At 40.0% G+C, this 118,583-nt stretch overlaps 12 protein-coding genes across 14 annotated transcripts; 6 read left to right on the plus strand and 6 right to left on the minus strand.

Annotated features, from left to right (window-relative positions):
- Positions 1 to 19,402: 19,402 nt before the first annotated feature.
- On the minus strand, positions 19,403 to 25,371 carry psat1 (phosphoserine aminotransferase 1). The gene is made up of 9 exons (XM_061038519.1): positions 25,192 to 25,371; positions 23,939 to 23,999; positions 23,672 to 23,741; positions 22,849 to 23,054; positions 22,079 to 22,251; positions 21,329 to 21,498; positions 21,002 to 21,130; positions 20,521 to 20,658; positions 19,403 to 19,995 (listed from the first exon to the last, which is right to left on the minus strand). Exons 1-9 carry the CDS (start codon positions 25,246 to 25,248, stop codon positions 19,893 to 19,895), a joined length of 1,107 nt encoding a protein of 368 aa, XP_060894502.1. The 5' UTR covers positions 25,249 to 25,371; the 3' UTR covers positions 19,403 to 19,892.
- Positions 25,372 to 26,359: 988 nt separating this feature from the next.
- On the minus strand, positions 26,360 to 31,755 carry kiss1rb (KISS1 receptor b). The gene is made up of 6 exons (XM_061038518.1): positions 30,516 to 31,755; positions 29,943 to 30,067; positions 29,201 to 29,336; positions 28,330 to 28,568; positions 28,077 to 28,229; positions 26,360 to 27,243 (listed from the first exon to the last, which is right to left on the minus strand). The coding sequence occupies exons 1-6, from the start codon at positions 30,733 to 30,735 to the stop codon at positions 27,007 to 27,009; spliced, it is 1,110 nt and encodes a 369-aa protein (XP_060894501.1). The 5' UTR covers positions 30,736 to 31,755; the 3' UTR covers positions 26,360 to 27,006.
- Positions 31,756 to 34,059: 2,304 nt separating this feature from the next.
- Positions 34,060 to 38,191, minus strand: isca1 (iron-sulfur cluster assembly 1). Its single transcript, XM_061038520.1, has 4 exons — positions 38,090 to 38,191; positions 35,714 to 35,767; positions 35,086 to 35,191; positions 34,060 to 34,871 (listed from the first exon to the last, which is right to left on the minus strand). Exons 1-4 carry the CDS (start codon positions 38,168 to 38,170, stop codon positions 34,723 to 34,725), a joined length of 390 nt encoding a protein of 129 aa, XP_060894503.1. The 5' UTR covers positions 38,171 to 38,191; the 3' UTR covers positions 34,060 to 34,722.
- Positions 38,192 to 38,903: 712 nt separating this feature from the next.
- tut7 (terminal uridylyl transferase 7) lies at positions 38,904 to 53,044 on the minus strand. Its single transcript, XM_061038521.1, has 29 exons — positions 52,919 to 53,044; positions 51,595 to 52,024; positions 51,200 to 51,348; positions 50,634 to 50,750; positions 50,312 to 50,489; positions 49,509 to 49,597; positions 49,023 to 49,074; positions 48,823 to 48,892; positions 48,486 to 48,612; positions 48,227 to 48,346; positions 47,974 to 48,108; positions 47,465 to 47,642; positions 46,492 to 47,183; positions 46,144 to 46,294; positions 45,431 to 45,517; positions 45,150 to 45,250; positions 44,764 to 44,821; positions 44,347 to 44,450; positions 44,168 to 44,257; positions 43,944 to 44,057; positions 43,125 to 43,202; positions 42,828 to 43,005; positions 42,488 to 42,535; positions 42,281 to 42,372; positions 42,082 to 42,197; positions 41,779 to 41,978; positions 41,481 to 41,554; positions 41,293 to 41,356; positions 38,904 to 40,610 (listed from the first exon to the last, which is right to left on the minus strand). Exons 2-29 carry the CDS (start codon positions 52,004 to 52,006, stop codon positions 40,552 to 40,554), a joined length of 3,933 nt encoding a protein of 1,310 aa, XP_060894504.1. The 5' UTR covers positions 52,007 to 52,024; positions 52,919 to 53,044; the 3' UTR covers positions 38,904 to 40,551.
- Positions 53,045 to 55,936: 2,892 nt separating this feature from the next.
- LOC132974991 (cyclin-O protein A) lies at positions 55,937 to 57,802 on the plus strand. Its single transcript, XM_061039338.1, has 3 exons — positions 55,937 to 56,292; positions 56,523 to 56,708; positions 56,790 to 57,802. Exons 1-3 carry the CDS (start codon positions 55,963 to 55,965, stop codon positions 57,321 to 57,323), a joined length of 1,050 nt encoding a protein of 349 aa, XP_060895321.1. The 5' UTR covers positions 55,937 to 55,962; the 3' UTR covers positions 57,324 to 57,802.
- A 1,192-nt stretch (positions 57,803 to 58,994) lies between these two features.
- On the plus strand, positions 58,995 to 62,307 carry mcidas (multiciliate differentiation and DNA synthesis associated cell cycle protein). Its single transcript, XM_061039340.1, has 7 exons — positions 58,995 to 59,208; positions 59,284 to 59,356; positions 59,477 to 59,556; positions 60,016 to 60,076; positions 60,248 to 60,465; positions 61,260 to 61,370; positions 61,485 to 62,307. The coding sequence occupies exons 1-7, from the start codon at positions 59,137 to 59,139 to the stop codon at positions 61,923 to 61,925; spliced, it is 1,056 nt and encodes a 351-aa protein (XP_060895323.1). The 5' UTR covers positions 58,995 to 59,136; the 3' UTR covers positions 61,926 to 62,307.
- Positions 62,308 to 66,314: 4,007 nt separating this feature from the next.
- On the plus strand, positions 66,315 to 77,632 carry LOC132974460 (cell division cycle protein 20 homolog B-like). 2 transcript variants are annotated; one of them, XM_061038534.1, is made up of 13 exons: positions 66,315 to 66,414; positions 66,740 to 66,802; positions 70,587 to 70,791; positions 71,812 to 71,906; positions 72,090 to 72,147; positions 72,349 to 72,465; positions 73,558 to 73,775; positions 73,936 to 74,030; positions 74,737 to 74,965; positions 75,804 to 75,929; positions 76,019 to 76,142; positions 77,379 to 77,519; positions 77,561 to 77,632. In XM_061038534.1, the coding sequence occupies exons 1-12, from the start codon at positions 66,352 to 66,354 to the stop codon at positions 77,474 to 77,476; spliced, it is 1,491 nt and encodes a 496-aa protein (XP_060894517.1). In that variant the 5' UTR covers positions 66,315 to 66,351; the 3' UTR covers positions 77,477 to 77,519; positions 77,561 to 77,632. The 2 variants fall into 2 exon arrangements, 1 of the variants encoding a protein (XP_060894517.1); XR_009673122.1 differs by lacking the exons at positions 77,379 to 77,519; positions 77,561 to 77,632 and adding an exon at positions 77,213 to 77,330 and having other exon boundaries at positions 76,019 to 77,167.
- On the minus strand, positions 67,211 to 69,880 carry gpx8 (glutathione peroxidase 8 (putative)). Its single transcript, XM_061038541.1, has 3 exons — positions 69,640 to 69,880; positions 69,213 to 69,474; positions 67,211 to 68,354 (listed from the first exon to the last, which is right to left on the minus strand). The coding sequence occupies exons 1-3, from the start codon at positions 69,844 to 69,846 to the stop codon at positions 68,191 to 68,193; spliced, it is 633 nt and encodes a 210-aa protein (XP_060894524.1). The 5' UTR covers positions 69,847 to 69,880; the 3' UTR covers positions 67,211 to 68,190.
- Positions 77,633 to 81,488: 3,856 nt separating the features above from the next.
- LOC132974461 (uncharacterized) lies at positions 81,489 to 86,763 on the plus strand. Of its 2 annotated transcripts, XM_061038536.1 has the most exons (5): positions 81,489 to 81,908; positions 82,139 to 82,504; positions 83,900 to 84,202; positions 84,284 to 84,388; positions 84,475 to 86,761. In XM_061038536.1, exons 1-5 carry the CDS (start codon positions 81,863 to 81,865, stop codon positions 84,576 to 84,578), a joined length of 924 nt encoding a protein of 307 aa, XP_060894519.1. In that variant the 5' UTR covers positions 81,489 to 81,862; the 3' UTR covers positions 84,579 to 86,761. The 2 variants fall into 2 exon arrangements, with proteins under 2 accessions (XP_060894519.1, XP_060894518.1); XM_061038535.1 differs by having other exon boundaries at positions 84,284 to 86,763.
- Positions 86,764 to 88,513: 1,750 nt separating this feature from the next.
- On the plus strand, positions 88,514 to 91,199 carry LOC132974463 (granzyme A-like). The gene is made up of 5 exons (XM_061038537.1): positions 88,514 to 88,643; positions 88,826 to 88,967; positions 89,204 to 89,339; positions 90,164 to 90,439; positions 90,521 to 91,199. Exons 1-5 carry the CDS (start codon positions 88,547 to 88,549, stop codon positions 90,677 to 90,679), a joined length of 810 nt encoding a protein of 269 aa, XP_060894520.1. The 5' UTR covers positions 88,514 to 88,546; the 3' UTR covers positions 90,680 to 91,199.
- Positions 91,200 to 102,258: 11,059 nt separating this feature from the next.
- On the plus strand, positions 102,259 to 104,592 carry LOC132974464 (granzyme A-like). The gene is made up of 5 exons (XM_061038538.1): positions 102,259 to 102,355; positions 102,538 to 102,679; positions 103,061 to 103,196; positions 103,491 to 103,766; positions 103,848 to 104,592. The coding sequence occupies exons 1-5, from the start codon at positions 102,259 to 102,261 to the stop codon at positions 104,004 to 104,006; spliced, it is 810 nt and encodes a 269-aa protein (XP_060894521.1). The 3' UTR covers positions 104,007 to 104,592.
- Positions 104,593 to 109,652: 5,060 nt separating this feature from the next.
- Positions 109,653 to 114,873, minus strand: areg (amphiregulin). The gene is made up of 6 exons (XM_061038539.1): positions 114,716 to 114,873; positions 113,757 to 113,933; positions 113,344 to 113,584; positions 113,017 to 113,187; positions 111,290 to 111,403; positions 109,653 to 109,753 (listed from the first exon to the last, which is right to left on the minus strand). The coding sequence occupies exons 1-5, from the start codon at positions 114,750 to 114,752 to the stop codon at positions 111,310 to 111,312; spliced, it is 720 nt and encodes a 239-aa protein (XP_060894522.1). The 5' UTR covers positions 114,753 to 114,873; the 3' UTR covers positions 109,653 to 109,753; positions 111,290 to 111,309.
- Positions 114,874 to 118,583: the final 3,710 nt, after the last annotated feature.

The following is a 118,583-nucleotide window of genomic DNA, read 5'->3' on the forward strand; positions in this document are numbered from 1 at the left end:
TAACCCTGGTATAAGTCACTATTGTTCGGTTTAGTGTATCGCATTTAAAAGGCAACAAGGAGGCCGCTAACTTTTCTTTAAAAAATAAAAAAGGTCTTTGTCTGGTGTGCAGAGGAGTCTAGGATAGGCAGTCAGACTTTTAACATTCTGCCTCCTCCTCAGTCTAAAAGACTAATCAGCCACTCAGCGGGGCTCTGGCTGCTAACCAGGACTAATTCTGCTTCCTGCTGGCTGGCGACACACACTGGGACAGCCATGATTGGCTGTTTAGCACCAGGGGGTACACCTCTGATTGTCTGCTTAGCATATTTTCTCCCCTCATTCTGGTGGCGCGCAGTCCCTCTTATGCTCATTGCACAGCACAAACACAGGGACGTTATAGAGGGCTGTGTGCATGTCTGTGAGTGTATGTGTACGTTTGACATCAAACGCTACAAGAGTTTGTTTGGATAAACAAAAAAAAAACAAAATTCATCACCATGCTGAAACCTCCCTCCTCCCTTTTCTTGTCTCCTTTATTGTTAACATCCCCGTTTCTTCTTCTTCTCCACTGTGGCACAGATCAGATAGAATGTCACCTCTACAAACTGCCGCGAGCTAATTAGCTGTTAGCCATGTTTGTGTTCTTGACTGATGACAGGATCATTTACGCTGGTCTCCAGCTGGCTGTGTTTGTCTGAGCCATCTCATTAGCATGGCAAATTAGTCCCACTCAGTCAGGGTTCTGCCTCGCCCTATGAGAAGTGATTGGAATGCAAATCAATCAGGAGGGCGGGGAAATGGAAACCATAAAAATTGTGTTGAGGAGGGGAGGATGAGAATATGGTGTAAACTTTTGTGATGATGGGGTTAAGAAATCCCATTGGCTATGTTGCAGGAAATTAGACAAAAGTGGTTAAGATCACGATTGTTCCATTTTTAGAAGAATTTTTTTAAGAGCAGAGGAGGGAGGTCAGGAGTGTTTTCAGCCTGTCAGCTGCCTTCGTCTTGAGAAAAAGCATTCAAGGGCAATGCCCTGTGCTTCTGTAAGCGATTGTGATTATTCCAGGAAAAAAAGGCTGTGAATAATTAAAACATTACTCTGAATTTGTGAGTTTAATTCCCCTAAAAGCTTGGGTTTATCTTTTATACCAAAGCACAGATTTAAACAGCAGCAGCCATTCATCAAATCAGCGTCAAACCAACCAGGTAGCGTCATTTCTGTGAATGAAATAAAGTGAACCAATCCTAGAGGGGATATATCAATAATAAACAAGGTTCAGCGTACTAACAAGCTGCTTTGCATGGCTAAGGAACCTTTGTCATCATTGCTTTGTAATTCTGCTAAGTGAGCCGTTAATATGTTTCCCAGTGCAAAACAATCTCTTCAATTTGATATTCTGTCAACAGGTTTTTCTCCTCATCAGCACAAAGTTATTGATCACGCTCAGGAGCTGCTTTCACGGAAGGCGGCTGCATTTTCTCTGCGTCATTCCAATTATTCGGTGCACATACATTTCCCTGCTCATACATGTATACCTTGGATTTACTTTTCCACTAAAGTGAAGGAAACTTTGCAAAAAAAAACGTAAAGCACTCGAAGGAACCTGCATGAAATAGATTTTTTTTTTTTTATCCAGCAAAGAACAACAGATGTCAAAGCCACCGGGGTTTTCAGGGTACATTTATGTTGTTAGAGGTAAAGGAGGTCTCTGTCTCACTTCTCTCTTCTGTGTGTGTTTAACTCCTTCAAGTCAATCTCTGTGAAGCTGCCGCTATCTAGTTTCATTTGTCGACAGGTCTGGCAGCGGGGAGGAAAGGAGGAAGAAGAGGGGGGAGGATCGAGGAGGAGAGGAGGGGCAGCAGTAATGTAAGAAAATTGGAGGATTAGACGGCGAGCCTTCTTCCTGTCTGCTGCAAACCCCCCCCCCCTCCCCACCCCCCTCCTCCTCCTCATCTTCCTCCTTCTCATGCCTCCATCCAACCCTCAGACTATAATAACACAGCCTGACATACTGACGACCCCTCCATCTCTCCCGCTCCTCCCCTCTCTCCCTCATCCCTAACAGACCTGTCATCCTTCCTCTTTCTCACTGGTTTGGGTTTTATTCCTCTTTTTAAAACCATGCTGGGCTTTCTTCCTCTTCATTCATCTTTTATCAGTTAAAAGCTGGTTCACTCTATCTGTGTCCCCTCTATCCACAATCAGCTCCTGTAATCTTTACCAAGACCTGTCCTTAGTGTAAAGGAGGTGCAAGAGCTCTACAATCAAGTTTGAGGCAGATTTTCATTGTCACTGTGTACTTGAATGCGAGTAACCGAGCATAGGGATGTGGCACTGACACGACACAAGGCTGAGAGTTCTTTTGGGTAGTAGTTGAGTGAGGTAAAGTGTGTGTCATGGGGGGGGGGGGGGGGGGGGGGGGGGGCTATGTGTGTGAGCTATGTGAAAAGGCCTAAATGGATCTGTGATTGGACTCTCTGAGGTCGTCATCAGCCCAGATTGGAGGCCATTAGGGCCTATTTAAAAGAATTACTTCCAGGATGCAATCAAAAACCTTGATAGGTAATCAATGGCAACTCGATCAGGGCACAAAGGCAGTCCATGCGTCTCAATCAGCCACCATTCAGCAGGACAGGGAGATCAGTACTGGCCAGAACCTATACAGTCACTTTTTGTAACGCATGCATCCACACACACACACACATTCAATACAATCCCAAATACCTGAGAGACATGCATGCAGCCAAATATACACTGTCATACAAGTGTAAAATCACTGGGAAAACACAATGCATGGATAGAGAATATCCAAGTACACACACACACATCCACACAAATGACAGTAAGTTGATCTGCAGATGGCAATGTTCCCCTGACCTGCTCCAAGACAGTGATTTATCAGGAGGCGTGTAATGCCTCAAACACCACCCCCTGAGCATTAAAAGAAGAATTACAGGACATAAAGGAGAAGGATGGAGCGAGTGATGGAGCGGGAAAGAGAGAAGAGGATGAGTAGGAAGGAAAAAGGAGGAGGACGGAGCCATAAAGAAAAACATAAATAAAGAACCATGCAAGAGGCAAATGAAGGGAAGAGGTAGTGAACAGGCAGGTTGATTTATAAGACCTTCTAGTTAACCAAGCCCTTTAGCGTAGAGTACACACATGTACACACACTCACACACACACACACACACACACACACACCTGCAGCATCCAGTGAGAGTGATGAGCAGGGAGAAGTTGGTAATGCTGTTCAATGATGCGTGTGGCGTTTAGTTCAGTCTGAGTGCGCCTGTTTCTACAGCTGTGCAGGCTCACAAAATGCCCCAGCAGGTGGACAAAGAAAGACAGACAGAGTGAACGAGGAGAGAGAGAGAGAGAGAGAGAGAGAGAGAGAGAGAGAGAGAGAGAGTGTGGGGGGAGTGGGAGGGGGTGGCGGATCCAAGGCCACAAATTGGGTCAATATGCCCGGTTCATAAACAGAGCATAACCCTCAAAGCAGCCCAACACACACTGAGGGGCCAAAATTAGCACCCACATCCAAGCTGGAGGGACTCCAGGGTGCACGCAAACATGCACACGTACATATGCAAACAGAAAGAGAAACTCAAGAATGTGCAATAACTTGATTTATTGGGTTATATACACCAGCGCATATAAATGCAGAAACACACACCAATAGCAACAATAATAGTCCTGACATGATAAAACACCATCAAGAAGGGGATATGAAACACAGCCCGCTCCTTGCAATAAGATTACAGGCTATCAGCCCTCAGTAGATTTGCCAGCGGGAGTCCCCAGTATAATAAAATCAGATTAAAGGACAATCATATTTATTTCTAGTATATACAATATATCAAGGTTGCTCAGCAGCTCTTATTGTGATAGGCTGTGAAAAGGCGAGGCCTCTGTGTACTCTCCTTCTTCTAAGTTGACGTTAGGCTGTGTTTAATGAGCTTCTGGTGTCAAGGAGTCGCGGATGTAACAGGATATGTTGGCGAGGCTTATTGATTTATTGTTTTTCAAAGAAGTTTTTGTACTTTTGTTATTGCCTGGCTGTCACCGGTAATGTCATTTCAGAATCATTTCAGGTGAATAAAAGTTGAGGGACGGTGTGTAAATGTGAGCGTGTGATTGCTCTGCAGCACGGGTAAAATATTAGAAAATAAGATGACTTGGAGAGGTTAATATGACTTGTGACATGTAAACAGATCTGCTGCTCTGAGGATGGGAACATATATGTGATTATATGCAAATATTCTAATTTAGATGTAGTCAGAAAGGAGACAAAGAATGACAAAAATAAATGGAAATAATGAGTCTAAATTACTTACAACCTCTAAAACCACACCTATCACTACAACCAGCACCTATACAAAGAGCACACACATGTAGGATTGCAAATTATATCATAAAACTCAATTTATTTACATAATAATCTGTCACATCAGTCTCACAATAGCTGAAAGTAAGAAACCTAGACGCCTTTATTTTCACATGCTGAAGAAACTGAAAGCAGAAGCTGACTTCTGCCTCCACTGAATAGAAGCTTGGTGCTCTCTGCCCCCAGCCAGCTAGTGCTTATGCAACCAGCTGTTTGTCTGCTCCGATCGTCCTGTCCAGGGGAAACAACTGTCTAAACAGTACCTGTATCACTGGATCGTAGAGCCTGTTATCAGAGCTGGGTAATACAAAGAGGGGGGGAGAGCCCAAATAGATCAGATTGATTCCCCCAGAGGTAAAGTTTCTATTAGTGTTGTTTAAGGTTGTTAAAAAGGAGGTATGTCTGCTGTAACTGCAACATGTCAGATTTCACTATCTGGATTGAGGAATAGTGTGCTAGAACAACAGTCTCAAGGAAGATGAAACACAAATGGATCTCATTGTATCCTTACACAAAATTCTTAGAGTTTACATGTAACTTAAATCTCTTTCATTTGATCCTACATGTCAGCATTAAAATAAGCCTTTTGCTTTTAAAGGGTCAAGTGTGTTGTCTCTCCAATGTCCATAAATCACCTCATACAGTTAGAAGACTGTTTAGATTAACAAACTGAGCATTAAGCTCTTTACAATGAACATCTCATACACATTTTTGTCAGATAGGGAGCATTAGAGACAAGTTTAAGCCAAATATTTTTAGCCATGCTTTGGGACTCCACCAACTCTGAAAAAAAAAGTAAAGCCTTTATCTGCTTGATCCTTTATATATGTTCCTAAGCTAGTGACTGTCTACTACTGTTTTTAGCAGGACAGATGGTCGTATATATACTGTTTGTTTTTTCGGCCTCTTCACTACAGAAACAGTTGGCTGCTGCTGGAAGCGATGCTTAATCTGGCAACACACTAGACAATTTTAAGCTTGATTTTAGGCCACTTTCAAGGCTTGTCGCAATCGATTATTTGCCCAAATAACCCTCAAGTGTGTGGTATCAATACGATTATTTACCGTTCCTGATCGAGTCCGAGCCTCCCCAGTCTGGAATCATAAATATTGAACATGTTTGATGTTTATAATTCCAGATCGGGCTGCCTCTGACCAAATACCCGCAATAGCCAATGAGAGTGAGCAGATTGGGACGCATCATCAACCGGATGCTGTATACTTTTACAGCTCGCAAACAAGCTCACAATGGAATCGAAAGATAAACACAACTGTGCCCTGTGCCAATGTGGGATATTATATGAAAAAAAAAAACCCCAGCTTGTGGAGTTATGGCAACAACAGCTGACGTCCTCCATATTTGTTTTCTTCTGAAGTCACGCGTGATCACGCAAGTTTCTGTGAGATCTCATGTCTGTGGATACGCTTCTGTGAAATCGTTCTGCAAACGTCAGGCGTGTGGTCTCGCATTCTGGTTGAATTGTCTATAGTGTGTGCGTTTGGAATATTACGTTAAAAATGTGTTGAAACTGTCCGTATGTCTGGTCTCACGTTTTTACAAGGGGTTAAAATTTGAAAATGGTCGAGTGTGTAGTCAGCCTTATGCTGAAGAGTGCACTTAAAGTGAACCAGAAGAGTAAAGCTGCAGTATGTAACACAAAAACAAAAACAAGTGCATAGTATAACACACCCTATTTCCTGTCCAGCTGATAACAGCTTCTTAAAGGTGAAAATTATTTGTAAGTTTGACACATCAACTCCTTTCACTACATGAAGTCCTTAATTTGGTGCGAAACATTGCGATATTGAATTTTGATTCAGTAGTGTAGCAGAACAACAAAAGCATAGATTCTGGCTTATTTACGGCTACAAAGACAAATCATATATTCAATTCAAATCCAATATACGAGCTCTGTATAAGTAGACATTTATATTTGTAGTCAACCTTTTTAAGCTCAGAGAAATTACAACTAATCATTCTCAAACAACAGCTTCAAATAAAGCACTATGAGGCTCAGACTTTTTTCGCCCACACCTCAATGTCCCTTTCCTCAGCCTAAATGCCACACAATTATGAGCGACTCCAGGTCGGGCAGGCCAAGATGGCTGGAGGTTGTTGAGGAGTGAGATTGCATGCGTGAGAGCATAAAGCGTGTGTGTATTTGTGCATGTGTACATTGTGTGAACAGAGAAGTCATCTTATTTACCCACCTTGGTGTTAGGGGTGGCCATCACCCGCCCAGCTAAATGCCATGCAAATGCTGCTGCTGCCGTCAAGCTGCCAATCACGCCAGTGTTGGCATTCACGGCATGCCGCTGGAGCATTTACAGCGTCTGTGATCTTTACTAAATGAGAAATAACCCTAGCCTGTTCAAGCCGGTCGGGACGTTTAAACAACGCTATCCCCAATTTCCCATTGGAAAAATGCTGTGAAGTGAAGACATCGCATTGTGTCAGAGGAATGATAAAGAAAACAAAGCCGGTGGAGGGGAGGAAGATGTGTGGGTGGTAAGGGAGGTGTCTTACTCCCATAGTACAGCCTCATTATGATGATGTGATTTGCTGGAATGGCAGCAGTGGTTCTCGTCACTAATACCAGCTCCCCTGAGCCACGAAACAGCGCTTTATTAAACTTTATGAAAGGCTTAGCTGTCCAATTTATGAGCCTGCCTGCTGAGGACATGAGCGTGCAGAGACAGGGGAAACACTGCAGCACTACATCAGATGAGATTACACAGAGCAAAAAAGTTTTACCCCTGACAGCACTTTTTCTCTCCCAATATGCAGAAATGCAAACACAAGACATTGAGTTAAAATGTTCCTACAAGAAGTAATGGAATTGGATCAGGCCAAAAACAAGAAGGCATTTCAATCATCATTCTAAAAAACAGAAAACATTCTAAAACAAAGCTTTTAAGTTTTACAAAATATATGCATTTAAATGAACGGCTAGATTTGCATACTAAAACTGTGCAAATCCCTCAAAAATGTATGCCATGTAATGCGAAGGTAACAATGCCTTTTTGTCACTTGTCTTCAGGGGAACCGGAAACAGACATTACAGGAAGGATACGGGTAATCTGTTACCATGATTTTATATTGTCTATCTGCTTTCATCAGCATCAACAATTAAATTGAAGGGGGCCAAATAAAGAACCTTGAGGAGCCTCATATTTTACTTTGTTAGTGGGAAGGTGAATGGGATTTATGAAATTGACTTTAAATTTAAGGTCTGGTATGATTTTTCAGAATCTATTAGTGAGGTTGGAGATTGCAATTAACATGCCTCCTTCCCTCCCACATGTATTAAAACCTATGAAGGTTACTTAACTCACAAACCAAGTGGAAAACCCTCTTAAGTGCTAGTGTTCGGTGCTAAAATGTCTTATTCTAAGGTACAGAAAACACACTTATTTTTGGGTAATTACACAATGAACACATTGCTTCCACTTTCTTCCCGTCCATCTATAAATCTAAGCCACCTGTCCTTTTGGATTCCACCATCCAACCATTTTGTTTCATATTGTCAGTGGCATTGTTTCATCAAATCCCAAAAAATATATAAAACCAATTAACTCATGAAAAAGTCACGCTGCACTCTGAAACAACCATAAAACGTTTTTTTCCCCACTTCACACACTTGACTGCATTCACCCAGAGCTCAGATTATGCACACTTAAAACCAAGCCTCTGTTCTCAGTCAAATGTATATCCATATAGGCTACATTCTCTATAACTTTGCAATAAATAGTAAATACCTCAGCAACAATAACAACAGAACAACATTTTTAGTTACTACATAGTGGATTGCTCCTTGTGATGTATTTTCCTTTCTGTTCTCATACCATACATCACAGCTTCCCAGATTACTCACAGTCTTACCATATCTGCGTGCACCTTGCTCAACCCACACCTGGTTGCAAAAACAGCCTCATTAACTTTTGTGTCTTTGCTGACATACTGTTATCACACACTGACAGACAAACCCAGATAAACACTTGTATGAAATATTCACAAACGTGTTTATTTGGCAGAACGCAAGCCAGACAAACACACACTTGCGCATACTCTGATGTGCACACACTCACATACTGTAAGAACACTGATCCCCAGGCAGCAATTAGTGTAGCCCCATAAGAGTTCCCTTCCTCATTTTACTAAGCTGTAGGTGCAAATTAAATTTTCTTAATGCACCAACAGGGGTCTCTCACCACACATGAGCCTGTCAAGGCTGCACAGAGGCTAACACAGGTGCGCTAATAACTCACAGCAGAATTTCTACAATGCAGTGTCACAAGGAAGCTAGTTTTGGAAGGGTTCTGGATAGTCAATGGCAGGTTTATGCCATGACTTTGGATGTGCTGATCAACAATGAATAGCATGACTGCAGATATGAGTCAGATTCTGATGAAATTAGATTTTTGTCAACTTTAAATATGGAGTTTAAATGCGTAATGAAGTGAACAACACAAGCATTATCAAGTCCATACATTAATAATGAACAAATTAAAAGCAGTCAAAAGGTTTGCAACAATTACAACCAATCATAATCCAGGTCATTTTCACCACAAAAAAAAGCTGGTGGACTCCAGATGTGAGCAAAACCTGTGAAAACTAGCTAGAAGTAGATACTGCTATGATTAACCTGTGATCATTATATCACTATAACCATGCTCATCTCAAGTAACTATGGAAACAGCTGCTCCTGCTAGCTAGCACGAAGAACACAACACCTGACAAAACTAGCTTAATCTCAACACACAACTCTTACTTACATTTTTATGGCTGTAGTCTCATTTTACCGACTGGTTTCTTCACCCTGGTTATCCTCTATGTTTGGCACAAGATGCTCTCCCCGAGGTTAGCATTTTCATTGTAGAAATCAGTGTTTGATTTGTCACCGCCAGCCCCAGCATTTAATATAGTGGGTATGTAACTAACTCATTAATTATAACACACCGGAACGCACAAACTATTTTATCTCCCTGAAACTTGAAGTAGGATTGCTGGACTGACTTTATAAAGTTATTGTTAGTTCATGCCTGTAAACCGACTTAAATATCATGGACCATTTAAATCACACAAGAAGAACGGGTGAATGGTCATTACAAGTCGTCATTACATAGGCTATGACAAAAACAAACAAAAAAATGTGTTTTTTTTCTCTTTAGATTTTACAACAGAATGTTGTACATTAAGGTAAGCAGTGAGTGACAATGTTTGTATTGCAAATAAATAAATAATTGTATTACCTCTTTTTGTGGTCGGATAAAGCTCAGCCCTGTTTTCTTCTTTCCTTTTGTTAAATTTTGATCAGGGGAAAGCCTTGTTATTTATTAATAGATTAATTAGTTGTATGCATTTTTGCAAAAACAAAATATATAGACTAGCCTATGAGGAGTCTTGGAGATTCAACCCAATCTTGACATCAAATTGTGTTTATTTAATTTACTGGTTACCACAGGTACATTTCTCTACGGGTCAGGGGTGGACCATGTAAACCTCAGGTCAGGTGTTTTCATAAATATATTTTAGCAGGCTACGTCAAACATCATTTTTTTGTGTCCTGGCCCGTACACTGCTTCGGATTACTCAATAGCTGACAATTAAAAACGAAATCTAGGTATAGCCTAGAGAAATACATATACAAATAGCCTACACAATACAGACACATTCAATTCAAAAATTCCTCTTTGTATCCTGTATCTTTTTCCTTAGTGTCTCCCAAATACAACCAAACTCTGAAGCTTTCTCCCTCGCGTAAGATTTTAATTAATTTTAAGAGCCAAACTTGCTGTTAATTCAACCAATGGCCCGGAGAGGGGTCGAACACATTTTTCCAACAGAATTCAACTGAACCTCACTCATAAACATAGGTCAACAATTACTTTCTCTTGTAATCCTCTCACAAACATACCCAACAAGCAAAGCCTATCTTAATGTAATTGAGGATGAGGCGATATGAGAAACAAAACACAACACCGACCTCTACATTTTTGGATACAAACCAGTCAAACAAGTAGTGATACAAAGCGCCACGGTGTAGCCTACTGCACTTAAAACAGAGTTGACAGAGGTGATACAAGTTGTCATTACACAAGTTTTCCTTGCTGCTAAAATATTCTGATGTATTGGCGACTTAAATAGTGCGGCTTGAACCATGTATGGATTAGCATGCCAAAGTTAGGATAGGAAGCATTCCTGTAATAGCAGGATGCCAGATCCTGTTAATAAAGGAACAGAAAAAAGCCTGAAAATACATAAATGCAAAACATAGCTTGTTTGCTGCATTTCTATAACGTGATCCATCCCATATGCTTTTAATGTATTCAGCAAAACAATATAAAACAGATGTGCAGTGTTTCGATGACACGATTTTACCGCATGAATAAGTTAAGCACACTTGTACCACAGTGGTTCTGATTGAATGAAAGAACGAGTGTTAGAGATGGCAAAACTGAACATTTAAATCAATGGCACTCTGCTGCTAATGAATGACAAGGCTAATTGCGGGAACGGCTTGTTGCTCTTTGGTTTAGATAAATACTCCGACAAGTGAAGTGCTTTAATTATCCCCCGTGTGTTTGTGCCTGAGTGGCGTCGCCACCGCTTCACTCGAGAACCCTGCCGAATGAGACAAGCTAATTAAGAGTGATTTCCCCGCTCCCCTCTCATTAATAACACAACAGCAATTAAGAGGACCTAGCGGAACATGGTGCATTTGGTGCTAACAAGATTAGCCTCATGGAGCAATGACTTTACGAGAGACAGAGACACAAACAGAGAAGGAGAGCTGGGAAGATTCAGTTAAGAGAGAAAGATATTTGAAGGTGCTGGCAGGAAGGAAGGAGATAGGAAGTGAAAAAAGGTAAAAAGAAATGAGTCTAAAGGAGGAGGAAAGGAAACAGAGAAAAGATCTGGTGGTAGGGAAAATATAGGGAAGTTTAAAGAGGAAGGTGAAGAAAAGACCAAACCTGGAAATTGCTGTCTTCGGATTCAAACAGAGCCTTTGTTCATTTTTCTTGTATAAATCACCAGTGTGGCCTTTAAATGAGCTGTTGCATAAAGGACATTGAGTTTATGAGTTCACTGAATAATAACAAAGGAGGGAAGAGAGTGTGCACCTCTGAGAAAGAAAGCATTTCATTACCAATAATACAACAGCCTGTGTGAGAGAGGAATTATACATAGAGTTAATTACATTCAGAAAAAAATGCAGTTTTGTTGTTGATGATTTTTACATTCAGGTATCAATTTGTTACATGTACTATAGATACAACAAGCGTTATGAAATTAAATGACCCCTGCAGTCCATGTGCTGTGGTTTGCTATGAAAGGAAGGCTGACTGGAGCATTTAACTACTAAATGGAACGACAGGACAAACTAAAACAGGGATGTATTTGTCAATGTTTGGTAGTTGAACTGAGTCCTTGGCGTGCAGAACAGCAGACAGACAAATAACCTTTTTACACATGAACGAAATTCCTCTAAGTTTCCTGACATTTTTGGGATGGGCTGCATGAGTAAATGCAGAAAAGACACAATACATTTTTGCACAGGTAATATTCAGGAATGCTTCGTACTCTACTGCCTGCCATTACGTTCTTTTTCACTCTTTTGCTTACATGCAATTACACGTAGTATTGATAGAAAAGGCAGAAACTGTCAGCATAGCGTCTGCCTCGTTGCTTTATACGCCATCTTGGATTTGTTGTAAACATTACTGTGACTTCCGAGGCGTCCTTTTTATGACGTGTCTTGTCTCCCGGGACCCCACTCCCCTTTCGTCAGACAGGAAAAATGTTTCGCTGTGAGGGACGGGTTTAAAAAGCAACTCAGGGAGATTTCAGATGCAAGCTTTATAGAAATTTTATAGAAATGTTCAGAAGTTAGAAGTGTAGAAAGAGGTCAAGTAAGGGACGAGCTGGTGCAAATTGTAGAGTATTCAAGCCAAATATTTTCCTTGAGAATACGTGAAGTCCAAAACAGAAATAAGACAATAAGAGGACATAGGCAACAGATTGTGTAGTGGCGATTCTAGAGTCTGGTGGGACCCTAGGTAAGACTTCACAAGCGGCCCTCCAACCAGCATCTATCTCTCATAAATAATCAGAATCAACATTCTCTTCATTTTCCTTCAGTGACTTTCATTGAAAAACTTTTTTTTACAACAATAATGCACACAATGCTTTGTAGTGCTAGAGTGTTGTCAAATGGGGCCCCCTTAAGGAGGTTTCGATGCAAACTTTGCACATTTCAGCCACTGCTGCAGTTTATCACGTTTTTTAGCCCTCGGGGGGCTTATTACTGGCCTGGGGGTTCCAATCAGTTGCCTGCCTTGCCTGTTGACAAGCGATACCTCTGAGTTTGTGAACACATTCACATCTTAAAATGCAAAGGTTGTCATTTCTGCCACTGAGTTTTTCTCAGTCAAAGCTCTAACGAAAAACATCCAAAGAGTGAGTAAAAGTAGTGCGGGATCATGGGAGTTATTTTTTTTACTGTAAGGCAGGAAGTCTTGCAGATGGACATCATGGTCAAAGGCAAAACTCATTGGCATGTATTGAAATGTATTTCTAATATTCAGTGTAAATTCACATAATGTCGATCATTCTAATGAAATCGCAACAAGAAATGAACTAACTACTTCTTTCATTTGGTTATTTCACTTGTTTCCCCAGAAGAGGCCACCAGATCAAATTGCATGATTTTTAAAGCTTTTGGACAATGTAGAAAAGATTTTGGAAAATGTAGGTACACAACTTTAAAAATATATGTAAATACTGTATGAATACAAAATAGGTTTATGAACCAGAGATTAAAATAAGATCCTGGGTTGTTTGTTGGCCCAAAGTGTCTAAAAACCACAACAAGGAGACAGGTATGTGTAAAACATTGTTAGCATTGTTTCATTATAAAAGTTAACAGAAATACAAAAGCACACACAGGCATTTTTATCTGGAATTTGTTGCACGTCCTAATGTGAATTTGTTAAATCGTATACTTACTGCATTATTGTACCAGTTAAAAGGCCACAAAAGAAACATACAAGAAACTGAAACAGCTTAGCAACATTTAAAGGGGCAAAGAAAACACACTTTTTTTCTTGGGGGTGGGGGGTACATTTGTTATTTTGTGTCTTTAAATGTTGAATAGTTATGTATCTTTATTTTATTTGTAGGCTATGTGTGGCTGTTTGTTGTTTGTCTGAAAATCTGTTAATTGTGCCGCTGACTGTCTCGGCCAGGACACTCTGGAAGAACAGATTTTTAATCTCAACAATTCTTTTTTCCTAGTTATATAACGATTACATTAAATAAATAAATACACACTAGGCAATTTCAGGAAAGAGGAGGAAACTAGTTCAAAGATAAATGTGACATACTCTGACCAGACAGTGTATACATTATCTATAGAAAACAGATACTGAGGCAATGTATGTGAGTGTGTGTGTGTGTGTGTGTGTGTGTGTGTGTGTGTGTGTGTGTGTGTGTGTGTGTGTGTGTGTGTGTGTGTGTGTGTGTGTGTGTGAAATAGACTGTATAAAGGATGTCAGTCACAGTAACTTTTCATGCTGCAAGCATGGAGCTCTTGACAAGAGACTCAATCAGCAGCACTAAAGCCATCCTCTGCCTCCTCTGCCTCTGCCATCCTACTTTTGTGTCGACTAATCTCCACTGTAGGATGTAGAGGAGCCGTTTGATATTGTCTTCCCCGGTGTTTTTCATTATCACCGTCTTACCGCAGCCTGCCAGTGGCATTACCTCGACATTAGTGGGCTTGACAGGCCGAGAATCACCACACAATCCTGTCACAACCTCCCATCTCTGCTGTATCCCTACTCACATTTCAAAGCCCCTCGCTCTCTTCTTATCTTTCACCCTTTTTTTCTGCTCTGAGGTGGATCCGCAGCACGGTCATGGACAATGTTTTTGGGAAAATTACTGAGAGGTTGGGCAGTTTCTCAAAATCCAATTTGCATTGTATCGAAAATAAAGTATAAAAATAATTACATAAATGAAAACATTAAAAAAACACAATGCATAAAGCTGCATTTTTTTCCCCAAACCTCCATTAAAAATATCTTATTCACCTAATTAAATTAAGAATCTTTACTTATTCTAACAAGGGTTCTTTCCCCAAACACTGTCCTTCCTGTAAAGTCTTTTTCCTGCTTGTTATTTCCTGACTGATATTTCTCTGCACGGTCCATTTCACCGCCACAAACACAAACAGCATGGTTTGTTCAACACAGTCAGGCTTTTGAAAACATGCACAAATTGTTGAAAGGCCTATTCTAACTAATTGGATTACTGCTATCAATTGTTGCACCCTCCAGTGGCTGTTATAGACCACAGCAGACAGCAGACTTCTTTTTTTCTACTGCTTCCTCGTCAGCTCTTCAAATGAGGAATCTGAAATATGTGAATATCAGAGGGGTGGATTATAATGTTCTTCCTTACCCTCTTTGCATATGAACTACTTCCTTCTCTTTATTTTAGCCTTTCAACTTAGACCGTACTATAAGAGCCTCATTCAGTTTATCCTTAAACAGAATTAATCTTACCGTATTCATTTCAACCTCTGCTGAAGTGCTGACTAACTTACAACTGTTTCTGTCCAGCGGTTTATCAGATTCTATGGGCTGATACAGCTGTCTTCTCTGCAGGAAAGAGCCAACTACTATCCTGGCTTTTGCGTTTGAAAAGTGCTGAATGAGCTAACAAGCCAGGTATGGTGAGCAGAGACAATGAGGCGTGCTAATTAGTGCCTGAATATAAATTCAGTAATGCTACAATTCCACATGAACAAAGACTTCTTGAATGGTCTGTTAGTACATAAAACTGCACAGCAAGCTCTCTTTCCAATAACTGGGTGGAAAACTCAAATAGTAAAAACCAACAAGCACTGCCAAAAGTTCAGTGACACCTGTTGGAGGACAGTAAGCATTACCCACCTGTCACTCAAAAGTGGCCACGCCCCTAATCCTACACTACTTTCCAACTATATATCATTTCAATGTGGGAGCCAGTTTTTGTATTTTGACAATCGGGTTTTTATGTATTGCTACTATCTCTACCTTGGTTTCACAGGACATGATCAAGAGGCCTAATGAACATTGGTTGCCATATTGGAAATGCTGACTCCAACTTACTTCTGGCCAATCAAGAATCAGGTAGAGAGATGGAATTTAGGCATGTCGAATAAGTATCTTGTTTGCTGAAACACATCCATCTAGCTCGCCTAGCTCATCATCCAGAAAGCAAATTAGAAACAATGAAAACCACATGAACAAAGCCGACAGTTTACGGTCAGTAACAGGGTGAGGCCTAGCCTCCTAGCAAACAATGTAGCCACCTTAAAATAATCAAAACAGAGGAATGAAATAAATAATTACACTACAATAAAGAAATGAGCAATGGGTAATAAAGGGCATTTTACTTTATAGGCTCAAATAGGGTTTCCTTTATTTGGAGCCAGCCTCACTGTAGTTTTTTGCACTATGGCATTGTGTTTCTTTAACACCAAAGGTTGCCTTTATTTTGAGAAGCATGGGTCATGAAGTTCCATGTAATCAGACATCATGTCGCTGGCCCCCTGCTGGCAATCAAGAAAAACGCAGGTTTTAGGCACTCATGCAATCTTCACTTTTGAAATAAAGGGACTGCATCCACAATCTATGGTAAAGACAGCACATTCACACTCAAATGGTTGCTTATGCCCCCGTGGCTCGTAATAAGACCTTACAAAGAAGGGTTAATTGACCAGTAGGCTTCTATTAGCACAATGTCAAAGTTCCAGCAGCTGATTGGTGCATTACAGCTTCCAAAATCACTGTTTAAGATCACCATCAGCTAAGACAAACTGTGCAGACTTCAGCCTCAGACAGCTGCAGATATTAATGTATAGAGTATAATGAGGCTTTGTCTTATCCTACTGACACAAAACTCCTCTGTCCTATAGCAATACCTTGCTCTGGCAGAACATTTTTACCCTTCTGCACACAAACCTTCGCAGCAGGTCCAACGTCTCCAGCTCGGGGGATCCACAGTCAACAGCAGCACTCGCACTCTCTCCCCGGCTCTTGGTATTGATATTTGCTAACAGCCAAAATTACTTTTTGGAAAGAATCATCTGGGATGTTATATAAAATAATAAGTCCTGGATCAACTTTACCTTGTGTTTCATTACATCTCAAAATGAAAGTAAGAAAAATAGCACAGTGGGTTTTTTTTTCTTCCTGGGTTCACCATCTGAACACAGAAAGAGTTGCACTTTAGTCACACAATATCTAGTTTTTAAGAGGTGTATTAAGAGGAGAAAGTAAGATGATGAGAAACACCACTTAAAGTGTGCTGCAGTATAATACAAATGCTCAGTCTGAAAACCTGTTGAGAGGCTTCAAGGTTAATAGTTTAATTTCCACTTTTTCCACCCATCCACGCATTGATCGAGATAAAAGCAGCGACAAAACGCTGCATCTTACTCTATTAACATCATGCCCACTTGACAAGTCAGTAATCAATGAAGGAGTTCTTCCTGTTTGTCAAATTGACTCTCCAGCTCCTGGTAAGTGAATCGATCGTGTTTCTTACAACAAAAACATGCTTTACAGTGTCTTATGTGGATTTATTTTCAGTGGAATAAGTGTTGTGTGTGTGTGACAGAGAGTAGCAGTCTATGGTCAAAACATTAGGATGCAGAGATGCGTGTTTCTTGGAAGATTTGGTTCTTCAGTTGAGGACTTATTTGCCTGTGGTGATGAGTTGACCTTATCAGAGGAATCCACAGGAACCAACATTTGTGCTTGGGTTTTTTTGTTGTTGTGAGCATTCAGGCGTGAATGTGAGAAAACAATACATGAAGTTTGCATCTTTTTTTTCAGCCAGTAGTTGTTTTAATCCACGTTTATGTTATAGGCATCAGTTATGATATCTATGTGTAATTGGAGAATATTTAATCATTATCATTTTTTACCACATGCTTTAAATATAATTCTCTTATTTGCTTTTTGACGTGACTCTCTCAAAACATGTGCCAATAAAGCTTCATTGGTTGGTTAAATCAAGACCTCACTTTTAAAGCAGTCAGACCTCGGTGTGATCGCCGCTACATTTTGCAAACATGACTTTCTTGATGAACACTCCCACCTAGAGGTCACTTGCAACTAAACATCTTTTACACAAAGTTGGAATGATATAGGAGATCATGACTTCCTGCATGGGTTTCTTTATTTCTTCATTCTGAAATAACTAGATATTTTACTTTTTAATTCTGGTGCGAGTGATATATTGAGGTATTTATGGGTTCTCGATTTGATCTTATTTGATAGAGTTTCATTTTCTAATTGTTGTTTTTTTTTTTGTAAAATTGCATCCCTATAATGGAATTATCATCTGTTTTAACATTATTATCATTTGTAGTTTTTCAGAAGTTAGGCAGTTTAAACTGACTGTGACTGTCAAACACTTTGAATATACACATGAAATCTGCACAGTTTGGGTGCTGGAGCCTCACTCTTCAATCTAAGTTACGTCATTCCATGTTGTTTGTATCCCTACCAGACAGAAGTTTCAAATACGAACAATCAGCTTCTGAAAGTAAAATAATTTAACTTCACTGCAGTGTTTGGCTTGCTTACATCTTCTTTAACAGCATAGTAACTAATAGAGGGAAATAAATGGGTAAATGCTTTTGATTTTTTCCTAAATAAATGATTATTGTTCACATACACAGTTATACAAAGTACATTGTGAAGTGTAATGGTTTTGGCACCGAAAACTATTCATTTTTCCAATTTCACTCTTTTCAAATTGTTTCTTTTTATTTATGTACTTTTTTTTACGTTCTCCGTCGGCCTTTCTATCTGTGTTTTGACCCACACTACCACCTCACAGTCTATGAAAACCTCAAGAAATCTTTCAGTGATTGTGAACCAAACTTACACTTTTGCTCTGTATTTTGGGCGGCCTGGACGTCTACTGTACACTGATCTCTATATTGATATTCTTACTTTGCCTCTGCCTGTCTGTGCTGCTTCCCCTAGAGGGAGGTCAAAGGTCAGGGTTAGATACTATCAGCCTCAGCGGGGGTGAATGCAGCAGGGAAGCAGCCTCTAGACATCCAGATGGAGGAACGTCTCTCCCACCATGAAGCCGTCCTGCCGCCCTGCTGGTGTTACGCGGACCTGTTCACTCCTGCATACTGAGCTGTGTCTGCTGTCAGCGACAGTGAAGAGGTAGGACGTGACTGTTTAAACTCACACTGTTCTTGTAAAGTACATGTGCTGCATATTATTAAGATGTACCATTTAAGAGAAAAAAAGGCTATGAAGCTTCTTTTTCACTGCCCATCCTGATGGAAAGTTTAGTATTACCGACACAGTCAGGCATACAGTAAGACACCGCTGCAGTGAGAATTAAGTTATCAAAAGCCAGACTCATTTTAAAATTAGTATACATAGCCATCCATAGGTTGATACAGTAGTTCATCTAAAGCCTAATGCATGTTCGTAGTCAACAACTGCATACACACATTAAATAGATGACGCTCTGTAGTGAAGAGCATCTTGCCACAATAAATTTAAGAAACACAAATATTTTGGTTCAACAGTTTACTCTCTTCAGGTATTTATGACGTTCAAGGAAATCAAGGTGATGCTGAATTCTCAGTTGGTCTGCAGCACTGGATCGTGTTTAGTTGGAGATAGAACAAGACAAAAGCGGTCTGCACACATAAATACTAAGCAAGAAACTGTTTCAACACGTTGGTCAGGAGGAGCACCTTTAAGGTAGTATTATTAACCAATTAAAACAACAGTCCATCATGAAGACTGAGCGAATCAGACTTACTGTAGACTCTCTCGCGGAAATATTCTTATTAAATGAAAATCTCAACAGCTCTGGTTTAGTAATGAAGCATTACTCCCCGTTTTCCGAAAAGTGAGAATTTTTCACACCAGGACATGAGTTGGTAACGGTTGTGTTACCAAAAACTTTCAAAACAAGAAACCACACTGTAAAATTTAAATATTGGCACGTTAGTTTTATTGGAATGTACATGTGTTTAGTACACAAATGAAGAAATAACTACAATATGTACATCAGCCTGTTAGTGAACCAATACATTAAAATATTAATTAATTTAGGAGCAGTGGTTAAAATTATCAGGAACAATGAGAGGTTGTTAAAAAAAAAAAACACACACCGCCAACATCAAGCACATCTCAACGAAATAACTAACTTTAACTGTATTGTAGTTATGATCTGACACTATGTGACACCAGCTGACATTAAGGAAGGCCTCTTTCATTGGTGTTTTTTTTTTTTTTTTTTTACCATTTGTGCCTTTATTGTATCTGACAGCTGAAGAGAGACAGGAAACGTTGGGAGGAGAGAGTGAGGGATGACATGCAGCAAAAGGGCCATCGCCGGATTTCGAACCCACGGCTGCTGCAAAGAGGACTACAGCCTCTGTACATGGGGCACTTCTCAGAAGCGCTAGGCTACCCAGCAACCCCTTACTGGTGCTCTTTAAGGAATTCTCTCATGTAGGCTGCCAGGGCCTCAGTGTCTTCCACAGTTACAGCGTTGTAGAGAGATGCACGAATTCCTCCGACTGACCTGCAGGGGGAGACAAAACCGTTTTAGGTGAAAATAATGGAAGATCAGCGCTGTGCGGTAACGTGTGTCTCGTGACGGCCCTGGCCATGGTGTTTGGCCTGGTACTGCTGTTGTTTTGTGTTTCAGGGTTTCGGCGTCATCTGGTGGTTGGTGTGTTGGCATGCCTGCTGGTCGTTGGGAGACCCGCCCACCTACCTGCTGATTGCAGATGGGCTTCACCTGAGTGGAAGGGCATATAAGCCAGGCTGCCATAACGTTCTGTCTCTCTTCCTCTGGACAGAATGGACTTATTTCCCTCTGCCCTTGTATTTTCGTGTTGTTCTGAAATAAACTAAAACTTAAGAAGCAAGTTGACTGTGTGGACCTCCATTGAATGTTAGGGCCTACACGAGCTGGTCATAACAGTCTCTTTACATATACCAATTTATTACAATATTCTGAATCCAGTACTCATCAAATAACCCATTCAACATGTCAATAAGTATTAAAGTAACAAACAGGAGACATGTGTTGGACTTCTCTAACCTGTGTCCTTTCAGTGAAATCATTCCACGTTTGGCTGCACCGTCCAGAAACTGCTTTTCCAAGGCGTCATCTCCTTCTTTCTTCCCCACACGAAATGGGACATTCATCCGACTCTGACAAGCAGCTTCTACAGGACACCTGGACAGGTAGGCACAGATTTAAAGAGACATTTTTTTTTTTAAAATAAGAACTCCTCCCTGTTGTTTCTTGATCGTTATTGTCCTGGTTGAGTATAAAATCTGTGCAGATATGGTTCAATGAAAAGATTGATCTTTTAGTTATAAAGAAAAAGAGACATTCAAAGACGAGAAGTGAAGGTCAGCACAGTGTACGGTTTCTTTTCAAACTCGATAAGGGAACAAGTTTTCTCAGTTACCTAAAATAAAATTAAAAAAAAGAAAGCTACTAGAAAGTTTCCTTGACCTTTCATCATAAATGTCCTGCATGTTTATATCCACTGCTGAAGTTTGGAGAAACTTACACATAGAATCCATTAGACGCACTAATGATGTCATAAATCATGGAGGACTTCTGCTTGTTGAGCCTCTCCATGGCAGCACTGCCACCATTGTTCTTGATCCAATCCAAAACCAGAGCCATGATGTAGATACTGCACACACAAAACACACGATGTTAAATATCTCCAGCTCCATTCAGCACGTACTGTTTGATTTCTAACCACAATATTGTGTAAAAAATAAAAAAGTATTGCATCTTGTTTCAATCAGTAGTCTAGACTTGCAAAAAGCGTATTTCACTTAATTAAGAATTGTTAAACATGTAGATTTCCAAAACTGGAAGTCTGTACCTGAAACATGGAGGCGTGTTGTAGAGGGAGTTATTTTCAGCCTGCACCTTGTAGTCCAGGACGATGGGACACTCTTTCAGGGCGTGGCCTAACAAGTCCTCTCTCACGATGACCACGGTAACACCGGCACAGCCAACATTCTTCTGAGCCCCGGCGAAAATCAAACCAAACTACACAAAGCAAGAAGACACATCAAGCGGAGGTTTTGTTTTTTTAGAACTACGCTCTCGTGTTTGTACGGTAAGAACTGAGCGATTAGATGGTTCACCTCTGCGTGGTGTCTTTGTACTTTGTCAGGTTTAAATGCTGATATAAGATCTTCATGGTAACATAAACACGCTAGTATGCTTGTTTGCATGATAACCTCATGTTTTCATGCAGGCAGTTTATTCATGATAACATGTAAAAGTTTAGTGTATAACGTACCATGTCCACTTCTCAGCATGCTAACGATGCTTCCAACAGGTCTTCATCAGGCTTGTTCTTTTATTCCATCATTTTTCTCTTAATATTTTTTCTTAGTTTATATAATAATATTATACCTTTGTTGACTCTAGCTTGTAAACACATTGATTTCTGTTTTGATTTGAATCATACATGGGAGCTAACGAGTTCTGTTGCCTGATACATTGGCTCATTTCAGGGTTTATGAAAAGATCTCCAGATTGCTTATGTGATGGAAAATTGGAGAAAAGAGCCCCCGAAGGGACGCCGCTGAATATTCGATTCTTGCGTCACTCCTGTCCTCACCTTGGACACGTCCACAGGTCGGGAGAGGAAGTTGGAGGACATGTCGCTGACGAGGACCACGCCGTTTGTTTCAGGCGTGAAGTTGTATTCGACACCATGAACCGTCTCGTTGCAGCAGTAGTACACGTACGAGGCCGAGGGGTTCAGGGTCCAGCTGCTGGGGTCGGGGATTTCTAGAACAACAACAGAACATTTTTTTATTTATTTTATTTTTTTTAAACCAGACACAACAAAGTTAACATCTGAGTTTATTGAGAAAGACTGAGGCCTCTCAGATAACGGCTCCAAATGTCAACAAAACCAGCAGCTTCAAGATATTTCACATAACAATCATTAACTTGCTTAATATATTTGTATCCTAATCTGTTCCAAGAAACGACTTTTTTTACATTTACTACATTTTATGTGTAAAACAAAAAACCTGCCTACCAAATGTGAGTATGAAGAAAAGTGTAAACCCCGATCAGACAAGCGTGTGGAAGAGGCTGCTCGCATACCACAGCCTCTAATTGGTTGTCAGGTCTTTTGTTTTCTTATGCAACAGCCTGGACACACAGGCACATTATTCAGATGGCCAGCTCTAACGCAGCGTGAATGACAACGACCAGCTTCTACGAAATGAAGCTATCTTTACAGTTGAAGGCTGTTAAATGATAAAACTCTTACCTCTAAACCTCCTCACTGAGACTGAACATCCTTGTCTTTTATTAAATAGAAAAGTGAACATTAACGCCCTGCTTGTTTACACATTTCCTCATCGACACACTTACTTGTGTAACTGTCCAGCTTGGGGTGAACAATGTTGACTTTCCCGTATTTTTCCGCTTCTTTCGCTGCCTTCGCCGACCACGTGCCGGTCACGAGGTAATCAGCACACCTGTCCTCTTTGAGACCGATCAGGTTTAGAGCTACAGCACTGAACTGGCCAGACCCGCCGCCTTGAAGAAACATCACCTTGTAGTTGTCTGGGATGTTCCTATGAAGACAGAAGGCATCGTGTTAAACACCGCGGACGTAAAAACATGAGCTTTGAACAACCTGACCGTCAACAAGAAGTATAGCCTGCAGCCACAACCAGTCTGACATCAAGAGAGGCCATGAGAGGCAGGCGAAGAGAACACAGGTCTAAGGACTGGTCATTTGGTAAAGATGAAATATCTATACAGATGTCGCTATAGCACCGTTTCAAATATTTGACTTAAGTCATATTTTAATATTTTTTCTCTCTCCACCATTTGTGTTCTTCTGTATTAAAGATACAAACATATTTTACTTTTAATGAGGCTGTAGGTTCTATGAAGGTTTCTGAAGTTATCAATACTGCATGTTGTTGGTATTCAAAAAGAAGTCGACATTATAAAAGCACCAACCGTCCTGGGATATGATGATGCGTTCTGCTTCCAAACACATATAAGACTTGTTTGTCGTTTAAGGAGAATTAAAAGAGAATATTACTCAACACCGTTGTTTCTGCAGGGTGATGATGGTGCTGCGTTAAAAGACAAAACAGTGTTCCTGTCTCTAAAGGAAAGAGAATAATACATCAATGGGTCATGTGTAAAAAAAAAATACAAAAACAAAGGCAGGACTTACAACAAGTCTCTAAGGAGACTCTCGGTTTTGTTGAGGATTTTGTTGAAGTCTGATGACCTGTGGCTCATCTCTGGTTTGAACAGAATCAAAAACATTGGAACATTGGTAATGCGTTGATTTGAGAAGATCAGCATTCATCAGGACAGATATTGCACTAATCTAAGAAACATTTCTGTGAACACACCAACATGCAGGCGAAGATATGACACAATGTCGTGTGAGGATACAGAAGTTTCTATCTAATAAAACATCATTAGGTCTGCTCACCAAGAACACTGATGCCGGTGCCGTTGTAGTTGAGAAGCTCCTTCTGTGCTTGAAGCAGTACCTGCAACACATCACAAATTCTTTCAAAAAATACAAAAACATTCAAGTGTTGACCGACCCTCAGTCTTCAGATCCATGGAGAGATGTGGAGCAGAAACTGAAGCTCAAAGACTACAGGATCTTGCTTTTCCAGGTATCGATTTAAAGAAGTGTATGTTAACCCCTGGTCCTAGACTTACTTATACAATAGTCAATCTGAAGACAAGTGGAGGGGCATTTAAGTCAAGTCAAGTCAAGTCAACATTATTTATATAGCACATTTATAACAGCCGAGGCAGACCGAAGTGCTGTACAGTAAATCAGGCAAAATACATTGCATCCAAAACATCATAAAAACACGTAAAAGCAAAAATTAAAAGTGAATTAAAACACAAAACAATAGTAAAAGTTCTAATGGACACTGCTGCTGGGATAAAGATTAAGTTATACCAATGAGTGGGATCTTCGTACCCCAATGTGGCACCATTGGTTTCTCTGTATAAATGTTGTACCTTTATTTATTGTGTATTGAGGATATACAAAACCCATACAAAATAATAAAAACATGCTAAAATAAGACACTTTTTGCAAGAGAACAAAACGCACATGGGCGCAGCCGTCTCCTGATCCAACAGCAACGACCTGCAAGTTACTGAATATAGCAAAAGTAGCAAAGCTGACTGGAAACAATTTTTTGTGAAAAAAATCATTTTTTTTAAGTGATAGCTGTGATTTATTTCTCTGACATGCATTGAGTAGTTCTGCCCTCTAGAGGATGGGTGTGTGTGCTGCTGCCAGTGAGGCACAAAGCAGGTTTCCACATGAATGAATGAGGCTGATGCAACTCAACACTCAGTTTTCAGCCTGTTGGAGCTGCAGACAAATGGCAAGCCGACATCACTACACTCATTAACCCACTTACAACTGCAGGCCTGTCTCGTTCTCTGTGAGGGAGCATGTGGTCAAAATGTGTAAAAAAAAAAAAAACTGAGGTAGGATGTGGTTGAACTCAAAAGATAAACTATTACTCTCGACATTACATAATATTACTGAAGTGTGCGTTTGCAGCAGGCACGTCTCCATCACGAGAAAACTAAACAGTTTGTGTCACGTATGTGAAATGTATTTGCGCAGCTTGTCTTTTACAACCTTTCCCCATTTTATAAACGCTACATGAGCATATACTTACATAAGTGTCTAAAAAGGATACTTACGGTTTGGGGGAGTTTTGCAGGTCCAGCACCAAAGTTTATGGTCTGTTTTTGATCCATTGTGCAAAAAATAGTTTCCTCTGTTTAGTTATTAGATGTTTTTGAGGTTGAAATAAGCGATGTGGATGATTTTCTTTCGCCTCTGCTGCTGCTGCTCTCCTCCTGCACTCTTCGGCGTGGATGCTAGTAATCGAGCTAGGAGGTGAACGATGTTGTGTTCACGATCTCCTCGTACATTTTGAAATATCTGCTAAAAAAAAGAAACCATAAATATAATTTATATCTTAGCCCATAATAGCAAATATTGTGAATTATTGTCCACTAGTTAAAGAAAACACCAGAAACTAAACTTCTGAGTAATTGTCAAAGTTATTCACACATTAAAATCAACATTAAGCATTACTATATAGACAACAAGCTTTACACAAAACCGCGTGTGCTCTGTAAAATCTTTAACTCATGTTAGAAAAACTTTTTTTTTTAATAAATGTATAGTGACAGTTGACTTTAGGGATCCAGTGCCGTGAGACAGACAGCCGGTTGCTTATCTGACACTGATTGTGTTGTAATATGGAAGATTCCTACATTTTTGGTATAACTCGAAGGCAGCATATCACTGAAATTCCCAGTCATCCATTTCATTGGCTGATCTCACGTGTCTGTTTCGTAAACTGCTGTGATTGGTGGATATGGACTCAGATCTGATCTGATTGGTTCCACGGTCATACTACTTAAACGGGAGCGCACAATCAGACGGAAACTTCTACACAAAGTGCCTTTGATTTTGTGTTTACGTCTTAGTAATAAATGTAGTATCGTAACGCTGTTCGTGCTAAATGTAACCCAGTGATTGTGTTACACGAATACTTGCTTCCTCTTACAAGAAATTTGAGAAATTAAGCATTACCTGTTGGTAATCATCACACACAGTTATTCATCAGTAGGCTAAATCAAACGTTGCATGGAGTTGAATTTCATAATCATGCGCACAAATTATACAATTAGATTACCTATATCTAAAAAAAGTACACATTACATCTTTAAATTACAAACTTCACAGAAAAAAAACCTTTGTGCATTTAAAGTCAGTCGTGATAAAATGATTTCCTATGTATTTTATTTAAAGCTGCAAAAAAAAATCAGAGAGAAAGATGCCACAATTTCCCATAACCCAACGTGACACCTTAAAACTATTTATTTTGCACATTTATCATCACAATTGATTGGCCTAAAGCCTAAAAGTCCATATGTTATGGATTAAAAAGTGCCATTCCTGCCAAATCATTTTCTGTGGATCTTTTAGCTATTAACCATTACAGATCAGTTGACAAATAAGTAAAAAGTGAGTCGTTGAGTGCTATGAAAAGACACAAAGTGGACACCATTGGACCAAAAACATTTAGTGATATATATTTTTTTTTAGCTGGTCAAAGAGGTTTTTTCTTTTTCACATTAAACAATAAAAGATGCAGTTGCTTATTTGCTTTAGCAAGAAAACCAGGAGCTCAAACATTTTTACATTCAGTGAACTGGTGCAGGTTAACAGAAAAAATGTGACAAAGATAATTGTGTTTGAGAAGCTTGTGGATGTCACAAGAGGCACCTGGCTGGTTTGTCCTTTGTAAGAGATCACATGATCCTCAGTGTGTGTGTGTGTGTGTGTGTGTGTGTGTGTGTGTGTGTGTGTGTGTGTGTGTGTGTGTGTGTGTGTTTATGTGTACCATGCACATACACTGGGTTTGACTCTCTCATCTCCAGAACAAACAGACTATAAATAAATGAACAATGTGCCCAGTGTCCAAATGCAGAGCGTGACCTTTAGGACTCGGATGAAAGAAAGTGCATCTCTGCTTCTCCTTTGGGTGCCTGGTGATCGATCTCTCCTCCGTCCTCTGTGTCCATGTTTCCCACCCTCACGCGTCCTCTTGAGCGCCACAGAAACACAGCGGGAAAGGCTTGCTTGAAGGCCTTTCTGAAGTTGTTTCCCATGAAGGCGTAAACCACAGGGTTGACGGAGGAGTTGGAGTAAGACATGCAGTGACCCCAAATCTTCAACTGTAGAAAAATGAAGACCTAGTCAGTATAAAGCAATGTTGTGTATCTAAGTTTATGAGAAATCGAGTTTTGTTTGTCGTTTTTAAATCACAATTCAACTAAACTCTGACCCCCAACACTGATCAAAGAATCAAAGGGCTCGCCATTTCAAAGCTTTTTTGTTGTTGCTTAATTTGTGAGCAAAAAAACGGTGCCATAGTTTCCAAATTCATCCAAACAGATTTGACATGATATTTGACCAGCTGTATAAGTTCTGTGATCACACCTTGACAGACATTTATGGTGAAAATAGAATAATACGTTTGCTGGAAAATACGGCAAACCATCATGGACCATCATTTATTTAAATAAAACAACAATCTGAAATATTTCAAGAGCTTGCTTAGACTTTTTGATTCACTTATGAGATGCTCCCTTATTTCCCCTCCTCAGTTTCCATCCTCTGTCATGTTGCCCACAAGAGGACACTTCCAGGACTGGAAAAGACCAAATCCACAAGTGCCCAAAACTGCAGTTCTATATCTGGCCACTTGAGGGTGTCTCCAAAAGTAAATAATTCTCAACAGATACCAAATTAAAACACCCTAGTTTACAGCAGAACTAAATATGTTTTAAAAAAAAAAGTTTTAGTCTGAATTAACTTGATTTTTGTAGCATGTGTTAAGTATATGGTATTGAATCAAGTAGGTGACATTTCCAGGGAGTGTTCAAGGTCCAAATATTTCAGAAAATGTTGGATTATCAGTGAATATCCGATCATGTACTTAAAGTCAGTTACACCCCTCCAACCAGCACAGTGGGTCTCATCTGATCAAACACTGAGAGTAGGTCACCTTGTATAAAACGTAGCTGCGGAGGCCAAAAGCTTGCAGGAGGATGCAGATCTGGATTGGCCCCCAGCAGATGAGGAACAGGGCCACCATCACCACCACCATCCTGGAGACCCTTGCCCTCACTGCTGCTGCTCGCTCTGCCTGAGCCTGCAGCTGGAGTAAGGTTACACTTTGTTATGTTCCATAAATTAAAGCTGCAACGATTTATCGAGTGGAAAAAGAAAGTGACAGCGACTCTTTTTCTTTCTCTTACTTGGTAGCTGCTGTCGATGGGATTGACGCTTGGCTGCCCCATGCGCTTCAACATGAAGGCATAGCAGGCGGTGATGGTGAGCAGGGGCAGCAGGTACACAGCGAGGAAGCTGTAGATGATGAAGGCTCTCTGGAGATGGGCGGAGGGGAAGACCTCACTGCAATAAGTCTGAGGACCGAACCAGTATCCGTCCTCCAGACGCTGGTACACAGCAACAGGGATGGACAGCAGCAAGGCTCCTGGAGAGGACAGGGGACAATACAGTCTGACTCTGAGCATTATGCTCTTATCTCACAGGATGTTGGGGGTTTGATATCTAACTTAAAACGTTTTAGGGTCAAATTCAGCAGGATAAGGGGGAAACATGGTGGTTGTTGGTTGCTATATGAATGTCCGAGCAAGATCCAGAGTCAATCTGTTAACAAAATTTAAGTCACATGACTCCAGCTAACTCACAGATGGTGACAATGATTAAAAGCAAATTCAAAACTAAGGCATTACAGTTTCTTCAAACAGTGAGGCAAAAAATACCCCCAAAAAGTTGGAGAGAAAAGACAGACAATTCTGAAATGTATTATTTCATCCTCTGTGCTAATGGGCTTGATAAAAAAATGAAGAGTATGTTCTGTTGAAATTAAGTAAAAACGATTGCCGTAAAGTGCAGAAAGAAAGGCTAGTTTGAGCATCTTATCTAAACAAATAAAGCACATTTTCAAAACCAGCAGCTTCAAGTTTCGAAGAGTTTCAAATAGTGATTCATGAAAGGAGGGATGTTGGAAAGTAAACAAAGGCAACATGTTGTTTTTCTCTGCTTTCATTGCCAGTTTGCAGATCAGGTTTCACATGAGTGTGTTGTGTATTTGTGTGTTACCTATCCAGATAGACACAGAGATGGCCAAAGCCATGCGTGGGGTTCTGTGTCGTAGTGACTGCAGGGGATAGAGGGTCACGTAGCAGCGATCCACACTCATGGCTGAAAGAGTGATACACGTCGCCTGAGCTGTCACCTGAAACACACACACACACACACATTTGTTTGTGAGTTACAGTTAGTCACTATTACACCTCTCTGATTTGTTTTGTCTGATATATTTGAAAAAAACAACTAAAGACCTGTAGTTTTATATGCCTTTACCACTCTGTGATTGTTATTTCTGTTTGAGATAACTTTCTGTTAAATTCAGTTTGATGGGAGAAATCACTGCAGTGCACAATTCTGCTGACTGATTATGTTGTAATCCTGCCTCACTGTATTGAATATGCATACGCTACACTCTGTGTACCTATAGCAAACTTGCAGAGGAAGGGTTAGGGTTAGGTTAATACCAGAGGCATTCAATAACTGGTAATTAAAAATAATGGGGGGGGGGGGGTTAACTTCTGTTCATACTGTGATCATGCTCGTTATGCCAACATTATTGATATCAGATCGGAAACTAGAAGTAGTTGTTTTAAATTTTGAACACTTGGTGTCTGTATTATTTTGCTTTTTTTTGCATTATTTTGGTGTTTTGATTATTTTGGTAGCTGATAGTTATAGTAGTTATTCTGCTCATAGCATGATACTCATATTGTTACAATTACATGGTGTGTGTGTGTGTGTGTCCACTTACTTGCTGAAGGTAGTTCACCAGTCGGCACATAAACTCCCCAAAGATCCAGCTGGGCAGCGGGTACAGGGTGGCAGTGAAGGGCACACAGCAGACCAGGAACAAAATATCAGTCGTAGCCAAATTCACTGAAAGTGGATGTGAGGTGAAGAATCAGGTAAAAGAGAAAATAGACCCTGAATGGCTGCATTAGTACCAATTATATTGATGACCAACTTGAATTGACTTTGTAAATATTTTCTCATAAAGGAATGCTATCAGCAGCTTTGTTAAACCTCAACGATACATTCAAAGCTTTTTGTTCAGTACCCTTAAATGTTAAAAAAACATTGTTTTTTTAATTTAAACACAGGGTTGCTGTTATTGTATTCAATATCTGTCTTGCAGATAGAATCCCCTCATCTAAGTTTTACTTTAAAAAGTCACAATGTCCTCAATAATCTATTTTCTGGACCCCTTAAAATCCAGTTTTTAGCATCCCATTTCCAACGTTACTAATCTGTGTGGCTAAAAAAAAAACAATTTTTCTCACACACTGAAAAAGATACAACTGAACCTAAGAGATGTAAATGTTACCTATGTAAAAGTTGGTGACGGTCTTCATCTGCTGGTGTTTGGTGACCACATGGATGACCAGAGAGTTCCCGACCAGGCCGACCAGCATGATGAGGCCGAAGAAAGTGGGGACCAGCCAGGCATCGACTAACACCGGTGGCCCCTGGCCCCCGAGAACGGTGGACTTGTTGCATAAAGAGCCACAGTCTGGACCAAGATCAGCTGCTGATTCCATGATCATCACCACAAATCAAAGCTGGAAACATACGGTTGTAATAGTAGTACAAAGAAGTTGTAACTCAGCTAATTTCATTGCAGTCTTTTTCTAATAAAAGATCTGAAGAAACATTTTTAAATTTTTGAATATGTGCATAATTTAACATTTTCTATCAAGTATTTTATTGCAGCCTTTGTTCTTTGATACATAAAGGACAACTCAAGACTGAAAAGTAACAGAAAAGCTAATACCTGTATAAAAAGCTTCTCCTACCTGTGTTGTGCTCTTTGCTTTGTAAAGTAGAGTTTAAAAGGTATAGTCCCTGTTGATCAGCGACCAGCAACTGTTCTGTTCTCTGCAGGTCTGAGATGAAAGCACAGTTATAGACCACCATTACTGGGGATGGTGGGGGCATAGTGAGGTGAGGGGACAGTGGTTGGTTTGCTTTTTGAAATGGTGAGAGAGAGAGAGAGTGAAAGGGTAGGAGCCTTAAAACAAAATCTTCTTCATCACATGTAATTACAGAGGGCTGTTTGCCCTGCAAAAATGACTGCAGGTAGTTCTTTATAATGAAACATCTATAAAGACGTTTCAGCCAATTTAAGCCTCAGCTAAAACTGCAGATAAGTGTAAGTACAGCTGAGACATGTCTGAAAGAACAAAGCTGAGCAGAGTCTGACATTTAGCCAAACAGATGTAAAGAAAAAAAAGTTTACTATTTCATCAGCCATGGCTTGAACAAGGAACTCATACTAACTGATACCTTACATACACAAAATAAATGAACCGTGCAGACAGCTGGGGGTCATGGTGACAGTACAGCTTGATCTCTCGTCCCCTTCAGCACGACAGTTTTAAACTGTCATTACATCCATCATGGCATAGGCTGAGTGGCACAAAGTGACTCATCTTCACAATAGCACAGTATGTCAAGATGAGGCGTTTGGGGAATAGGTGACGCTAGAAATAAAAAAAAAGGATGACTGTTTGTGCAACAGACAATTTAATGATATTTTAGCATGACTGAGATATTTATTTATTTTTTGAAGATTTATTTTGGGGCTTTTTTTTTTACCTTTATTTAGGTAGTTCTGTGGATAGGAAATCAGAAGAGCGAGTGGAGAACGGCATGTGAGAAAGTAGCCACTGATCAGACTTGATTCGGGCCGCAGATTGGAGGACTGTATCTTGAGCCTGAGGGTTATATCGCTGTTATATACATTTGACCAGAATTAAAATAGAAAACAAGAGATTAAAAACATACTCCTGTGCTCTTACTCTTTTGTCGGTGTCCATGTCTCATTTTATTTACATTTATTTGTGTGCTTTAATTTCTTATGCAGCGAGTTTAAGAGTGTGTTCTGTGATTCAGAAGTACCAGCTTAGTCACATGAACTGTAATGCTGTAATGTTCATTTACAGCATTCAAAGCATCTGGCTTAGGCTGAGTGATACACATGGTGAAAAGTCTCAGTGACGTTGTAGACTCTTGTCCAATCAGAATACTCCGTTTGGAACTATCTGTTGTATAATTTTAGATAACACGGCTTGGTTTAAAAGATAACAAATAAGGAGAGAAATAAGAGATCTGTTTTTTTGATGTAAGGACTGATTGTTTATTCACTATTTTTTGGGATCTGCCGACACTCACTGGACTTGTGTTTGGTCCAAGTCTGCACACCCAACATGTATGGATATATGTAATGTTTCTGAAGCCGATCTTGAATAGAGGAAACAGACTCTGAGGAGGGCAGCATATTGGACTTCTTAACCAGGTGTGCAAGGAAGACAGTATTTGAGGATGGACAGGATGCGGGATCAGGTAGAGAGGCAGGAACACGTTCTCTCAGGCGATCCAACCTCTGGGACTCGGACAACTGGCTGATGTTAACAGAAAGCATGGCTCGAGATCTAAAAGCCCCACGTTTGTTCTTTAAGGTGGAGAGGGTGGCAGAGATGTTTCGAGGGTCAATTTGTGGAACATCAGAAGGATGTCGTTTCCTCTCAGCCAAAGCCTTCAATAACTCGGAAATCTGAGAGAGGCAGCAGAGACAGAAAGCTGAGGGGGAGATTACTGACAACTAATGCAAGGATGAAATACTACGAGACATTGTTCCAAGGATTCATAAATGATGACATAAGCAGTTCAAGTGCCAGTTGAGAGGGTTTTTCAGCAAACAAGTGGCCTGAGTCTGCACAGCATACACAGTAAAAATAATATCAAATGGAGCTGAATCTAATTCAGATAAGTACTTATACAGGGAGAAACGTATTAGCTCTACAGGCAAAACATCAACATTCAAGTCAGCAGCGCTCCTTCTGAAATGCATCCATTTTGGATTATAAAGGTAACTCTAACCACTACAATCCATGTCATGTTGGGCCTATTAACATTTTTAAAATTATAAAAGGAACAAATAATGTGTGGTGTTAAAGAGCTGCAAATATTGGCCAACCCACTGAGAATCACCAGCTAACTAATCAATTATCCCCAACAAAGATTTTCAGCCTCTTGGCTCTTTTCCCCAAATACTTCCTTACTTTGGAAATGTTCCTTTGTTGCTACAATAGGTGGTATTTTTTATTGTGTATTATATATTTTTTCCAAGTCCAAAAGTGCTATAACAAAAATAATTTTCACTTTTCCGCCTTTGTCTCGAGGATTACAGACTGCAACATTCAAAAAATGGTTCGTCAAATTTAAATGTTTTCCCAAGACCCATGACAATGGTAAGTAAGTAAATCTAACAATAACTTTGAATATCTTTTTTAGCTACCTTAAGCCCATAAGACTCTCTGCTGTCAGAACCTCCATCCTTGTTGTTTTCATCTTCCATGACCCCAAAGCACCTCAAAGGAATCAAGCAAAACACCCATTGTTACTTCAGTAATGTCAAAATCCTAAAAACAAAACACATCATTAAAATTAAACTTTCAAAATGGCCACACCTCCTTCCACCTCTTCCTGAGTACAAACAAATCAACCAAAAACAGCTGATGACAGGCTATCAGCTTGCCTCTGGCTGATTTAACAGTGACACATGAAAACATCTTGTGATCACCATGACAACTGAAGTAATTTTCCAAACGACAACAGGTCAAAGTCTGTCATGTCAAACTGCTTATTGTTAAACAGCCACCGGGGTGCTGATGGCCTAGTGGTTAGGTTGCACCCCATGTATGGAGGCTATGGTCCTCTTAGCGGGCAGCCAGGGTTTGAGTCCGGCTTGTGGCTTCTTTCCCCGCATGCCATTCCCCACTCTCTCTCTCTCCCTGGTTTCCTACTCTACCCACTGTCCAACCCAAAACTAAATCTTAAAAAAAAAAAAAAAACATCCAAACAATGAATATTATTTGTCTATTTATTATCTCATATGTACATGGACATATTGCACAGTAACAGATTTTAAGAGCACGCAGTCAATCATACAAAGATCTGGCTTTGACCAAGCAAAATAGGAGCCAACATAAACTTCTCGTACTCTTATGTGAGGGATACATGTCTGTTGCATTTCGGGTTTTTTTTGTGCGCTTCTGTGGTTCAAGGTAGATTTACATTCTTCATATTTACACACAAAGATAAATATATACTTTACAAACTAAGGAAGCAAGACACTCAAACTCTTCCATTTTAGACACTGCTGAAACATAACTGGATGATAGTATATACTGTCTAGTAGCTGATCAGTCACTTCCGCCTGCATTCAAGTCATTGTGAAACCTGACCAAACTTCTGAAAATGATGTTCATAAATACTGTAGGCAGCTAGCATCTACATTGTAAAATCATGGCAATACACTGACTGTATTTAACCTTCCTCTAAGCACATAGATATTTGATTTTAACCAGTGTGTGTGTATGTATAAACTAGTGGTCCAAGGAAAAGCAGTGGCAGAAAAACAGGCACATCCACATCTCAAAGATTTCCTCATATCTGCCTTTCTCAGTCTTTATAGATGTGACGGGGTCTGTAGCAGGGCGGGTGCAGGGAGAACACAGGTTCCATGACGCTCAGATGTTGAAGCTTTCTCCACAGCCACATGTGCCCTTAATGTTTGGATTGTTGAAAACAAATTCACTTGACAGCTTCGACTCCACAAAGTCCATCTCTGTTCCCAGAAGGGTGAGCTGAGCCTTTTTCGCGATAAAAACCCTCACACCTGCAACAGAGTCAAGGTAGAGCTGTCACTGCTTAACAGTTCCAACTGGCATCAATACGCAATTTAGGTTTCGATAAATGTTGTTCACAGTACAACAGACTTATGAACTACTTTGACTATACAGAAGAATGTTTCATTAGTCATAATGAAGAACATTTAAGAGTTTAAAAGTCAACTAGGGTAAAGAAGAATACAACATTGAGCCATAGTTTACCATCCTGCAGTACTTCCTCATCAGATTTCTCTATGTCCTTGGTGTAGTCCAGTGTGTAAGTCAGTCCATTACAGCCACGTGTTCTCACTCCTACTTTAAGACCAATCTGGAAAAATGCCACACAGTCATGATCATACAGGGAAATCTCAGTCAAATTTGACTGAAATCGTGGCTCCAATCATTCAGGGAGCAGGGACCCGGCTGATCTACTATATGATTGGCTGGTTGCAAAGAGTGCAGCTGACAACTTTTCAACTCAAGGTGCTCAGAGTGCTCAAAATTGGAGTGCTCGGGGGGGAAAAAAAGACACTGGGTGCTGTGCTTTTTTTCAGGCGACCTCCTGCTGCTTCAAATGCTCTGACATTCATTTGGAACATAATAAAAAAAAAAAAAGCTGGCACTCAGAAAAAACACCAGGTGGACACAGGCGGCACCAAGAGGTTGAAATAGTTAACTTTTTTTTTTAACAACCAAAAGCGGATGATACATTCAACCAAGACAGAACACGTTATTGAAATTTAAGAATGTAAACAAAACAGCACCCTGATGTAAACACAAAAGCTGTATAAAGGAAGCCTGTGCTTCATAAGCTCATGTTATAGTAAATGTTTTTTCATCCATCACTTACATACTCCGGCTTGTCCTGCAACAAGATTCGGATCTTATTCACAGCTGACGGAGTCTGAATAAAAAGAACAGAAGAAAAAAGGTTACTAAATAGACAAATAAATTATATTATACACACAGACTGCAAGTGGAAGCAACAACAAGTACCTACAACAACAAGTACCTACAGTATAATCATGAAGTAACCATCCCCCCTGTCACTCCAGCTGTTAGCACATTCAAGTGGAGACCTTAAGGAAACTGAGGTTCACTACATCAGCTACATTCTGCTGATCTCTTAAAGCTGATGTGTATCTGTGTGCGCAACTTTGCTGTTGATGCCAAGTGAATTAGACATCGTAGCTGTGTCACAGCCTAGATTCATTTCACAAAAAAAAACTGTCAAACAAGTGCGATGGTAACTCACACAACTCAACTCAAGTCCTAACCCCTTTAGTTAACAGTAATACACTTGTTTTCAGCTGGACTAAAAATTGTATTTCTCTATTTAACGTAACTTATAAAAAGGGAAGAGGCTAAGTGCACTAATTATACATCCTATTATAAGTTAGAATAAGTTATTCTATTATGTGTAATGCATAACTTTGGAAGCATTGACATTCAGTCTCTTCTTAAAACACACTTTTATAGTCTAGCCTTCCTGTGATCCGTTTTTATTATTATGTTTTATTAATGTGTTTTATGTTTTACTGTTGTTTTATTGATGGAGATGTCTGACCTATGATTAACACTTCATGATTCTGTTGTTTTATCCTGTAAAGCACTAAAACTTGTTTTGGAAAGGTGCTATATAAATATGTATTATTATTATTATATAAGTGTATTATTATTATTATTTTTTTTATATAAGTGTATTATTATTATTATATAAGTGTATTATTATTATTATTAGTATATGCTCTTAGTCTCTGACAGGTAAATAAAATAACTTAAGAAAACCTCTCATGACACACTATCTACAGCTGCCTCTGTGTTGAGGGACATCCCATTACTTAACAAATAATTTAGCAAGTTACCTTTATCAGCTCTGAACACCATACACCCACATTATCTTGTAACAGCACTGTAAGCAAACTGCAACAGGCTGATATCCACCATCAGACGTTCAACCTCACAAGGTTTTGATCACACCCTTAATTTAAAAAAAAAAAACCATGGCCCTGCAGTGACAGTTGGCTACAATAATGAGAGTCAAAGTAAATCACATTGAGTAGTTTTCAAATTCTATTTCATCATTTTCTTCCTAGTATGCTTATGCTATGGGACAGCTACATTAAGGACTGAACGCTGAATTAATTGCGGAACTGAAAGGGTGGAATTAAAAAAAAAATGTTGGAGGTCAACAAAATAAATGATGTCATAGCAAAGTATGGGATTTAACTGAAAGGGAAAATCAACTTAAGAGTAATTTAGTGAGGTGTTTGGATACTACAAGCCTTCATAATAGTCAACTGGTCTTAAACTGGGATGAGATCATGTAAAAGTGACTATATAAGAACTATACTGATCCATCGCATCTTTGTTCTTCTATGTTTTTCTACTCATGTAATTAATTTGTCATAGGATGACACTGTATGGATCAGGGATGGGCAACTTTGGTCACAGCAAGGGGCCACATTAATTTAATTATCACTGCCAGAGGGCCAAATTGTAGTATACAAAAAAACGATTACAGTCAATTATGTCTCATATTTAACTCAACATATACCAGTGATCAAATATTATTATGGACATATTTCTGGTTTTCATGATTTCATGGCAGATTTCGTCATGTTTTCTTCATGTTTCCAGTTAATTGATGTGTAAAAATTGACCTGAGGGCCACCTTGAGGGTTGATTGTGGCCAACACTATTAATGACGTCACAGAGATGCACTGTGTATGTCAGTCAGGTGGTGACAAATGATTACTTTCTTAACTTTAAAAAATAAGGAAATGAACACGTCAATGTCTGATGTGGAGAAAAGTTGTAAAGGGAGTTTTTAATGTATTGTAGGACACACAACAATGTTTTCTTATTGTTGTACAGCTTGATTAATGCGCTGTGTTGTGGTTATGAAACAAGGCGGATTAAGCAGGATCATTACGTTCCTACGACCGAGCATTACACTTATATAACCAATCGTGTGTTGTTACCAATCAAATGCAAGATCGTCTAAAAGGGTATGTTTACAACGGGATGGCAAAGTATAAAGCAGAAGTCGTTGTACTGCGTTGAAGTCGCAGATGGTTAGCTACCGAAGCTAATTTTGGATCACGTAACGTTTAGGCTACATAACGGAAGTCGCAGTTAAACGTAATAAACTCTGGGTGATTGCACACTTAACGATCAAGTGGTTCTTTTTTACACGAGTTTACCACCAAAGGTTAACACTTACCAGGGTCAATGCGGCTCTTGTGGGCAATATCTTTCTTTTGCTGACCGCTCGGACGGTCGCTCGCACCATGGAGGCAGACATGTTTCTACTGTTAAAATCACAACATTGAACTGCGCAAGCGCCTAAAAAAAATGGTAACCGCCCTAAATAAAAAGACCAGTCAATGATTGGCTAATATCATGACGGATAGGGGCAGGAGCCAATGGGCTTACAGATAAAAGGTCTGCGCAGATGGAAACAAGCTTCTTTTGCGTAACCTACTTGCAATATTGCAGAGGTTTCTCGAAAGTTTTCAGTAACGTAATGAGTATATAAAAATATTTTTTTTTCTTCATTTATCACTACAACTGTATTAAAAGATGTTAACTCACTATCAACTTACAACAAGCCTTTTCCAGATATGATAAACTAATTATTTTATGTTTTTTGTGGCATAAATGTTTGATGGAAAAACACTGAACTTACTATTATATCCATAACACAATAAACTCATGAAGTTGCACACCTAAGTCTAGTTTCTTGTAAAATACGTTACTTTAAAAAAAATAATGGAACAGTAACAATTCTCAAGTAATTAAATACAGCAAAAAAATGTGTTAATAAAACAAAGAGAACCTCAAAGTTCACTCTCAATTAATTATTTAGCTTAATCAGTGTTATTTCTGAGGATGCCCAGTTTTTGAGCTTTTCTTGTAGTGTGTAATGTACCACGGTCAAAATTAAACAATTTGAGAGCTTGCAACCTTGTCATGTTCTATAAACGCGCACAGAATATATTATATACTAATGATGCTTTAAAATAAATCGAACACACTGGGATTTGGTTTCAGTTTAATGGATTCTTTGAGACACAAAATGGATTGCAAGCCAACCTTTTCTGGCAGGATGGGGGTTCCTTATTAACAAACTAAACCTTCAATTTGAGTCCAACAAAAGAAAAGCAAATAATTGGCAATAAAAACAAAGCTACATTAAAATGAGAAGTTTGATTATAATATCAACATTTCCTTTTTTTTATTTTATAAAAGTCAGCCATATTAGGACAACAATAAAGCCAGACAGTCCATATTCAAAGTTAATGATAAGCAGGTCTTAGATACATAAACTAGCAGCAACATAAATTAAGGGCATGGACCCTCACAGTGCAGCTACCAATCTGTGGCACCATTACAACAAATGAAGCCTTTGTGGCAAATAAATACATTTATCTCTCCACTGAACATTAAACTAGCTCTAGTTTAAGATTATTGGAACAGTGTTTGTAGCAGTGTAAGCAATCAGCTTGACCAGTTCACTGGATTTAGATTTTTTTTTTACCATTGGAAAAATGTTTCTTCTTTATGTCCAAACTGTCTTATGTGCACAAAAGTTACACTTGCTAGTATTTGTATGGGAACAGACACATGGCAGGATTAACAGAGTAAGAGCAGTCCTACCATTAAAACTTAAAGGCGGATGAGGGGCAGCATGTGTCCATGAATTAAGCAGTGGATTAGCAGTTTGAAAAACAGAAAACACTGACCCTGAAAAAAAGAAAGAAAATCCACAGGGATATTCCTGGAACTCAGAGACACACGAACACAGAGATATATTGTAAGTAGAGCTGCTTTATAGGCTGAAGGTGAGATGGTCTGATGGACATCAGTGCAGAGGACAAATCAAACTGAATTTTAAAGAAGATCCAGGTCATTGTGAAAGGTACACCGTCATTCAAAACTTCCAATGGTTATATAAGAAATGTATCTCATATTAAGTAAAATCTCTACACACATAAGATGACATTTGTCGTAAAACCATGTAATTCTAAAATAAGAACTTAGTGAGCTGAAAAGTGACTGTATTTAAAATGGGTGATGAATTTAATGGACTTTGAACTATAAATAGCAGACAGCATGCCGTGGATATTGCAACGTCTATTTGTCTTATGTGTAGCTGAGTTTAAAACACAAGAGTGAGTCTATCAAAGAGTTGTAGACTCAGGTTTAAGACGAATATGGCTTTTGTTGTCTGCTAAAACAAAAAAACTCATCATTGGATCTAAGATGATTTACTATCAGTCACTTAACAGACACTTCTCAATTACTTACAATTTAAGAGATTTCAAACTGAATCTGCAAAGAGATTGCTTGAAAAATAAATGAGTTTAAAAAAAAAACCTGACTGGCAGTGTAGGAAAACAAAGGTGTGAGGTGCATGCACAATGGCTCATAGTGTTAAAAAGAAAGCTTTAAAAAGCTCCTCTGAAGAGGAGAGCTTTGGGGGGAGAAAAGAAAAACACATAAAAAGGCCCTATTTGGCTTCAAGTCAAGGCGTCCTGGCTTTGGCTTTTTTTTTTTTTTTTTTTTGAAACAGGCTCACACTGGCCCGACAGTCCCGTTCAGATTCAAGGATCTCTGGACTTTTGGTTGCTCTCTGCCTGGACAGGAGTGGAACCTCATGGTCAATGTAGCCACAGCTGCTGCTCATTCCACTGGGCTCTTCCTGTGAGCAGAGCGACCCAAATTTCGGCAGGCTAAACTTCCTGAAACAAACCAGGGTGTAATTGTCAAAACATATTTTAAAACCTGCACCAAACCTCACTTTTTGTCCTGCAATATCTACTGCTCGTCTTATCCGGTCAAAAAAAAAAAAGGACAGACTGCCCTGATAAACTGACTGCTGTATTGGTTTTATTTGCTGCTTTATTAAAAAAAAGATCAATTCAGGTTACAAATATGCTCACTCACAGAAACTGTTCTTGGAGGGTGAAGTAAACAAAGGACAGAAACAAAAGCAAAATGCTAAACTTAAGCCAAAATAGCAGAAATTGTGATCTCAAGAGTCCAGAGAACGATGGAGGAATCTGAACCTGCTGCAAACATTTCTCGCTCTCAGTGTCTGTCCTCACCAACCCTAAAACAAGACAGTCGAGCCAAAGTACAACAAACTATCAGCTGAGACTAAAGACCGTTAACTAGATACAAACTTAATAGAGCCACTTCACTTTGTAAATCATACAAGTTGTTTTTTGTACAAACAAGGAATGCAAGTCCTTTTTAACTTTTTTTTTTTTTTTTTTTTTTTAAATTGTCTGACTCATATTCCAGGAATCATTTCTCACTCACTACAGTTTAGACCCTTTTAAATAAGCTATACAATGACTGACAATCAGGTGATACACCTGACAGTACTAAGGGATTTTAACATTAGGCAAATATACATACCTGCTTGTGGACTTAATATCACATTTTGTTGCTTTCTCTTCTTGTCTTCTTGTATTGGTGAACCCTAAAAAAAAGAAAAGATAATAGAGGTATATGTGAAGAAGTGTACACAGCTCATTCCTGTAGTTTCAAAGTTTAAACATTGAATAGATGTTTTTAAATCAACCTTCACAAACTTGAGCTCATACCTGCTTCTCTTTTTCTCTTAAATTCCTCAAGTGGGCTGACGAGGGTGAGGAAAAGCTTTCTGTCCTCATGTTACCTGTAAAATGAAAAATTAGAGTTTAAAAAGGAAGCAACTTACCTTTTCCTTCAGGTCTAAAAAAAGAAAAAGAAACCCCCCCCCCTCATAATAACTCCCCGAACTTGGCATCCTATTGCGTAAAAACGAAGGACAAAGAATACTTCCAGTTCTATTTAAGGGTTAATAACCTTTGGAAACAATGCATTAGGATAGAAAAATCACATAGGAAACTTTGTTTGAACCTGCAGGGCTTCTGTACAGCTGACAGTCCTTCTTGATGTGGGCACTTGATCCACACAGGAAGCAGCAGCGCATCTCCAGTGCATCTCTTTTCCTCCAGTGATCACTCTTGTGTCGGATCTGATCTTTGCCGTCTTCTCCATCGATTCTGTCTCGAAGATGTTCTGGCCTTTTGTCAGAGTCCCTTCTATGCCTTGCTCTACTGTATATTACAAAACACAGTTTCAGACATGGTGCAGATGGGGTTTTTTGTATCTTTAAGTTAACGCTGTGGCATATTCAGACAGGTTTTGGAGTTCACCTACTTCTTACGCATAGGGCAGTCCTTCATGAAGTGACCAATCTTGCCACAGATGCGGCAGCAGCGGTCATTTGGAGCCACTTCTCCCTCAGTTAGGACTTCAGGATCAAAGAAATACTCCTGGGACAATTTAAGTCAAACCACAGGTCTTAGATTATACCACCACAATGTGCAAATGTGAAGTTGAGAGAGCAAATACTGACCATGTGACTGGGGTACACAGGAGGAAAGGCTCTGACTGGTGTTCCAAACACCGTTCGGCCGTTGATGAAAGCCTTCATAATGAAGTTTGTCACTGTTTGGATGGCAAAAAAAATAATAATTTAGATGTGAAAGACAAAAAGACAAGACAATGTGAAAAGGAAAACAAGACAGATGAAAACTGACAAAAACAGACAGAAAAGTCTTACTTTTCCTGGACAGACCAGCACCGAGATTATGATTCAGGTCAAATGGATCTGTAATAGAATAGAGAAGAGACGGCAATGCAATTTAGCAGTTTCCTATTTTTCTAAGCTGCCACACAATGTTTAAGTTACTGTTACTCAGTTGTATGCATTTCTAAAGCAGCAAGTAATAATTCCAAAAGTAACAAAAACAATCCATCAACCAGCCTGTTATTTGGAGAATCTTAAATCAAGTTTTAAATTACTTTCCAAATCCAGATTCTAAAAACAATGAATCCAACATTCGGTTACCTCTTTAATGCTTCTACACAAGGCAGGAGTGAGTGCGTTGTGCACGACTGACCTTCGATGACAATGTATTTGGACGTCCATTGTTTGTTGAAGGTGGTGAGGCGGCCGTGCTGACGGATGCAGACTACATGCTCTCTGAAGTCGAAGTCCTCGGTATAAAAGCGCAGCAGGCCGAGCCACAGCTCCCCCACCGTCTCTGTGTTCGTCTCGTGCTGAGGCCAGCGAGTGGGCTGCAGCGGGAAGGAGGAAACAATTGAGGTGTTGGTGAGACACTCAGTGATACCCATTACTATTTACTAAAAAAAAGGTATACATGAGCACACCCAAAATGTTGAAATCAAATTCTTACTAGTGTTTTCAAATCATCAAAGAAGTACACGTTCCAGCCATCAACTAGATTCTCCGGCTTCTGTTTCCCATCATAAATCTGAAAAATAGAGAAGTCGTTCATGTTGACACATATTAATGGCTCATTTGTGTATGTAGGCTCCAGGCTGTTTGTAGTTTTTCCAGATTCTTCAATTGTGGACCTTCACTTTGATTGAATGCTGCACAACTCCAGCATATGAAAACAATGAATAAAGTTTCTATCTAGTCTGAAAGTTCATTTATTAATAAATAGGCAAGGGAAGGGAAGGGTTATTTGTGTAGCACATTTCATACAGAGGCAAGTCAAAGTGCTTTTTGTGCATTGGGGTGGGGGGGGAATGGGTGACCTAACTCTCCCCTCTCTGTGCCTCATTTGATAATTCTTTTAGATGAGCAATTCAGTCGGGCTTCTTATAAACCCCGGGTGCGTGCACAAAGCGAGGCTATTCAGACTTTCTTGAGTCAGCCTTGAGTAGATAAGGCTTGCTTGAGTCGGATGACTTCAGGCTTAATTGGGAGATAGCGCTAGTTTCAGCCTTGTTTTTTTAAGGTGAGCTTGGCTTTCTTGATGGAACATTGATTGAACACCCCCCAGGACCCGTTTGTCAAATTTCAAGTCAATCCAATTTACGGAATGAGGGGCGTGGCTTTTCCAAAAGTTACTTGTTTAGAACCCTTAATTACAACGCCATCATCTGGCCGATTGGGTTCATATATATTTTTTTTTTTGGTCAGGGCTGGAACCCGTATTACATGAAATATTAAGCTGAACCTTTTTCACCCAACATGCACTAAGTACCTCTTGCAGCACGGGGATAACTGGTGGGTTTCTCTGCTGGAGAAAGAACAGCACCATCAGGGTGTAAGCGTAGGACGAGAGGCTGCCACGTGAAGCATCACCGATGTCACACATCTGTGATGAGATTTAAAAAAAAAAACTGATGGTGATACAGCTGAGTGATATAATCTGCAGTGTAATTATGATACATTACATTTGGCTTGAAGTATTCAGAGCACACTCACCTTGGCAAAAACCTTCATAACATAACAGAGGACTTTCACTCTCCAGTCGATAGCAGCATAAGAAGCCAGCAGGTGTGTGTTGTGCAGAGCCTGAAAAAAAAAAAAAAGAAGTTTCAATTAAAGCTTGGCTGATTTGAGACAGTATGATGTTTGAAAACAAAACAAAGAAAGAGCTTTACCAGAGTGTTGTAGAGGCTGATGTCTCCCTCCAGGCCCGTGCGAACATGGTAGAACTTCACGATGGGAACTTTGGCTGTGGTGATGGGCAGGATGTTCTTCAGACCTGGAGACAGGGTGCAGATTTAGAAACAGAAGACACACAGGCAGTGATATAATCATTTGATCAATAAAGAGTTCATTAATGCCAAATTTTCTTTTTATCCGTCCACTTAAATATTTTTTTTAATCAACAGAAGTCGACATTTTTTTTATCCCCCCTGAGGGAATGTAAGGGAGGTGGTGTCAAGTGCCGCTAAGGTTGCTTAGTCCTTTAAGGGCCGCTGATTCAGATTGTTAGAACATTGGTCAGTAAGATACAAAAGATCCAAATAAGTCAAGATAAATCATATTTGTTGGATGGAGTTGGCAAAACTCACCTGGGTGTTTCTTCAACATTCTCGCCAAGCCCTCAATTATGTGAATGCAATCAACATCCTGTGGGAGAAACACATTAGATAGATTGAGGCTGGAATGAAACACAAATAATTACAAAAGGACCAATGAAAGACTTTATACCAACAAATACATCTTTCTGATTCTATCCAATCATTTGTTTAATTGTGCAGTTTCTGAACTAGAAATCCGGTCAAGTAGCAAACGTGCATTGCTTATGAAAACTAAATCTCAAATAAATGCATATTTGGAATTTCTTGTACAGTGAAAGAAAGCTAGGTTTAAACAAGAGCTTACATGACAACATTAACAGATGAAAGTCTGCTCAGGTGACTGCATACTAAGATAAACAGATAACAGCAAAACTAACCCCTATGGTTTGCTGCCCCTCCAGCACCATACAGATGTCTAGATCACTCTGTCTGAAGCCAAAGCCATTTTTGGAGGATCCAAAAAGTTTTAGCCGAGCTCCTGTTCATAAAAAAAATAGAAAGAAAAGAAGTTCCTTCAGTTTTGTCATCAAAGCACTCTGTTCTCAGCACAACGGTTAATGTGCAAGTCAATCAAAATGAAAGTATGCAGAATCCTGTTTGTTTAAGTTAGTTCAAAACTTAAGATGGGGGGGTGGGGGGGTGGGGGGGGTTTCTTTACCAGCAAACTGTCTTCTGACGAAGGTCTCCAGGTCCTGAAGGATGTGCTCTCTTACATCAACTTCCAGTTCATCTGGGGCAAAGTCAGCTGGAAAGAAATATAAAAACAGATCAGATTATTTAGTTTGAGAAATTACAATGAAGAGCATGACTTTAACAAAACTGCAATTCTTCTTTATTTTATTTGTTTAAAGAGTTAACTCATCAAGAGATTCACTGGAAGGATTTCATAGGTTAAAAAAAGTGGACCAATTTGAATACAGTATTCATATTTGGGCCCAATTCAAATACAACTCCCACTGCGTCCCCTTAGCTTCCTTCAAATTAACATAACTAAAGTTTATTTCCATCTTAAATCTTATTAATCATTCGTCACAGGATTGCTCTGCACCAACACATCTTTTAAATATTCAATAAAATAGTTTTTCACACATCCTGACATATTTCTGACAGCGAGACTCGAAGCTTTCATCTATGCTCATTTGTTCTGCTTTATAGACATATGCGGACGTTGTTTATGCTAATGATTGCTGCTTCATGAACAGGTGACATTCATCAGGTTAACACAAGCAGTTTACAACAAAGTGATGAAAGCTTTACTGAAGCCAACATGACGCACTACATCAAGTAAACCTCAAACAACAGTTGTCATATTTTATTGTAGCGAATATCATCTTTGACCCAAAATATTTAATGTAGTCACATAATACTCACTGAAGCACTGCTCGCAGACTTTGTTTAGGACACTGAGAAACTCTGGAGTGATGGGTGGCAAAGGGTCCAGTTGTACTTTCTTGAAATCTTCCGGACAGTCTTTCTTCAGGTGTCCGTCACGCTTGCACAAGCTGCACACGACCATGTGGGACTACGAGACATTAAACTCCATTAAGTTTGTTTGCAGTCATTTCTTGCAAAGGCTAACTTCCAGTTGAGGAAGAGATTTCCACGTCACTTTGAAATATTCACTTAGGATTAAGACTGTTTGTTTTTTTTTTTTTTTAATAGAGGAGGGTTTCAGTCACACAGCATGTCAAGTGAAAACAATCATGAGGCTTTACTTACCTTTCCTTTAGTGAAAGCTTGCCTTTTGAATTCATAAGATTTTTTCTTCTGTTTTGGGGTTTTATTCCCAGTGCTCTCATCTTTACTTGTACTCTCTGAAGGTGGAGGTGAGACACTGTCAAGTGCCAGTTCCGCCTCCTCTTCCTCCTCCCCCTCCTCCTCATCCATTGAACCAGGTGTGTCCAAATCTGGACCCTCCTCATCAGACAAAAGCTCCTCCCCTGAGATCTCATCCACCGGGAAAATCTCTTCATCCTCTGTTGTGAGGCTGTCCAAGTGATGTCTGTTATGTGCGTCTACATCCTCGTCATCCTCATCCTCGGACAAACTGCTTTTACCCAGGTCCGCTTTTTCCTTCTCTCTCTCCTCGTCCGAGTCACTGTATTCTTCCACTTCCTCCTCTTCCTCGATAATGCAGTCAGAGTCGTCAGGACCATTTCCTACAGCTTTAGGTTCATGTTGGGACTGAACACTTAGCTGACTGAAATCTGAGGAGAGGACGTCTTCATTTGAAACCTGGGCGTTGGCCCCTTTAACGGCTCCATGCTGTGCCTGTGTCTTCTGACCGGCAGCTTGTGCGTTGAGCGGCAGTGCAAAGTATTTGTACGTAGTTTTGAGGCAGTGGACCATGTACTCGAACATTTGCTGGCTGTTCACTGTGCGGGCCACATTTCTCTTCACAGCAAAGGGATCTGGATAAAGGAACAGTGACAACAGTTAGTGTTTAACAATGTAACAGGAATCAGCTAATTATTTAATACAACAAACAAACAAACATGATGTTCTGAAGCTAGTGAATGACTACAAATGTCAACCATATTCAAAAGCAGAAAACTGGTTTACAAGCCTGACAACTACATTTGAAAGCTAGCCCTGTCAGAACACTAATGCATTTGAATGTTTTTTTCCCAGTTTGCTTAATTAAAAAGTTTTTAAATCGTTAAAAAAAAAAAAAAAAGGGAGATTTTCTGACCCTCCACAGCGATGCGTTTCTTCGGCCAGTCTTTCAGTTCTCTGGAGAGGATGACATTGGTCCGCACGCTGATCACATTGTCAGCAATGATGAACTCCAGAGAGTAGAAGCGAAGCATTTCAACCCACAGAAGCCCAACTTCCACAGGCGGGTGAGGACTCGGAAACACCAGTGGAACCTGCGAGGAAACAAAAAGATACTGCTCATACTTTTTCAAAACGGTCAGGATTTCTTGACCTTATCAAGAATGCATTCACTTTTTTTTCTTAACCACACTCACACTGCACTTAAGCCTGGCTCACACTGTAGGATAATCGGGCCGATAATCTTGAAATTTATTTTTTTAATATATATATATATATATATATTTTTTTTTAAACGTGGCCCTAATCCTCCGTCGTAGAAAACACATCAGTCTATGGCAAAATAAAATCTAGTTGTATATTACATACAAAAATGAGCCTTCACACTCGTCTTCTATCAAAGCACAAAGCATGTCTGCATTTTACCTTTCCCTTTATACAGGAGCCCTCTGCAGGCTGTAAGGAGTCTTTTGAGCAGGGAGAGTAGGACCAGTGTAAATGTCCGTCCTCTACATGTGTGAGATTGAAGTCCTTCAGTCTGCTGAGTGAAAACACCTTGATCTAAAATAAGAAATGAGATGACTAATTAGCTTCAGCAGAACACAATTGCCAGAGCAACACAATGAACATAATGTACTGCAGAGCTTGTTTTTCAAGAAGAACATGAAACGAAACACACCTCTTGTTTCAGGTAGCAAGGCAAGAGAGGCTCTCTGCGCTGCTGTAAGAAGAAGATCACCATGAGGGCAAAGACGTAGGGTGGCAGGCCACCTTCCTCTGCACAGTCCAGCTCACAGATCTGAGCCAAAAGGAGGAACAACAGTGTGACAAACTTAATGAGATGACTGAAATAAATGTACCCACCAAGCCCCTTGTGCTTGTAAGCTGGCTAATGCCGTGGGGGGGGGGGGGGGGGGGGATCTCAACTCTGAACATACCCGAGCCCAGCGCCTCAGTGCCAAAACCAGAGGGAGGATGAGATGCTCCTGACTGGACAGAGCAGCCAGATAGGAGGTGGTTTGGAAGGCGTTTTCATTCCCTGCGCTGACTTTGCAGATCAGTCCGCTGGTGAAAATCAACAGTTATAGTTTTCATTAGAGGTTTGTGCATCAGGGTAAGTAATCCTGAAACGAGCACTTAATCTTTTGGTATTTTCAGAATGTTTTAATCAACGATTAACTGTTTTAAGATCCCTTCTGTAAATAATACAGTTTGAGTCAGAAATCTAACCTACAAATATGTTAATCGCTCTGATCAACTGGGGCAGAAACTAACCTCTTTTTGTCTTTGCAGATGACCACAGGCACCCTGGCATGAAAATCAGCTTCCAGATCAACAAACAGAGCTGAGGACACAACAAAACAAAACAAAACACGTGAACTGGTCAGACTTCCATGACAATCAAGCACATGACTGAGTTTCCCTGAGTGGAACAAGGAAAAATCTTGCTGTTAGACGAAAAAGAGGTGACTCACGGCTCACAGAGAGAGTCTCCTTGACCGACATCAAGACGTCTGGCTGATGCATCTGTGAATACAATCAATGTGAAAGATTTAGGAGATTACTACAGTATGAAAAGAGACATTTTAACATGGTGTTTACCTCTAATGTAAATGTAATGACATAAAAAGATATTAGCTTTGGAAAACTATTACGGCATGACTGTATCCCTCTCCATCACAAAAGATGCTGTTCAGTCATATCAGATGTGGATTCATTATCATTAACCTGAAAGTCTTTTGACATGATTTCTTATCAACTTGAACTGCATCCTGTGGTATGAAACTTGAAAGTTACACCTTGTAACAGTACCACTTGCCTGTCTTCTTTGATATAATATTTTTATGTTGAATGTTTGTTTTCTTAAGAGGCGTGCTTGGGTTTTCGTAGAAGTGACAAAAAAGAAAGAAAGAAACAGTATTCACAGTATCACACCATCACACTCACACTGGGCTACTCACGTGAGGTGGATACTGAATGTCAATGTTGACATCCGAATCCTTAAATCCAAACTTAGTGCAAGATGATCCATAAAGCCGGAGTCTGATCTCTACAGTCGAGAGAGAGAGAGAGAAACAGAGAGAGGAAATAATACTGTTAAAATTAAATCATGACTCTCAGAATAATTAACTGATAAAAAAGCAGAAGCGGCCAGTTTCCTGGAAAAGCAACATCACCATCGGAATGAATTCAGGGGCACACACTACAAAGTGAACTCAAAATGCTTGTTATATGTGACCCTAATATGTGGCGTGTCTGAAAGTTTAGGACATAATGTTTTATCTGCAGCCCCGACGTACACAGAGTAGTAGGGGCATCATAAAAATTATTATAAAAAACTCAATTTAAAGTGGTAGGTATGCTTAATTGTAGCCAAAAGTAGCGACTTCAGTACTTTGGTTTGGACTGTTGTACGATGATAACTGTTAAGTATTAAAAATCATACAGGAAAGGCAAAGTGTTCACTGGTCTATCTCTCTTCCTTCCCCTAACACGATTCTCACAGAGCTGTGTAAAAGAGATCAGTTTGGTCAGTAAGCAGGTTGATCTCTTGTTATGGCTAACTACTCTGGAGTTTTGTATTCAGCATAAATAATTATTGTGATCTACTCTGGTAAGAAGTGAACCATCTAAGTAGTCCTAAAAAAAACAAAAAAAAAAACAAAAAAAAAAAACAGCGTTAACCCCAAAGTCACCCCAATGAACGCAATTAATGCTTTGCCGTGCCCTCCCCTGGTCATGCCCCCTCAAGGTACCAACTTACCAGGCAGGACGGAGAGAAGGAGGTCTTGCATGCAGGAGACAACACACTGTCTGTCTTCAACATCCTGGTCGTTCAGCCCATGATCTCGGACCACAGCCTCAAGTGCAGCATTCACTGCACTGATCTGCTCCAGACCAGGAGGAAGAATCTCCGTCAGCATTACCTGCTCCTGCCGCTCCTAGAAACATGCACCAAAGATTTTTTTTTTTTTTAAATGCATAAAGACTTTTACTGCAAAATGACAAGATAGTAGCAAGTATCTGAATACAAATTAACTGGGATCATTCAAATAGAGATTTTCATGATTAACACCAGTTCTCACCTTGGCCCTCTTCTTGTGCCTTTTGTCTCGAATATGTCTGTAAGCATCAGACACAGATTCCAGGAGAACGTCGCACAGAGAGCAGGTGTACAATGCAGCAGGGTTGCTGTGGGATCTCTGAATCAATTTTTTTTTTAAAAAAGGATGAGGGTACAGAAATCAGACAACAGCTCCATTTCTAACATTTCACAGGTGTTCTAAGAAAGCTGTACCTTAACTTAAATATTGTATTGCTGACTTACTCTCATCAGAGAAAGTACAACTGAGGTTAAGCAGTTATAAAATGATCTTATCACAGCAAATAGATATTTACATCAAAAGTCTGTCAATTTTTCTCTGTGTACCAAAAACATTGTCCCACATCCTGAGATGTCCTGTTTTTCTATCCAACAGTCCAAAGATTCAATAATAAGCATTTACTGTAAACTTTTATCTAGAAAAATGACTTTTAAAAAAAGTGAGTTATTTGTTTTTCTTTCCATCAACTAATGAGTGTTTATAGCATCTCTGAAGTTACACAAAAGTGATGTACTTGGGGTATTGATGCTGCCCTCAGTGTGCTGTACCTTCTTTAGAGGGTAGATCTCTTCTTTGTTGAGACGCTTCTCTGCTTGCTGAAGGCTGCGCAGTTCTGTGGCTGAGAGTGTGGACTCTTCGAGGCCCCTATTCTCTTCAGCGAACGTTTTCTTCTTGTTTCTGTTTCTCCGTCTCCTCCCTTCGAAACGAAGACGTACACGTGTCAGAAATATGCTCACAGTGTCTCACTGAAGAAACCGTTAGTCAATATTGTGTAAATGTCCTGGATGGTGGAGTACAGCTAGTTCTTACTGTCAGACTCAAGCTGGATTTGAAAATGCAGCATCATACATCCCTGTGATCAAGATCCAATTTGTCACTGTAGACAGACTGCCTCTCAATAGTCCTAAAGGTTGGGACAGTCTTAGAAGCGTAGAATCCTTACCTGATTTATTAGGTCCACCATCATTGTCCTCTCTCCTCCCCTGCTCCCTGTCCTCCCTCGGACCTTCCCCCTGGGTACTCCTTCCCCAGTGCTGCTGTGAACGCTCCCTCCAGTTATCCTCTCGACCTCCACCACTGCTCTCAGGACCAGAGTACCACCGCGGGTCATCTTTCTGCGAGGGGCTGTGACCTCCCCTGAATCCACCAGGGGAGAAACTCATGGGCCCCAGCCCTCCCTTCTTGGGACTGGCCCGGTACGGCCCGCCATGATTCCTGCCCTGCTGACCTCCGTCTGATCTGAAGCCTTGTCCTCTACCTTGGTCCTGGATCCTCCAGCTTTCTGCTTTCTCTGCACCGGCTCCCCTCTCCCAGCCGCCTTGCCTGGCCCGGTAAGGCCTGCCCGAGTTTTCCATAATTCACTTATGCTAAAACTGAAGGAAAAAAAAAAAAACATCCCTTAATATGAAACTTGCAGAATGCAGTGTGCAAACTTGATTAGCTGCAGAGATACTGTCTTTGGAGGAGTAAACTACATAAAGTTGCCTCTGAATATTTTTTAACTTAACTTTTAAGAGTCATTGGCTTCAACTTCAGCTCAAAGCATTTACAACTTACAGCTGCAGAACTTTTGCAGCTTAATAAAAGACATCCATGATCTAAATCTGTCTGTTTAAGTTAGGCCTGCTGTACAGTTCAAATAAAGCACATAACAGTGTTTTATAGTGATTATGGCTTCAGCAAACACTGGACTTTTATTAGTTATGAACCTTGACAGCTCAACATCTGACCACTTGGATTAAACACCATTAAACCCTGGCCCACTTCATGTTACCACACCTAAAATAACACCACAGCCAAGACACACACGGGGACTGTTTGCGTTGAAATGCAAAGACTTAAGTCACCTCTCTTACTCCCAACATTAGCAAAACAACTTCGCTGACTTTTGGGAGCTTGTGATGGCATGGTATTAGCATCAGTTAGCAGGCTAGCTTTTGCAGAATGATTTGCCTCTAACATCAGAGCTTCTTCTTCTTCCTCGGTATGAAACTCTACCTAACACGTAGCTAACACGCCTTCAAGACGTGTAAGTTCCCAACCCAAAGTTTACATTCGCCAACAAGTCAGATACACATACGTTTCTGTTAGCTACTGCTATTTAGCCTGCCGTCTGTGACAGCTAACAGCGAGCTAACTGCTTAGCTAACAACGACCAGCGTTACTGTTTATTTTACATGTTTATCTTAAATCTGCAGCTGTGGTGAAGCATGCAATCCGTGTTATCAGCAATTATATCCCGTATCGATTCTAAAAAAACGAAATACCTTTTAGTGTGTTTACAGAGGGCATACTTGAAGCCTTGCTCAGGTCTGACTTGGCATGATCGCTGGTCTCGTACTGGAGTTTGAAAGGTTACGAACAGGCTGCTGTTTTGTAGCCGCCAGCGTTTTAGTCCCGCCCACTGCAAAAAACAGAGAAAAACACACGTCTTGTTTTTTTTTTTTTTATCAAAACATTTTCTTCTTTAAATTTGTCAAATGAAAACTGCATTAAGAGGGTTTTTGAACAGTTGTTAGTTATTAATTTTTTTTTTAAAAAGACAAAGACCTGCAGTTGGAGCTATGAGTAAACTATGACATAACCTCAGTCTCCACCCATCTGTTTTCAAAAGGGTTACTATTTTTAGTGCCTTAATTGTGCGTGATCAAAACAGCATAGGGCCAACTTCATATAAAAACATTCTAGTTTCAACACATTTTAACTCATAATATGCATATTATGTGTGATTTACATGGTGTCACATAGGGACATCTCATGTGAAGACATTGGCTACAGATTTCTATTCTGCTAAATGAATCCCCAATTTTTCTGGTAGGATTAACATGTTTATTAAAAATTGAGAACAAAAAGTCATAGGTGTAACTATGAGATTTCAGCTGATAAAAAATAATGATGCTCGGACCCTATACCCTAGTCTCTTCCTTTTGGACTTCTTTAGCAATTTTTTTTTACCAAAACATTTTCTTCTTTAAATTTGTAAAATGAAAACTGCATTAAGAGGGTTTTTGAACAGTTGTTAGTTATTAAAAATAAATAAAAAAGACAAAGACCTGCAGTTGGAGCTATGAGTAAACTATGACATAACCTCAGTCTCCACCCATCTGTTTTCAAAAGGGTTACTATTTTTAGTGCCTTAATTGTGCGTGATCAAAACAGCATAGGGCCAACTTCATATAAAAACATTCTAGTTTCAACACATTTTAACTCATAATATGCATATTATGTGTGATTTACATGGTGTCACATAGGGACATCTCATGTGAAGACATTGGCTACAGATTTCTATTCTGCTAAATGAATCCCAATCAATTTTTCTGGTAGGATTAACATGTTTATTAAAAATTAAGAACAAAAAGTCATAGGTGTAACTATGAGATTTCAGCTGATAAAAAATAATGATGCTCGGACCCTATACCCTAGTCTCTTCCTTTTGGACTTCTTTAGCAATTTTTTTTACCAAAACATTTTCTTCTTTAAATTTGTAAAATGAAAACTGCATTAAGAGGGTTTTTGAACAGTTGTTAGTTATTAAAAAAAAAAAAAAAAGACAAAGACCTGCAGTTGGAGCTATGAGTAAACTATGACATAACCTCAGTCTCCACCCATCTGTTTTCAAAAGGGTTACTATTTTTAGTTCCTTAATTGTGCGTGATCAAAACAGCATAGGGCCAACTTCATATAAAAACATTCTAGTTTCAACACATTTTAACTCATAATATGCATATTATGTGTGATTTTCATGGAGGACATTTGAACATTTGACTGTTGAACATTATGGACAATAACATACATCCCTTACACAATCTCGTGTGTGAACAAAAGAGTGTTTTTAGTGGGAGGCTACGGCAGCTAAGCTGCAAAAAGGACAGATTTAAAAATACTTTTTTACCTACTGCAATTGCACTTTACAACGACTCCCCTTTAAGTAAGGACAGAAGACATTTAAACTTTTAAACTTTAGCCTGAGTTGCATATATCATATATCAAACTGTATTGTGGGCTCATGTTTTTTTGTATGGGTGGGATATGTATGTATATATGTGTTGTGTTGTGTGTTTGTATGTATGCTGGCTGCTGGAACACCTAAATTTCCCTGCTGGGATGAATAAAGTATATCTTATCTTATCTTATCTTATCTTATTTCGTGTCACATAGGGACATCTCATGTGAAGACATTGGCTACAGATTTCTATTCTGCTAAATGAATCCCCAATTTTTCTGGTAGGATTAACATGTTTATTAAAAATTAAGAACAAAAAGTCATAGGTGTAACTATGAGATTTCAGCTGGTAAAAAATAATGATGCTCGGACCCTATACCCTAGTCTCTTCCTTTTGGACTTCTTTAGCAAATTTTTTTTTACCAAAACATTTTCTTCTTTAAATTTGTCAAATGAAAACTGCATTAAGAGGGTTTTTGAACAGTTGTTAGTTATTAAAAAAAAAAAAAAGACAAAGACCTGCAGTTGGAGCTATGAGTAAACTATGACATAACCTCAGTCTCCACCCATCTGTTTTCAAAAGGGTTACTATTTTTAGTGCCTTAATTGTGCGTGATCAAAACAGCATAGGGCCAACTTCATATAAAAAAACATTCTAGTTTCAAAGACTGACACATTTTAACTCATAATATGCATATTATGTGTGATTTTCATGGTGTCACATAGGGACATCTCATGTAAAGACATTGGCTACAGATTTCTATTCTGCTAAATGAATCCCCAATTTTTCTGGTAGGATTAACATGTTTATTAAAAATTAAGAACAAAAAGTAAAAAACTAATGATGCTTGGACCCTATACCCTAGTCTCTTCCTTTTGGACTTCTTTAGCAATGTTTGACACTTAATTGTTTTTAAATATATAGAAGGTCATTCGGGAAAATGTAGATTAAATGACTTCACTTTTTTCGCACGTTTAACACATTATTTCAGCACAATGAAATATTATCATCTTCTTCTAGTTAAACATTTTCCTGTGTGGACATTTTTTTCCCACTATCTTAAGGAAACGATAATTTGGTGCTATTAGATCAAGCATTCAAACAGCACATAGTGTGGCATATGGTTCAAGGTTTGGGGTAATTAATTCCTACATGGGACAAATTGTGTTTAGCCTCGGTTGCCGGGGCGACGGGAGAAAGGTGCGCTGCACGAGCGGGGTAGACCCCGGGAAACTGACGTCAGCATATGGAACTCCCCTCACCAGCTCTCTCAACCAACATCCAGTAGACAAGAGTTCAGTAGACTAATGAATAGGTAAGGGACTGGTGGTCGATGTGCGAACAGGCTCCAGTGAAAGATACCGGAGATGGTGTCATTTGAGGACGGTGAGAATGTTTACAAACGGAGAAGGACGACCCCAACAGTAGTGCTCACACCGGTCCGGCGGCGCCACACTAGCCGGCACAGAAAGCAGAAACTAATGGCAAAGATGAGTGACTCCGGTTTCGAGGAAGAATTGGAATCCTCGCCGACTTCTTCCCCCGTTCGGATAGACGTGTCGCCGCTCCGTTCAGACGAGCCTCCTGCAGGAGAGCTGTCCACCTGGTACCTGCAGTATGGAGACGTCGGTTACATGATCCAGAGGGCCAGAGAGGAGAAGTTTCATCCATGCAAGAGCCTTGCACGCCAACCACAAGTAGGCTATACGATTCTTTAAATACAGTGATAGGTCAGAGATATTAGTCAATTAATGTTGAATGTTTCCAGTTATTCAATGAGATACAGCCATGATGTGTTAAAATATTTAATTGTTTAAATAAATAATGACTTTTTAACTGTCAACACCACAATGTGCTTATTATTCCCATTTTGCTTACCTAAACCCTCTTATTTAAAATACTTATGGTTGTTCTGTTTCACTTGCAGCTGACTGCAGAGGCTCGGTGTAAACTGGTCAGCTGGCTCATCCCTGTACACAAACATTTCCGTCTATCTTTTGAATGCTGCTGCCTGTCAGTGAACATCATGGATCGGTTCCTGGCATCCACACCGGTGGCTGCTGACTGCTTCCAGCTACTTGGGGTCACTGCACTCCTCCTGGCCAGTAAACAGGTTTGTAAATGTTTAAGGATCAAATAGTTTGCCTCTTTGGATTACGTCAATAATACTTACTATCTTGATGTATGTCCTCAGGTGGAGATGGGCTCACCACGGATCTGCCATCTCTTGTCTTTCTGCTGTGACGCTTTCACAAAAGAGCAGCTCTGCAACCTGGAGTGTGTCATCCTCCTGCGTCTTAACTTCTGTCTCTCTGCACCCACCCTGGCCTTTTTCCTGGACTATTTTACCAACTGCATTGATGCTGCCCAGCTTTCATCTGCAGGCGGTGACAAGTTTTCAAGAACAACTCAGGACACTAAAATACTCAGGCAGTGCAGCAACCTTGCACAAAAAGTGTGTGAGTTGAGTCTTGCAGACTACGCTTTCAACAAATATCCCCCATCTCTGACTGCTTGCTGCGCACTGAGTCTGGCCAGTGAGTTACTGAAAACTGAACAAGGGCATGTTGTGCTTGCAAACATGCAGTCACAGGAAGACCAGTGGGGAAGTATTATGGATGAACTATGTACCCAATCTACTACAGCAAAACACAATCTGGCCCAGGAATGCAAAGACAACCTAAGACTGTTGGTGTCATTAAACCAAGAGGCATTAGATGTGGTGTAGCACAATTGTGCCCCAATTTAGATGTATCCAAAATGCCAAATCCCCCTCTTTTCTGTGTTACATTCTATGGGTTGAGTTAATAAATGAATCCTGGTGTTTATGCAATTTTAACCTGATGTATACCTCATAAACAATCACTTGATTGCGATCACTGAATGTTTTACAATAAGGTATAGATGCTATATATTTATTAGTAGTTTACTGTTTACTATAATACTTTATTTATTTATTCTGTTTATTTTTGTCATTTTGTCTGTTTATTTTTGTCTCAAAGTCATTATTTACTTTATATGTTCTGACTTGCTGCAGGTTTATGTCACTTTTTCAACTGATCGTTTTAATGAAGGACCCTGAAAATGTGCTATACTGAATTGATTTTTGTATTGTGAAATAAATGATCATAAAATATTTTTGTGCTGGTGTTTGAATGGGTGATTAAATGCGAAGACAAAATTCAAACATTTGTGAAGCTTTTTTGATGAAATAAAACCTCTCATGTAAAATAAATCTGTCAAGATGTTATTATTATTATTATTATCACATATTAACATTTAATAGAAACCATGTCTGCATCATCTTCCAGAATCAGAATCAGCTTTATTAGCCATGCATGCTTACACACACACACAAGGGATTTGTCTTTGGGGAACTGTGCTCTCAATGTACAAAAGTATAACATTAAATATAAACATAAATAAGCAAAGAATAATATACACAAGGCTAAATAAGACAAAAGTCCAATGATGAGTAGTGCAAAAAAAAAGTTTGATTGTATAATATTGCATAACAGAGATTTTTACTTTCACTGCAGTATTTAGGATTCTATTTAACTATATGACAACACTGTTAGATTGCTAAAAAAAAAAAAAAAGAAGCTGGATCCAATGTCAAAGAAAGCTGTGCATTATAAGACTGGCATGCATTTATTTTGTGACGTTATAAGGACCTCTTAGAGTTGATAGCATGAATACATTTACTTTTTAGACTAAGTATGTGATTTTTGAGGCTTATAAGCTATTGTAGCTGTTTGCCTGGAGGTCAGTACCCACACCATCTATCTGTTACTTTGTGCAACTCAACTGTGCCAACACAGCCTGGTCGAATTGGGGGCTTTCTCTGATAATCCATTACGCGTGGCATCTCGACCTTCTGACACGGTGTCGACCACACAGGTGCATTCAGCCGTTCAGCGTTAAGGGCCAACAAGGCTTAGTCATGTGTGTTTACTAATCGAGGCATTTGTCACCAGTGTTTACTGAGCTGTCTGCTCTAATTACCCTTTTCCTTTTCCACTCGATAAATGTGGCAACAGGCCCTGGCCTAATATGGGGAGATATTTTACGCACAGTTGGGAAGAAATTACGCACTGGGTAATATAGCTGTATTTTTTTAAGCATTATTGATAGTAATAAAGACCTAGATAATCCGTCATGATTGTGCTCATGTCTCTGTAAAAAAACAAACTAAGGTAATACATTTTGTAAAAGAGACACGGTGTGGAATAACCATGCCAGACCTCGCATGCGTCTCTGACAATGTGCAGGAAATATTTGGCTGCAGGCGGAGGGAGGGCACCTGCTGTACTGGCGCCCTTATTGCGCGGTACCACTTTACACTTCAGACCAGAAAACCGTTAAGTCTGCACCAATTTAATCTCCGAGGACGCTGTCACTCCCTGGAGACTAAGGAAGTGCATTTGATTGGGCCAAAACTATGAAGCCGCGGCACAGAGAAACACAAACCGGGAGAATTTGGTCTATATCAGCTCTAAATCAAAACAAGATAGTTCAGTTCTGCAGCCAGAGCTCAGCTGATGAAGATGCAAAGAGACAGAAAGATGTTTGGTGCTGTTGGCCCCAATCGAAGAGCTGCAGGAAACAAAAAGGTTTGACATTTTTTATTATTTATATTCACACAATGCCGGTCTGTATAGAAGACGTAATTTACTTTCTACCTTCAGGATAAAGTGCTGGTTCCGAGAAGCAGCAGCCCTGTCACTGTGTACGTGGAGCTCCCCTGCATCATTGAGCAAGGTATGCATCTCTGGCATCATTGTTGGTGAACTGCCATCACGTGCGTAAATATGAATCCAGCACACAAATAGCTACATGTCGACGATTTAATCATGCAGACGCCTTCTTCTTGCTTTGCAGCCTTTTCAACAATTGCGTGGGACGATTTGGAAGACTGTGCGTCTATGGTGAGACCGAAGAGCAATTCCCTCGACTCTCAGGTGAGAAAAAAACTCCAAATGTATTATGCTTATAAAGACATTTTGAGTTTAAATCCATCCATTCATTTACAATAACTTAAATCTACCTCAGAGGGATAAGCAGATCCCTATCACTACCACAGGCTGTTAATGTTTGACACGCTGTGCTGGAATTCTGCACAAATGAGACTGTTGTTTACTCATGACACGCAGGTTACCGCTAATTGGCTAGAACTCACAAGTTTTTGTCCACAAGCTGCCTCTTTGGCACAGCTCACCGTGCGCAATAACGCATTACGAGACGGCACACTTGCAGAAATGACCACCTCGACATGTTCTGCCATAAATCCACATTACCCTGCGTGTTCTTTGTGGGGTTTCCAGGTCTGGGGCAGCTATACATTGTTTTTTCGTTTAATGATTTTGTTATGCATTTATTTATTTATGCGTTTTTTTAACCATTACATTTTATGCACACAGGTAATTGAATCTGAAGCAGATGATCAAGACTTTGGAGATTATGCGCTGGATTTCATGGCAGGTGAGTGAAGCAAACCAAATCTTCCAAGGTGGAAATGCATAGTATTATACACAAGCATGAAAGGTTGGTGATTGGATGATAATCATCAGGAAAAAAAAATCTAAATGTTTATATAATCTTCAGATAGTCTCAGACCTGTAAACTGACCTGGGTGTTTGTCTCCGCTGTCAGATTCTCCTTCCACTCTGGAGAGCAGTCTGTCTCCAGCTGAACTGGTACCATTTCAGGGATGTGTCATACCTCCACTCACCCCTCAGAGGTACCTCTCCTCAGAGGAAAGTCTGGTGCACTCCTCCACAGAAGGAGGAATCCAGGATGGAGCTCTCTGGAAGGGATTGGCACAGTGGCAAGAGAGGGCTTGTGGAGAGTCCATGGAGGTTAACAATCAGGTAAATCCTTCAAAATTATTTCAAAATTTCAAGTCTAAAATATTTAGCTACCTTATAGGCTAGTCACACAAGAAAGATTGAAAACGTTATTCGAACACGGTTATTCAGAAAGCGATGCACTTTGCCCCTCTAGGAACACTCTTTCTTAACGTAATGATAGATACATTTTTTGGAGGTGTAGCTTTGACCGTTTTTTGTAGGATACTTATAAAGTTTTGTTTGCCCATGTTTTTCTCTGAAGTCTCCTACACCCGCTGTAACTCCCACCTATGGGTGCTCACTGATTATGTTTTTTTTTTTTTTTAAAGCTATTGTGTGATTTTATATTTTCAAAAATATGCTTGGAAAAATGATCTGGAGTTTTCTTTTCTTTGATCCAGTTTGGTTTTAAAAAATAATGTGTCCTGCAAGATTTGTTTAAACAAATACAATTATTCAATTCTTGTGCTTAAAACATACAGCTAGAAGGCTGCTTAGACAGCGAGACCTGCATGAAGGCCTCCCTTGTGATTAAGTCCATGGTACACTATTCGTAGTTGAATTTAAAAATAACGTTTTTTAGGTCACCCTGCAAATGAACAGACAAACAAAAGAGGTAGAAAATGGTAAAAGCAAATGAAAGGGAAGTTTGTGGTTGTCATGAGTTGGGTGTAATGGTTCTACATTTGAAGTATGCATATTCTAACAGTATCTAAACACACTGTTTTACATAAATTGGTCATGCCAAGGTAAAGGAAAGTGCAATCTGTCCTCTGTTAGAATAACAGAACATATTTCTCTTTGTGTGTCTGCAGCTCCAGGAGACTCTGCATAGAAAACAGGAAGAGATCGACTCACTTCAGGACAGAAATCTTCACCTCAGACAGCTGGCCAGTCGTGCAAAGCACCTTGCCTCAGTGCTCGAAGTGAGAAACATAGTTTCATCCTGGACACAATATATAACTGTATGAGCCTGCAATGTCATAATCCACATCTAACCCTTTATTTCTGTTTGTTTTTCTACCTTTTTTTTCTTCCAGAAACTGTTGACAGTCAGGGACAACAATATAATTGAGTCAGTGATGCCTCGTGGGGACAGCACTTCCCTCAGTCCCTGTAAGAGGCAGCGTCTCGACGAGGGATACGAAACTGAGTCCACTGGCTCAGTTGAGGACATGCTGAGAGACATTAGCACACGTTGCAACGCTGTGCTGAACAGCTCTGCCAAAGGAACAGAACCACATGAGGAATCAAAGACCATTCGCATGTACGGTGCATTCTCAGGTCTACAGACTTTTTTTTCCAAAGACTGCAGTCTGAAGGAGGACGGAGCAGAGCATGAAGAGAGCGTCTCATCTTTCAGGACTTCTATCAGAGAACACAGCACCATCAGGACTCAGGTGCTTCCTCATGGACGAGCCTTCACCTCGACGACACAGCAAGGGGGATATCGCTTCCGCTGGGTTCCCAACCTCAGCTGAAACCAGGAGTAACACATGAATAACTGGTTCTCTAATTACAGATATAAAAGTGCCATACGTTTTTTTTTACAGACTGAAAGAAGTGTGGGTGGCCAATGTGACTGTTAATGCTTAACTGATAATCTATAGAGATATCTGTGAATGATTAAATGATGTCTTCCTCAGGTAGCATGTAAGCTAATCAGTCAATGGAGGTGCCTAACAAAGGAAATAACACTGCCTGAGCTTTTGTTTTCTTTGTGTTTCTGTTTACATGCCTCTATATGTAATGATCCAGCCATGAAAAAAAGAAATGTCATGCCTGTTTTAACACTTCTTTGTTTTGTCTCAGAGAAGTGAAAAATTATTTAAATTTTGGTAATAAACGTTTTTTTTTAAAAAGCTGTCTGATTGATATCTATTATGAGAAGAGGACATAAGTCAAAGTTAAACAAATGGAAAGAAACTGTTTTCAACGTGAACTTTCCTTGTTTGAGTAGTGAAACAGATTTGACCTCACGACCTCTTAAAGAGGCAGGGACTTCCTTCCCTTTTGTCTCCTGCCTGAGTGACTGTGTGGCCTGAAAAAGTGCCATCGATCGTGATGCTTTGCAGCCAACATCCTAGTTTACATCCTTGTTTTTGACATTGAAATTTAGATTTTTTTTTTTTCTCCCAAATTGTGATTTATTGGTAGAAAAACCCTGCTGCTTTTCTGCAGTCACAACAATCCAGGTGTTTAAAACATCTGTCTCAAAAAGCTTTGTAACACTTATAATACGGTGTAATTTTGCAGTATAAATCAATGACTATAATGGAATTTTAAAAAATAGTCCTAAAAGGTAGGTGAATCTCACATAGATAGGCTACTGTATATTATTTTATTATGACGCTAGTAATAACTTTAAACCTCTTTATACAGTTAGAATAAAGTATGAGGCAGAAAGTAGTTTAAAAAATCTTGATTATTCAGCTTTTACATACGCATGGACAGTTTTTTTTACGTGAGCTTCATATAAACTGTTGACTGCTCTAATATTTGAACTCTTTTTCCAATGTGTCAGTTTCATCTTCCAGTACCATATTCTATATAAATAAATGTAGAAAATACTTTTATTTCATTGTACTTCTAAAATGTCTAATTATTACTTATTCTTGCTTCTGCATTGTACCTTTATTTCAATGTGTGAACTGCCATCCTATAATTTATGCAACTAAATGACAACATGAATTGTACAAGAGTTTCATTTTTTTAAAACTTTCATTAAAAAAAAAGTGGAGGAAACATGAGAAGAGAAGAACTTATCTCAAGAGGATATGGCCTCTTATCTTTGTGTATCTATGATGTACTCTTTCTACAGCCTCTCTGAATGAGGCTTCAGCTGTGGGTTTGTGTGAGGAAGACTGGTGCAGAGGACATTATCTCAGGTCAAACACCTGTTTACACTTCCCAAACCTGGCCCTTTTTGCTTTAGAACAGTGAAGGCATCAGGGGAGACAGTTTACAGGACTGCTGCTGCTGCCATCAGCAACACAGAGGAAGATAAGAAGATCCTGACTGATGGATGGAGGACTGTTAAAAGTTTTTAGTTGTTATATGAATTAATTAAACAGCATTAATATCAACTCATTTGTTGTTTAACCACCAATGTGTAGTGGGCCGCTATACCTTGAGTATAACCTTTATTGCAATTTTAAACCTGAACTCCTCTACATCCAAGAGTGAGGAGCTACATGTACATGTTGTTTTTTTTTGTTTTGTTTTTTCCTCCTAAGATATGCGAGTGTTCTTATGGGCTCTTAAGAACAGTAGGCTATATGTCTCAGAAAAGTGGGACAGGAACAAGTTCTTACAGTATGAGCAGTGGTTCCCAAAGTTGGGGTCGGGACCCACTGGGGGGTCGCAAGACACTGAGAAGGGGGTCGTGAGAATTCTTCCAAACACATCAAAATGAAAAATCACTTAAAATTGCCTATTTTACCCATTATTGTCAAAACATATGAAGAAAAAAAAGATCAAGAGATTAATTCTGCTACCATTATGAAAATAATAATCATACAGTGTTCAGGCTGTTCTTTTGTGTCGTTCTAATTCCAGTGTTTGGATCGTGTACCCGGCTGTGCACAACGGTAAATGTTTTAACCACCTCCATGGACAGAGTGGGTCCCCAGTCTCTAGCACCTTATTTTTGGGGGTCATGGGCTGAAAAGTTTGGGAACCCCTGCTTTAGAGGCATGATATTTATAATAGGCTATTAACATACATTTCCTCTCAATGCAGAACTTTAAAATAGTTGAGTATTAGTTATGCAATCTATCTATCTCTCTCTCTCTCTCTCTCTCTCTCTATCTATCTATCTATCTATCTCTCTCTCTCTCTATCTATCTATCTATCTATCTCTCTAGACTAATAGGCATCATTTCATGTGAAATTATCCTACTGATAATCAGGACAAAAAAAGTGTCCTGTATCTGCAGAAATGTAACACATTCACATTGTATCTGCTACCTGAATGGTCCTGACCCCCTCAGGTTGACCACAGCCCAGATCACCGTTAACCCTTTAAATTCCTGCTGACAACGTCAAATCAACCTGGACGCTTGTCTTCAGCCTCTTGTGGACTACAGCAGCACAAACGGTCACGTCAGCTTAGCTCGACACCAGACTCGGCTTTATCCACTTTAACTGAAGACAAACACTCCGTTTGTCATTGAGCAGCAGCGCTGTGGAGAGACGCGCGGAGGGTCGAGCTGTGTTTAAGCTGCTTGTGACACATTCGACCGGCTAAGCTACCGCCAAACTGCGAGGGGCGATGCGGGAGGGGAAAGTATAATACAGACACAATGAGTTTCTAAGGTGACAGAAGCCAAACCTGCAGGGAGGCTGCAAACCAGACACAGTCCCGCGGGAAAGAGGTGGTGAACAAAAAAAAAATATATAAAGAAACAAACAAAAAAAAAAACATTAACAGGCAATACTCTGGAGGGATGCTGGTGTAGCATGTTGTGGTTATTTTCATGAAGCTACACTTAAAAGCAAGCTACAAACCTACATGTATTTAAGTCGGGAAAAACACAAGACTTGGGAACAATTTCCAACAAAACACATGTAGGCCTAGTTCCTATATCTGCCTATAAACTATAGGGCTACATATATAGACTATCGCTATAGTTTTACAACATTCTTACAACGAAAAGCCCAATTGAATAGAATCTCAACATAGCATAAACAATTTTTAAATAGCATATATTGGAGTGAGCAGAATTGAACCTTAATATTTTTAGAACCCTGTATTCATAAAGTGAAATATAGACTCTCAGATGTATCGGATTCTGGATATGACCTAGTTTATTTAGGATGAATTAAAAGTTTTTATTTGGATGTGGATAAGAATATTCGTCTTCGTGGCTTCCTGTTGCTCCATCAGGCTGCTGCTGCTGCGTGTGTGTTAAGACTAAAGCACCTGTCTGTTAGGCCTACTGTTGTTCCAGGCTGGAGCTCGCGGACGGAGCACATATGGAGGTGGCAGGTGGCGAGAACGTGCGCTGCTCTCGCGCCGTTCAGCCCACTTAGCGCCACAGCAGCTCGTCATAAGACGGTGAGACCCGCGGAGACACGGCCTCTTCCCGCAAAACTGCGTGACTGTTGAACACAGGAACTGTTGCTATAAAATATATGAGTGTTGATGCATTTGTTGACTGTTACTGTGACACTTCGATTTAATGTAGCCTATTATCTAAAGACGAAGAATAGCCTAGAACTCAATGAATACAATGAAATACAAATATTTGCAAATGCTTCATTTTCATTCCATTCCTTATTTATTGTAGCTGTTAATATGCCTATAGTTGTCTTTACTTAAAACAAAAATATTTTATTTTTTTGCCCAGCTGTTGAATTTCTTACTGCTATAAGGGCGAGACAATATGTACATTTTAATACCAACTAATCTTTCTTTATAGTGTAGCCTATACATAAAGGCTGTTAATTGTTTTCCTTTAAATTATTTTACAGGTCTAAATCACTTTTTTTTAGCTTTTGCCTTTTCCATTCGCAATAACGATCATGAAAATGTTTAAACCAGGCTACTTTTCTTCACCTATAGTCTATAGGTGACAAAGGTTGGAGAAAAGGCTGATAGATAAACTCGGTAAATTGACACCTCAAAGACATTAAAGTCTGTCCTTGTCTGGGGTTATTAGCCTACCTGATTACAGCGTTGTTCTTTTGACTGTTTCTATTTGTCTCCCGTAGAAACAGGGACGCGCAGGGAATCCCTGGACACGAGGACTCAATTGAAAAAACAAACAAACAAAAAAAAAACCCCTCCTCTTCCGCCAATAGCAGATGAGAGGACAGTGCTTCCCGCTCCTGCGTCCGCCCGGGGAGACTATTTAGTGGAGCAGCTCGTGCAGGAGAGCAGACGACAGGTGCACGAGGCATGGCATGCTCCTCAACCCGACTGAAGAGAAGTCATGGAGAGCAAAGATGCGCCTATATGATGACTGGGTGAGTAGTCTACATTTTTAAAATAATATAGAAACAGTAGACTAGCAGGTGTAGTAGGTCTATTACTTTAATATCACTTAATGGCATGTTGCTGTTGGTAGGCTACCAGGCAACCACTTCAACCTCTAAACACGTGGATGTTACACTACTGCAACTCTTTCACTATAAAATGCTGATAAAATTAAATCTACTGATAGTGCAGCCTATATCGTTTAAATAAACTAACCCCAAACTTTCTGAATGATTCATTTGAAAATAAGTTTGCAGTCTTATTTTGTATTTTTGTGAGCATCTCAGTTACCTGGCTTTTGTTTTTCATTATCAGGAAAGCGTGAAGAGAATGCAGAGACATTTTGCAGGGAAGAGAAGAAGACGCTTTCACTATAAGGTAAAAGGAAAAAAAAGACAAATTAAACTTGTTCTTGGCTGGCAGCATCCTCCCCTGCAGCTTCTGGTCCAGGCTGTGACAGTAGGGCAGTGCACTGCTGCTGGCTGTGTGCTATTGACTGACAGCTGTCAGCTGCACTGTTTACTGCAACCGACCTCAAACATCCTGCACACTAACACATTCACCCCCGACAAAAGAAAGTAGAATGAGGTCAGGAGGGGAATGTGTGAAAGATAATAAACTTTACATTTAGTAGATTAACATTCGGCTAAGCTTATAGTCAAATCAGTGTATTTGCATACAAAGGCTGAGGAGTTGTGTCTGGTTGGGAGGCAGTGTAATGTTAGCTGACGTTTGTGTGGCCAGCTCACACTGCTCTGCTACCTTAACAGTCACGTTTGCATACGCTTATAATTTACTCGTTTATTGGATGCGTTGAGATATGGTGAAAATGTTGGTTCATCAGGAAACACGGGCATCCTCTAGACTCAAATAAACAGGGGGATATTTTGAAAAGCAGGCGCACATATAACAGTTCAAAAGGATAACGCTGACGTTTCTCAGTTCATGGCTGGCTGGTAGGCAGTGTCTTGTTAGCTGGTTGATTTTGTGTGTGCCAGCTTACCTGCTTCTGCCCTCCAACTGACCATTTAAATCAACACCACAGACCTTTGCAGTTAACATTTACCGGTTCAGAAAGGATGATTGGGTTTCAGGAGTCTTAATTTCTGCAACAGTTTGTACATAAAGAAGAAGATTTACTTTATTGATCCCTGCAAGGGGAAATTTCCGTTTTTAAACATTCAGACTTAAAGCTGAAACAGCTTGTTGAGTAGTTGTCAGCTGTTTTATTGCTCCCGACTGGTTTTGATAATCAATTAATGCATTGAAGTAATTTATTACAGAAAAGAAAACTTGTTTTAATGTAGGATGGAAAGTTTACTGGGCTCAAATCAGTGAAAATAGGACAAAATCTAATACTACTCCTTAAGAAATATTTGTGATGTAAACATTATAAAGAGTTGGTATGAAGGAGAGACTCAATTCTAACTGAACATTTATAAAAATCCACTTCGATGGCTTAACAATCCTTCAGCTGCAGCGGTGGTCTTTGTCAGGAATGTTCATAATGATTGTCAACCTCAGGATGATCCCCTTTCACATGCAAACACAGACTCACACATGGTGACTAACTGTGAGTGACTGCTCATTGACTTGAAGGCTAAAACTACTGGATCTTTTTTTTTTTTTTTTATCCTTCCCTGTTCCTGGAGCGAGACATCTCCTGACCACACTCACTGTAACAGTTCAGAGTTCAGTCAGTCCTCTGCTGGAAACATGGACACCACATAGATTTGTGTTCAGTATGTGTTGATGTAAGCTTTCCATCAAAGCTCCTGCCGCTTCTTCAGGATGATTTCTCGCACCAACGTCGCCACCTCTTGCCTGACGCTCTCCATGGACTCGTCTGTTCGCCAGAAGCGGACCACTTTCCCTTCTGGGTTCACCAGAAACTTCCAGAAGTTCCACTTGGGGAGTTTCTGCACAGAATCTGAAAAACAGGACATCAGATACTAATTCATTACTCTGCTTACAAACTGATTGTAGCAATGCAGAAACGTTGGCGGAGGTATCATAAGTAACATCGTAAACACAGATATAAATAATCTTTTATGTCTAACTTTCTGATATATTCAATAAAAGCAAACCTGAACATTGTAGCAGGGGATGTCAATTCATGATCAGGGCAAACAAAACCCCTCATTAAGTTGATTGAGAGTATCAAATATAGGCTATCATTACATAACTCCAAAGCAATGTCCGGCTGCTTCTTCTTCATTCAATGCTTCATTTTTTTAACACTCATGTTCTGAAGTATCCCACACAAAATGTGGACAACTCATTTAGTGAATCACAAACATAACTACATGTTTACAGATGCATTTTGAGGGTAGTATTTGGGACATGGGATGTTTTTTTTAGAGAGGGAAGGTTATAGAACAAACTACAGGCCTAAATAGTTTTATCAAACAAAAACTGTAAAAAGAAGAAAATAAAAATAAAAAAACGCTGTCACAGTAGGACTTCCTAATTATATCCCAAATGATAGAAAAAAGTAGGAGACAACTGGGCATCTGTGTTTAATACACAAAATGAATAACTTAATCATATAACTTGACTTTAAAAAAAAAATCAAGATTTACTGGCCTAAAGGAAATTCAAAGTTTGTTGAGGAAAGTACCAAAGGTGCTTTTCTGTCAGTATAAAAATATATATTTCTTAAAGTCATCCTTTTAAATAAATTGAGCCACATACAGATCCCAATCACAATGAGACGATGACTTCTCATTCCTACAATAGTGTTTATGAAATAGAATGCGCAGCAGACGGATAGAGTTCTTCTGCCCACCTGTGAGGAACCTGAAGGCAGGGTCTGCCTCTGAGCCCATTATTTTGATCCTGCTGAAGAAAGGGAAAGTAACGCCGTAGGTGGACTTGGCGAACGCCTCGATGTCTCGGCTGGTCCCGGTCTCCGTGTCCCCGAACTGACCGCAGGGAAAGGCCAGAACGTTGAAGTGAGAGGTGCCCAGATCCCTGTGGAGCTCCTGCAGAGACCTGTAGTTCGCCTCCGTGTGCTCGCAGTGACTCGCCACGTTTACAACCAAAGACGCCTGGACAAGAGGGGAAACAGAGCTTAAATGAGTTCACGTGAATGCTGGGAGAAAAACACTTCTATAGGCTATGAAACGTGCCATCAGATGACACTGGATATTTTGCACACGGTTTTGCACAGATATCTTCACAAACTTCGCTGGCTGGTGATGATGTGTACGCACTTTTCCTCGGTACTTCTCCAGAGAAACCGTCCTCCCCTTCGCGTCTTTCACTTCGAACGAATAGAAATCCCGAGGTTTTCTGGGCTTCACCAGCTGCGTCTGCAGGAGGAACAAACAACCCACACCGACCGTCATGCTGAGCAGGACCGTCAACATTTTCGCTTTTGGGTTAGAGGACTTGGCCGGGTAGCCCCCTAAGGCCTCCATCTTGGAGGGGGGAGAACGAACCGTGCGGGAGGAGTGGGGTGCTCCAGCCGAGACGTTTCGGGGCGGATCAGAAGAAATGAGTCAAGTGAGACACAAAACACCGCGAGAATGCCGGTATCGACGTACTAATGGTTCTGACACAATAAAAGCAATGCTGCCTCCTCAATATCACATGAGAAAATAGTAACCTACACATTGCCTATAATAAAAATAGAAAGGGCAATTTACCGTGCAGAATGGACCCTTTAAGAATAACAAAATTAGATTTATAAGATTCTGATTAATCCATGATGCCTGAGAGCTTCATCTCTAAAACAATGTCGTATTGAGTTTAAATGCACAACATAGGTATAGTAACTATTCGAGTGTATTTTCTAGCCTGTCTGTCCATCATAAAAGATAACTTGGACATCATTAGTATAACATTTTACTGCTTATACAAGGTTGACATTAATCAAGCAAACATTTGAACACTCTGCATAGGTCGTTGCTTGGGGAAATCATTCAAGTAGGCTATGTACTGAAAGTGGTCAGTAGAGCCACGTCTTTTATCAGCCTTTCTTTGAAAGTGAACACAGGAAGTTTTACAGCTTCATTTGCTTGCTTGACACTGAAGTTCCGTTTGAAGTTTGAAGATGTATTATGTAGAGAATTATGGGGTAAACCAGAATTATGTTTATATTTTTTTGCTGAAACTGTTCAATATATGATGTATTATAATCAGCATTCCGTCCTCGCAGGAACAAAACAACACCCATCGTGTTTCATACAAGCGTTTCAGGAGGAGGATTACCCGAAGGAGCAGCAGCGAGGGTCCCGCTGCCAGTACACCACTGACCACTGGGGGGCAGTGTGAGCCCAGCTGTGAGTTTGATACAGTCTGTCAGAGGCTGGTGTTGGACTCTCCTCAACCGCAACACAAAGTCCTCCGGGGAAACCTTCGAGGTATTTAAACCAAACACACCACAGAGAAATGTAAAGGAGACCGCGTCTGTGATAGTGAGCTCACCGACAGAAAAGAAACATCATCGTAATCTCATCCAAACATGGGCGGTTCTAGGCAGGGGCCAACAGGGGCCAGTGCCCCTGTAACACTGAGCTTGGTCCCCCCTTTGGCCACCCCTCCAAAAGGAAGAGCCCCCCAAACTCTGCTAAATGTAGGACGCTAAATTTCACAACAAAACTGTGAATCTTACCAAGTCTAACGATCTTATTTTTTAGAATAAAACCTCCAAATTTTGTATTAAGTTTATATGGATTAACAAGTGTTGTAATTTAGGTTATTTTGTTCTTTTTATTATTAGTTGTTTTTACCTAGATATAAGACGTGTGCCTGTAAAACCTGTTCTAATGCATTGTAACAACACACTTTATAAACACAGTGTAACAACTCACTGTTACAACGCATTGCAGCAACAGTGTGACAACACACGTGTTCTTCAGTATTTTCATTATAGATTACTGATGCTCCCACTTCCCTAGAATTCAAGGTGAAATATTTTAATTTAAATATATGCATGTTCTTCAACATTTTACTGAATTTCAGGTTAAAATGTGACACGTGATAAAATAATAGATTACAATAAATGTGTTGCGTTTACGATTAAACATTTCAACTGCCCATGCAAAAAAAAAAAAAACAGATTAACCCCATATAATGGTCGTAACATTTATTCGTGCATGTTTGAGAACTGATTGGAAAATGAAGGTATAAATGAACATATCATACATTACCAGAGGAATGAGTCTAATCTCCATAAGGGCACCAGCAACATCCCACATTTTTGTTGTATAGTAGACAGAACTATTATCTTACTCTGTTACTAAACAGCTGTATGAAAGATTCCCTTATCCTCAGATCTTCATGTCTATATTCCCTTAACTTACCTATACTATATCGGTCTGTCACTAAGTCACTGATTTGTAAACGTGATGTCATATGTGATATCATCCTGTCCCTATCAGAGACAGCAAAAACAGATGTGTCCACCTGCATCGCTGCTGCACCCACAGTACGCACTGTCACTTCTCATCTTGCCAAGGAAAATGCCCCACAACAGGTTTGTTTAAGGAACTTGTACCTTAATTATGGTGCGAAGATTTTTTTGTGTATATGTCATCTTCCATTCAAGACAATAAAGAAAGAGGCTCTGCAAAGAGATTAGAAAAATTATTCAGGGCACTTTTTAGATAACGCACAGTGTGAAAGAATTAATGTCCAAAAGAACGATTATTATCTGCAGGGTTGGGTGTGGAGAGATGCAGTTAAAGAACATGGGATCTCTCAGCAGGCCGGTAAAGGTAAAGAGTGACTTTGTTTCTTTCTATAGAAGCACTCCTAATGCTTCAAGACACACACACATTGACACAAAGAGAATGATATGTAGAGCTGTACTGCATGATGTCATTCCAGGAAGTGAGAGTGTGACATATCATCAGAATGAAAAAAAGATGTATGGCTTGATTGTGAGACTTTGTGTTTGTAATTTGTTTCATTTTCAGCCTCTGATGACAAACTACATGACTTGCAGCCGTTTGCTGTTCTGGAGAAAGCTTCTGTGAGTCTGCAAGTAAAGGCCGTGATGAAGATGGCAGCACCAACGCTGATGAATGACTATTGTAAGAATGGATTCAAATCTGCATTATTCTCCCCCAAAAAGTTATTTTTATCCTTCAGCGTTTTAGGGATGTTGCTTAATTTGATGCAAAGACCAACACAACAGAAGGGCCGGACAGTTTCTTTAGCCTTTGTGTTAAACTATGTTGTCTGTGACACTGTCTCATTTACAAAATATAGTTGTATGTAATAAAACAGATGGACTCTGCAGCTTTCAGTTAATGCTAGTTAAACAGAAAGAGATCATGTATTTTAATGGGGGACTATTTTGATGCAGATTGAGACGTGTTATGTGCTCTGGTGAGTTTTAAATAGCAGCAGAGCATCCATTGAAGGACAAAGTGTGTATAGGTTTAAAGCAAGTATCAATGAAAGTTACATTTTTGCAATGACTCATCAATTCCAACCAAGTGTCATTCTGCGTGATAGAGAATGACTCATGGCTACTCTAAAGATCTACCACTTGAAGTCATGTTCTCGGTTTTTATAAATTCTCTATTGTGGGTGTTTATGAGCTAATTTTCTATCTTTAAACGTCAATCTATTACATTCACAACTTTAAGGCCAATAAAATAATACAAAATAAATTCACCAGTATTTAAATGCTCCGAGGAGAGTGCTTCAAATGGGATTGAAAGTTTCATGCTGGAAACATACGTCTGATTAAATGGTTATCTGATTTTACTTGTTGGCTTTGTAAAATCTTTGTAGATGGTTTTATGTTTTTATACATTCTCAGTTTCTTGATGTTGCCTGACGAAGTCAAGTATTAATGTATTTATTATTCATGGTGTTTGTTGTTTCTATTGTCTGACTCTATGTGTCTGTGTGTCTTTTTGTTTCCTGTTTTCACCTGGCTACAAACACATTTCCACTATAGGGGACAATAAAGTTGAAGTTGAATCAGTCAGAAACCCCCTCAAATGATCCTGTTGTTTAAAAAAAAAAAAGAATGGAAACAGCTCATACTTCTGTTTTGAAGAGTGACCACAGCTTTGCTCTCAGTTCAGACTCATCCTGATTGACGCTGCTTGACTCATCAGGCACAGTATGGCTTGTAGTCCTTCTCTCTCTCTTCTATCTCTTCTCTTCAGACTCAAATGTACTCGACTGCAGTTGTAATGGTGTGATTGCATTAGCACTGGGCTCTTCTGTTTACCTTTGGAACTCAGAAACTCAGGCTCTGTTGGGATGTTTGTGCCCGAGTCCACAACCAGGACCTCTGCACCTTCAGACTCAGTCCGTCTCGTCTCTGTGCTGGAGCAGAGACGGCAGATCTCTGTGCGTCGGGACCAGGCGAGGGGAGATACAGGTAAATACTGTGGAGATTAAAGTAAAGGAGCAAAACGAGAATGGAAAGTGACTCAACTGAAGTTAGGGGGAGGGGGGAGGGGGGTTGTTCTAAGGAAGTGTATCACCTGTGGTTGAATCAGCAGGCTGATGGTTTGCGGTCTCTCTCTCTGACTCTTCAGTTGTGGGATGTTGAACAGAACCAAAGGGTGAGGTGTCTCCCTTCACACCTGTCTGTGGTCAGAGCTCTTTCCTGGAAGCAGCAGTTACTCAGCAGGTATGTGCTCTCACAAGAAAAAAAAGCTTAAGCAGATTTTAGGTATAATTCATAGACCTATATTTAGCCATAGGGGTGTATCTCAGCCTCAGTGGGAAATGAAAATGCTGAAATTTAAAAGATGTATACAATTTAGACAACATAGTTTCAAGCTACTGGGGTAAACACAGGGCCAAACACTTGATGATTGAGGAACAATGCTGGATATGTTGTCGAAATCCTTTGAAATACACGCAAAACGACATTACTGGCTTCTTGAATGAGTCGAAATAAGTATTTCATCCCTGGAAGAGACTACAGACAATCTGCAGACAAAGGTCAGATATAATTGGAAGCAAGATTAAATCAGATTAAATCAAAAGGGTCGGGGGCTTTAAAGTTAATTTTAGTCTTATAACTCAAGTCTCAAGACAATAGAGATCTTGCAGCTTATATAGACCGCCAATTGGGAAGATGTGTTTGTCCGGTGATTGTGGAGAATGATACATGTCAAGTTGCCTTCCTGAACAAACTGGCAGGCGTTGCAACATTTGTGTCCTAAAGCGTTGTCCTACAGTGCAGGAACAGACGTAGTGACTTCAGAATCCAGACAGGTTACATTCTTTAGCAAAAGGAAATATAACAGGTATAATAAAGGGAATGACTGTAACAATATGTAGTGTGCAGTGTTTATACTGGTTGCTGACAGTTTTACGAATTCTTCTAGCGGCTCTATTCTTGGACGTATCCATCACTTTGACCCTCGGGTTCCTGCACCTCTGGTTGGTGCAGCTGTGCAGCGGGACGGGATCTGCAGCCTGCAGTGGTCACCAGGAGACAACATGCTGGCCAGTGGCTCCACAGAGGGTCTTCTCTGTATATGGGATAGTGACGTCGCAGGGTTCACAAGGTCACGTCGGCCAATAACTACAATGAAACATCCCTGCGCTGTAAAGGTCAGTGATTGATTCCAAATGAGCCCTTTAGGAATATAAACTGCAGCTACTTGAATTTGCACTCTATATCTATGGGTACTTTGGAAAGTTTGGAGAAAGTGAGTTAAGGGTCACTGACATAGTTGTAGTGTATAGTGTACCTATGGCCATTGAGTGGGATAAGTTCTACCAAAAAAAAAGGGAGGGACAAGGGGCACTGAAGTGAACTCACAACTCTGCTTGTCAAATGCATTTTACTCTGTTGTTGACAAAGGGTGTTGACCTTTGACATGCTTAAAACTGCTTTTTTTTGTGAGGAAACAATTGGCAGCACACAGTATCGTCCATTTTTCCGTTAAAATGAGCTTTGTAAAAACATCACTTTGTTTCCCTTGGTTGCAAAAAGTGCTTGCTTTGTTTGGCCATATTCAGGATTGACACAAACTCTGTTCTCCCTTGTATGACTTGCTGAATCAAAAATCTTGGCTCGTGTGTATTTGAATGACCTGTTACTGGTTGGTATGTCTAAGGGTTTTAGCTATATTTACACAGAGGTTTAAAATATAGTAAGTTGGGGCTCCAGTGGCCGAGAGGTTACTGTAGTTTACGCGCCCCATGTTTAGAGGCTATAGTCCTCAATTTGAATATGATCTGGAGCTCCTTTGCCGCATGTCATTCCCACTCTCTCTCTCTCTCTCTCTGGTTTATGACTCTATTCACTTTCCTGTCTCTCAAAGGTATAAAAAAGCCCAACAATATATCTTTAAAAAGAGTAAGTTAAGTTGATTCTGACACTGTTCACTATGAGTTTTACTTAAATAATCAGCCATCTTATAGTTCATTGTGTTTGTGTGTGTAGGCGATGGGATGGTGTCCATGGCAGAGGAAGATGATTGCTACAGGAGGAGGATGGAAAGATGGAGAGTTAAGGATCTGGGACGCAGATTCTGCATCTTGTATTAGTTCTGTAAACACTAACTCACAGGTGCTAAAGACCTCACAAAGTTATAGTGTTGTTGTTTTTTTTTACTGTTAATAAATATTGAATGTTTTTCTTTATGATTCCAACTGCAGATCTGTTCTCTTCAATGGGCTGAGAAGAAGAGATGTCTGGTCACAGGTCACGGCCTTCCTCATCACCAAGTCACCTGCTGGACCTGGGAGTTTCCCTCCCTCAGACCGACCTTCCAGCTCACAGGTTAGAGAACCTGGAACACATTTATGTGCAACTACAGGCCTTAATCATCTCTGTGAATAACCTTCACTACAGCCTAGGGTTGTCCCGATACCAGAATTTTTAACTTCAATAAAATATTTGTAAAGATCTAAATAATAAAAATATTGACTAAAGTTTCGATAGCACCCAATATGGGGTCATTCTTTTTTCTTTTTTTTTCAACCAAAAATGTCAAGCAAACTTTTTCACACGTCTAAGTTTCAAAAATGTATTGGCCAATTTTCTGATCCGGAACATATTTGCCATTTAGACAGTTCTCGCTCTCTTTCATTTAAGGGATACAAATATGAAACTTAAAATTGTGACAACCTCACTACAGCCTCATGGCACAAAATGAATTGCATCATTGTTCATATAGCAGAATAAGTGTGTCAGTTGGACCACAGCTACAGCTCTGCCTTCGTTTATGACAAGGGTGTAAACCATGACTGTGTGATTACTCATTTATGTCCAGGCTTCAAAGTAATTGTGAAACTATGAGTTGAAACAAAACACAAGTCAAACATTTGAAATAAGATTTCTCAATTTCCTGATGTATTGGGAATCGCTGTAGGCATAAATAACCAATATGTAAAAATAAATGTGTTCTGAAATCCTTTTAAGATTATTTACAAAAAGGTTTGAGTTCATAAATCTTTATCATTTGTTATGTATTCAGTTATATATTGCAGTTACTGTTGATTTGAGCCGAAAGATCAGGATGACTTAGTATTTAGATTCACTTCATCACACTGTTCAACAACATTTTGTATATTTATATTTGTAAATGTTGTTGATATTCAATGCTTCTACATAGCTTATTATTTCTTTAGATAATCTGCCCTTTGGTACTTATCACTTATATGTATTTTATATTTCCTACTTCTATCCTATTGTTTTTAAGAGCAACTAACGACCAACCAATAATTTCAAATGTATTAACTCCTAAAACCTTTCTTTAGAGTTGAGTGAATGAGCAATATTGCATTCAAATTGAAATGTAACATGTTCGAAATGTATATTTTGATGTGAAACAAATCCTGTGATTCAAGTAAAAACAAAGAAAAACACCTTATAGTCAGCTAAAGCAAGTCTTTCAAGGTAAGCACTAATGTAATAATGAATTGAAGTTGTTGAAACATTAATGCACTTTGTTTTATATGTTGGGAAAAATATCAAAAATGTATTGTTAAAACTTGATTTTGTTTTTCTGTTTAGGTCATTCTCAGCGAGTCCTGCACTTGGCCTCAAACCCCGATAGTTCTCAGATTTTCTCTGCAGGAGCGGACCAACGCTTTCACATCTGGGACCTTTAATGATCAACATCACTCATTATCATGCTCTATCAATGTTTTTGGGGTCTGGCTGTACAATGTAAACGTTTAACCATATTTAAGTAGCTCATTCTCTCAGTAATGTCGTTTTCAGAGGTTGCACATTTCCTGTCCCATTTCCTGAACTAACCACGGTGTAGTTACGGTGTAGCTACTTTATCAAACACGGCATGTCCTCTTGTCGAGGGGCCCTACAGATGACGAACGGATGAAGGGGCTACTTCAGGCTGTAATAGAAGTGGCCTACATTTACATCAGGAGAAGAGTTTAGACCCCCTAGATTAACATTTTCACATGACATTTGAGCGTTAACAGTTTTTCTTCACACTGAATAATCTTATCAAGCCTCACATCACCAACACCACCCAGAGCAGTCAAATTATTATTTGATTTACATCCTACAAAGATAAAAGATCTTTTTTTTTTTTCATATTGTTCCAATAAGTATTACATTTCACCCAAATAAAGCTAATGGACATTGAAATAGCCTCTGAATTATATTTACTTTATAAAATATGTCAAATTTGATTAAAGTAAAGTACCATCATGAGTCCAGTTTGAACTCTGTTCTTATATATTTCCTCTTCAGCTGCTTCCGAGTCGCTTTTCTCCCACTGGATTGCACCTTAAATGAAAATATTTTTTTGGTTTAATACCATTCCAGTTTTTCACCTGTAATCTTATAAGTGTGTTCAAATATTGAATGAAAAGATAAACATAAAAACCTATGTTTTGTGTCGAGCAGCAATTGTCAATTTTCTCCCACACCACTTGTTTTTTCATACTCGTCAAATGTCAGCATGAGGATTTCCAGTTCGAGAGGGGTAAAGTACGAGGACCTTTTTTTGTCCTGTTGCAATGATGAATTGTAGTAGAGGGGCTCCATTTATTTAGCTTTTTATAGTCTTTAACACGCTGAACTCTGAGTCATCCTACTCCTAGTTGATTGAAATACCGGAAGTCAAAAATCAGCTGTTCTGTAACCAGAAACTCAGAGTTTCACATCTGAAGGTAAATCAACTCAGAGTTCAGGGTCAGACTCAGAATTTGTTGAACCTCCTTTCTGGTTGTTTTATATTCCTGGAATGTGCCCAAACTTCATTTTCAAAAGCTAAACAGTGAATGTAGGCTCTATCAAGAGTTTATCTTTGGGGAATGTAGTGAAAGCTCACATCAATGTAACACATCGATAAACAGAAGAATAAAGTCCTTCTGACAAAGACTTGTGTTATTCCTTACTTGCAAGTAGCCTGTGACTTGAGAGGAAACAGTTTGCAAAGGAACATGTGGTGAAGACTTCCTCTGATAAAAAAAATAAAGGGGGTACAGCTAAAGCCTGGCTCACACTGCAGGATAATCGGGACGATTTAAGCTCCGATTCTCCCTTCCCGACAATCGCAGGGTCGCTCCCGACTCAAGGCTGCTCGGACCCGATTATCTGCTCAGATTATCTTGTAGTGTGAGCGGTACAAAGATCCAATCTTAACGTCCCCGATCTTCCCGGCGATCGTCGGGGACGCCTCGATTTATTTCAAACATGTTTGATATTTAGAATTTAAAATCTTGACGATTACGTCATGGAAGGGTCCGGCAGAAGTTGTGTGTGACTACAATAGAATCACGAGAGACAAGGGAGGACTGTAGTCATGGAGACAAAGCGGCAGGACGCAACCCGCCGTTTTTTTGTTTTTTCGTTACAGATCATCAGTGCAGCACTTTTCTGAAACTTGTATCCACATATCTACAATTGTATCTACTTTCCTGTATCCTACAACAACTTTCACTTCCTTCTCTTTCACCAACCGTCGTCCGTTGGAGTTTTCAAATGAAACTTTATTAACAATTGTCAATGCTCCGTCCTGATTTCACTCGTACAGTGTGAGCTCTCCGGCCGTGTCCGACAATCGGGTCGTATAGTGTGAGCTCATAAATCTCAAGGTCCGGTCGGGCGTCGTAAACGATTTGGTCGTACAGTGTGAGCTGACATGCCACCCCGATTTTTATACAATTGGGGAAAAATCGCACGGTGTGACCTTACAGGCCTTAAACCAGACTACAGGTTAAGCACACATGCAACTTAAGACAACAACAAAACAGGTTACCATAACTACGCAGGTGACACACAGATATTCATTACCATGTCACCAGGGGACTGTGACCTGATACCTGCTCTGAGTAGATGCATTGAATAAATTAATGAGTGGACTTGCCATCATTTTCTTCAGAGACAAAACTGAGGTAGGCCTAGATGTTTTTGGAGCCAAGGAGCAATTAAAAGTCAGCACACAGCTTCACGCATTAACATTAAAAACAACTGACTAAGCCAGAAATCTGGGTGTACTCATTGATTCAGACATAGCCTACTAGATGACTGTAACGTGTCTTTGCAGGTCTCCCTAAAAATCTGTCAGACAACTGCAGATGATTCAGAATGATGCTAGTCACTCCAGTTCTGATGTCCTTACACTGCTGTCAGAGAATAGATTTTAAAATACTTATTGGCCAAAACAAAAACAACAAGAACAAAACATGGAGAAGCAGCATTTAGTTTCTATGCTCCGTATATCTAGAACAACTTTCCAGAAAAGTCTAGGTACGGTGAAACTCTGCGTTCCTTTAAATCAAGGTTGAAGACTCACCTGTAAACAGTTGCCTTTTATTGAATGATTTGAATTTTAATAAATTATCTTTAGGCTATACATATTTTAACTAGCCTATATGACACTGCACTTTAACTATCATACTTTTATTTTAAAACTGTCTTACTATATTTTAGTTTCTATTTCTGTTCTAATTTTGTCTTCTCTTTGGGTTGTAATAGTTTGCTTTAATGATTTTTAAATATCCTGTTTCTTCTGCCCTTTCGTTTCGTTAAAAGCACTTTGAATTACATTGTTGCTGAAATTAGCTATACAAATAAACTTGACTTGCCTTTCCTTGTGTTACGAGCTAGCACCTACTACACATAAAAGTAAGACCTAACCTGAAGTATGAAAGAAGAGAGACGGACATTGAGAGAAAGGACTGGTTCTCATGACTAGAAAACAAGGCTGCCATCGGCCTTGCTCGTACTGGACCTGTGGGGAGCGACGAGTCCAGGCTTCATCTATCTTAAGTTTTTATTTAGTAGGACCTCGAAGAATAGAACAAGGCTGGTTTCATTCAAGTTCACGTGTGGGTCGGCTGTCGAGTGATGGTAGCTCCTTCAAGTCTGCGTCCGCACAGGTCTTATCTCAGCTGCCAGCGTCACATGAGTCTTGTTGCGTCATTTAAATGAGACACAGCACCTGCTCTGTGCGCACCTTAGGAATGCTGCGTTTAAGACCATTGGACAAACCAGTTCAACTCAGCTTAAACCTCGACTGTATGTCCCCCCAGAAAACCAGTCCAAAGTGGTGAAAACAGATTGACAACTCACACAAATGACTTAAACTATTAAAAGCAAAGGACCTCATGAAAAACCCTTGAAGGTGCCTCTTCAGCCCCCGTGTGACTATGATTGTTTATATGCAATAATGCAAAATCAGGTCAGCAGGCTTTCTTTTCAGGCTGATGATTATAACTGTTTATACCAACAGAGAGATGTATTTGTCACAAATGAATTGATACTTTGTGACACAAAAGCCCAGAAAACACTGTAAACACGTACTCTAAAACATAACTATGTCCCTTTCTGCTCCTTTTAAGTTTTGATCTTATTTACACTTTGAACACTTCCCTCTCATCTCCAAACCACCTTTCAATCATTCATCTTGGGTAACACAGAAGACGAGGTCACCCGTGCATTTCATTCATTTACTGAAGCTGTGGATTTTTCTAGAAACTTATTGTCAGATTCAAATTTCAAAAGTCACGAAGTACACTGAAGCTTTAGTTTATCCAGACTCTAAAAATAGATTCCAGGGCGGAGTTACACATCAGTATTTTGGATCCTCCTATAAAAGCTGTTACCACGGTTCACCTGGTGTTCAGTTTCATTGTTCAGCCTGTTCTGACACTTTGCTTTGCTCACCAACACAACAGTTGTTTGAGATCAAGAAGCACAGATTAACCTATTAATACCTAAAGAAGTTCAATGATAACAACAAGAAAAAATTGCTCAAGAATGTGAGTTGACACATCTTTAGAATGACCTTACATTTTTGCTCGAAAAATAAATCACAGAGATATCTTTAAAAAAAACAAACAGTAAGAAATCAACATGTCCCCTCCCATTTTCTCCTCCCTCTTGCATCACCCCATAATGTGAGGCATTTCTATAAACTTCAAGAGCTGAAGGAGTTTTAGCCAGAGAAAGAGGAGAGTCGAGAGAAAAGTGGACTGCAGAGGAATGAAGAGTTATATCAGAAACAACACTGACTCTTCTGCATGATTGCCTGTGAGACGCAGATTCTGCAGCGACTGGCTGTCCTGGGTAAGAGCTGCATTTTTTTCTTCATCTTTTAAAGTACATTTTCTAAAAAAAATAAAAAAAAGAATTTGATTATACCTGATCATTGAAAGAAATCCTGCACCATGAAGTGCAATACTGCAGCATTTAACACATTTTAGAATCAATATAAATTGTGAGTTGTTTCTTAAGTTGTATTCTATACTATGTTAGTATAGTATCTTATTTTAGTGTCTTTCTTTTCCTCGACATAGTGATGTTCCATGGATTATCAATGGGGAAGATAATGCCACATTACGTCCTGGTCCAGAGACAGATGTCCTGGTACAAAGCCAGGGACTTCTGTCAGAGGCATTACATCGACCTCGCTGTCCTGAGCACAGAAGAGCAATACTTCTCTCTCATCAATGCCACTGCTGCAAACAATGTCAGCTTTTGGGTCGGTCTGCACCGTCAGAACATCTCCAGTGCCTGGACATGGATGGATGGGGAAGAGCTGACCTATCAGAACTGGTACAGGAGAAACTATCAAGGCTGTGTCAGTTTGGAGGCCATGCTGGAAAAAGACAAGAAGCTGCTGGCTCGCTACTGTGATGAGTGGCACATGTTTGTATGTCAGGGTGAGTAATACGTTACTTCTTAGCTTTCAGAAACTGGTAAAAGCAGTTACTACTGTATGGTTTGAATAAAATAGAAACATATATAGAAAACAATACAAAGAACATATGTTGATGGTTGTGATTGGCTTGACTTGACTTGTATTTGCCCAAGTAGCCTACCATAGACTGTAAATATGAATCACCCACTTCAACCGGCGTCGCACGCACACACGCACTCACACACACACACACACATACACACACACACACACACACACACACATACACACACACACACACGAACTCACCGCTGACTCACATCAGGAAGTGGTACAGTCCGTCCGTGTGTCCGTCTGCTCTGCTAGCCCTTTACGCGTAAAAAGTCTTTAATAAACCAAAGTCTTCTCTCCATATAATTCAAAAATATTATTTCACCCCTCGTATTGGATACTACAGGTGGCTTGCTGTCATCTCCTCTGCACAGGTGCATTGGCAGAAGTAGTGTAAAGGGAGCGTGCCTATGTTCCCACAGCCCTATGATCCCACATTTCTAAGATTTTTTTTCCAAAATTAGGCCCTATGATCCCACATTTCCTTTTTCATCAATTTATATCAGTTAGGGTTAGGGTAACCCTTACCCTAACCCTAGCCTGTGGGAACATAGGGCCTAATTTTGAGAAAATTCTTAGAAATGTGGGAACATAGGGCTGACCCCAGTGTTAACACCGTTGTGTGCGGCTTTGGGTTTCCAAAGAGGTCCCTAAAAACAGGAGGTATCACTCGGAGCTGGTAATTTAACACTGTCCCATTAGTGACCACTATTGAGAAATTTACTCTGGGGAGTTGAGCTTTTTATTATTTACACTATATGTTTCATGTTTTTTCTCACATGCACTACTGTACTGTGGGGACATTTTTTGTGTCTTGTGAGTTCTTTGAGTTGTGTTTTAAATTGCTGTCTCTTCAACCCATAGCTCTGAATTTACTAAGATTTATTTTTGGGCTTTTTGTGCCTCTAATGGAGAGATAGGACAGTGGACAGAGTAGGGAACGACATGCGGGAAAGGAGCCACAGGCAGGACCTGAACCTGGGCCGCCCGCATGGAGGACCATAGCCTCCACACTTGGGGCGCGCGCACCATCCACTGCGCCACCAGCGCCCCTTGAATTTACAAATTTGACTAAAGGGGTGCTGGATAGCCTTCCAGTTATTACCCGTGCCCCATGTACAGAGGCTGCAGTCTTCATCGCAGCGGCCATGGGTTCGAATCTGGCCTCAGCCCTTCGCTGCATGTCACCCCCTATTTCCTGTTTCCCATCTCCCTTCAGCCACAGGCCTACTATCCAATGAAGGCAAAATCGCAGAAAGACTAGAGACACTTTTTTGATTTTTGAATTTTTCACTTCATCTCTCAGGTCCAGTTTCTCCACAGCCAGTGAAGGACTCAGTGGGCTCAGATCACGTGATTCTGAGTTGGAACATTTCTGCTTTTATGCAGATGACACCACACAGTTACAATGTGACGCTATGCACCAACACATGTAACACGCTCGTCTTCCACTACACTACTGGCTCTACCTTCATGACCATCAAAATATCCAACCTAACTTCAGCCACAGAGTTCGTCATTGAGATTTCTGCTTTTGTTGTACGACCCGAATGGGCTGGGGAAAAAAATATCCTTCAAAGTAACCCTACAGCTTTACAAGTCAAAACAGGTAAGGACTTAAATGCACCTCACATGCTTTGATTTTATGGGGGAAAAAAATTGAATCCATATGTGTATCTTCTCTTTCCAGTGGACTCTCGTGGGCAGTCCAGAGCAATATTTGTCATACTTAAGTTGCTCAAGCTTGTGTCTCTGGCTCCTCCACTGTGGATTCTTTGTCAGATCCTGAAAACGTGTAAGGACTTTCCTGAGCAACAAAGAAAACATACACTTAATTATCCCCTTCATGCCTCTCATGGTTCACTCTTACTTCTTCTGCAGATGACTTCAAGGAATCAGCAACTAATTTCTCAACAGTTCAGGAGCTCTCAACCATAGAGACCCTTGTTGAGCTGGTCCCAGACAAAACCAGAGGAATCGGTTAAAAATGAAAATCCTAGACCTTAGCTAGAGGTCCATGTGAAAGGAAAGTGTATTTAATTGTAATTACTACTGAAGTAAAGCAAAAGAGGTAAAGGTAGTTTGCAGCAAACTGTGGTTAGTAATGACAGGTCAAACTAATAATACTTCTCAGTACAAGCAGAGTCAAATCATGATGCTGTCTGGCATCAATTAAAATATATCAAAGGTCATTGACTGATACTAGTAAGAGTGTACGGTTGTTTGGAATGTATTACTTACTTACTTATGACTAATTTTAACTGCTCCATTTCATTTAGAAATCTCGTAGTTTGAGGCCTTGTTTTGTAGTATTGAATTACTGAGCTTTGATGCCCTGAGACAGCCCCATAAGTGGGTTTTAATGTAGGCTATATGGACATTATATGAACTTTTGGCTTTGAACCTAAAAAGCAGGGAATTACGTTTCCAGCATTCATGAACCAAAAGTAAAAACAGCTGAATAGAACTATATAATAGTAAGGTTTACATGGTTAGACATTCAGAAAAGAAAACATGGTCATTGAAATATGTGTTATTAAATCAAATTCTGTTTATCCTGGTTCTGTTCAGAACACAACTTGGTCACAGGTTGTAACTGTAGACATCATGATTCAAGTCAACAGAGATGTGAACTGTGTTGACCCCAAATAATACAAGTATTAAGAATGAAATTTAACTTTAGAATTGCACAAATGATAAGGTGTAGGTGTAGAGAGGTGCTTCCGTTTTTGGAGCTAGTTCTGATGCAACCCTAAGATGGTGAACTTCAGCGGGTAAAAGCCGGGTCGGGGGACTAGCCTAGCGGGTATGCCACGTATGGCATGTACAGAGGCTATAGTCCTCAGCCCTTTGCTGCATGTCATCCCCCATTCGCTCCTCCCAACAATTCCTGTCTCTCCTTAGCTGTCCAATCTAATGAAGACAAAAGGCCCCAAAAGATGACTTAAAACAAGCCCACCATGTTTGTTTCTATCCACAGGAAAAGTAGTCAAAGTAAGTATGGGGTTATTACTGTGTCATTTTATCATCTTATTCAGATCTTAATGAAAAACAGCTTAACTGTCTCATTTCTAAAACAATGGCATATCTTCCTAATGATGGTGTAAGCTAAAGTGACAGTATGGAGGGAATTATTTTCAGTGGGCAAGAGGGATTGTGGTGTATATGGTTCATTATAATCTGGGGTGAGCTGAATTTTTCAGGTTATTTTGAACAAAAATTCAGATGTACTGTGTAGTCCACCAATGTGTTGTTTTCTAGATGTTGTTTTATTGTTAAATGTGACGTGATAGAGTTTGCACCAGCCTTTCCGACTTAATGTGTCCAAAGCTGAAATTTGTGGATATGGCATATAAGCTATAGATGTTTTCTTATTTATTTTTTTGCCTTGTATCATAAAACCTTTGGAAAAGATTATCCAGTTAGTTATTTTCTTTCAAAGGCACAACATCCGTAAATGTGAAGTGGTTCAGATTTAGCTGAAGCTGGGATCTAAAGCATTGGCTTAAAACCTATTTATTAAAAAAGTTGTGATTTTGTTTTGTTTTTTAAATTTAAATTCAAGGCTTAAAAACATCTTGGATTTGAATCGCACAGATTCTTATAGTAATTTTGCATTTATTTTATTTTTTTACTTTTATGCAGCTATTTTTTTATACATATATTTTGTCCAATCTAGTATTCTATCAGTGCATGCTGAATAAATCAAATGTAAATTGAAGTGTCAATTTCTTTCAAAGACTGATTGATAACATGTTGACAGGCCTTTGGTAGATTTACATTTCTTTGAATGTTTTGGACACAAATAAATCTCCACAACAGTTAAATTAAATTTACAATATTCTGACTCCTGATGAATTTTCTCTCAGATTTAAAAAATTTAGCTAAATCCACAACCTCAAAATGAGGATTGAGGTAGTGAATACATTTAGAACTAAGAAAATATTTTAGACCATAAATCTCACTGTTCTCTTGTTTTCTGTGCCTTTAAAGTGTTTAAGACTTGTGGTTCCTTATATCAACATTGTGTTTCATGTTTTGAACAAACTATTCTACAGCAGAAATGTACTGTCAGCCTATAGCTTTCGTTGCTGGCTGCTCGTGTCACAAAGAGTCGAATAAAATAAATCTGACAAACTATTGTTACTGAAAATCTTTTTTGGCTCTTTTTTGTTTGGAAAACCGAAGCAGTGTATTTACATTTTGGGAATTATGTTTCTTAAATGTATGACAGTCTTTATGAAAGATTTGAAGCTGCTAAAGCTAGTAAATAGTAGCTATAGCTCTGCATAAAGGCTAGCTTTCCTAGTCTTTAAAATAAGCTAGGCTTAGCTCTTACCTGATCTCTTGAGATTTACTAATGCTAGATGCCTTTGCAAGAGTTAAGAGTGTCTAAACAACAAAATCAACATCACACCATCAGTCTAACCCATCTCTAGGGTCCTTGCAGTAGATTTGTTGGATATTTCTTAGAATTCAAATACTACTGTGGATGATGCAAAGCCATCTTTACAATTAATGCAAAGACATAAATAAAGATTCCTTTCCCACATCCAGATTCCACTTATCTTATGTCTATAAATCTGCTCAGAGAAGAAAGTATAACAAAGGCTTTAGGCTGCATCGACTCTAATGTGTCCGTCCATCGATCCATTCCCCCCCTTTCTTCAGTTTGGGGGCCCAAGCACAGACTTCCCTCTCCAAAGCAATATGTTCTATCTTAAGGGCACACACTCAAATTTAAGTGTTACGGTTAGTACAAATTCTGGACCCAAAAGCACAACTCAGATAGGCAGGATCAAGTTGATAACAAAAAGGTTTATTCCAAAAAGTGACTCAAAAGCTGCAAGGAGGAGGGGTAGTGCGAGGTTCCCAGTGGCAGTGTCGGTGATCCCAGAGTGGTGTCCAAAAAAGCACAGGTAAGGTGAAGCAAAAAACACGAACAGGGATCTGGCGCAAGGCAGAGAAGAAAAACGGGGTTAGCTACACAAGCTATCACAATGAGCACTAGAATCCAGAGAAGCCAAGAGAGTACAATACCACGCGAGCAGGTGAAACAATGTGGCGCCGAGGTGAAGCAGAAGGAAGTCTTTGTAGTTGAGCTCCTGATGACCAACTAGCTGCACCTGGCGCCGCCTGAGAACATGAGCCCCGCCCACCAAACTCACACAGACAGGGGAGAGACACATGAGGATTAAACAGACAGGGAATGACAAACAACACAACAAAAGGGGAAGGAAGGGCTGCCATGATGTGAATCATGACATTAAGCCTCTTTTATCAGTGGTATAATTCCTCTGGTCACTACCCAAAGCTTGAGACCATGGGTGAGAGAAAGTAGAATGATTCACCCAACTGTCAGTTACAAAGCCCACCTAACTGCTGTTGGTAACTAATCATCTCATGCTCCATACCCACTCATAAAAAGATCCTGACATAGTTGAACTTCTTATGAAATATGTATTATGTGCTATTGTGGAGGGAGCCTTACCCAGTGATTGTCCAACATATTTGATAGTGGCATTAACTTAATTAAAAAAAGCATACAAGAGGTTTAAAAAAAGTGAAAGATAAATCAAAGTATCCCATTCTTCCAACTTTCCTTCAATCTTTTTATTTCTTGATTATGCGACCTGATGTCACATCAGCTAATATGTTTCACTTTCACAGGATTTTCTGAATCATGATATGATGTTATAAACAGTCATAAGTGTAGCTGACATTGAGTAGTTTTCATGGCCCACCCATGCTGAGAAATCTGTACGCTGAAGATGTGAGCTGCTTCCCGTAAAAGCCCCCGAAGCACAGCCTGTGATAAATATGGTTAATGACAAAAACTGTTCCCACACTGTTGAGGTTTTTATGTCTTGCGTCCATTTTGCTGACTCTCGCATTTCCATGGTCAGACCACATCCTTTGAGCTTAACATATAAAGACGAGCGTGTGAACAGAGATGGGTTTTCAGTGCATCCACCAACATTTCAAGATGCTCTACCTCAGGGGCTTCATTGTTTGTATCTGTTGTATGGTTCTCCTCATTGTCCAGTCAGGTGAGTTTTTAGAGTGATTAACGTCATCATAGCGTAGTCATTCTTGTAAACATGCAAAATGTAAAGTATTCAATATTATGTCGATATTACCATGCAGCCAGATTGGTGCTATGCTTGATTTTATTGATGCAATTACTGACTGATTTATCTACCTGTGTTTCACTACTTGTGTTCTGTTTAAGGTCATGGCTCTGAGATTATTGATGGGAAAGAAGTGACGCCTCACTCACTGCCCTACATGGCTCTGCTGCAGAACAAAACTCCCATGTGTGGAGGCATTCTGATCAGTCCAAAATGGGTCCTGACTGCTGCCCACTGTGGAGAGTGAGAACAAGATGCTTTCATTTAAAAAATTGTTGAATCTCTGAATACTATTTTATAGAATTTGTAATTGGTTATTTCAGACATTTTTCCTATTCAAACATTCTGTTGCGTGTGCTCTTAAAAATGAAAACCTTATCAGGGTTATAAACATGACGGGATAATGCTTAATTGATGTGTCTGCTTTTTTAGAGATGAGCTTGGATATAATGCTGTTGTTTTTTTTTGTTTTTTTGCAGCATCAAGGAAGTGTTGCTGGGGGTGCACTCCATCAATCAAAAGGAAAAGGACTCCAGGCAGGTGCTAAAGGTCAAGAGGTTTCCTCACCCCTGCTACGATGCGGCTGATAAAGTCAACGACCTCATGTTGCTCAAGGTAAGATGACACTGCAGTAACCGGTGGTGAATTTATAGCCTTGATTAAGAAAATATTCAACATTCTGCACTGGAAAGATGTTCAAGGGGACTCAAGGGAACAAAATGTCAGGCAACTGCTGACTAAAAATATTGGTAATGCAAAGTCATACAGCGACTTTCTTGTCAGTGTTTTTAAGCCTATTGGTTCTCACCAGCGATAAGCTGATCCTTTATCAGGCGAGTTTGTAGAGTGGTATATTATAACAATAGCATTGTATGCATATGCTAAAATTGTGGTTATATTCTTACCGTACTACCTGTTATACATTCTCACAAAGATTACTTTATCTTTTCTTTTTCTCTTGTTTTACTTTTAAGCGCCTTTGTCATATTCTTACTGGGGTTTTTTTATTTTTTATTTAACCTTTATTTAACCAGCATAGAAACTCATTGAGATTTAAAATATATTTTTCAAGAGTGTCCTGGCCAAGACAGGCAGCAACATATTAACAGAGTTTCACACAGACAACGAGCAGCCAAGCATTACAAAATACATTCGACATTAAAAGACACAAATAACAAATCCTCCTTTTTAATGTGCTTTACAAAAAAGCAACTTCTAATTAATAATCTTAACACTCAATGACATTTCTACTCTTACTGTACCGTCTGTCAATTTTTTTTTGTTTTACTCAAAACCTGACATTAAGGTCAGTATGGAGGAAAGTAAAGCACATTTAGTGTTGGTGAAAACCTTTTTTCAAACAGTAAAAAGCTACCATAAGTACAGACTTAAGTAAGACTGGAGCAAGATGCAATATAATGAATACTTTCTCATTTCAGCTGAAAAAATCAGTGAAGAAAACCAAAACGGTGCAATGGCATGAGTTGCGTGACAACATTAAAGTCCCAACTGCCGGCAGCAAATGCCTCGTGGCTGGATGGGGGAAAACAAAGAACAATGCCAGGGGGATGTCCAATGTTCTGATGTCTGTCAATGTGACCGTGATCGACAGAGAGAAGTGCAACTCGCCCAAATATTACAACCTCAAACCTTTTATCAGCAGCAGCATGATATGTGCCGGCACAGACGGTAACAACAGCGCAGATACCTGTGAGGTAAGGATGGTAACAGCCTGTCAACACTATCTATAACTGCCATGCATGTGTCTTAAAACGACTTGTTTATTTCCTCTATAGGGGGATTCAGGAGGGCCAATATTGTGCAATGGACAGCTAATCGGAGTGACTTCTTTTGGAACAAAATGTGGCCTAAAGGAAAAGCCTGGAGTGTACTCTTTTCTCTCTGAAAAACAACTCAAATGGATCAAAACGACCATGAATAAGCCTGACATATAATCAGTTTATCTTGTTTTTCTCACCAAAGTTAACCACTGCCACTTGCCTGTCTGTCAACCTCCATTTTATTCTTATAGACCTTCTATTTTACTTCTGCTTAATAGTTTTCGCTTAAGAGGAATTAGAAGTGAACGTTTATCACAAATGGTTAAGACGTTTTTATTGCCTGTTTGCCAAAAATCAGCCCTAGCTTTAGCTAGCTAGTTACAGCTAAAAAAAAACATCCCGACAACAGTTGCCACTTTGGGCAGTAAAGGGCCTGTTTATATCGTTAATGCAAGTCCAATTAGTAAATCTGCTGTCCTTACAGTATAAATGTAACTATCTATTTGGAGATGAAAGAGAGCACCAAAGTGGCACCTAACAAGTCAACAAAAGAGGCTCACTCTCTGATTAAAAAGACGTGGGTTTTTGTCATAAAGGTTCACTCTTTGGCATGTCTCATTATCTCTTCATTATTGATGCATGTATATGGATGCAAGAAATCCCTATCAATGACATTAGAGCAGCACCTTAAAGATCTGTGTTTCAATTTTCTTGTTTCAGTTTGTGTAAAAGCAGGGCCAAATTGGGGCCCTAAGCAGAATTTTATTTTGAGGCCCCCCCATTACAAAATGACTGTATCACAAAATGCCATTTAGGTTTACACCCTTTATTAGTAGGAACAAATCAAATGAACAGCCACTATCAACAATGGAACAAGCCTTTTACAGATGCACACGTCTGCATTTTCTGGATGCAAAGTCATCAATTAGGTCGTCACATGACAGCTGCTGTGCCACTTCTGAGTTGATGCTTATGATCGCCAGGCCACTCAAGCGTTCTTGCGCCATTGATGAGCGGAGGTATGTTTTGATGAATGACGGGTGACGTGCTGGGTGAGGCTGCTTCAGTAGACATGGTGCATGATGGCCCTTGTGACGTACTGGGCGCTGGCTACGTGTCACACTTAGTAACAAACTTCAGCATTGACCCTTTCATGACAAGAAATCCATCATACAAGCAGATTATTAAGATTTGTTTTGGTTTTAATGGTAAATTACACAATGAAATTAATGTAAATACTAGCCTCACAAAGATTAAAATGCAATTAATGCAAATACGACTACAACTACTAATAATATTCATTATGATTTGATTTGATGATATTTCTATATTTAAATATTTTTATATACTTATTTTTACATTTTGTACTTAGGTTCTATATTCCTACACTGCTGTTTGCTGCTGCAACGCTTTAAATGTCTCCATTGTGGGTCAAATAAAAGATTATCTTAATTTATCTTATTTTATCTAATCTTATATGTCTGTTATGAATTAAATTCACCAAGAGATGGCGACATTTTACCTCCATAAAAATAGCCCAAAACTTCTATTGATAGCATGAATGATAGGCTATAAACCTGAGACAACATACAACCACCAACTGGTCAATTAACCACTCCTTTTTCAACAGAGGTGAATGTATATGCAGTTAACAAGACATTCAATAAATGATAATCAGGGCCGCTGGAAAATTTAATCTCCAGTCCACATCTAGACAGAATGATCCTCTCTTCTGTCTCATGATTAGCAGGCTAGCAGCTGGGGTGTTTATGCCACAAAGTTTTTCTTTTTTATTTCAACAACATACCCACCTTCAAGTGAAGCACGAGCCTCCTGTTGTTTTGACTTTTTCTTTCTTTTGCTTGCTCCCGATTCATATTGCCGTTTGGAGGCCATCTCTCCACCTGCATCCAACTGCCTGTCGGCGCATCTGACCACTGATTGGTCAGATGCTGCGTTATGTCAATCATTGTGTCAGATTACTCGTCTCTTTTTTTTTCTCTCCTGCCTCGGGCTTGACTTGGTGCTCTACGCGTGCCTCACAGCAGCGATGCACATCCTTTGCGCATTTGCAGAGAATGCGTCCCCTTGCGCAAAATGGGGCCCCCCATGGATCATGAGGCCCTACGCACAGCGCGTGTTCTGCGTGTAGGGAGGGGCGGCGCTGTGTAAAAGCAATGTTCAAATAAAAAACTTTTGATGTCCCAGCTAATGGTTGTTGTTCTGGTGGATTATGCCGTAAATGTTTCCTGCCTTACAGAATTGCAGCTATATCAACACGAGAGAAAGATCACGTAATGACTCTGACCGGACCACCACAATAGACAAATTCTCACGGCGTATTCCTGTGTGGGCGTATCCCACACAGGAAATGTGCAAAATGTCACAGTGTTGCACTATAGCCTTTATGTGACCATAGACTGTGTCCACACAGGTCTTATCTCAGCTGCCAGCATCACATGAGTCTTGTTGCATCATTTAAATGAGACACAGCACCTGCTCTGTGCGCACCTTAGGAATGCTGCGTTTAAGACCATTGGACAAACCAGTTCAACTCAGCTTAAACCTTGACTGTATGTCCCCCCAGAAAACCAGTCCAAAGTAATGAAAACAGATTGACAACTCACACAAATCACTTAAACTATTAACAGCAAAGAACCTCATGAAAAACCCTTGAAGGTGCCTCTTCAGCCCCCGTGTGACTATGATTGTTTATATGCAATAATGCAAAATCAGGTCAGCAGGCTTTCTTTTCAGGCTGATGATTATAACTGTTCATACCAACAGAGAGATGTATTTGTCACAAATGAATTGATACTTAGTGACACAAAAGCCCAGAAAACACTGTAAACACGTACTCTAAAACATAACTATGTCCCTTTCTGCTCCTTTTAAGTTTTGATCTTATTTACACTTTGAACACTTCCCTCTCACCTCCAAACCACCTTTCAATCATTCATCTTGGGTAACACAGAAGACGAGGTCACCCGTGCATTTCATTCATTTACTGAAGCTGTGGATTTTTCTAGAAACGTATTGTCAGATTCAAATTTCAAAAGTCACGAAGTACACTGAAGCTTTAGTTTATCCAGACTCTAAAAATAGAATCCAGGGCGGAGTTACACATCAGTATTTTGGATCCTCCTATAAAAGCTGTTACCACGGTTCACCTGGTGTTCAGTTTCATTGTTCAGCCTGTTCTGACACTTTGCTTTGCTCACCAACACAACAGTTGTTTGAGATCAAGAAGCACAGATTAAACTATTAATACCTAAAGAAGTTGAACGATAACAACAAGAAAAAATTGCTCAAGAATGTGAGTTGACACATCTTTAGAATGACCTTACATTTTTGCTCGAGAAATAAATCTTTTAAAAAAAAAACAGTAAGAAATCAACATGTCCCCTCCCATTTTCTCCTCCCTCTTGCATCACCCCATAATGTGAGGCATTTCTATAAACTTCAAGAGCTGAAGGAGTTTTAGCCAGAGAAAGAGGAGAGTCGTGAGAAAAGTGGACTGCAGAGGAATGAAGAGTTATATCAGAAACAACACTGACTCTACTGCATGATTGCCTGTGAGACGCAGATTCTGTACATTTTCTAAAAAAAAAAAAAGAATATTCTTTAATAATTATATTTAATTATTAATAATACAAATAAAATATCATTAAACTATGTTTAATCTCGTTTTGGGGCACCACCCTGTACTCAGGGAAATATAACCAAAATATCACTCAAATCAGTCTCAAATTAGTTATTTAATTACTAATATTATTAATAATTAATAACTATATTTAATAAATTGAAGGCGTGAAAATCCGTACACAAAGCCTTCGCACCCAGCTTATATCACAATGCAACTACACCAGTAATCACAAACAACTGCTCTCTTAAAATTATAACAGAATTTATTTAAACAAAGCAACATCAATCCAAAATCAATTAACTTAAAGCGCCCATATTATGCCCTTTTTGGGGTTCGTATATTTAATCTATGTTCCTACTTTTGTATGTTCACAATAGCTAAAGTCTGAAAAAAGTGTCTGTTTTCATGTACTGCTCCTCCTTGCTCCCTCTGCGCTCTGAGTCTGTCAGCTACGCTCTGCTGAGCCCACACTGCAGAGCCCCACGTGGGCCAAGTCTGCTCTGATTGGTCGGCCTGTCGGCTCTGCCGTAATTGGTCAGTCACTCAGCACGGTTCTCAGAAATGTCCCGCCTCTTTTACTATATTTGGAATGCAGCCACTGGCTCCGTCCGAGGGGAGCAAAAACATTAGCACCTTAACACTACTGTGCTACCGCAGGCTACGGCATATCGTGGGCGTGCTACAGAAGTTAACGGGCGTGCAACATTAGCTGCAGGGCTTGCCACAACGAGCCAATGGGCTGAGATCAGTGATCTCACACTGACAATGACGTCGGAGTGACAAATTTTTATCGAGGGGGGCTAGAACCGAGCGTTACATGCAGCTAATGCTACAGCTAACAGGAGGACGTAGGAGAAGCCGCGTTTCCGCGGACTTTGAATTTTTGCACATAGATGTGCCTAAACATGCACAGGACACTTGGAAAACACAGTAAAGAGCATATAAAACCAGAAAAAGCATAATATGGGACCTTTAATCAAACAAATAACTATCATAACCTAATCTAAGCAAACAAACATGATCAAGCAAGGCTTGTGGGAGAGGTGTAAAAGTGTAGATGTGTGTGTGTGTGTGTGTGTGTGTGTGTGTGTGTGTGTGTGTGTGTGTGTGTGAGAGAGAGAGAGAGGGGGGAAGAGAGGGGGGCGATGGCTTCGTACCCACGTGGTCGCTCACAATGGCGCACACCTAACAAAGACCTGGGTGCGTGCGTGTGTGTGTGTGTCTGTGTCTGTGGATGAAAGAGAGAGAGAGGGGGGAAAGAGGGGGGGAGATTGCTTCGTCCCACGTGGTCGCCCTTCCGATGGCGCACACCTAACAAAGACCTAATGTGGCCTTAATGTCTAAAAGAGACTGAGTTCGACCCTACACGATCTGTGTCTCTGAGGCGCCTGGATGGCCTCGAGTGTATAGATCTCTGTGTGTGTATGTGTGTGTAGCCTATGTGCGTAATGGCGCGGTGGTGGAGTTAGTCTACAGATGTGCGTCTACACGGGAATATGTGTGTGTGTCTGTGTGTGTTAGTAAAAGGGGAAGAAAAGAGGAGAGTAGAGGAGAGAAATGCGTGCCTGAAGAGGTCGGATCACAGTTGCTTTGCCCGCGATTGGTGAAGGAAACAGGAGTCCGGCGATAAAACAGATCTTCTGTCCATCCTGGTGCAGAGGTGTTTGATGGTCGCGAGGGTCCCTTACGGCAAGAGCGGCTTCATTGGTTCTCCGTAGAGTGGAAAGATGTCCGTTGATGTCTTTTCGTTGCAGGACGGAATAAGACCGTTCTGATAAACTGTTATAGTCTGACGCTCTCCGAGAAACTGAGATGCGTTCACTGGACAATCCGAGCTCGGAATTCAGAACACTGCCGGCCGCGGATTACCTGTGCACCAAAACTTAAAACAAAGGAAGATTGTTGCAGGAAACAGGAGGTGAGCTTGTGTCTCCGAACACTTGAAGTCAGCGTGTGGAAAGAGAGAGAGCAATGGAAGTCTTGGAGCTTTGTAGCCTGGCCTGCTCCATGGAGGGTCTACCTCAGGTCCCCTCCAATGAGGAGAGAGAGGTTCCGGTCCCCCCTTACTTCCCGCATAGGTGTGAAGTACTGCAGGGGATTCTGGGATTAAGAGTCCTTTTAGGCCTCTTTGTGATCTCAGTGAATAACTCAAATGAGGCTTCTCACAGAGGTGCAGGCCCAAGTCCATTGTTTGACTGTCCTAAGCCTGCGTGGCCCAACATCCCCCCTTTGTCCTGAAGAATGGGATTGCGGGTCACGGTTTTTAGGGAAAATAGGGCCAACAGTCCATGTGTTAGGAGACAAATGTTCAAATAGTTAGTGAGCAAAAAGTCCATACATTTTGAGAGGCATTCGGTCTGGGCAGACACTGAGGCAAAGTCTGGGCAGACTGTCTAACTACGTATGTCTAAAGCTAGGCATAAAACATAACCAGGCATTAGCAAAGCTTTGCTACTCAAGGTGCGTTCTTTAACAAAACAAATTAAACAAACAGACAAGAGGAGGAGAGAAAGAGAAGAGTATCACATGTAGATTTGTGGGCTAACTCCTAGCCTGGGCAGGAGTAAGCCTGTGGGAAGGTGTTTGTGGCATGTAGGTGTGTAAATGTACATGTACATTATGTGTCTCCCTACCAATGTCAAAACACAAAACAGGGACTAGGAAGCATTCATGTCGGTAGAGTGACATTGTTGTGTTTCCGGAATGGAGGCTACACCCCCACTCCTATGTGGAGTCAGAATCGGGTTCTCTGTAAGCGAGGAGGACCCACTGACATACCACCTCTTTCATGCGCTCCAACTCCCTGGCAGAACTGTCAGAACTTGCTTCCTTAGGGAGCTCGTAGGAACTCCGGTTATACCTACCCTTCTGTCTCAGGCTATGGCCATCCCGAGAGTTCCGTTCGGATCTGGTAGTGATCAGTTCTCCAGGCTGGAGCCTACTCTGTGGTTGAGTCCCACCTTCACCCCCCTGGCTCTGTTCTCTATTCTGCCAGTGATGTGGTCTCTTATGCTTATTCCTAGCACGAGGCAACTTGTTGCCCTCATGTGTCACGTGATGTAAGCGTGTCTGCCAAACCGCCTGTGCGAATCTCTTGATCTCTTTCATACTAAGCTGATGTGTATGACTATGCATGGTGACATCTGACCGCACGCAGCCATGCAGATTGTGCATGAAGATGGACTTGAAAGTTTGGTTCTCTTCCAAACCTGGAGCCTTACGTCCCTGGAAATATGCAGATCTTAGGCGCCAGTAATAATCTTTGGGGGCCTCGTGCTTCTGGTGCAAGACACTGAAAGCACTAAGAAGGGCAGATGCAGGGTCAATGTAGGTGGAGTATTCCTGGCGCAAAGCATTGCAGAGCGAAGAGTACTGGTATCTGATCTCAGGCTGAAGGGTAGTCGTGAAGTTATGGACACTCTTGGAAGTTGTCTTCCAGATCAGCCTGAGTTTTTCTCTTGTGGATGCATCAGTTACATCACTGAGACACAGGTTAATCGCTCCAAGGTAATCATCGATGCAGTGGTCTGAGTTATCTGGATCAAACCGCTCTACATCCTTTGCCATAGATTCAATGAGCCTTATGCGCATTCTTTGATCTCTGGGTAAAAGGGAGCCATCCGAGTCATCTGAGGTTTGGATATTCCTCAGCTGTGAATCATGCGATGGGAACCTACAGGTAGCAGGAGGGGGCCTGGTGTTATCTCTGCCTCTGGGGGCTGAGAAGTCACCCCCCTTCCTATGTGGTGATTCAAACCTGTGAAGGTGTGAAAGGGTGTCACAGCTGAAAGGGATCTGGAAGACTACGACTAGGAGTGTCCGTGCTTTCATGGGGACACTCCCACCAAAGGTCCGATCCTTGCAGAAAGAAAACAAATCTCTGAGTCAGCACTTACAAACTGCCAAGCAGAAAGTGTTGGACATGTTTGAACTAATTCAGGGAGCACAGGTAAGCATGGAGCAAGACACATTATCAGGATATGACTCTGATCCTGGACCAAGCCCCTTAAGAGATCATACAACCCTGCTGAAAAAGCTCAGTAAAGAACCGAGCAGCCAGGATAAGCCAAGGACTGAGGAAATTCTAGTCTAGTTTTCCCTGTTTTTGACTGTGGAGCCCCGCTCCTTGGGGAAACGCCCCAGTTCCCTGACAGTTTTTCATGTGAGGATGCATGAGGCAGGTCAAGGAGACAATGGTCGACTTCTCTAAGGTAGTCATTGATACTCGAATCTGGGCTATCTGGGTCAAAGCGCTTCAGATCTTTGGCCTGAGGTTCTACCTGCCTGGTTCGCAGACCCTGACCCGAAGGCTGGCGAGGGTCGTCCGAGTCGTCTGACAAATTGTAAGCTCTGTGGTTGTCACGGTAGTACGGTTGCAACCGTGGCGGGGTTTGTGTTCGGCTCAGACGTGGCCGTCTATCGTGGGACAGGTAACGTTCGGTGCCCGATTGGACCCGTGCCTCCTCCCTGTCCCTAGGGGGCGTGAAGTCCCTCCTCCTGCGGGGTGAGGGTTCTCTTGGCTCAAATCGTATTGCAGAATGCGGGGGCCATGGGGCATTTCCCCATGATAGTGCTTCATGGTCTGGGGGGACATGTCGCCCTTCATCTTTACTCACCCAGCTCTTTACCGGGTAGTCTGAGGACGTGTGCGCTTTTGTGCCTGGGTCGACCCCTCTCCTCCAGATCCTTCAACATGTCTGTCTCCCTCCTCCATGGGCTTGGTTCAGTCTCCCATCCTTCGTCTGAGGTTTCCTCAGCTGACATGGGGGCTGCAGTACATACCTGCCCATCCTGAATTCTGGGTACCGTGACACTTTGTTTCTTCTGTTCGGCCAGTTTGCTGCTTTCATGCAGTGTTTTATTCTCCTCCTGCAGGGCCTTGCAATTTTCCTGCAAGGTCTTTAGTTTATCCTGCATTCTTTCAAAGTCATCCCGCAGGATCTGTCCTTCTTCTTGTACCCGGGCTAGCTGTTCCCGGTGTATCTCATTCTGCACATTTGATTTGCGCTGATAAAGGAGGAGAATTTCACCTAGAACATCTGAAATTGTGCGTGTTGGCTTCCCAGTTAGTTGATTTGCATATTCAACCAAGCCCTTTAATTTCTCTTCACATGTACTGAGAGTGTAGGAGTTCAGACTGTCGAGCTGCTCTATAGGGAGGTGGATAAGATTAGCAACTACATCTTGAATGGAACGATCGTCTGATCCTCGCCCATTCTGTCTTTTGTTAGGAACAGGACTTTTGTGTACAGCCGACAAAGACAAAAGGAAAAACCGCAGGTGATGAGTAAGCTTAGCCTGAGCGCTAGTTACTATAATCTATTTTTATGAGGAGATTCACTCCTGTTGGTAAGCTGGCCTATGTGTTAGCTACACAACAAGCTCAATTGTTGTCTGAACAACAAAGAGGACAATGGGTATTACCTTACCTATTGACCAACAACATACGACTAAGTCACAGCTTGATGTCTGCTTTGAATAAACAATCACGCAAAAACTGAATCTTCAAAAGAAAAGAGAAATTTCTCAAGAAAGATCTCTTTTAGGGTTAAAAATTCAGATTACTGTGCATTTACAGTGCAAAAAAGCTGGTTTATTGAAGGCCTCACACGGGGCACCATTTGTTGGGGTTGTATCAAGTCAACTTTGGTTATATTCTTTAATAATTATATTTAATTATTAATAATATAAATAAAATATCATTAAACTATGTTTAATCTCGTTTTGGGGCACCACCCTGTACTCAGGGAAATATAACCAAAATATCACTCAAATCAGTCTCAAATTAGTTATTTAATTACAAATATTATTAATAATTAATAACTATATTTAATAAATTGAAGGCGTGAAATCCGTACACAAAGCCTTCGCACCCAGCTTATATCACAATGCAATGCGATTGATAACATGTTGATAGGCCTTTGGTAGATTCACATTTATTTGAATGTTTTGGACACAAATAAATCTCCACAACAGTTAAATTAAATTTACAATATTCTGACTCCTGATGAATTTTCTCTCAGATCTAAAAAATTTAGCTAAATCCACAACCTCAAAATGAGGATAGAGGTAGTGAATACATTTAGAACTAAGAAAATATTTTAGACCATAAAGCTCACTGTTCTCTTGTTTTCTGTGCCTTTAAAGTGTTTAAGACTTGTGGTTCCTTATATCAACATTGTGTTTCATGTTTTGAACAAACTATTCTACAGCAGAAATGTACTGTCAGCCTATAGCTTTCGTTGCTGGCTGCTCGTGTCACAAAGAGTCGAATAAAATAAATCTGACAAACTATTGTTACTGAAAATCTTTTTTGGCTCTTTTTTGTTTGGAAAACCGAAGCAGTGTATTTACATTTTGGGAATTATGCTTCTTAAATGTATGACATCCTTTATGATAGAGTTGAAGTTGCTAAAGCTAGTAAATAGTAGCTATAGCTCTGCATAAAGGCTAGCTTTCCTAGTCTTTAAAATAAGCTAGGCTTAGCTCTTACCTGATCTCTTGAGATTTACTAATGCTAGATGCCTTTGCAAGAGTTAAGAGTGTCTAAACAGCAAAATCAACATCACACCATCAGTCTAACCCATCTCTAGGGTCCTTGCAGTAGATTTGTTGGATATTTCTTAGAATTCAAATACTACTGTGGATGATGCAAAGCCATCTTTACAATTCATGCAAAGACATAAATAAAGATTCCTTTCCCTCATCCAGATTCCACTTACATTATGTCTATAAATCTCCTCAGAGAAGAAAGTATAACAGAGGCTTTAGGCTGCATCGACTCTAATGTGTCCGTCCATCGATCCATTTCCCCCCTTTCTTCAGTTTGGGGGCCCAAGCACAGACTTCCCTCTCCAAAGCAATATGTTCTATCTTAAGGGCACACACTCAAATTTAAGTGTTACGGTTAGTACAAATTCTGGACCCAAAAGCACAACTCAGATAGGCAGGATCAAGTTGATAACAAAAAGGTTTATTCCAAAAAGTGACTCAAAAGCTGCAAGGAGGAGGGGTAGTGCGAGGTTCCCAGTGGCAGTGTCGGTGATCCCAGAGTGGTGTCCAAAAAAGCACAGGTAAGGTGAAGCAAAAAACACGAACAGGGATCTGGCGCAAGGCAGAGAAGAAAAACGGGGTTAGCTACACAAGCTATCACAATGAGCACTAGAATCCAGAGAAGCCAAGAGAGTACAATACCACGCGAGCAGGTGAAACAATGTGGCGCCGAGGTGAAGCAGAAGGAAGTCTTTGTAGTTGAGCTCCTGATGACCAACTAGCTGCACCTGGCGCCGCCTGAGAACATGAGCCCCGCCCACCAAACTCACACAGACAGGGGAGAGACACATGAGGATTAAACAGACAGGGAATGACAAACAACACAACAAAAGGGGAAGGAAGGGCTGCCATGATGTGAATCATGACATTAAGCCTCTTTTATCAGTGGTATAATTCCTCTGGTCACTACCCAAAGCTTGAGACCATGGGTGAGAGAAAGTAGAATGATTCACCCAACTGTCAGTTACAAAGCCCACCTAACTGCTGTTGGTAACTAATCATCTCATGCTCCATACCCACTCATAAAAAGATCCTGACATAGTTGAACTTCTTATGAAATATGTATTATGTGCTATTGTGGAGGGAGCCTTACCCAGTGATTGTCCAACATATTTGATAGTGGCATTAACTTAATTAAAAAAAGCATACAAGAGGTTTAAAAAAAGTGAAAGATAAATCAAAGTATCCCATTCTTCCAACTTTCCTTCAATCTTTTTATTTCTTGATTATGCGACCTGATGTCACATCAGCTAATATGTTTCACTTTCACAGGATTTTCTAAATCATGATATGACATTATAAACAGTCATAAGTGTAGCTGACATTGAGTAGTTTTCATGGCCCACCCATGCGGAGAAATCTGTACGCTGAAGATGTGAGCTGCTTCACGTAAAAGTCTCCGAAGCACAGCCTCTGAGAAATATGGTTAATGACAAAAACTGTTACCACACTGTTGAGGTTTTTATGTCTTGCGTCCATTTTGCTGACTCTCGCATTTCCATGGTCAGACCACATCCTTTGAGCTTAACATATAAAGACGAGCGTGTGAACAGAGATGGGTTTTCAGTGCATCCACCAACATTTCAAGATGCTCTACCTCAGGGGCTTCATTGTTTGTATCTGTTGTATGGTTCTCCTCATTGTCCAGTCAGGTGAGTTTTTAGAGTGATTAACGTCATCATAGCGTAGTCATTCTTGTAAACATGCAAAATGTAAAGTATTCAATATTATGTCGATATTACCATGCAGCCGGATTGGTGCTATGCTTGATTTTATTGATGCAATTACTGACTGATTTATCTACCTGTGTTTCACTGCTTGTGTTCTGTTTAAGGTCATGGCTCTGAGATTATTGATGGGAAAGAAGTGACGCCTCACTCACTGCCCTACATGGCTCTGCTGCAGATCAAAACTCCCAAGTGTGGAGGCATTCTGATCAGTCCAGACTGGGTCCTGACTGCTGCCCACTGTGGAGAGTGAGAACAAGATGCTTTCATTTTAAAAAATGTTGAATCTGTTGAATATTATTTTATATAATTTGTAATTGGTTATTTCAGACATTTTCCCTATTCAAACATTCTGTTGCGTGTGCTCTTAAAAATGAAAACCTTATCAGGGTTATAAACATGACGGGATAATGCTTAATTGATGTGTCTGCTTTGTTTAATAACCTGTAAGCCGTTATATTCAGTGAACAGAAGCAGCTACTTGCAGGGCATTGAACATTTTGTAAGGGTTGCATTTAGAGAATCGGAGTGACAGGCATAGTAATAACAGATATTTCTTCATTTACATTTGAACCTTTTTTTAGAGATGAGCTTGGATATAATGCTGTTGTTTTTTTTGTTTTTTTGCAGAATCCAGGAAGTGTTGCTGGGGGTGCACTCCATCAATCAAAAGGAAAAGGACTCCAGGCAGGTGCAAAAGGTCAAGAGGTTTCCTCACCCCTGCTACGATGCGGATGACAATGGCAACGACCTCATGTTGCTCAAGGTAAGATGACACTGCAGTAACCGGTGGTGAATTTATAGCCTTGATTAAGAAAATATTCAACATTCTGCACTGGAAAGATGTTCAAGGGGACTCAAGGGAACAAGATGTCAGGCAACTGCTGACTAAAAATATTGGTAATGCAAAGTCATACAGCGACTTTCTTGTCAGTGTTTTTAAGCCTAGCACATTTAGTGTTGGTGAAAACATTTTTTCAAACAGTAAAAAGCTACCATAAGTACAGACTTAAGTAAGACTGGAGCAAGATGCAATATAATGAATACTTTCTCATTTCAGCTGAATAAATCAGTGACGAAAACCAAAACAGTGCAATGGCATGAGTTGCGTAACAACATTAAAGCCCCAACTGCCGGCAGCAAATGCCTCGTGGCTGGATGGGGGAAAACAAAGAACAATGCCAGGGGGATGTCCAATGTTCTGATGGAAGTCAATGTGACCGTGATCGACAGAAAGAAGTGCAACTCGCCCAAATATTACAACCTCAAACCTTTTATCAGCAGCAGCATGATATGTGCCGGCACAGACGGTAACAACAGCGCAGATACCTGTGAGGTAAGGATGGTAACAGCCTGTCAACACTATCTATAACTGCCATGCATGTGTCTTAAAACGACTTGTTTATTTCCTCTATAGGGGGATTCAGGAGGGCCAATATTGTGCAATGGACAGGTAATCGGAGTGACTTCTTTTGGAGCAAAATGTGGCCTAAAGGAAAAGCCTGGAGTGTACTCGTTTCTCTCTGAAAAACAACTCAAATGGATCAAAACGACCATGAATAAGCCTGACATATAATCAGTTTATCTCGTTTTTCTCACCAAAGTTAACCACTGCCACTTGCCTGTCTGTCAACCTCCATTTTATTCTTATAGATCTTCTATTTTACTTCTGCTTAATAGTTTTCGCTTAAGAGGAATTAGAAGTGAACGTTTATCACAAATGGTTAAGACGTTTTTATTGCCTGTTTGCCAAAAATCAGCCCTAGCTTTAGCTAGCTAGTTACAGCTAAAAAAAAAACATCCCGACAACAGTTGCCACTTTGGGCAGTAAAGGGCCTGTTTATATCGTTAATGCAAGTCCAATTAGTAAATCTGCTGTCCTTACAGTATAAATGTAACTATCTATTTGGAGATGAAAGAGAGCACCAAAGTGGCACCTAACAAGTCAACAAAAGAGGCTCACTCTCTGATTAAAAAGACGTGGGTTTTTGTCATAAAGGTTCACTCTTTGGCATGTCTCATTATCTCTTCATTATTGATGCATGTATATGGATGCAAGAAATCCCTATCAATGACATTAGAGCAGCACCTTAAAGATCTGTGTTTCAATTTTCTTGTTTCAGTTTGTGTAAAAGCAATGTTCAAATAAAAAACTTTTGATGTCCCAGCTAATGGTTGTTGTTCTGGTGGATTATGCCGTAAATGTTTCCTGCCTTACAGAATTGCAGCTATATCAACACGAGAGAAAGATCACGTAATGACTCTGACCGGACCACAATAGACAAATTCTCACGGCGTATCTTAAGACCCCACACAGGAAATGTGCAAAATGTCACAGTGTTACACTATAGCCTTTATGTGACTTAGCAGGAGACATTACCACCCACGCACACACACACACACATACCTGCTTCCAGTAAAGGAAATGCTGACACAGCTACTATGATGCAGGTTATTCTCCAGTTTCTATGTCTCTTTTAATTCTATCAAAGTTTTTCAATATGTGAGCTCAAGGGACCCATTTGTGTTTCTGTAATATTTACTCCCTACCTAAGACTTTTGTGTGTAACTTCTATTCAAACACCTGCGATGTAGGACATACCATTTGCACGCTTACTCAAACTACACCACCAGGTGGTGCTCTTTGCTCTTCTTGTTGCTGCAGTCATTTACACAGAGGAGATTAAACTCAACCTGAGATTCCATTGTTTCATTCATTTAAAAATGACCAAAATTGATGTCATTAGAAAAATGTAATTGATTGAATGTTGGGTTGTTTGTTTTAATCCAGCAGTTATACTTGCAATACTCTACATGGGCTCCATATTTAGGGTTATTCAATGAAATGGCACCAATTCTTCCTCACAATAAGACCTGACAGTACTACTTACAAACACTGAGACCAAAACTGAAATGTTTACCACTTAAAAAAAAACATGTAACCATGCACAAGTGGTGTCAGTTTTTTTTTACTTGTTTTTCTTTTGTTGTAAAAATAATGTTAGGATGCCCTAAGAGGTCAAATATTGAATCTTTTCAAATGAAGAATAAATGTGTGTACCAGAAACATGTGTCCTATTCACCTAATCACCTTGTAGCATTGTGGGGTTAAAAATTGCCTTTGTGTGTTCCTTTATTATCATCTGAAGAACATTTTATGTCTGGATGAAGCCAATTTTTCTACAACCTAAAGATGCATTTGGAGAATTGGCCAAAAATGAATATCCTACATATATGTTATATCTCTTTGTTTGCAACTTAGGTTTGAAACTTTTTCTCCTTTGTTTTAAAGGAATTCAAAACAAGCTAGGCAATATCTTCTCAAACTACTAGCTACTTTCTGTCTTCCTTAATATGTTGTTCAAATTGGAGATACAAAACAACACAGCCATGCTCAGTGAGACATTTGTACAGTGGTGCTTTAAGCTATAGAGGCTAACATATAGCAATTAAAAGTCAAATGCATTGATCTACTAAATTTCATCAAGCACATACTACAGCTCGACAGAATGATAGAAATGTCATTACTTCTGTGAGTAGTGGGTTGGACAAATTAAAGTTTGAAATAATGAAACCACTGGGGGAAAGGCCCTGATCCATTTAAAACATGTTGAGATATTACACTCAAACCCCAAAGTGTCAACAGCACGGCACTGGAAGATAAGTCATGTGATCACCTAAGTATGGACAATGATTGCCTTTTGATAATTTCACTGCAATCCATCCATTATTTGTTTGGATATTTCAGTCTTGACCAAACTGGTGTGCCAAATTATTTTTCCACAATAAAAGCATAGTTAGCAAATAAGAGTTTACCAACCTTTGATTTTGATGAGAACCCTGATTAGATAGTTAAAAACATTAGGAAAAAAAATTAACCTGACAACTACACCTGTCCCCTAGTAAAGGTGTAGGGGATAAAGGTGTAACCCCGCCCAGGAAATTCCAGCATGCCTTTATTTGAGCTCTCAGTGAATTGACCAGCTCTGCCTGTGTGTTTACTCTGTTTCCATGGTCACCCACAAAAACGTTCGCGCCCACCTTAGTGCCACCGAAACCATCAAAGCTCAACCATTGAAACACACCCTTATTAAGTGTCTCCTTTTTAAGAAGATAAACATGGGAGTACTTATTAATGTTTTTGATGTGTAAAAATAACTTTATCCCCCGAGGGGATCTCGGTCGCACTCAGAAACACGCTCAAACACAAACTCCAGAGTAAATGTTTACCTGAGTTTGCATCACCGTTTGTGTGATGAAGGAGCTACCCACCTGGCCTCGCCTTTTCCTTCACTAGTGACGCAACTCCACACACACACACACACACACACACACACACAAACAAAGAGAAACCGTCTGTTATACAGGTGGCTGGGAACAGTTTCATGGCAGGTGAGTCACATCTTAATATGTAATTTATTTACGTGCATGTGAAACCCAAATGCTTGTTATCAAGAGAGGTATCACTCTATGATTTGGTCCAGCAACGTAACAAGTTAATATGAATCATCTAATTAAGTGTTAAAAGAACTATGTTGGTTAATTGCTTATGTTAGCATTTAACCAGCACTCCCCTTTGTGTTACAATGTAAGACTGGAAAAACACGAATTCCTAGCTAACTGAAAATTCATCTGGCTAACGGTAATATTAGTTAGGCAAAGGCTAAATGCTAATGTTAGCTGATGTGAATAAGCTGCTGATATCTACCTGTTATTTGATCTAGAAATATGGACGAAATGTCTCTCGAAATTGAGACCATTATCATTCAAGGATAAGTTCAATGCAAAAAATTGTGGGGGGTGGGGGGGAGATTACTTCCTATTATTGCATTTTCTTACTGGGTTAAATTACCAATAGTGTTTTTTTTTTTTCACTTTCTTTGTTTACATTTTCTTAACCTTCACTGAACTCAAAGTTGGGCAGTCATTTAGACAATCAGTTCCAGAAGTTCAGAAGTATATCAAATGTGTCCACATGTATAGAAAAAGGAGGTAGTTGGGGTGCTGGTGGCGCAGTGGCGCAGTGGCGCAGTGGTTAGTGCGCGCGTCCCATGTATGGAGGCTGCAGTCCTCAACGCAGGCGGCCCGGGCTCAAATCCAACCTGTGGCTCCTTTCCCGCATGTCAATCCCCACTCTCTCTCCCTGATTTCCGTCTCTGTCCACTGTCCTATCTCTCCATTAAAGGCACAAAAGCCCAAATAATAAATCTTTAAAAAAAAAGAAAATGGAGGTAGTTAAACGGACATTACGTAGGTGCAGGGCCGTGCAAAAACAGCAGACTGAGGAAGAAGATAGGCCGGCACACAGTGAAGACCTCTTGTCTAAACGTTGTGATCATGATGAATTCAAACTTTTTGTGGCATTTGAGGAGGTTTGTGGGCCTATCTTCTTCCTCAGTCTACCAAGACAATCTAATCACTACATTTACATTAACAACAATATTTGCATTCTCTCGTGATGCAAACTCATTCGGATTTGTGTATACATGTTAACTTCAAAAGGAGTGGTGACTTCATAAATACTGTGCGTAGAAGTCACACCGGTCGGATCTGTTTATTAAGTCACTCAAGGAAAAAGGTGAAGTGACGCGAACGTCTTACTTCCGATCTGTAGTGCTGTGTAAAAGTCAGCCTTAACACTATTTGGCAACTCTTATTAAAATGTCAACATGGAAGTTAAAATTAAGTTATATTTTTCTGTTGTGGTCTTGTTTTAATTCTAGGTGCGTAGGGCGACAAACTATTACTTGAAAAGAAAAAAAAAAGAAAAACAAATCCTGCACACTACTCTTGCAAAGTATCACCAATTTATTAGAAACATCACAACGTTTCAGTCCCTCTGAACCTTTGTCAACTTCTAACTGGACCTCATAACTTGAGTGTAGGACTTATATCAATGTATGATGTTTGCATTCTTGTGCGAATGACTACAAATATACTGCAAGTACTATTACTATTATTATTATTATTATTATTATTAACAGTTATGTATCTCTGTATTTTGAAGTGAACCTTTTTTTTTAATGTGGCCTTCTAGTTTTATTTGAAACAAAAAAAGGGGAAAAAATGGTTTGCCAAAACTAAAGGGGAAGCATCAGTAGCAACATAAAAGGCTGCAGGGATAAGAAATGTGGTGGAGCCTGTCAAGGTAAGGAGCGTCCAAGAAAAGCTTCTGATTCTATAATGTTCAAAAGAAGAAAGCAATTGATGCCAAAGACAAAATAAGACAATATCAGCTTTTCCTTGTTGGATTATGCAAACTGCCCTTGGACAACTTTGTATTTGAAAAATGTGAGTATGGCTTTGCAGCTCTTACTCTTACATTATCATCTCCCCTCTCTGCACCTTTTTCTGAGAACATCCTTGGACCATCTGCCTGCTTTGTGTATTATGTAATGTAAAGGCATGCGTCACCGGCTTGTGTGTTGACAGTGTGTTATTACTGCCACAAGGTGAGGAAGTTCTGCACTGCACTCCAACCAGCCTGTGCCTCCCTGTGTTTATGCAAAACTGTGTTGCTGTCTTTGTGCTCAGGCTATTCTAGGCTCCTTTGTCCTGAACCTTTCAATTATGTTCACGTCATGTTTTTATTTGTGTTTGGAGATAATGCCAAGTTACCTGGACATTTGCAAAACAAATCAGACAAGACGTGACCCCCCTTTTTTTTTTAAATTCCCAGTGCAACTCTGCAACACTCTACGCCTTCTACACATTTACAAACCTTTGGAGACACTCCATTTATATTCAAGTAAAACATAGTAGAACATTGAGTCGGAATGTGTAGTGGAATAATAGTGTACAGTAAAAATCTTTGAGCATTTTTAAAAAATAATTTCCTAGTTTACTCTTATTTTCAATTCTCTGAATTCCTCAGAGGTGTCAAAAGTTTTTCAGCCGCTGTGGTGGTTTCTTTATCTTCTGAATCTGTGTGAGCGGGCTGCTGAGGAATTAATGGCATCCAAAGATGAACCAAGGACGAGATGCTTCACACTTTTTCATAACACTGAGACACTTTATTGGTGAATGGTGATCAAGTTCCATCCCATTTCCAGAGCGGGATGGAGAGCGTTTGTCTGACCTATAACAGCAGTGCAATAAATAAAACAGAACCTACAGAACGAAAATAACAGACATCATAACAGCAACGCAACATAAAAACTCTCAAAGTTTTTAGCAATAAATAATCACACTTAATAAATTACATTCTAACAAGTTCTGACAATGTTCAATATGAAGCATCTAATAAAGCAGTCGATTCAATCTACTTCTTTCTCAGATCTTCAGACTCCTTTGATCTGCATCGTCTTTGGATCTTGCAGCCGGCTGGGGGAAAAAAAAGATGGAGACAAATTAAAAGTCAATCAATATGTAAAAAAAAGCAACAACAAGTATTTTTCTAACAGGGAAAATCAGGTTGTGAGAAATCTACCATGCAACAGATTAGGTACAATGAAGTTATTTTGACAATCTGACCTTGTTATACATTTACATAAATATTTTTACATGCACAAAAAAACAATTGGTTGTTACAAAGTTAATCCACCGAGTGTTTGTACATCATAGTATTTTCATTCATTATAGGATTTATTTTCAGTAAGTCTAATGGAATAATTTTCTATTTCTCCATTGTCTGCATTCGTCAGTTTTCAGACCGACTTTCAACGCTGACTCCTTTTTGTACATGCCGGGGTTGGAGTCATTGAAACATTTTGGAAATGTTCCCTTTTTAATCCATTGATGAAGTAGTTAAAAATTTGAAAACACTATTGCCTTGTTCAGAATCTATCTATTTGTCACTGCTTGGATGAGTACAAGCTCCTCATTTCTGATTGGATAAATGGCCAAATTTACCAAAATGAAATTTGTAAAACAAAAATGTAATCGGGGGGGGGGGGGGGGGGGGGGGTTAAACATACCACATGTAAGTACAGTGGTTACTCTTACAACAAGGTCATCACGTGCACAGTCAGTGTGTCAGAACTGTTGTTGTGTGGACACACAGGTGAATGTGTACAGTGTGGTTTTTCTTTACTCTGGTATGCAGTGTAGAGATGGGACGGGCCAAAACAGACTCTTGTTAATCCAGGCTAATTCCTCTATAATGGGGATTCCTCTTTGTGTGATGCAACTTGCTTCAATCAAGAACAACAACAACTAACGGGCTACTCTACCACTCGCTGAGCCCTTCCTTTCTGTTGGGCTTAAAGCTCACGTGAGTAGAGGCCAGTAACCACCCTGGGATTAAGCAAGATTTTTTTGTAATAAGACATCATTCAAATATGTACCACCTGAAATACATCTATGCCTGATGCAAGTAAGTCTTACAGCATCACAGTTTTACTTGCACACATTGTATTAAGCCATCATTGTTGAAGGTCTGGAGTTAGACCCCGCCCCTTTTTTTTTGCTACTGTTGCTTTGGCTATCTACCTATCCTCTCCAGAACTTTGATTTGGCAGTTAAAAATAACAAGTGGCAAAGTAACTACATAACTTGTTTATTTATTTATTTCTTGTTATCCTGTTTAGCCCCTTAGCTAGCATACTTTGACAAGCAGAACTGTGATTTGATTTGTCTTTTTTGTATTTTCAAACTGAAAGTATTACTTTTAACTTTGCAAAAAATAAACATTTTTTTTAGGGACAGGACTTACTGACGTGTTTGCCTCATGAAGCACTACCTCAATTTATTTTTTTTGAATTAAGCGCACTCTAAAAGTATGTGTTAGAGTTTGGGGGCACGGTGTTCTTTAGGAATGGCATGGCATCAAATTTTTTATCGTGTTGTGAACGCAAAGAAGGCAGTACAGTGACTGTGAATTTTTGAACATAAGTAGGTCAAATTCTCAGCAACACCTACCTCATTGTAACCCGATGCCTTCACACCACAATGTCAGCCATCGGTTTCTGTAGCTTCTCCTGCTCAGACCCAGTTCCCAGGTAGGATGCCAGGAAGTTTTTATGCGACCTGTAACTATAAAAGACATTCAACATGAGCTATATGACAGACAACTAAAGAACTCTTTATTATCAGATGATATGGCAGTCAAGTTGTTTTGAAAGGCTGGATTGCTAGCTTTGTTTCATGGCTTTGATCCTGTCTAGACAAATGCAACTCAAGATGTGTTTTTTGTTGTGTTTTGGCAGAAATTCCAAAGAAATACTGTCCTTAGAGTGGAGTGATTATCAAAATGAACCCAGTGTTCACATTACTTTGGATGTGAAATTAAACTTGGAGGTAGTTTCGCTCTCACAGTAATTAGTTTTACTTTGGCTGACTGTGGCTGTAAAGTTTAATTACACTGCTGCAGGGTATTGGACTATTGACTTTGTCCCACTTTCCAACAAAAGCTGAGATTCAGTGACCTATTGATAAGGAACCGTGAATATATTCAGCAAAAGACTTCACCATGAAAGTAACTTAAAGATTGTTAATTGAAAGGAAGCAGAAGTAATACAACATATTATTAAAGGGGCTGTATGTAACTTTTTACATGTATGAATCGTTTTTTATCGCCCATTAATAAGCGAACGGTTAATTGACATTCTATGCACGTTCTCAACGTCCTCCTCACTCCGCTCCGCTTACAGAGATCAACAGTACAAACTCATCACACACTCCCGGTCTTCACCTCCACAGCCAGAGGCCGTCTTCCACACACTTCTATCCGCCCTCGGAGCTCTATCCAGTGTTTCGCGGCCGATGATGATGCTCGTTTGTGTACGTGCGAGCACGTATGACGAGCACGCGAGGGAGAGCGAGCAACAGGTTACTGGTGCAGTTCGCCTTACGTCAATGCGGTGTCGCTACAAACGCGGTATTGTTGAAAGTTACATATGGCCCCTTTAATGTGACGTAATGGTGAAGTTACAGACTAGACTATGACAAAACCAGGAATGAGATGTCAAAGCTGTAAAACTACAAGCAGTGATATGAAGGTGGTGAGCAATGCTGATACATTATGAGCGTGTTTGGGCGTGATGTTTGAACGCCAAGAAGTGGATATGGGAATTGTGATGAGGGTTCTGATTCAGCAGGGTGTGGATGGTTTCCCTCATGTTTATTGGCTCGAAGCTTCAATAATCTTTCAGACATAATAGAGAGGGCTTTGTACCACTGAGCATCAGGATTTGTCTTCTCTAGTTTCAGATAAAATTATACAAAAGTGTAACAGACAGGCAGGTCACACTGATAAACAATAAAGCTTTACTATACCAGGGATCCTTTACCTCCACACAGCATGGATTTATGAGGTTTTGTTTTTAGCTTTTTTTTGGAAAAATCTGACACTCTTACTAACTTCTAATTCAACAAGCTAACAATTATTATGATATTTACAATCCATCTTCATAGTTGCTGGTGACAGTTGATATACAAAAGTTTCTCTTGTTGCTATTTTTCTATATTAATGAGGGCTGATAAGTTGGAAACACTTTACTACCTCTGTAATAAATTAGTGCGAGATTAGCTGAGGAAAAATAGAAATGTATAAATCACTTTTAGTACAAGATCCCTCACTGGCTTCTCAACAATAGACACATACTGCATGTTCCATTAGGTTTTTCTTTATAAGTGTGCATACTTACTGAGCACAGATCATGAGCAGGATGGCCGTGCAGCTGATGACTGATAGGATTACAGCAATGATCACTAAGACTGTCTGCACCAGCTCAGTGTTGTTCTGATCCATGGGGGTTTTGAACTTGGTCTCCAGAGTGTGGATCCCACAGCGCTCTCCGTCGTAACCCTTCATACATCTGCAGAGTCAAGATAGTAAATTTAAAATGTTTGGATGTTTAAAGGGGGGGGGGGGGGTGCATACAATCAAATTTACCCAATCTAGCAAAATCATCATATTTCCATTCATGAATCTCATAACACCTCATGAAAATGAATCCTGACGTCGTACTCACATGCACACCGGCTCCTGCAGGCCCTCGATGTACTTGCAGTAACCATGAATGCAGTAGTCCTGGTGGGTGGAGGTGCAGGGGTCCTCTGTGGTGCTGTGAGTCAGTGTGTGAGTCGATGTGTGTCCGCTTGTGGAGAACCTGTGCTCAGGATTAAAAGGAGTTGTGCTTTTGTTCCTGAGCCTGCTCTTCTTCTTGCCTTTGCCTTTCCTTTTCTTCTTGTCATCTTTACTGAGATGTAATTCTGTAACAGGAGGAAAAACAAGTGTTACTGTATTTGAACTGTTTTGTAGCATTTAAGTTTAAACTTCAACAGAGTTTCTAGGCTAAAGTTAAGCTAAGACTAACGATAGTTTTTAGATTTCTATCTTTATTTAAACCTTGAAAAAAGGTGATGATGTCAAAGGTTGTCGTACCAGGAAGGCTGAAATTTTCGTCGTCTCCTCCTGACAGTTCTTCGTCTACATCCAGCTCATCATCATAGCTCATCGAACTCAGGAGGCCCTCCCCGGAGGCTGGACCCCCTGTCACTCCAGCTAGTACAGTGGTCAACTTGGCCTCAGATCCCTGAGTGCCAGGAGCTCTGTAGACTACTGTAAACCCGAGAAAATAAAGAATAAGGAGTGAGATCTGAGAAAAATATTGAGATGTGAAACTAATTCTTTGAGTGTAGTTCATGCAGTCAGATGTTTTCACTTTATTTCAACTGAAAACATAAGGACCGAGAAACCAAACCAAATCAGAAAAAAAGTTAAAGTTATCCAATAAGGTTTCTTTTAGGATAATGGGAAAATAGGAATATGCATCATTGGCAGAGAGACAGAAAAATCTATCTTATTCTTTGGTCATCCCAAGCTTGCTTTGTTACTTTTCTTGACATTTTATCGGGAAACCTTGACCCATTTACTTCTGACTCATCCAATCATCTTTAAACATTCAGAGCAATTGGGGCCTTTAAACTGGCCACAAACAGTATTAGTACTGAAACAGGAACAACCAGTCGCCATCCAGAACCGTGCCGCACATGAATGCATCGTTCTCACCAGACTAGAACAATGATGAATGAGCCTCAGTCATTAAGCATTTGAAATATGTTGTGACCTTTTGCAGTGTCTGGTGCTGTACAGTGAGCAAACTGGTAATACTTATGTCTATTGATAGATTTTGATAGCCAGAGGTGCCGCACTTCTGTATACCTTTCTCCCACATAACATGTCCTCACAAGCAGAGACATTTCCTTTTTCCTTTGACCCTCTTCCTGTCCTCATACCTTTTTACATTTTTCTTATTTAATTGCTTTACACTCTCTGCACACACACACACACACACACACACACATACAAACATACACACAAAAGAACAAGTCCAGACTTACCGAAGCACAGGAGACAGGTGAGGACGAGAGTGTTCATATCCCAGGAAGACAGAGTTGTGTGTATGACAGTCCTGTGCTGATCTGTGTGTGTACGAGTGTGTCAGACTGTGTGTTTGTCCGCTGCTGATAGAAGTTGTGCTTTGCTCTCTTAACCTCCTCTGGGTGCAGCTTTTATAGCCCAACGCCTGCCTCTCCAAGGAAAAAGGAGGGTGTGTGTGTGTGTGCGTGCGTGTGTGTGCGTGCGTGTGTGTGTGTGTGTGTGTCTGTGTGTGACAGAAGGTGAACACCACAGTTTTTTTGTTTAGATGTTAGGATTCATGTAATAAAGGTGTGTGTTTGTCTAATGATTAATCAGCCGCGGGCTACACATTTTGCACCTAATGCTCTCACTCATGACGAGGCTTCTGTCTGGCAAGTTTAAAACAGTTTGTCTGTATTCTGACTTGTTTCTCTCCGACATTAAAAAACACGTAGAAACATTTGTTCCTGACTCTCAAAGTGTTATCGCTTCCGTAAGTTTGCCACTTAAGACATTTCTACATAATTACAGTAACTCACACACATTCACAAACGTAGATATACTTACACACTCACCACAATGTTAAACTCTTTGTTGTCAGTTATTCAGAAAATAAAAAAAATATATATTTAGTGGGAATGCTGTGGTTTCCACATTTCTTGGATCCCAGACATGAAAATCACATCAACGCGTTCGGCCATTTGTCCTCTTGCTCACAAAAATCATCATTTAGCCACCAACTCTTAATTTAAGCCCTTGAAATGAGCACTCAATAAGGAGACGTTTTCCCCTTTTTCCTCATTGTCTGACTGCATTTAAGCAGTCTTTATGAAGTATCTTCTACTTGTTCTACCACTTCTACTACTGTTTCTTCATCTTCTACTAATACTTCTTCTGCTACTCCTTTTACTTCTTCTACTTCTTGTTCTTCTGCTTTTACTACTTTTACTTCTTCTGGTTCTTATTCTTCTGATTTTCCTACTTTTTCTTCTACTACTACTCTTCTTTTACTATTTCCTCTTCTTCTATATCTTCTATTTTTTTCTTCATCTTCTACTAATCCTTCAGCTGTTTCTGCTAATTCTTCTTCATTCAGCAGTGTTTTGCAAAACATTTGCACCGCAACAATGATAATCACACCGACACTGTATTTGTGAGTTGAGGCTGAACTTTATTCAAGGCACATTGTCAACAGAGGTTTACTACAGGACCATGAACAAAATCATAAAATGTGTTTCTATGATGGTGTTTCTATGATGGTGTTTGGTTGATGGCACTATATGAAATAAAAGTGTAAAAGCATAAGGCTCTGAAGTTCACTTTAGCTTTCGATAGTGCAAATGCCCTTATGAAACACATTTTACTTCCCATTTCCATCCATGTCATCATTTTAACTTCAAATTTATTGAAAAAAAACTCAACAACTTCACGAGAGAATGTTTTTACCCAATAAAATAAGTTAGATGGGAAAAGTCAGAATTTCCTACAAAGTAGTTGGCAGTTTTGGTTGATTAACTTTCATCCATTTTACTAAAAGTTCTCCCCGTTGGTCACAGATGTAGGTTGAGTTATCTTCTTTTGTCTTCTTTTCATATTTTAAAAGATTTAAAAAGAAAACGCAGACATGAGAGAGGGTATGTCATGGTGTGTAATTGTTATGTTGAATGGCCACTAAAGTAATATTCATTGACAGATGAAGAATGTCTTTCCATTACTTAATGTCTCCTCCAATCAGAAGGATGTATCTAGTCTGTGTGTTGGGAAGACAACACTCATTTAGACATTTAAAAAAATTCAGTAATCCTCCGTCAATACATTGAAGCAACTTAAAATAGAGATATTGATGTTTACGGTAAGAGGTTAAATTCAGAAGTTTCAAGAAACAACATGTAAGTTATGAAAACTTCACCACAATGTTTGACTTTAAGTCTCTTTCCATGCACCTCTGCTTAAAGAAACATGTTGAGAAGACGATCTAAAGTAAGCAGTGTTAGATTATGAATCCTTAAAAACAGATTTTTAAATGATTCATTCAGAATTATACATGTTGGTAAGTTTTGTTGGTTTATCTATTTTTATTTAGTGCTGTATATAATCCAGCTATTCTGTCATTTTATATCAATATTTCTTGAATGTTTCATTACATCTGGTTGTCTCTCAGCGTCTGAGCTGTCATACAGTTGGATTCAGTGATGCCCAGTGTTACTATTTCTGTACGCTGTAACTACAAAGAGAACTTAATGCTTGGGTGGGGATGCTGCAGAGGAGGGTGTGTTGGGTATGTTGTTGTGTCTGTACACAGAAGTGATCCCATAGTTTGTGCTCCGGTGGAATCCCATAGAAACCTGCGAGGAATGCAGGGAACTCCTCCATGTTATTTTCCTTGACCTCAACGGCGGCTCGAAACTCCAGACACCTTTTTGTTTAGAATGGCTGAGGAATGAGATCGTTTGGATTAGGTGTAGCGGCACTGTGAATAGGTGATAGGTGTGGAAAGTCTGACACAAGCCTGGACAGAAGCACCTAACAGCATGAAAACTTTGAGACACAAATATAGCGGTCTCTATTTGGATAAAACTTTGAAACAAAAGTAGCTATGACGATTAAGCTTTTGCCCTCGAAAAAGGGATTGTTGTCCACTTTAAGCACAACCTGAGTCAAGTGTGCTGACACTCCTGAAAACACAATATGATTGTATACAAACAGTCACCAAGGTCATACTGAACACTTGGTGCTTTATAGCGCTGCAGTGATTTGGCTGGTAATCTATTCATTGCACCCAGGAAGAATAAATGCTAACTTTTTGATCTTTTTTTGGTTGTTTCAGTCCGTTTTCAAGCAAAAATGTCTAATATTTGCTTGTTCTAGCCTCTTAAATGTCAGGATTTAATACTTTTAGTTTTCTATTATAATTGTAAATGAAGAGTTTATGGGTTGTGGGTTGCTGGCTGGACAAAATAAGCAATCTGAAGACATAATTTTAAATTCTAAAGAATTGCATCGATGATTGCTGGTTGATTATGAAGTTATTTTTCTGGTTTCTGGTTTTTTTCTTGTTGTGTAGGGCCTCTAAAGTTTGCCAGTGAGGTGACAGCTGTATTGACTCCCAAAAAAGGCAATATGTGTTCATCTTAATGAGATCAACAAGCTGGTGTTTAACAGGTTGAACATCTTAGTTTTAAAATTATGTTAATGGTTAAAAGAGGAAGTAAGCACCAAGTGAAGCTTGGGCAGATCGCTGTCAAAAACCTCAACTTGAAAATGATGAAGGGTGGGGACTTCCGGTGGAGAGAGGAATGGAGTAGACGCATGCATCGCGCTCTCCCACACTGACCTGAAAAAACATACTTTTTTATAACCCAATTTTGACCCGACTCTTTAGTAACTGTGAGTAATATCTTGTACATGCTTCATGTCCTCTGGAATGAGGTTGATGAAAGAAAAAGATGCCAAAAGAGACGACTCGTCCTCCGCTGCTAGCCAGATTAGCATGCCTGCCCTGACTAGCTTGCTGGAGGAGCACCGCCAGTCCATATCGACGGCGCTGTCTGCTGAGCTCAAGTCGGCCTTTTCCTCTCTTGAAGCTCAACTAGACACAGTACAAGCCACAGTGACTGACTTTGGTGAATGAATTGCGAGTTTACAGACCAATGCCAATTTAACTGAAGGACGCATCCAGACCCTTGAAATATCATGCTCCGCTTTATCTGAGGCTTGTGCCAAGCTTAAGGCCAAGAACATCGATTTGGAGGGACGAAGCCGACGTAACAACGTCAGGATTGTCGGCCTGCCGGAGTCCTTAGAAGGTCCACGACCCATGACCTTTTTCTCTGAAGTCCTGATGGAGAT

The sequence above is a fragment of the Labrus mixtus genome, chromosome 5, assembly GCF_963584025.1.
Source record: "Labrus mixtus chromosome 5, fLabMix1.1, whole genome shotgun sequence".
NCBI classification, from domain to species: Eukaryota; Metazoa; Chordata; class Actinopteri; order Labriformes; family Labridae; genus Labrus; species Labrus mixtus.

Coding starts and splice junctions, on each gene's coding strand:
- areg (XM_061038539.1), bottom strand. CDS start 114,752: ATGAACACTCTCGTCCTCACCTGTCTCCTGTGCTTCG. Junction 113,934..114,715: donor CACCTGTCTCCTGTGCTTCG/GTAAGTCTGGAC, acceptor TCGGGTTTACAG/TAGTCTACAGAGCTCCTGGC. Junction 111,404..113,016: donor CTGCTCATGATCTGTGCTCA/GTAAGTATGCAC, acceptor TGTCTTTTATAG/TTACAGGTCGCATAAAAACT.
- gpx8 (XM_061038541.1), bottom strand. CDS start 69,846: ATGGAGGCCTTAGGGGGCTACCCGGCCAAGTCCTCTAACCCAAAAGCG. Junction 69,475..69,639: donor TGGAGAAGTACCGAGGAAAA/GTGCGTACACAT, acceptor CCTCTTGTCCAG/GCGTCTTTGGTTGTAAACGT. Junction 68,355..69,212: donor TGCCTTCAGGTTCCTCACAG/GTGGGCAGAAGA, acceptor CCTGTTTTTCAG/ATTCTGTGCAGAAACTCCCC.
- LOC132974464 (XM_061038538.1), top strand. CDS start 102,259: ATGGGTTTTCAGTGCATCCACCAACATTTCAAGATGCTCTACCTCAGG. Junction 102,356..102,537: donor TCTCCTCATTGTCCAGTCAG/GTGAGTTTTTAG, acceptor GTTCTGTTTAAG/GTCATGGCTCTGAGATTATT. Junction 102,680..103,060: donor ACTGCTGCCCACTGTGGAGA/GTGAGAACAAGA, acceptor GTTTTTTTGCAG/AATCCAGGAAGTGTTGCTGG.
- LOC132974460 (XM_061038534.1), top strand. CDS start 66,352: ATGCTCCTCAACCCGACTGAAGAGAAGTCATGGAGAGCAAAGATGCGC. Junction 66,803..70,586: donor GAAGACGCTTTCACTATAAG/GTAAAAGGAAAA, acceptor CCGTCCTCGCAG/GAACAAAACAACACCCATCG. Junction 72,466..73,557: donor AACGCTGATGAATGACTATT/GTAAGAATGGAT, acceptor TCTTCTCTTCAG/ACTCAAATGTACTCGACTGC.
- LOC132974461 (XM_061038535.1), top strand. CDS start 81,863: ATGATTGCCTGTGAGACGCAGATTCTGCAGCGACTGGCTGTCCTGG. Junction 81,909..82,138: donor GCAGCGACTGGCTGTCCTGG/GTAAGAGCTGCA, acceptor TCCTCGACATAG/TGATGTTCCATGGATTATCA. Junction 84,203..84,283: donor AGCTTTACAAGTCAAAACAG/GTAAGGACTTAA, acceptor TTCTCTTTCCAG/TGGACTCTCGTGGGCAGTCC.
- kiss1rb (XM_061038518.1), bottom strand. CDS start 30,735: ATGATCATGGAATCAGCAGCTGATCTTGGTCCAGACTGTGGCTCTTTA. Junction 29,337..29,942: donor TGGTGAACTACCTTCAGCAA/GTAAGTGGACAC, acceptor TGTGTGTTTCAG/GTGACAGCTCAGGCGACGTG. Junction 28,569..29,200: donor CTCTGTGTCTATCTGGATAG/GTAACACACAAA, acceptor TGTCCTCTCCAG/GAGCCTTGCTGCTGTCCATC.
- isca1 (XM_061038520.1), bottom strand. CDS start 38,170: ATGTCTGCCTCCATGGTGCGAGCGACCGTCCGAGCGGTCAGCAAAAGA. Junction 35,768..38,089: donor CAAGAGCCGCATTGACCCTG/GTAAGTGTTAAC, acceptor CTTTTTATTCAG/ACTCCGTCAGCTGTGAATAA. Junction 34,872..35,085: donor TGAGGAAGTACTGCAGGATG/GTAAACTATGGC, acceptor ACTCTGTTGCAG/GTGTGAGGGTTTTTATCGCG.
- LOC132974991 (XM_061039338.1), top strand. CDS start 55,963: ATGGTGTCATTTGAGGACGGTGAGAATGTTTACAAACGGAGAAGGACG. Junction 56,293..56,522: donor GCCTTGCACGCCAACCACAA/GTAGGCTATACG, acceptor TTTCACTTGCAG/CTGACTGCAGAGGCTCGGTG. Junction 56,709..56,789: donor TCCTCCTGGCCAGTAAACAG/GTTTGTAAATGT, acceptor GTATGTCCTCAG/GTGGAGATGGGCTCACCACG.
- mcidas (XM_061039340.1), top strand. CDS start 59,137: ATGAAGATGCAAAGAGACAGAAAGATGTTTGGTGCTGTTGGCCCCAAT. Junction 59,557..60,015: donor GCAATTCCCTCGACTCTCAG/GTGAGAAAAAAA, acceptor TTATGCACACAG/GTAATTGAATCTGAAGCAGA. Junction 60,466..61,259: donor CCATGGAGGTTAACAATCAG/GTAAATCCTTCA, acceptor GTGTGTCTGCAG/CTCCAGGAGACTCTGCATAG.
- tut7 (XM_061038521.1), bottom strand. CDS start 52,006: ATGGAAAACTCGGGCAGGCCTTACCGGGCCAGGCAAGGCGGCTGGGAG. Junction 48,613..48,822: donor ATCTGCAAAGACAAAAAGAG/GTTAGTTTCTGC, acceptor GATTTTCACCAG/CGGACTGATCTGCAAAGTCA. Junction 44,451..44,763: donor AATGTTGAAGAAACACCCAG/GTGAGTTTTGCC, acceptor CCCTGTCTCCAG/GTCTGAAGAACATCCTGCCC.
- LOC132974463 (XM_061038537.1), top strand. CDS start 88,547: ATGGGTTTTCAGTGCATCCACCAACATTTCAAGATGCTCTACCTCAGG. Junction 88,644..88,825: donor TCTCCTCATTGTCCAGTCAG/GTGAGTTTTTAG, acceptor GTTCTGTTTAAG/GTCATGGCTCTGAGATTATT. Junction 90,440..90,520: donor ACAGCGCAGATACCTGTGAG/GTAAGGATGGTA, acceptor TTTCCTCTATAG/GGGGATTCAGGAGGGCCAAT.
- psat1 (XM_061038519.1), bottom strand. CDS start 25,248: ATGGATCAAAAACAGACCATAAACTTTGGTGCTGGACCTGCAAAACTC. Junction 23,055..23,671: donor AGTCTCCTTAGAGACTTGTT/GTAAGTCCTGCC, acceptor CTGTCTTCATAG/GAACATCCCAGACAACTACA. Junction 21,499..22,078: donor GACCTGTGGACGTGTCCAAG/GTGAGGACAGGA, acceptor TGCTTTGTGTAG/TTTGGTTTGATTTTCGCCGG.